The following is a 108,166-nucleotide window of genomic DNA, read 5'->3' as shown; positions in this document are numbered from 1 at the left end:
TACTGGGAAGGAGGAAATACCACATTTCCACCCCACCAGCAAACCTTTTTTCAATGGGCTGGTGCTGATGGCTGAAGACATAAATTCGAGGCGGGTTACATCTTTCATTCAACCTACCCTGTTATCTGGTTATACCATTGATTACCTCTGACCCAGCTATTTATAAAGGTTACATCAGTTTGAGAGAGCAGAGGTGGAAAATGATTTTTGGAAAATATTTGCAGTTGTCTTTTCATTCCCCAGCCTTGGATTTTTGGATATGCCGTGTACCCCACCCATCTTCGTAGGGGTACATGAAGCCTGCTGCCACCTAATTGTCTTGCTCAGTAATAAAACTATGGTATTTAATCAAATGTATTGTTATTCCCTAGACTTCCATTCACTCAAAATGCTCCTTCTGCAGTGTTGATATATATATATACTGTAAAATGGCAAGGAAACGAAAATGCCTCATGGTCTAATAATAGCAAAGTAATGGCTGACAGGGTATTTTGTATAAAATTCTATAGGTTTCAGTTGATCGAAACAGGGCTCTAACTGCATGTCAGAAAATCCCTTCCATGTATCTTTTTATGTGACCGACAGAATTACTGGGAAACTAGCTAGCATTCCTTTGCAAAGTCTTTTCACGTTTCATCACAGAAATGTACCTGGTTCATCAATGAAGAACTGTTTATGCTGCATAAAGAGGCACAGGTCAGCATAATATATTGATGTGCTGTGCGAGTGGTGACTTTGTTATTTCCATATACACAGCTGAAAACTCTTTCAGTCTGGATGACTTTCATTTAAATTTCAGATAACAAAGAAAAAATAAAATTTCCATGTCAGAGATAGTACAATATGTGTCTCTTCTTTTCAGACTACTGTGAATCCTCTCATAGGATTATTAGCTTGAAAAGTTAGGCACACACCTACAGCCATGACTCTGCAGTTGTCTTCATTGCCTGTGTCTAATAATATTTCCATTGGGGAAGTGGTGAGGTTTTTAAAAGAATTCTCTGATTGTCTCCACTTATCACCTGTTGGTTTGGTTCACCAAGTAGTGTCTGTGCACACAAACTAGACTTTCAAAGAAGACTAGACTGGAAGCTCTGCTCTAGCTGTGCCCCAAATACCCTCCTACCCTTACGGGGAAACATAACAATCCACATCAATTATTGGTCCTTGGGACAGCTTTGAACCACAGAAGTGACAGAAACGCTGAGTCCAAGAGTCCATCAAGTGAAGGTAGTTCAAAGTAAACCTTCTCATCCAGATATACCGCAGACAGAGGAGCCTCAGCTGACCCGCTCCAACTGCCTCAAATTACTTGCTTATGCAGACATTGCCCCTGGGTACCCAAGCCCACGCCTGTGGTTAGCAGTACTGCAGGATATTCACAACCAGAGATATTCCAAAGATAAGTGGCCTCTGTCTGACAAAGACTTGATGGGATGGACTGGAGGAGCAGCCTGCGGATGCCTCACAGCGCGGCACGACACTGCCTCGCTGGCTGACCGGAGATTGAGCAAAGCATCCTCAACGTTCAGGTCACAGGTTGGCCTCTGGTCCCAAATTCCCCGTGGGGAGTCAGGTTCATTGAAAAGGGGTTTTCCAGTGAAATAAGATTTTCAGTAATAACATACTTTCAGCTGAAGATGCTGTATTTTCAGGCAGCGTTTTTGTCTGGAAAATCTTTGTCCAAAACTCTCTTGGTAACAGGACCTTCACAAACCTCCTTACCACCTCCTCTGCCTTTCCCCCAACACATTTGCTGATCACTTTGCACTGGGAACTCAACTCCAAGACAGTTCAAGTTGAAGACGCCTATTCTGGAAATACCTGTGTGCCCATGGCCCATTCACTCGCACTTTCCAGGCAAATAAAAAAATATTAATAGCTCTGTGTGTGTGTGTAGGGGGTGGGGGGAGTAAGTGGGGGATGAGAGGCAGACTGACAAAGAAAAATAAGAATGTTTGAAACACTGATTAACCAAGGGACTATTGAAAGGAAACAATAAACATGAGTTTAAAAGCGTTTCAAAAAATGAGCAGAGAAAAGCAAAAATGCTAGAACTAAGAGAGACAATGGGGAAAGGAAAAACAATGTTCAGACAAAAGGAGTGAATGGAAACGTAGAGGAAAAATAGTAAAAGGGATGAAAGCCTGGAAAAAAAGGTGTTAAAAATCCTCGGCGTTATCACGATGAGAAAGAAATTTGGTTTTATGTCCGTGCGTTAGCGAACGCAGGTGGCCGGGCTGCCAATTAGCTTGTGAAGGCTTACAACTTGCCCTCATTTTTCATCACGCTTTTCCCCTCGCCTGGGCTGCAGTTTAATTTCACGAGCACAGCGGCAGGTCTCTCATCTCTCCGCAGAGCGCCGGGAACCATGCCTCGCCGTACCGCGGGCACCTTGCTGAACCCGCGCGCGCAGCGGCAGGCGCCATCACGGCGGATTAAAGCAGGGTGCGCGGCAGCTATTTTTAGGCGGCGTTTCTTCAGCAGCCACGCGCGTTCCTCGCCGTAAAAACCAAACCGGCCAGGGCAGCAGCTTCATCCTCACAGCCGCTGGCAGGTTCTCAGAAGGCCTGTTACTGTAATTTGGGGCTTCAGGTATTACTCATGTGAGGGATTTTTCATTCTCACTATTTTTTGCAGGAACTGATGTGCCTTCTGCAGCGTTTTAAAGTCCTGGGCAAGGGGTCATTCTGCAGTGAAAGTCAGAGGCATTTCAAAGATGGGTTTCAGTCGAACTCCATGCAGACAGCCGAGCTCCTCTGCTGCTGCCGAGGTCACGCAAGGCTTTCCCACGGCCCTACCGCCTTGGCCAGAAGGACGACGGGAGCAACCCCGCGCAAACCGTTTTTTGGCATCAGGAGCAAAATTGAAGTGTTCACCAAAGAAAGGAGAAACCTCTCACGTTTTCAGCTGCGCAGAGTGTTAACAGCTCATCCCCAGAGCTCCCTCAGAGAAACTGTGAGCTTTACTTTCACTTTGCGGGTGTGACAGTGCTGCCTCTCAGCCCTTCCTTTTTTAACCTGAAAGGCAGGCCCCTCTTGACTAATTTCTTTAGCATGAAAAAACTCCTTAATTCCTTCACGCATTGTGACAGATGCAAATCTGTGGTGTGACTGTTCTGCAAATTTTCACCTTTAAAAAATAATTGGATACAACTGTAGTCGTTTCCCTATGTTTGCTTTTCCTGAATACTTCAGCAAGTGACTTTCTGGAAAGAATTTTCATTAAAAATATTAATAATAATAATCTAAAAAGATAAGCATTAGCAAAAAAATGAGAACAAATTTTGCATTCATACAAAGGAATACCTGCTCTAGAAATTTGCTTCTGAAATTGGCATTCTTCCAGTCTGGTGGCACGCACTTACCATGTTACATATATATCTAATTACATCGAGGCAACAGATCTCTTATATTTTTAATAAAGTATACAGGAAGAAAGTCCATCTGACAATAGCACGAAGATCTTCCCAGGCTGGCTTTATCAATCTTTATTCATGCTGATGAGCTCTTAGGTGCATAAAGAATCCCACTTAAATGAATGAAAAAATAACTTGGAATTTCTGCATCTCTGCAGATAAGCACATGTAACTTTGAGAAGAAATGTGATCAATGCTGTCTTTGTCCCTCTCAAACAGGACTGGCCAGATGAACAAGGCATTTCTAAATTACATATCCAGATTTGGAAACAATGTCTGAAATGAAGATTTTTAAAAAATCACCTTTCAATTTCTACCCGTTTTGGGCAGTGCGTGGTAAACTTTCATTTAGTGCTTGCGTTGACTCCAGCTATTTATCTAGAATGCATTCTGCTTATTAATAATGAAATGCTTTCTCTTGCATTTGTGGGAAACTGCCATATAATATCCAGACTGGCATGGTATAATCCTGAGACAGTTTTTTTTTTTTCCTCTGACTTTGAGCCTCTCAAAGTTCCCTTAATGACCTGAATGGTCAATACACAAGACAGGTTGTGTGTGCCTTCATTTACATTTTAAAAAAGAGGTATTTCATATTGTACTTCATTCCTCATCATCTTCCCCCACTGACATGAAGAATGGATGTTGCAGGTTTGAGAAGAAATTTCCAAAGCCTGTGCTTATATGGTCATTTATATCTCAGTTTGCCGCCTGTTAGCCTTGCTTTTCTTTAATACAGGGAAGGTCAATGATTAATCATTATATTGATTGCTAAAAACAACAATAGCAACAAAATCCTTTGTTTATTTTTCCTGTCTAGTAAATTCTTATATTTTGGTAGTTTTCCACAGTAAATAAAATTCTGCTCAGAAATGGATGCTAATTTCTTTTAGATTGTAATTGTGTAGAAACTACACTTTTTAAATTCCTTTTTTAGCTTCCAGAGGAATTTAGATACCCGCTTTTTATTTCCTTGATTTGCCTCTGGCATTTCAGGTACTTATCCTCGGAAGAGTTATTGACTTAAGCGAAGTCAACCACAACAAACACACGCACAGCTACCCACCCACACAGTAATTTTTGCCTGGCATCCTACATGAATGACAAATGCTCTTTTGCCTATTTATGCCAATCACCTAAATTCTTCCCACAAATTTGAAGGCTATCATCATGTTTCCTTTCATTGGGTACGTCTAACAATCTCTCCATTGCTGCAACAATAGTTTAAGCAGGCACATACCCTCCTCAGTGCTCAGACTCACTTTGAGTGGGCGTTTGTGCTCAGGTGGAGATGTGAATGCACAAAAGTTTCAAAGAGGATTCTTCTGGTAGCCGTGCTCCTACATGAGTCAAATTCCACATAAGCCTTGCGAATCTATGCTGAAAGACCCTCCTCTAAATTCGTTCTGTGAATGTCTGCCCTTTCCCCTGCCTATGCTTGTAGGCAGAAATCAGTAGTGTCTGCAGAGGATGTCATGGCTCCAAATGATGCTAAAGAAAGTAGTAAGGACGGACATTTGAAAGTTAGCTTAAGCTCTCTCAGAAGGGACGATGCAAATTTTGCGGCAGACTTATTAGCACCTACAAAGGACCTCCAAATGAATATTAGATCTTCATTTCAAAAACTCAGTCAAAAAGTGCACAAAATCTCTGTTCCTTAACTATGTTTGCATGCTTTCTTTTGGGTCATAAACATCCCTGGCAAGCAAAAGGAAATCTGATGATGAAAACAATCATTCTGTCTTCTTGCCCAACTAGCACATTACTTGGGTTCAAGCCTGTGGGCTATTCACCATCTGAATCTTGTTGCTTGAAGTCATCTTGATTTTGCAATTCTGAAAACATTTGCAGATGGAGTGAAGAAGCTCTTTTCCTGCAGAGAACACTCTTATTTCTGTGTTACTTTCTTGCTATGCTTGCAACGGTTTTCCTTTTTTCAGGGACAAACAGTGTTTAATGTTGAACATTACCATAATGTTTTCTAAAAGCACTTTCCGTGATTGAAGAGATCGCTGCTGGATTCCTCACAGGCCCGCTTGGTAGCCTTGCAATGAGTGGAAAAAAAAAAGTAGGGCAATGAGAGAAATCTGCTAACTGACATAATTCCCCACGTTAATAAATATTTCAAGTCATCCCACTAATGCTGCGATTTTCTAAGAATACTCAGAACCTTTCATTAATGACCTCTGCTAATGCCTTTTCCTGGTTTGAGTTGTTCCTCTCAGTCACACTAATAGCAATATGACAGACGGGCCAGTAATGGCATCCCAGGGACTGGATTAGCTTTCTATGCTGTGCCGGCTGCAGCCACTGCAACTGAGGCCGGGGGCCCTTTGCTGCGGGAAGTGGGCTGGAGGCAGTTGTGCTGGTCCCCCAGCGCTCTCCAGAGGTGCCCCAGCGGCCGGGGATGCCTCTGCCAGGGCTGGCCTGTGAGGGAGTGACGCCCGCAGGGGAACTGGGATGATCTGAAGCGGGGGAGCGATTTAGGGCAGCCTGTGAGTTGTTGTGAATGGTGCTGGGGGCTGAGCTCAGCGATGGCCCTATCAGCAACACAGGAAAGGTGAAAGAAAGGTTGTAAAAGCTACTTTGTCCCCACTTCAGTTGCTGCACTTAGTGATCTCTCTCCACGTTTTTGCCATGATATATACCATGATAACAAGATTTCTGCAGCAACATCTCCTAAGAATATAAGGAATTGGGAGAAAAGTTACCTATATAATAAAGGTAAAAAAGCGTCCAGATTTCAGCGATCATCTCATTCACGATTTGTCTTTTATACATAAATAAGATAATTCTGAATTATTCTTAGTGGGACATTTGTCATGTATTTTCCTGGTATCTGTTGAAAGCATAGGTATGTCTCTATCCTCATGGAGGCCACTGAGCAGTGGAAATACCTTGATCTGACTCCAGGGAGGAAAACGTTGCTGCTGGTCTATCAGATGCTCTGGGACATTCTAACGTGGAACAGAGAAGGAGGAAAAGGCTGAGAGCTGCAATAGCACCTTAAATAGGTCTGTGCCTGTTATTGAGACTGGCAGAGGGCCAGTGTTTTTATGTGATACCCTAAACAGCTTACTCTTTAAAAAGAGTTCACTCTCCCGCTGCCACCAAACTCCCTCTTTTTCATTGTCAGACCCAGCTTTCTCTTTGTACCCATGAACACAACTAACTGACAGTTTTCTCTGAAATGCTTTGACCTAGTTTTCAATGGCAAATCAGCCTGGGGAGACTTTGGGATCACCGCTGATGTCAGAACTAACAGCTCTGCCAAGAAGCACACACATTTCCAACCAATCCCCAAACTACCAGGGGTTAGACCAAGCGCTGTATTGCCCGTGCATTGACATTAAATGAGCATCCTCAGTAAGGCTTTGCTACTGTTTTTTTCCTGGGCTTTAGGTGATCCTACAGGTAAGTAACATTGGGTCAACACACTGATCGCTGCAACAGTGATCTCCAAATACTTCCTTGGAGCAGAAATGCCTAAGCTGCCTGTGTGTGCAGGACAGAAATGTGACACTGCTCCTAACAGTTTCCAGTATTATCTCTGTCATGCAGGAATTTATTGACAAACAGCTTTAAGTTATGCAATACAAATGCACCTAGGGCTGTAATGCCTTTCATCCATTCACCATATCAGCATTTTTACAGACAGACGCTAAACATTGTTGCAGGGGTGTTCTTTCAAAGAGGCTTCCCGCGTGAACATCTTGTCTTGGTTCTCCAAATGAGAAAACATAGATCTATAACTCAGCGTGATTGGTTTCTTTCCCCAACTTACAGTCCTCAGAATAGCTTAGGAGCAAAGAATTAGAAATCCTGGTAAAATGGCATTTTCCTCCATGCTCTCCTTAAACATGCAGAGTTAAGGGAGAGGTAGAAGCAGCAAAGTGTAGCAAAAATAATGCGGTACGACAGGTCCTTTTGACAGAGACATCAGACATGCCTAACATCAAACTGAAGTGAAACCATCTTTGCCTCTGTGTATTGCATCTCAAAGGCAGGCTGAGATTTCTAATCTTAAACTGGCTGAAGGAATTCTTGGTGGTTACTCCATATTGAATGACTGTGCTGCTTTAACAGATATCCTGGGTGTAGGCAGGTCAGCAGCCATAATTATAAGGGTAAGAAATCAGATATTCAAATTGAAATGCGGAGCTCACTATTTCCAAGCATGTGTTTCAAAACAGCGGGGCACATCTTCAGCTAATACAGTTAATTTCATCATTACCTCAGGATGACACTGCTCTATTCACTTACAGAATGTGGCCAACATTCTTTCCCACATATTCTTGAGCAATGCATTAGAGACTACTACTTCCATTATAGCTTTGACTTAATACCTTACAGTATGCAGAGTTTGCACCTCCCAGAGAGATCAACACAAAAAGCTGAGACAGGAAAGGTTCTCGTTAGTGAGTTTTAAATGTTCCATTTTTTACATATGAAAGCCCAGAATTTGACAAAAACACAACATCTAAGTATTTCTAAAGCACTGAATGAAGATATCTTTCTTCATGAGCTAAAGAGAAAAAAATATTAATGAAATGTTTTTCTTTAAATACTGTCTTTGATGAAGATAATCTTACCTAGCAGCAGCCTTAATTTAGAGAAGTTTTTTATAAAACACTGAACTGAAGCAAACCCTCCACTGAATGAACTCTAAATGTTTAATAAATGTTCATAAACTAATCATAGCATACTTGGATGAAAGATTACCTGAGGAATAGAAAAAAAAGAAGTTTTTCCAGCTTTACAAAACAAGGATGAAATCTTGGCTCCACCATAGTCAATGGAAAAAACAGCTTTGATTGTGATTCCCGACTACCTCTCTCCTCTTTAGGAACTAGATTCCCTAAGATTAGTCTTCCTTCATCTTTACATCAAAAAAGAGAATCAGCTGAACATCTAGCATTTCACACCATAACATTCATGATCAGTCCAAACCGGATTCCCTTAAAAAGAGAAATGAACAACCCTTCACAAATAGCAACGATTCCACTGAAATCTATTGGTATTTTCAAAAAGCTGATCTAATTCCCTTCCAAATGGATTTAGTGCTTCCGCTCTTTTTTTTTCTATTCTTTGCTGAATAATTCATACACTTAATTGTTAAACTGATTTTTTTAATTACCTATAGCTGGAGAACTCAGCTGGCTAAACGAATTTTGTTTAAGCTTAAAAACAAAAAGTCAAATTGAGCTGAGACTGAGAGATCAAATTTCAAAGCCAAAAAGAAGAGTCGATCAAAATTGTAATGTCTGACTTACTTAAACTAGAAAAATATCTAGCATACAAAGAAACTCGAGTCCTTGGAAAAGTCAGAATGTATGCACTTAGGAAAGGGACTCTGTGGAAGTAAACTGTCCTAAAGAATTCTCAGGCCAAATTTACCCTCGGTTGAAGATGATGCTACTCTCTTGTGCCAAAGAGTTACAATGGATGATTCTTCTGATGCATTTGGCCCTTTGAATGAATATTAGGATCCTCAAGGTTATTTTCAGCATGAAGGTTTCCTGTGGAGTTATACTGATTCATTCAAGTTGAAACTGCAGGAAAATGACTCCTGACAAACTTTTTAGCATCAAAAATTTCAAAAGTGATTTTAAAAGTTTCAACACAACTAGTTTTCTAATTTCAGCATACTGTCATTGTTTGTGGAGGGTTTCCCTATGCAAAAAAAAAAATTGTACTTAATTTGAGTAAGATAACTATCAAAACTGGATAGAAATATTTCAAACAACAATTGACCCAAATGAAATTTATTTCTTGTTTCGTTAGTTTACTCAGAAGCAAAAAAAAACCCAACAAATCGCAGCATTTTGTCTCTTTGTCTAGAGAAAAATGAAACTGTTCATTTATTTTGTTTTTCCTAAGAAACAGCTGGATTAATCTACCTAGAACTAGTACTTAAGTTGGGCAGAAGCAACGGTTTCAAAACACTAAACAATGTATCTGCTTATTCCTTTTTTGAAAGAGCCTGATTAAATTGTGAAAGAAATTGATGTCTTAAAGTTCAGCACCATAAGGAAATTACAGATGGTGAATCAAGCCCCTGAGAAATTCTTCAACAGAAGGGAATGGGCTTATAGGTCATAAAAAGGCAATAAAGGCCTAGAAATTCCAGTGTGAATTCTAGAGGCTGTTCTCAGCCCTACAACTAAAATTAACATCATGGAAATTTCTGCAGGTGAAAGCTGCAAGAACACTGTAAATTTTCGTATCTGTGGTCATATTGCATAGTACAGCCAGGCTTCCTACTAAACATAACCCATCTCAACCCATAAATAACAAGTTATTTTTTATGATGAAGAGTAGGGCAGTTTCTGTTATTCAACCACCTTCTGCTGCGAGGTAGCATCAGGATGGTTCCACTCACTCATGCTGTGGTAAATGTCACATTTCACCCCCCAAGAACTAGTTAACATCATTTGGCTGTATCTGTTTAAATGCATATGTCCTACTGAAGCAAAAGGTTGCCTGGCATATGGCCTTCCATCTTTGATTATTGATTTAGTATCTCTTGGTCCTGAGAACATGCGCCTTAAAACACAGACACACATAGGACAGACTTGCTTTTCTGTCAGCACAAGGTAGTATTCACTTCTGCTTGGCTTAACAACTAATTTTAGTCACAGCTGAGCAACTCTGTGAGCATCACAGAGGTAGGAAAGGCATAACCAAGGCTGAATTAATCTCCATGTGTAATTGCCTCGCACTGACACTTCATGCTGCTATATTTTGTATCAGAAGTTTTTGTATATCTGTATTATCAGCATCTTTGACAAGCAATGCCCGCATTGAATGGTTTGCCTGTTAGAAGCAGAAAGATGATAAAAAGACACAACAGGAGGCCATTCCTGCACATGAACAGGACCTGCCTTTTCTTGAAGGACCTCAGTCCATCCCCAGTATTCTATTAAATGCATTGATTCACAAGCTGCTACGTGTGTTTAAATACTATCAAATACAACCCTTTCACGGTGGCCTTGTGCCAAGCTTTGATTTTGTCTCCTGAGAACACAGGTATTTCCCTACCTCCCTGGACTGTCCTCTGCAAGACAGATGATCAATGTTTGCCCACTTAGAATGCAGTGATAAAATGTCCTCTCTACTCCCTCGCTTTCCTTTCTACAATTTGTTACTGTCCTTGTCTATTTAGCAACGCATTTTATAGCTGAAGCTGATTCATTCGAGCTTAATAATGCAGCCAAGCTGCTTGCTGGCATTATCCCATCATAATCACTATAATTCCTTCAGTTTGCAATACAGGTCAAGTTATGCCTGATTCAATAAAATATTATTTTAAAGTAAGCATCTTTCTTCTTATGGTACATTAGTCTGTTTCATTTTGATAATTGGTCTCAATCATTTTTGCTTGTTTTTTTCAAATTTTGCTCACTCTTTAATTCTGTAATCACACAATGGATTATTAAAAAGCTGAGCCCCCGTGAAGTAAGGTGACCATATACAGGCCTTTCATCGCAATTCAATTTCCATTCTTTCAGGCTTCAGCCTTCATGCTCTCTTGAGTTGAGCACAGAAGCAAGAAGTTGTGCTTTACAACTACAGCCATAAAAAAGAGGAAAGAAGGGGTATAGCTGTAGTCATATCTGAAATGGGTCTCACTAAAAGTGAAAGAAATTAAAAAAAAAAAAATTGGACTGGTTGAGAAGACTAGGTGGCTCCAGGGACTAGAACCCTGATATTTTTGTGTGTGGCATATGACATCTTTTGGTATATGGAGAACATGGCTGATGCTGATGAGGTACAGAGACAGCTGTAGGTGTATGTGATTACACGTCTCTCTATTATTAGATGGAGCTGAGCCCAGACTCCAAAAGGAAGGATTTGCAAATTTCAGAGAGGTTGGAAATCAACATATTAAAAAAATTAATAACAGCTTTTGCTATTGTAAGTGTCTTCAGTCACAAATGGGCCTCTCTGCCAGAGGCAGAGGCTTCTCAGCAGGTGAGGATCCTAAATGTAAAGATGTAAAAATGTTCCTTCAGAGGAAGCAGTTTTTCAAAGAGTTCCTAACATCCACAGAAAGGATGCACAAGAAAAAAAATGGCCAGAATTTGAATTTCTGTTGGCAGACAATTCAAAAATAGAGAAAGAGATTGTATTTTGTTTTGAAATGAAATTTAATTAAAATAATAAGAATTCAAATTAAGAAGTACATTCTGAACTACATAAACATTTTAAAATGTTTAAATACTTTATTCTGAACCTGCTGAAACATTTATTTCAATAACATTGAAATGTTATAAAATATGAACGTATTTAGTACATGTACTAATAAATATAACATCACGTAGCATAGTATTAAAATTAGTTTTTTAATGAGCCAAAATTAGGTGAATGAAAATAATGCAGTTGGAATAAAATTATCAAGATAAAACAAAACAAAGCTATTCTTGACTGTTCCCTATTGAAAATATGAAATAAATTGACACATTTCTGTGAAACATCTGGCAGTTTTAGGGGAAATGGATATACTGACATTTTTTCTACTAGCTGTGCTTTCAGCAAGCATTTTTAAATAACACTGCTCACTGTCTGATAACAGACAGTTGAGAGTTCAACTTGTATCATGCAAACAAATGAACATTGAAAATAATCATGAGTAAATATTATTTATTATTTATTCTTACTTGTGTGCCTGAGGCTCTTGCAGCTCCATAGGCCCACCCAGAATGGGGACTTCCTGGGACAGCAGCTAGATTCTGAACAAAGACAACTTTCCTACTCTCTCCAAAAAATAAGCATAGAGGAAAAGCCTCCATTTCTTAAGCTCAGCAGAGAAACAAAAGAGCATTCTGCACGTTTTAAAAGTCTCTACCAAATAACCATTAGGAGAAGCGTGAAAGAAGGAAAATAATGAAGATATCATGTGCACATTGCAGCTAAACCTCTGCTCTCTTAAGACAGCTGGATGCACTGGGTCTATAGGACCAAGGTGACCTGAGTTGCACCAAACCCACCAGAAGCACAGATGGAGCACTTAGATTAAGCATCATCTCTTATATATGTATGTGCATATGTGGGACATCAATATTCATGCTTGGTGAAGCAGACTGATAGTGGCCAGGAGAATATTCTCAACAGGCAAGCCATGCCATAATTTATTTCTTGTACCTGCCCTTCGTGCAGGGCACCATCTCTGATTAGGTGGGCTCCAATTGAGCAGGGAGAGTGAGTGTGTGGGGAGCTCAGAGCCATGTGTAGTACTCCTGATGACACCGAGCATCACTGCTAGGCCAGGCCTTTCACTGCAACGCCTGCAGGGAAGGCAGCAAGCCTCGCTGAGCCCAGTGCTGCAGGACCGTGGTCCTAGCTGAGTCAGGGAGGTGCTGCAAACAACTGGATAATACTGGTAAACATCACACACTGGATATTGGCTAAATTGAGTAGTTGGATGCTGCCTGGTAACTGCTGGATATGCACACTAGCTCTCAAACAGCTGACTTCATGCTCTTATCCCACGGGAGTCACAGCACAGCTGCATGACTGGCTAAAACTTCACCTCGCTCGCCACATTGAGGCAGGGTGAGAGCCTGTGACCAGAACGGCAGGCAGAGGGAAAGGGGAAATGGACTCAGGATGAAGAAAGGAGCACCCAAGCTGTGGCTGTACATTGTACTGTTGGTATAATTATATCCACTGAGAGCATGGTGGGTGCTCAATTTAGGGGCATTTTCGCCAAGTGCTAATTACTAGCCAGCTGGCTCTCAGCAGCTCTGCATCACATCAGCAGAACGGACGTGGCTTTCCTGGGTCAGCTCAGGGTCTCTAGGGTGCTGCGAGCACCATGAAGCCGCGTGCGTGGCTTCGGGAGGGCAGTGCAGCTTGGCAGCTTGGCAAGGGTTGCGGGGACAGGAACAGCCCTGCCTTCTAGCGAGCACTGAAATCCTACAAACGGGTAGACCAGTCATACAGTATAGGAGCATATGCCGCCCTGGCTAGGCTGAGAGCAGGGGCTGGCACGTCATTACCTCTGTCCCCTTCCTCCTCACCTCACAAGCCAGGCCTGCTAACTGATTTCTTAAATGAAAAGAGCAGAGCCCTCTGCCCAACTCCGTGCAGTATTTAGGGCACTGGGAAGAGTTGTCAAGTGCAATCACTCTCCTGAGGCACCACTTCTTCCTGCTTTGTGTGTCTGTATCTGAAAAATAACTCATTCTGTCAGCACTGCTAGCAAGCCTGAGGAACGGTGCTTTTCCTACCTTCCCACACAACTCAAGCAGCTCCTGCCCACCTGCTTTACTCCTTTACAAACAGCTATGGATGAAGAGCATTAGCTGGGCAGCAAGGGGGAATGAGAAGGCGTGGGGACAGAACAAAGAAGGCGTGGAAAGAGATGGGGGTGATCATTTCTGGGCATTAATGATCTGACCCAGTTCCTATAGGAGTCTCCTCGTGGTGTTCTGTCTTTATTTATGGATATTTCTGGACGCTTAAGGGTGTAAACAGAAGGTAGATGGTGATATAAATCAAGTGCAGAGCTAAACTCTTTAAACTCTACAAAGAGCAAGGAGAAGACACTTTTTCCTTAGGACAGCATTTGTAAAACCTCTGGGAGTAGTTTTGTTTCAGGTTGAACACAGTGTGGTAAATGCCAGCTGTCTCAGCTAAGCTGCGTGTTTGAGTCTCTTCTGCTGTAAGACACTTCTTGCCGATTTTCAGATAAGACTTTTCGGGTTAGGAAGGGGCTATTTCTAGAATGGATCACTTCTTTCCTTTTTGGTTAGGCCGAGGAGACTAAGGTGGGACACCTTTGTAGTCCCACTGTACGCAGGTGTCTCTGCCTTGACCTTGTCCCTCTGAGCACACTGACACTGTGACTAAGAGGCTGTAGCTTTTTTACTGAGTTACAAACCCAGTCATTTTAGCTTTGCTGTTGGACAGCAGGCTGCCAGCAATACTAGGTTGGTGCAGAATATGGAGCTGACTGGGAAATTTTGACACTGGTTCTCTGGGGTTTGCACCAGGTGAGAAACATTAGTCAGCATTTGTAAGCCCACAGAATTATTGGTTAGTAACTACAATCCCAGGGCAGATGGCTTCTCTCACTCTCTTCTACATTGCCTAGATATTAAGTCTTGCCACACTTCCATGCTTTTTTAATCTTTTTGTTCAGTGGACTAGTAAGACTCTTTATTCAGGGGCCAGAAGAGATTGTGTTCAGTTTTACACCATCACCAGGAATCGCTGCTCAAAGTTTCTCCAGACTTGACTCCGTCACCTAAAACCTCCAAAGCCTGTCTGCAATATATCGATCATTGCAACCAAGTGGATGAGAAAAAATATTTCAAATTAATACATTCTGTTAGACAGTCACAGCTGATTCACCCTGGTTTAATTCCATTTACTTCAGTGGACTAACATCACCTATCATTTGGCCCATACCTTTTGGATCTGCGAAATAAATAGATATTAGACTCCATACATGAAATCAGAGCTGTCAGTGTGCCAAATCAAATTAGTACAATTCTTCTGCGATTTGACATTTTTCCCTGAGTTGGTCTAGAAGAGAGTTTTGTCACACTGCAAAGCAATTCAGTATGATGTGATTTCTTATCCTGATTAAGTCTCTGACCTGACTTCCTGAGATATCTACTCTTTCAGAGATAATAACTGTGTTGTGTGAGTGTGCTGTGATTTCCAAGGGCATCCATGTGGAAAAAAGGCATAGTCCTCTCTTTCAGGGACAGCAATTAGGCTTGTGAGTTCCTGAACCAGCAGCCACTAGCTTTCAGATACCTCAGAAGATGACTGAAATCAGAACATGAGAAGAGGCTGCTGTGCAGGAGGTGATTTTTAAAAGTAGTCAAGGCATGATTCAAATAACAACCGAAGTGGAAACGGAGTTGTCTTGAGGAAAAGAAGGCCTTGAGCTTCAGTCCTTGCCTAGCATTTTATCTTACACACTCCCATTCATGGAGGCCCAAGAAGCTTCATAATTTCTGCAGGGTCTCTGCTAGCGTAGTGCAGCATTTTTAAGTGGCAACAGCTTCTTGTTCTGGACACAGATAGAGTCTGACCCCAGGCACTGGAGGACATGGAGGCAGATTTTCTCTGCTGTTTTACTGCCATTCATAATAGCATGCATGCGTGTAGTGCTCCAAGGTATCAAACAGTTTGTCTACCACATCAGCTAAACACAGAGGCTAGCCTGGTTTCAAGATCAGACTCATAGGGATACGCATGTGAGCCTAAAGACACTATGTGAGCCTAAAGGTCACTCACCTCTGGCCGAGTGACCAGGCACTCTAAAAGAGAAGCACAAACGCCCAAGGTTGTTGCATGCTTTAGCCTGGACTCCACATCTCTTTCATGTAAACTGGATGTCTTTAGCACTGGCAGAACTGAACACATGTTAGCCCAATCCACCCGCTAGCATCTTGAGGCCAGCTCTGCTGAAGCCTGGGAAGAAACTCCCAGCCAGTCAGTGATGTGGACTGCTACTGCTAGCTTTCCCTAGCGCTTAGGGACAAGGTGCACTGAATTGTCTTTGTTGTTCTTGCCAGAAAGAGGGGGAATTGCCAGCAAAGCACAACGTGTTTTCCTCTTCTCAGGTTTCTGTCTCCAGTGTCCAGAGGATTATAAGAGAGGTTTGGTATCACTGTGAAAGAGACCTCTAGTGAAGCAATGCGACAAGTCATAGAGGAACTACTCTTGAAATCCCGCAGAAATATGCTGTAAGTCTGGATCATTTCTGAGTAATGTGGTGTTTGCTTTCATCTGGAAGAGGCTAGCCTACCTAGCTTTGGATTCTGACCTGTTTTTAAAGGGACGGGCAAACCAGTTTCTAAAGATGCTATTACTACCTGGATTTCTTCAGTACTGGCTTCTTTTCCCCCAATCAAGTCTGCTTTTATAATAACTTAATTCATCACAGTTCCCAAATGGTCTTTTTGTAATTCATTGCATACACATGACCTGACTGTTCTGGAAATTGTCACGTGTTACAATAAACAATTCTTTTAGAGCAAAGATAGCTGAAAGAAGACATTACTTTGCAGAATTATTTTTTTCTTAGATTTCAAAGCAACCCTGACAATTCTGAAGCCGAATCAATTAGTTAGTCAAAAATAATAAATGGGGAAAAATCAGATTTATAACTGTAAATATGGAGAAACTGTCTATTCTCCATTCTGTTCCTAGTCAAGTGAGTAACCTTTTGTGCTAGAATAATCTGGAGAAAAACAAGTTAATTTAACCGCTTAGACATTAATAGGGTCGACAGAGAGGAATAAAAATCACTTTGACTGATGGTCATCTCCTTGCAAGAAACTAAAATGATTAAACTGTTCAGATAGGATAAAGCCAACATATGTGCACCATAATCCCATGGGGGCAATAAAGAGTAATAGTGCTTGGAGCACATGAATTTTCCGATGAAAGATTCTAGGATAGAACTGCTGGTAGCCTCTTAAGGCAATAATGGCTGCAAAGTCATATGTAATTCATTAAGAGAACATAAGATTACATGTAAAGAACCTTGATGTCAGTAAAAGTACGGAAAATTTTAATCAAAATAATTATTTTCATTCATTCATGCCACCTTTTCACAATTTAAAAAATAACAGAAAGGGAACTTGGGACTAGTCTTCCGGTTTTGCATTTTTCTTTAGTATTACAGTGTGCTTAGTACAGGCAGCAGTACCATAACTGAAATCAGGCTGTCCACCCTGTCAGCTGCTGACACTCCCTCCCTGCTTCCCTCATCTTTCTCAACTGCACCTGGGCCCCATTTGACAAGTGGTCCCTAGTGCAGTTGCATGCTGAATAGATACATTATTTCTTCTCAAACCATTTCCTTCTCCTCCTCTGTCTATACTAGGATTCTATTGCTATCACAGTTTTGGCATCTTTGCTTATTTTCTCTCCTCATCAGGAATTACACTAAATGCTGCTGTTCCTCATTGATAATATGTCCACGTCATCCAAATGCAAAAAGCAAGGCTACTATAGTCTACATCTGGGTCATCTCTTACCTCTGACACTGTCACTTGCTTCTCTCTAACTTCCTTGCACCCAACTACCTGTTCGTGCTGAAGATAGATAGGCTGAGAAAGAAAATTCCTTACCATTCATCTTCATACAGATTCTGTATCTTTGTTTCCATGGTTTTGTCTCTATTTCTACATTACATTAAAAATTCTCAACTTTGAAGTTCTGCATCTTATTATGTCAAATTAGCAATTATTACTCATGAAAGTGAACTTAGATTTTTTGCAGATAATTTCTGAAAACATCAGTTCAATATTCAGCATCAGTGAAAAAGGAAAATAGCAGGTTAAAAACTAGTAAGAAAAGAATACAAAATAGAACAGAAAACATCAATAGGTCATTGTAAAAATCTGCAACGTGCTTACATCTTGAATATTCATGATTAATCAGTCCTTAAAAGGATATGGTAAAGCTAGAAAATGGACAAAAAATATAACATCATGAATATACATTATGAGAAAATGAATAAGGAATAATTATTCACTATTTCTCATAATGCAAGAACTGAGGGACATCAAATGAAATGATCAGATGGCAGGTTAAAAACAAAAGAAATATTCTCTCACACACTGTTCTTAAACTGTGGAATTCATTGCCACAGCGTGTTACAAAGGGTGTTGTGAAAGCCAAAAGTATGAGTCTGTTCAAAAAGCAATCAGAAGAGTGACTGGAAATAAAGCCTGGTGATTAGACAGAGATGGAGTCACAACATTTAAGATCTGGAATTTCCTACGGTGCAGAGAGCTCAAGGCAGGGGGTAAACGGCAGTTGTAGTAGAGCACTGTCCTGTTAGGGTTTTCCTCTGAGCTTCTGCTGGCCTTAGAGAGAGAGAGAGAGAGAGAGAGAGGATATGGGCAAGAGAGAGCATAGGTCTGTCTTAGCATTTTCATTTTTATGTTCTTCTCTTTCCTCTCTTGCTGGGGCCCTTCATCTTTTGGTATCCCTCTCCAGCAGGCCATCTTTCCTACCATAAGCCTCTCCTACCCTCCATCAGTTTCACAGGAATTTGCAGGTATTGAGTCATCCTAAAAACATATGATACGTACTGTATGTGTCATAGCCTTCTGAACTGAAGCATAAATTGATTTTGGAAAGGGTCATCCATTTTTAACATTTGCAGATTGCTGGGAATGTGTTCAAGGACAAGGAAATGTCACTGTATATTCCAGCTTCATAATACCATGCCTACATCTCTCACACTTTCTTGTGTTAGCAGAGATCAATAGCAAAACTGAAATAATAGAGAGAAGAGATGGATGGGCGTGCTCCACATTCAGCATTTATCAGAGGAATGAGATTTTTGCATCTGAGCTCTTGCAGAGAAAGTTAAGGCAGTGCAAGAAACATCTGAAAATCCTCCCCAGGAGAGTCTTTGTGGAAAGGAGGCTCCATGCTCATGCTGGAGCGCGACACCTCTGATGGAGGCCTCACGACTATGGCCCATCTGCTGTCGTGTGACAGGACATGCGTATGGCATCTCACACTTGCAGTCAGGCAAGTTGACACATGCTTGTCACCCAGTGACAACATCGCTCTCTCAATTCCACAACGGGCATACATGCAGTCACTTGGACAAAGCCGTCACTGCTGAAGCAGTTCACTCAGCCAGCAGCCTGCTCCCTGCTGTATCATGGCAGAGTCTTTGTGAAAGAAAAATTGGCACAGATAAGATGCGTCTTGTCAGTGATCACTAGATCTGGGCTGGGGGCTGAGCACAGTGCAGGCCAACCTGGTGAGTCTGCATTTCTGTGCCTCTCCTGTTTCTGTGCACAAGATAGACGAGTTTGAAAAAACTGCAAACACAAGCACAAACAAATAAGGAGCTTCCTTTAGCTAGTAGGGCCTAATATTATTGAATGACAAAGGTACAGCCCCAGATTATCTGGCCTAACCTATTGATTGGTCCCATCTGGTACCTGCCATAAACAAATATCCTCATGACCAAGCAACTATTCATTAATATGGCAAATGATAAATATAGGATGGTTATAAGATGAGAGAGCAGCCAGATTTTTCTTAAAACATGAATACATTTTCAGCAATTATATCAGTTCAGATGCATGCCCTCATTTCTGAAGAAGTGCAGATATATGGTCAGCTATTTTATCAGTAGCCTTTACTTATCATTTTCTCTCAGTGGAACCAATGTCTCTTCATTTAAACCACCAGACAAAAGGTGCCCAGAGCTGAACAGATCTATTTAACTAGCTTTGCAAGATAAATCTTGCAGAATATGTATTTGGAAAGACATTTCCAAGATAGCTAAATGCTCAGGCTTTTCTTTTAGCTTTCAGTCTGCTTTTCCGTGAATTTTAAGATCAAGGAGATTTATAGGATTTGAGCTCTCTGAACTAGCAGAAAGGGGACAGCTTTAAAGCCAACAGCTGATGATTTGACCTCTGCTCATCTTTGGAGGCTGCCTGCTTGGAAAAAGGAGTTGAAAGGAAACAAAGCTCACTTAAAAGTATAAATTCAGCTACATTCATCATACAGCACATTTCAGGCTAGGAAATGACTGAACATTCAGAAATAACCCTAGTAAGTGTCCTTGGAAAATGACTGTATCAAACTATTAATCTACACTAAATAAATCGGATTGACTTGTACTGCAGCTGCCTGCAGCAAATGTCTGTTTTACTAAGTTAAAGGTTTCAGAGAAATGTAATTTATGTACCAATCTTTAAGTACCACTAAGATTAATTGTCTTTGGGAGGGGTGCATAATTGTGGCAGAATTTGCCTGAGGTACCACCTTGCTAGTAGGTGTTGCCGGATGGCTGGATTCAAAAGAGGTTGAGAAGTCTTCCTGGGAAGGATTGGCTCAGAGAAGACACCTAGTAGCAGTAACTGAGAAGACGGCGAAGTCATGAACTAGATTTTGCCTTCTGCCTGGAAGGCAATGGCATAGGTTATGTGTAAGGAAGATAGAGCTCCAGGAAGAGTGATTGCAAATTTATTCAGGGATGAAAAAAGAGCAGAAGTTGCAGGGGCTATAGCCACATTACTAGCCTGACAGCATGGCCACGAAATTTCTTTGTGACCCTGTGGCAATTCAATTGTTACCTCTGAGAAGGGTTTACAGCTTGTGGAGTTCGTGTCTAATGAGCGGCATGATTTCCTCTCTTTAGTGGGTAAGGAATCCTAGTCAGAAGAGAGTGTTTTTTCTGCAGTTGTTGCAATCCACTAATGAGGATGAGCAGGATAAAAATCAAACCATGCACCTTTTTTTTTTTAAAGAACAATGATTACAAATAAAGAAAACATAAGTTTCTTTACTGCTCCCCAAATAAATAGCAGGCAGCAATATTAATTTGCAATTTATTTTCTGTATTTTGAGCATGCAGGGGAAAAAATTTGGAAAGAATAGTGAGAAACAATGAGAAGGGACTCCTGTAATCAAAAAATCAGCCAGGGGAACCGTACAAGGAAGATGAAGTCCATGAATCTACTCATCTCCTGAGCTAAATCAGTGACAAAAAATCCCACTCGTCCTGATGGGACTGGGGATGGGCCCAAGGAGATGACGGAAACCGATTTAGGGCTGTGTGTAAGGCAAATCCAGGGAACCATTGTGTCCACAGCCTGTAGACCGTGAAGGAGGCTCTCATGTGCGACAGAAGTCTTCCCAGAGGAGAGGGCAACAGTTGTTTATGGAGAAAAATGCAGATGTGGTGTATATCATGAGTAAATGCCTCATTTCCATATGGTATTTGTGTAACCTCCTCCAGGGACTAATCTTACATGTAATAAGCTTTGAAAAGGCAAGTGACCCATATCAGGGAAAATAAGTGGGCACTGCAGTGAACAAATGAGTGGTTTTTCTGCATGAAGCTAGGATGTTTTACATAATATCTATTTTAAACTGCAGTAACTGAACTGGCACTCAGAAAAGTTTCTCTCCTTTCTCTTTTCTTTTTACTATAATCTCTGTGTTAGAGAGCAGCCTTGAAGGGCTAATAATTAAGTAGCTGGCAAATGTCAATGTCACTCCAGAATTTAGCAAGGATCCAAGCCTTTATCCACTGTGTTTTCTCATTTGCCTCATGAAAGTAAGCAGACTAGGACATGACATGTGAAGCAGTGTCAGATTTACAGCAGTAGCTAAAATTCCATGTACACTATTTTCAGCACACATAGATTTAGCAAAAAACATTCTCAGCAAAGCAGTGCTCAGCTGGTAGCAGGAAAAAAATAATTAAAACAAAACATTTAAAAAGATGTGTTTTCTTTGTCCCTTTCTGGGGAAATCAGATGGCAGAAAGGGCTGATATCCTGGTGTCAGAGAAAACGTCTGTTCAAATTGAGGCCAAGCTGCCGGCGCCTTAACTTTGTAGAGTTATGGTCTAGTCAACGCTCTGACTGAAATGCAATAGTGGTATTTCAAAGAAATTACAGCTCGAGTGCCTGAGCAAACACATCACTGACTGAATGAACACAAAGCCTGAATCAATCCCTGCAAGCGGTCTCTCCGGATTTAAGAAAAGTAGTGACATCCTCAAGCAAAACCAGGTGAATTGTCCTTAGGAAATGTTCCAAGGTCAGAGGACCAGACTGCTCTACCATGAAGTCCCAGTGAACAGCAAGCAGCTCCACAAAAGGAGGTACAATAAGGAAGGGTGACTATGTAACTTACATGTTAGACTTAGGTTGGTACTGTCCGGAGGAAGACAATGCAATAATCAGGGCACTGTCTGCAGCTCTCAACAGCAGTGGGATCTTTCAGTGGTCCACCAAATAGTAATGATATGTGATACTTGGAAGAACCCTGTTCTGGCTTGAGAATCAGCTGCAGCTGGTGCCCCTACACTGCTTTGGTGCCTCCCAGATCACATGATGTCCTACAAAAAGGATTTGAGTAGGATTTGACCACCTGAGAATGTTTTCTTGTGTTTTCTTAGGATAGTGGAAATGGGCTTTCTAAAGAGAATTTTAAGTTTCCCCATAAATGCAGCCAGCCCAACACACAACAAAGTCATCAAACCGTGAAAAAAGAACATAGTTTGATAGGGCACACATATCTGAATGAAAGTAGCAGGCATTAACAAAATTAGCTAAGCTACATACAAACAAAAAAGAAAAGGAAGAACGTAAATCTGACACAAAAGTTTATTTGCATTATTTTTTCATTTTTGTAACTTAAAGTTATTTTTATCACATACAGGGAATTTGTAAAAAATGTGTTTCTGTTGATCCTTTCCTCCATCTTGCAGTATCAAGAAGTCTGATTTTACAACGCTCTTTGGAAATGTTCCTGTTTTGAATCTTGAGTATATATTTGGAGAGAAACTGGCATGTAAATAAACCATTTCTGATAGCAGGTCATGATCATTTTTTCCAGATGTCTTTGAAATACCCTATGTGCAACAACATTACAAGCTACTTAGAGATTACAGCCCCAGAAATATTGGTTGCTTCCAGTGGTGCATCTCAGAATATAAATTCGAAGTGTGCCGAGTTAACAGTCATTGACATGCCACGAAAGGAGCATTTGATGGGCCAGTCCTGTGGGGAAGTATTTCCACATTTCATCCATTGCTGCAGATGTTCAATTACCCTCAAGAGCAAAGCCCACTTACGTTATGATGGCTGAACTTTTCAGCCTTTGCTTGAGGGGGAAAAAAAAAGAAGCTCCTACACGGTAACAACGGTAACAGATGTCAAATAGAAGGTATTTTTGAAATTAACAATTATTTTTGTTAATAAAAATATTCTCAGTTTTCCTTCTTCCCTCTTCCCTCACACATTTTCGATACTGCTCCCTTTTATGATCAGATTTTGACTTCTGAAAGACTTTTTTGACAGGAGCTGATTCGGAACTGGTTTCTCCTGCGGCTGTATCAATAGAATAGTGAGCACACTCTCCACATTTAATGGTGACTAACAGCCATCTGCCTTACTTTATGACTAACATTCTTCCTTTTATGTGGGAAGATGTGATTCCATTCCAGATCCTGGAAGTGATTCCATTTTATTCATATCATCCTATACAGAAGATCTTTTGCTTTTTCAGTCTCTTTTTCTTTTCTCCAGAGAAAAGGTGAATCCTCTAAAAATGCTGCTTTTGATCAAAACATAAATTAATCTATTTGGTGCGTGATAAAATGCAACAGAGTGTCAATCTAAACTTACTTTGCTAACCTGTACTGCTTTAAAAAGACTTACCCATTTCAATGAGATTTTAATTGTCTAGTAGGCTACTAGCACAAAAAGAGATACCTTTTGTGAGAAGGTTTAGCATAGACTGTTAACGGTTTACAGCCCATTCAGATAAGGCTAACCAGTACCTCCTGGCAACTGCCAAATGGGATACTCTGTCTCCTGGTGGCTTCAAAGTGCATTTTAGGAAAAATGTGCTCAAAACCATAAAGCATTTTAGCAGACAAACAGTGCTAGGTGGCAAGAGGGAACAACTTAAGAAACTGATGTGGGGTATTATGGCTCTTCTACCCTCTGACAGGCTATGTTTATAACCTCCAAGAAGAGATATTCATAGTGTTACAGTAAGCTTGGGGCCACTTTTCAACAGCCTCTTATTTTATGATATTATTCTAATATTTAACAGTTTATTAATAATATTGATAAGGTAATTATTAATTAATCATTACTTATCAAATATTAATTATCAATGCTTAATGTTGGTAATACTTAACGATATTATCACTCTAATGCTGTGTTGGAACGGTGAATTTAGAAGCTGAGAGACAAAAAGAATGAGCAAATCCTGCAGCGAGGGAACCCTCCAATCTGAGCTGCAACAGGAAAAACAGCTTGTGTAGAACACGGTCATGTAGCCCGTGGAGCAAATGGCCTGAATATGCCTGCGCCCACTCACACAGGCAAGCACTTTGCTTGGCAGCTGGAGTCTTCAAAGACGGTCTCAAGAAGGGTAAGTTGGCATTCTGCAGAGCAGTGGTGATAAAGCAAGAATGACCACGGTAAAGCAAATGCCATGCAAGCCTGTAACAGCGAACCAACCTGCAAAGGACCCTGTCCTGTAACAGATCCTTCATGTCTTGCCATAGCATGGTTTTCTTTAGAAAAGCTCTTTCCTTTCTACTGAGCAAAAGAACAAATAGGACAAGACCTGAAATTATCATTTATTTGCTGCATACAGGGTTGCAGACGTTAGAAATACACGTATGTTTTGATGTGCTATTTGGATAGTAATGAGTGATCATCAAAGACACGACTGTTGTAGCTTCCGTGGGGCTAAGTTTCTGTCCCTAGCTTTGGGCTTTGGGCTTGATGCCATGCAAACTTAACTATCTTTTAGTGCTTTTTAATAGAATTAACTAGCTAAATAAAGAGAGCCCAGATGGTACCATGCTACCAATCCCAGGTACTTTCTAGGTTCCAGTCTTGCACTGACCACAAGCCGAACATGATTTACACTGTGGGGGACACAGACTGCTGTAGAGCAGCGGCTTAATGACTGCTGCCTTTAACAGCACTCCCGTGAGCCTCTGCGTTATCGGACCAGGCATTACCATGAAGTGAGTGTGTTGGGATAGCCCTTTGAAAAGTGCATTTCAAAACTATGTGGTTTTCAATGGAAAAATAAGTGCAGCATTAGAGCACTCAGTGTTTGATTTCTAAAAGACAGCACAGTTCTGTGTCCCTGGTCTGCTCAATATAGTTTCAAAAACGTACTTTTCCCCCTATTTTCCCACGAAAATAATGACTTATTTCATTTGACTTAACATCATGTTTGGGCAGTGTAAAATACCAATCCAAGAAATAGAGTTCAGACACTCCTAAGAAGCTGGAAACCAAAGAGTGAAAAGGAAACAGCTCGACAACCGTTGTTATGGCTGCCAATATCCCATATGCTGTAACTACTGGAGGAGTTTAAAAGAAAAAAAAAAGTTATGGATATTACTTCAAACAGGACAGTTGTAGGGAGGAGGAGAAAGAGGTCCACAACTCCCTACGTGGAGTAACTATATTTTGCAATACAGTGGCAGATCAACCCCTACTGAGCTGCTTTTCTACGGGCCACACAGCTGGGCAAGTAACCGAGATCAGAGCATGGAGAGGAATGTAAGATTACTGGTTGTGGCTGTATAGATTTCTTCCCTGTCAAGTGAGGCTAAATCACACATCACACAGTGACGTGCTTAGAAACAGCATGATCCATGATCTTCATCGAGGACCAGACGGCCCCTCACTGCCTCTTCTCTGGGATTTAGGAGAAAAGCACATGCTAGCTCCATTTCTCTCTTCAGTGTGTTTGTTGTTAGAGAAGCGGCCAAGCAAAACCAACACCACCTAACCCAATGTTTATATTTTCTGTTCCTCCAAGTAATCACTGCTTTCAGTCTTGATAAAACCTTTTTTCCTAGTTTTCCTATTCACCTAATTGAGGTACTACAATAACAGAAGAGGAAACTGTAGTCTGCTTCACCTCATCCTTGATCAACAAATCAACTCTGACTGTACAGACTCCTTCTTTAAGGAAGGAGACTGAGACGGAAGACAGTTTGATATTCAAATTCTGCGTTGGAGTTGCAGAACAGGGGATTAAAAAAGAATACTATTGTAAACTGATAAAATATTATTCCATCTCAATGTATTTGTGCTGTGAAAGCACCGGGCACGGACCAGAGCTTAGATTTACAAAGTTTCTGAAATCAATAGGAAGTCAGGAAGCTTAAATAGGAGATAGAAATGTCAATATTTTGTTGGATCTGGGCCAAGGTGTGACAGTGTAAAGTGCTGTGCAAACACAGCATAAGACCCTTCCTCAAAGAGCTTGATATCTAAATATTAAGAGCAAGTTACTCAGAACTGAGAAATACTTCCTTCTGCAGGCACAAAGCCTCAATTTTCTCATCATACTAAGTCTTAAAACCCAGCACATTACATGTAAGTTTTACAGACTAGCTCAGTTACCCAGGGGCTCTCAATCCTTTTCTTGCAGCATGTGTATTTTCAGAAAGGGATTACCACCTCCTGTATGTACACTGTTCTAATGTTAGTTGAAGGAGATACACATGGCACAGCAGTACAAGGACTACCCAATATATTTCTAGCCATCTTTAAACAGTCTTAGGGAGATGGCTAGAAAAGGAGAGTTACAAACCTGTGAGTTGCCACGTTTCAGTGGTTCAGTGTCTCAGCAAGAGTTCTTCAGACAGCCCCTAGTCCATGAATTAGAGCTGCAGAACCACCAAAGCAGTCAAAGATTATCAAGTCAAGATTAGCAGTCAAAGTGGTCTTCCTCTGCAACCCGATTGAATTACAAAATAAGGGTCTGATCCCACTCCCAATGGGGACCATACTGACCACAGGAATAGAATTACTATACCTTTGATTGAAGTGGAAACAGGATTAGATTCAAATTTGTGCAAAGTGAATACAAAGAATCATTTGGCTGCATGTGCTGAAACTGCTCTGCATGCTCTGCTACGGATGGTGTGATCCATCGTGCGTCTTCCTCAAAATATTTTATCACTTGGCTGAAGGATAATTTAAGGATCAGCCACTGCCAATTGGCCCTTGGGGCTGCAAGGGAAGTGTTAAAATCTGCAATGACATATTGCAGAAGATGAGCAGCTCAGTTCTGTCACGGCCTTAACTGAAGGTTGTAACGATCAGACGAAGAATACGGAAAGCACCATTACTCTTGCAATAAAAAAATAGAACTTTACAGGAGGAAAAAAAAAAGGCTTGCAACACTTTCTATGTGAGCAAATTAAAAGTGGATCCACAGGTTGCCATGGATACAAAAGTCAGTTTACTCTGACTTTTCTAGCAGCTAAGCACAAGCATAACTGATTAAGGAGAAAATACAGCTATGTTTATAACGTTCCATTAGGTTTATATAATTCGTTCTTTCAATTGCAAACAACTACTGGTGACTTCTTCTTGATTGTTAATAAAAAAAACCCAGCAACCTTGGCGGCGACCATTTTCAGAACTGCATTCCTTATCTTTGCATCTCCACGATCGCTTCTAATCGAATGACTACTAGCATGTCATATCTGGCAATTTTCACAGTCCAGAACCCTTGTTTTTACAGTAATCCAGTTAGCAGTTTGTACTGCTAATCTGAGAGGAATAGATGAAGGGCTATGTGTTAGACCAGATAAGGCAAGCTAAAACCCTAGGCACACAGTCTTACGTGTGAGCCTCTATAGCGCTGTCTCAGAGAAGCGATCTGATCCTTCCAGACAGAAGAGCTACCTGTCTTTGTACAGGCCAGGCTGAAAGAGGGGAAACAGCTGTAGCCACCACCAAAAGGCCTGTGTGTGAATGGCAGGATACTATCTTTAAAGTGTCATGTTGGATTGGCAACTGCAAGGGTCAGTCATGCTTCTTTCCATTGCTGTAGCTGTCCCCTCCCAGAGCTCTGGACTCCTGGAACGCCACCAGGAGTTGAGGTCCTGGCAGAACACCTCAACCAGCTGTAATGGGTGCCAGCTTTTGGACTGAAGCGTGCAAGAGTTGGAAGAAAGTCTTCCCAGCAACCAGCAGCCAGGTAAGTCTGTTGGAGTTTCTTCAGTCTCTTCACCAAAGTTCTGGCCTCTGGTTCCTTTTGATATTTTTACTGGGTGCCCACTCTGATGAGCCTTTCTTTTCTGTCCTGACTTCGGAGTAGTCCTTCCTGCTGTTCGGTTTACTGAAATACAGAAGATGCAGAGACAGTTTCAACCTCCCTATGCCCCAAAGGGCACTCTGATAGATCCTGGATGCTGAGGTGAATTCTACACCACCAGCCTGGAGAGTTCCGTCCATCCACAAATCAAACGTTTCTTTCAATGTCTCTAGTACAAAGAACCTGCCAACACCTTTAAAGTATTTTTCCCAGTCTTTAAAACCATTCTGGGAGAAGGTCATCACAGAGCACCACACTTTTTTCTTTCATGTGGACTGCATACAAAACAGGCAACATTTGTCAAGACTAATCTATGGTTTTCTATATGCCAGCCCAGCAGACTGGACTCACGAGGGTCAAGCTCATTCTCAACAGCGGGAAAACTTCCGCAAGTCCAGCTATGCCTCCAGTGACAGCTGTGCAACTTGTTTTCGGATGATGATTCGTTACAGCTAAGGGTGTCATTTGAAGACATATTCTGAAGACAGCAGGGTAGCACAGATGTGAGTAAAGGTGATTAGTCTGGTGACTAGTGAGATGAAAGGAACCCAGTGTAATTCCTAATTTACAGGCTGAGTTGGCAGAGTGTGCAGTAAAAAAAAAAAATCCCTTTATGTATATGCTTAGTAATTTTTTATATAATCAATGAGACATCCATGAGGTTTTTCAAACCCAAATTACAGTGGGTTTTTCTATTTGCTTACGGATGCATAGGAAAGGGATTCTTTTCTCTGGGTTTGGCTGCATGTGCTATATAGTATTTTAATGCTTTAATGAGGGCATTGCAATTTAAAGACAATTGGATAGAACATAAGACTGGACACTTACATACTTATACTTTCCAGCCTTTAACTTATTCCAGTTTGTACTAGAATCCTCAAGATTCATCAGAAGGACATTAACCCTCATTTTTGAAAAGGCAGAAACATTCACTATTATAACATTTGTAACACCTGTAGCACTTACAGAGCTCCAGATTAACCTGTGTTGCAGGTTTGCATCAAAAATGCACACTGTGCGAAACTTACCCCCCCCCAAAATTGAAAACAATCATGCCATACAACCTGATTAATGGGTTTTTTGGAAAGCATTGCTATCAGTAGACTCGATAGCTACTGCTGCTGTTGAGGAGAAGGGACGACAGGACTGTCTTAATGAGGGTTTGTACAGTGACTAGCACGGTGGGATGCCGAGAGTAATAATAATAAACCTTGACTGGAGATTTCAAACATTACTGTAATACCAAACAGATCGCCGGGGCTTCTGCATGGAAGGAGACTTTACGAAATTCTTTCATTATTCTAGGGATTATTTTGAATTCTGCTTAACTAAGCCAGGCTGGGCACAGCTGTTTTCCCTTCCCGTGTTTCTTCGTGTGCCACCGTTGTCACCTTTAAATGAGCTGTGGGTGCGTGCCCACCCTCTGGAGCAACGGTCATTTCCCACCCCCACTCACCAGAGGCACCAAACCACCGCGGACACTCACCCCGAGGCCCTGCAGAGCACCCAGCACCTCATCTCCCCAAACACCGGCCCGCAGGCTTCGCTCGACGCCGGGGCCCAGCGCCCGCGGAGCCGCCTTCTAGCACTTTCCCTCCCTCCTCCTCCCCGTCCCCCCCCCCCACTCCGGCCCCGGCGCCGCCGCACCGCCCGCTCCCCGCTCTCTCTGCACAGTGAACTCTGCGGCCGGGCTGAGGCGACCCCGCTCCCGCTCCGGCTGCCCCGCGGAGCCCCCGCCGCGCATGGCGCCAGCGAGCGTCACCACAGGGCGGCGCCGCCGGGCGGCCGCGCCCCAACACGGCAACGGCCGCAACGGCCGCCCGGTCTGCCCCGCCCCGCCCCGCCCGCCCGCCGCCGCGCGCGGCTCCAGCACCGCGGGCGGGCGGACAGCTCCGGCGGGGGCGGGGCGGGCGGGCGCCGCACAGACCCCCCTGGCGGCGGCCGCGGCGGCGGCGGCGAGGCCGGCGCTGTGGTTTTAAATGGGCGGAGCGGCGCGGCGAGAAGGGGCGGGCGGGGGGCGGGCGGCGGCGGCGGGCCGCGGCGCCCATATAACCCCACCTCCCGGGCGCGGACTGCCGCGGTAATTGGCTGGATGTGGTACTTGGAGATGTTGAGCTGGCTCCTTCCCCCCATGTCCCTGCACACACACAGGGGCGGGTGGTGCGGGCGGGAGCGGGAGGCAGGGCTCAGTCCCGGCTCCGGCGACGGCGGCGGGGCGGCTTCCCCTACTCCCTGCCTGCTCGCCGCCGTCTCCGAGCCGCTGCTGCTGCTGGGCTGCTGCCTGCGGCCGCAGGACCCGGCCGAGCCAGGCCGAGGGGAGCGCGGGCGGCTGCTGGCGGCGGCCGAGATGATGGCGGAGGGCGGCGGCGGCGGCGGGCCGGCGCGGAGGAAGGCGCTGTCGCTGCTGGAGGCGGCCCGCTCCCGCTACGAGAGCCTGCAGATCTCCGACGACGTCTTCGGCGAGTCGGGCCAGGACAGCAGCGGGAACCCCTTCTACAGCACCTCGGCCGACTCCCGCTCCGCCGCCTCTTCCCAGGACGAGGAGGACGACGAGGAGGACGAGGGGCGCCCGCAGGGGCCGGGCCCGCGGAGCAGGGTGGCCCGGCGCCGCGCCCCCAGGGCGGCGGCCGACCCGGCCGCGACGGGCGAGCGGCGGCGGCAGCGGCAGGGCGCCGGCAGCGCCGTCCCGGATGGCCCCGGCCCTATGGAGGAGGAGGAGGAAGCGGAGAAGGGGGGCTGGACGCAGTCGCTGCGAGACGTCCCACCCCCTCACTTCAAGGATAGCAGCGGTACGCGCAGGGCGGGCTGCCGGGGCGGGAGCCGGGGGCTCCGCGGGCGCGGGCCGCGGCCCGGGGCTCCGCGCAGGGGCCGGTGGCGGCGGCGGCGGGGCGCCGGCCGGGGTCTCCCCCGCCGCGGGAGGCCGCTGGCCGGAGCGGGGCGGCGCGGCCGGGGCCTCGCCGGTAGCTGCGCCGGCGCAGGGGCGCCCCTCGGGGCTGGGCAGGGCGCCCGGCCTCGGCCCGCGGCAGCAGCCCGGCTCCGCGACCTGTCCGGCCGCCGCGGCCGGGCACCGAGCGCCTCGGGCCGCGAAGGGGAGCGGGGCGTGTGCTCAGCCGCCGCCGCCGCGTCTGGCCTTGCTTTGGATCCCGCTGCCTCCCTGCGGGGCGGGTGAGGGGTGGGGGGAATGCCGCTTCTGGGCGGCTTGGGGGTGACGGGCGGCGCAGGGGGCCGGCAGCGGGGCGGGGGTTCCCGCGGGTCACGGGCCTGCCTGCGCGGCCTCCCCCAAGGCTAAGCCGCCCCCCGCGGTCCTTGGCCGAAGTAAACGCTGAGAGCGGAGGTCTGACGTGACGGTGCACGGCGTGGGGCTCTTCGTGGGCCGACTGGCCCGGCCCGTCGTTCCGCTCCTCCTCGTAGGGAGCCGTTGTAAGGTAGCAGGCGGCGTACTTGAACAGCTCGCTTGGCAGCGCTGCGGAAGGGCCCTGCGAAAAGGGAAAAAAAAAAAAAAACAACCCATAGGTTATGAATAGCAGAGATGTGAAATAAAGCCTCTGCATCTCTGAGCAGGAGGTAGTAATGTTGCCCTCTTCAACTGTGCTGACAGCTTGCCAGTCTTAAGGTTCCTTGTCATACTTCATTGACTTCTGTAGTGTTTAATTCCTTCATTTTGCCATACAAAATAAATGCGGAACTTGGTGTAGCGTGCTGAAGTTTGTGCTATGGGGCAGGCAGAAACCTGTTTGAGGAAATAGATTGGGATGGGAGGGAGCAAGCAAGCTGGAGCTAGCACTGGAGCCCAGAAGAAGTTCTGTAATGCTCCTGATAGATGTGCTAACAAAAGCTGCCATTCTCCTCTACTTCCAGAAAACGCCTAGACGCTATTTTTTATATTTACTTATGTGTAAATCATATGGCAATAAAAGCTCATGTGGCTCTTCAAAGAACTCTATAAGCTCTCTGGGTGATTGTCATTCATAACCTTATCTGAGATCAGATTCTCGACCATAGGCTTCATGGTGTGATGCTGTTTCAGCATCAATTATCATTTAATTTCTCTGCTCTTTCTGGCTATACCTTCATCTCATTACTCCATAGTAATATACATTTTAACATAAATAGAACTGGGATTAGTGTTTTACTGCTAATTTGAAAAAGAAAATTAACTTGACCCGTTAATTCTGGAATTCAGATTTCACTCTGAGGAGTCTGATATATGGTCATCAGAAATAGATGCAGACGCCTCGGGAGAAAAGCATGTGGGTATTGATTTGAATATTTCCTCCTAGCAATAGATGGAGTAGAGGTTGCTGCTGCCCTTTCACTCTTTTCATCATAATGATGATGACAGACGCTGCATGCTGTTCATAGCATGGTGATTTGATTTTGCAGTAGTTCAGTTGGTGCAGTGCTTTGATACGTGTGAAACATGGACCTCTGATTCTTTTGACTACTCAAATCCCAAATTGTGGAAACTGTTGCATTGTATAACTTAAGCTGCTCTAATCCTGGTTTGTATTCTGGTGTGTAGATCAAGTGATTTTAGGCCATGCCTGTACTACAATTAGAATCATACTGAGCATACTTGTTCTTGCACTGTTGTCGCTTCACTGGACACTGTTCTGACCCAAGAGTTTGGACCCATACCCATTGCGCAGAAGGCCTCAGCTGCGGTGGAGACAGCTGTCTGTTGTAAAGACAGTGCACCTTTCAGTCCCTGAAAGATGAATGTAATGAAAAGTACCAGCAAGAAATGCAGGGTCAGGCACAGAGCGCTAACAAAACCGTATATTCTCAATTAAAATGTGTTAGAATCCTTTTCTTCCAGATTCCAGGCTTCAGAGTTTTTCATTAGGCTGAGATAAAACTTATCTTAGGTTAGCACCAAAGCTTCTAAGAACTGCCTTTTGGGTGAAAACTCAATTGCCAAGGTCTAATCCACTGTTCTTAGCGGCAAAAACCTGACATCTTCTGATGTTAGAAGACAGATGTCCTCTTGGATTGCAGTTTCATGAGACTTCAGCTACATCAATGCTGGCAAACAAATCCTTGAATCAATCAGACTAGGATGAAACCTAGTCTCAAACTGTTCACTTTGGGAGACTGCCCCTTTCTCGGAGGGGAGGTCATTTAAAAAAAAAAAAAAAGTTTAAATTACTTAGTGAAAGTGAGCCAAAGCTCTCAAGAAAAACTGAAGAGTCACTTAAACTATGTTGCAGTCTTCTAACTGGAAGTAGAAAATATTATTATTTGCAGTTTTGGTTTGTTTTGAGTAAATTTTTGGATGCTGTCTTTCCCTTCCCACCCTCAAAGTTGAACTGATGTGTTCACAAAGCATAGTATCCATCCTTAGAGTTAGTCCTGAGCACAGACAGCCTAACAGATATTTCATCTCAGAAACACACTAGAGGCCCAAACTGTGCTGGGGTATGGCTTCAGTCTGAGGTCAGTCACTGCATGGGTTCCTAATGGTGCCTGCCTGGCTCCCTGTGGCTGGTTTTGACAAGCTGGGAAAGGTCTGGACTGATATCCATGTGGGGAGAGAAGTGACTGGATGGCATCATTAGACAACACTTAAGTATATGTTGTTTGTATCGCTGTCTTTTCTTTTATACCCTCCCTTTTTTTCAGGCATCTTCAGTTAATGTTCCACCTGGGGGGAGGGGGAAACAAAGTGGGTGCTTAGCCTCCTGGGGGAGGGGAGGAGAGGAAATGAATAATTTTAGCCCACTTCCTTTACTGAAGTCCAAAACAGGTGTTATTTCTAACACAGAGGTTAGAACAAAAGGCTTGCTGGCTCTTGGAGTAACTTCCAGTTAAGTAAACAGTTTTGCAGAACAACTTTAGTTGCTGAGAAAAATAAAGCACATTTTGTGATGTCCTGCTTTTTAGACTGATCTAACTAGTGGCAGAATGGGGCCCTGACTAAAATAGGTCAAAGAAACAAGGGAGCTCATGTGCCCGTCACAAGCATCAAAGCAGTAATGTGAGTTCTGACGTGCTGGCATGTGAGTAGTGGATGCAAGAGCATGGAGGCAGGGTCCCCAAATCCCTTTCAGAAAGAGTGCCTGGCTAATACGGGTCTATCAGTAGGTCAGCATGTTGTTTAAAAGGATGATGATATCCATGGCCAAATATTGGATCTAGATGTGTTTCTGGCGTCTCGCTTCCTCCGCTTCCCCTTCTCCCCAAACCTCACTGTGAAGAGGAAGTAGAATTGATTTTTAGGCTTCTAGGAAAGGACCTCTGACCGCCACTCAAATAGTGCTTTCATTTTGGAAGGAAGGGTAGCTGGGGCCTCTCTGACTTCCCTGCCTGCGAGGGTAGAACAAAGCTAACTGTGGTAGTAGAGAAAGAAGAGGAGAACAGATCCCTGCTGGGACAGAGAAAGCATAATTGAAATGGAGAGAAAGCAACTATTACTGCTTTAGTGACAGGCTAGTAAGCACCAGTAATCCACACACATCCTTGAATTCTGGTTGTTCCTGCCTCAGGACTTCTCTTATTTGGTGTACTCTTACTTTCTTAAAGAGGTGGGTGATCCTGGGTCCTTCCCTTATTCCTTCAGTAATCTGTTCAGAATAAAAATCTGTGATACCCAGAGGTCCTATTGGCTCTTGTCTGTCTTTTGTAGAGGGTCTTAAAAGGTGCAAATGTCCTGGTATTGCTGCAACTTGTTATTCCTGAATTGGAGTAGCTGGTATTTAATTTCCTAGAGTCTAATGCTACCTACATCCGTATAGCTGAGCAACCAGAGCTTTATAGCTGAGCTCTGGATGTAAAAGCACTCCTGTTCTTAGGGATAATATTGTAGGGTGGCGGCAATAGCAGGAAAATCTGAGCAAAAATTACTGCTGTAGTCGGTGCTACTGTTTTCTTCATTTTCCATGTCCTCGCAACTCTGTTGTTAGGCCTAGACCCAAGGACAAAACGTTAAGAGGGTTTATTGCTGAAAGTGTGCAGCAGCTTCTCCTTGGCAGGGTACATCTAGAGAGCATAACTAGCTTTGTATGGACTTCCAGAGTATTTTGTCAAACATGGAATGCACTGTAAGTTATGATCTTTGGAGAACACATGCCAGTAGCGCTCTCAAGGAGAAGTTGCATAGACCACGCCTAGCAATCGGGCTCTCCTTGTCACCTTGAAGAGGTTTCAATGAATATTTGAAGTCCTTTTTTATGAGAATACTCTTCCAAAAAGACCAATGATGGGAAACAATCATTTATTCCATCATGGCTGGCCAATGAGACGTGATCTTCTGCGCGAGGAAGGTACGTTATCTGAGAGGGGTGAATTGGGCCTACGTATGGGATGATAGCATGTTCCAGCTGCTACTAGGGAAGCAAGGTGCAGCTTTAAATTGATGCAGTGAACTGGCTACATCTTCTGGGAGCCAGTCAGATACAGCTGCATCTGCAACTTGCTTCTGCATAAAATAGTCTCTAGTATTTGGTTTGTCAGTAGTTTTCTTTATCCTTCCAGTAGTTTAGACTACAGATCTGTTTCATAGGCATCTCTGACTTACACATACACATTGCAGCTGCTCTACCCTAATTGTACAGGATGTGACATTGGGCCCGGCCCACTTGCTGGTTAAAATATCCTGAGAAACAGTAGCAACACTTCTGAAGTGTGTTTCGGAGATGCAGTTTGAGTCTGTGATTTGAAGCTTAAGCCTTTAAAGCTCAGATGAAAAGCCTTTAAAACCCAAATTAAAATTTTACTTGAATGTAAATTAGCTAGGGAGAAGAGGTGCACGGAGGAAGGGCACAGGCAGTTAGCCTTGAGTTCAGGGGAAGAAGATCACACAGAGTGGCTGGGGTTGGAAGGGACCTCTGGGGATAGTCTAGCCCAACCCCCCTGCTCAAAGCAGGGTCAGCCGGAGCAGGCTACTCAGGGCTGTATCCAGTCGGGTTTTGAATATCTCCAAATATGGAGAGTCCACAACCTGTCTGGACAGCGTTCCAGTGTTTGACCACCGTCACAGTGAAGAAAGGTTTTTCGTATGTTTAATTGCAAGAGCCTGTTTGCGTGTCACTTAGTAAGGCTTCGCTCTTGTTTGGATTCTTTCAGTGTTACTAATGCATGACCACTAAATAAGGGAAATGAATTTAGTTCCTTCAAGCTAGTCTCCAGTGATTCATACAACACAACATATATCGATGTAGCATGGAGTTGTTCATCTGACCTGTGTTCTAAATTGTTTTAGCCGAGTTAAATAATTATAGTTAAATAACCAAAGGAGAGGAAGGAAATATAGATAAGGGGGAAAAGGCTTTCATTTGTGATTTGAATGGCTATAATCTTAACTGAGCAGGGAGTTGTGGAAAGTCTTTGCAGGAAGTTAGAGGAGGTACAGTGCACATACCCTCCCATGAGAAGAGGCCTTGCGTGGAAAGGCAGATAGGAAGCAGATTCCAGGAGCAGGTAGACTGGAGAAAGAGCTCTTGGGTCAGGCTGGGCCATAAAAGAGGGCCATATACATGCCACCATTTTAATAATGATGTTAATCTTGGTTCAAATCCTGAACTGAACCTGAAGGCAGTAGAGGCCTATTTGATTGAGGTCAATACTTAAAAGATTCTGGAACTGGAAGAAAACCTGTGCATACTACTTAATTACATATGCCAGATTCTGCTTTAGAAATATCTGGGCGAAATTCTCTAAATGTAGGTGGATAGAGTGCCCCTGACATGACTTGTTCTTGCTTACTTCTCTCATCTGAAAAATTGAGTTTTTTGACTTGCGTAACCATGGGTAAAATGGCACATCTATATAAGCTGTTTTTGCATCCTAAGAGGAATTATTTATATCTACCTAGGTGTGTTGTGATGCTCTTATTATGATAAATACGTAACAACGATGCACACTGCCACTTTGCAGATCCTTGTACAGGATGACATAAAGGAGTTGATCTTTTGCTAAATAAGTGAATTATGCAAAGGCCTAATATCTCCTAGGTCTTAGGAAATCTAAATGTGCTTTTCACATGATTTTACTGTGCTTGGAGGACATCTTTCTCCGTCAGTCATCACTGAAGTGATGCAAGTGTATGACAGCCTTGTTGCTCTTAAATTTTAGTGTAACTTAACTGTCTGCGTTCCCTTCCGTCTCTTGCCCATAGCTCTGCATTTGGTGAATAAGGTAAAATTCTGACAAGCTTCATAGAAAAACCTATTTTTTCTCTGCTCGTATAAAGAGAGCCATCGTTGGCTCAGTATTGGAGACATGAAAGTCTAAGCGCTGTAGATTAAGGTCTTCTCCATGGACTCTGTCTAGCCTTTTACAGAGAAAAAGCGTATTTACTCCTAGCTACATTATGGCATCGAATGACTCTTTCTCCTTCTTGCAGCTATTGATGGGGTCATTTCAAAGAAGTAGGTTAGTTCCTACAGCTACTCATGTCCTTTTGTCAACATCACAGAAACAGCGGAGCAAACAATTTCCTTGTCAGCGTGCCTCCAAATCAACCCGAAGAGGAAATTAGCCTCTCAGCTGAGTCTAACGAGGATGCTAAAAGCTCAGTTGACTTTCTGGTTTTATACAGACTGCAAGCTCACAAGAAGCCTTCATGGATGCCATAAACTTAGAAGAATATGGAACCTTTTCTTAGGTGTTCTTATTTGTGCAGATCTTTTATTTGTTCTGTTTTCTTCCTGTGCTCAAACTTCTTCCAAAAATTTGGAGCAGATGGAGTTAGCAGTTTGGAAATATGAGGTGCTTCATAAAGGGGAGGTAATTGTGGATACAGCTGTATGCTTTATCTAGAGATCAGTGGAATACAATCCCTAAGATACTATTAAGGTCTATAGCTAATAGAAGGAATCAGATAGAGTGCTTGGAGAATGTTTTTTTTTCCTCTCTGTTTACCTCATTATTCTCAATACTGCTAAAACTAGGCATGTTAGAAAATAGAAATAGCCACATATTCCTTTGGATTCCACCTGAGAAATGCATGAGAATACTAGCATTTGACCTCTCACTTCCTTGTGGTAAGGTATCCTTTCTAGGAGCTTATTCAAGTTCCTGCTCCATTATCCTCAAAGAACAGGATGTTAGTCGCTGGCTCCTTGTGAAAGTAACTGGACACGTAGCAGTAGGTCTCTTGAAAATGAAGCCAGAGCTCCTAGGGTGAGGGACTGCATGGAAATAGGCTTGGAAGGCTCCTTAGCTTTTTTGTCTCTGCAGAGCTAATCCTTTGCATTATATCCCCTGATTTTCTGCCTATGAAGACGGCCGATATTAATGGCACATGATAGAAAACATGCTTTCCGTTTTGCGCTCTCAGGCAGCATAGGGCTCCACATGACTTGCACTGACAAACTGTATTTGCCATCAAGAAGGATAAAGAACAAACACAAGCAACTTTTAAATTCAGCAGCAATAAAAACCTGTAGCTGCGCAGTTGTAGTTGGAATGCGAAGAAAAAGCATGAGAGCAGCAATGAAGTTGTTCAGGCCCTTCTTAACTCCTGACCTATGTGTTGCCTGCAAAGGCTATCCTGCAGGAAACGAGGAAGAAAATTTGAGACTTGGAAGGAGCAGATGAATTTCCAGAACTGGCAGGACTGGGAGCATACTTTGATCTGTCTTTTTTGTGGAAAGAATCTTTCAGACAAACAGCAGACATTCTTCATGCTTACACAACCTCCTTTTCATGTCAACCTGAAACACTTGCACAATTCTTTACCAGTTCTCTATGCTTCCACAGCAAAGTGGCTACAAAAGCCTTTCCTAGACAGGGGAAGTGAATCTTTCCTCTCCTGCTGTATATGCAGCTGAATGGGTAAACTTCCTAGCACATAGGCCTGACTTGCCTGTTCATACTGAATTGTAGTCAGTGAGGCACGCTGTAAGGATGGAAAAATCATGTCAGAGAGGAATACACAGGAGACACTGAAGTGGAGAATGTTGTATATGTCCTTGCATTTGGGGGGGAAAAAAAGTAGCTGCGCACTGAACAGGAAGATTACTAGACTGACATAAAAGATACAACATCAGTGGGCACAAATGGAAGCATTACTTCTAGTGAAGTAAGAGCAGAAAAAAAGACTAAAAGCAGCTGCTGTTATAATAGTGATTCATCTCTGATTACATATGGCAGAGAGGTGGGTGTGTATGAAACAGATTAAATTGGAGCAAGAAATGAGTATCTTTCATTGTATAAGTTACTTGTGAAATTCACTGTTGTGGAAAGTTGGATGACTATTCAGTGCACGAGGTCGTCTTTTTTTGAAAGGTAGTTGCTGGCCAGTTTCCTGGTGGGTAGCTCTTATAGGTGTGCCGGCTGGGGTCTATGTATAACTATGGGCCTGTGACTATTCCTACTGATGTTGTGGCGCTGTCTGCTTGCAGGATGGGCAACAGTAAGTCTTATCAGTTCGTTTCCTGAAACGCCACTATGAAGAAGCTATGTATATGGAAACTCTTGCACACATGCACTGATGCAAATAGCTTATGGCATTTGGGGTAGGGATCTAGGGTGATTTCTTTCTGCCCTGCTACAGGCAAAACAGTTCAACAGCACTGCAAGGCAAGAGGTGGGAAGTTTCCTCCAGCGGGGAGGGTGCTGTTTCTCAAACCCTCACTTGTTACCATGGCCTGGCAGAACTGAACAACGTTGGTGTTGGGTTGAGAGATTCCCAAGCTGATCTTGGCTGATCTCTTAGATCTGCTATGCTGGATATGCTGCCTTATGGGTATAAATCCCTATTTAATCTTTCAAAGGACTTCTATTTTGCTGGACTGTATTACTGGACAGGTTCACTAAATCAGAAGACTACTTAAACTGAAGACTTCTTCTGCATTTCTTTGGCATCCTAGTTATTTCCTACTTATAAACGTGTCCAATTAAACACTTATTGGTTAGTTTTAAATGAAATAAATTGCAACGTCTGAAGGCTTATACTTGTGGGATCTGCATTAGTTTCCTCTTTTCATTGGCTTTGAGATTAAAAATAAAGCACTAAGACTTGGAGTGCCTTTGAGTGATTTGTAGCTACTTTCATGGTGCTAATATTGCTGCAAATAGCTTCTTGATTTCTTCTTTTGAGGTTAGAGGAGGCTTTAAGCATCTCACTAATCTTCCCTCCCTGGGAAAAAAGCGATGGGCTCTGGAGTAAACTACATCCTGCGCTTTCCACCTGACGGGTTGTACTTGATAAATAAGGAAAGAAGAAGTTCTTTTTCTCCAGAGAAAAACTTCCTTCATCTACTTCTGTACTATTGGGTAATGACTTGCAGTTAAACTGACATCGAGATGGCCTAAAGGAGCTTGTCAGACCTCTAAAGCAGCCAGCTGTCAGGGCGCAGCAAGGGATGGTGGTTCTCTGGGGCCACTACCAGCAGGGGCTGCCAGCAGTGTCAGGCCTGGCCACCAGGGCCTGTCCCCCCCCCCCCCCCCCGCCCCAAGGGAGCAGGGCCCTGGGGGCAGCTGGGGTAGCCCCAGCCCCGGAGGGCGTCCGGCACCGCTGCAGGGATGGGCTGGGCAGGTGCCCACGGGCAGGGACTGATAGCCCTGGACTGGGCTGAAATGTGGGCCTGGGCTGGGGGGGTGGGAGAGGCCTGGCAGGGGTAGCAGGGGCAGTGAGGGCTGGCAGTGCCCGTTGAAACAAACGCTTTTGCAGAAGTGATGCTACTTCATTTTTGTGATGTTTCTTCCATACAAGAGGTGGTAAAAAGGAAGTTGGTACTGCTCATTTGGGCATCCCTTCCATAAACTACTGTCTGGGCTCTCTGCTTGTCCTATGTATAGGACTGGCTGTCAGTACTAAACTTCCCATCATTCAGAGAGAGCTCTGCTGCTGTAACTGAGTTATTGGGGGTTAGCTCTGTCTTCCCATACGCTTATTAACTTTCTATTTGTAGGTGCTCTGCAAGTCCCTCATGGCTGAAAATACCTTTGCTTTTTATTTCTCGTGCATGAAACAAGGAACCAGCTTGTAGTGGTTCTGGTGCCTGGAGCAGCTGTGCGTAGTTAGAGCTAGCTGAGCCTTGAGCAAACCCACCACTGTCACTGTGTGCTGCCCTACAGACTTACCTTGGATTCATTATAGGAAACAAGGAGGTAACTTCTCAAGGCAGGAATGGCCTCTGCATTATTGGTTCTGAGCTTAGCACTGTGCTTTGTGTTTCACTGTATCTGTTGCAACAAATAGCTCTTTGCAGAGATTAAAATATGTGGGAGATGGAAACAGGCAGAAGCAGAAACATCTGATTGAGCAGATACAATCCAGTCTGTGTAGGGTGTTCTCACTAAAGCTGTCATTACTGCAACTGCCTATTTCTATATCCATTTCAGTTCGATAAGGTCTGGCCAGGTATCTCCAAAAATGTATTGTGTGAAGATCTTATAAAAGCCTAAATGTTCTGATAGAAAGACTTTTTAACTTTTTTCTTTACTGAGAATTCAAAGCTGCCTTCCTGGATGGAGGCTGACTTACCAGATTTGTTTATTAAACCTTTAGATAACACGAAGTCAGGAGGGACTGCGTGTATCGTGGAGGACAGGCTTAGAGTTCAGAAGGTTCTTGACAGACTGAAATAGCCCACAGGGTAAAAAGGGTACAGTTCAAGAGAGAGATGCTTGGCTTGAAGATGGCGATAACTGACAGCATAAATGCAAAATGGAGGGGAAGAGGAAAGGAGTGGGAGGTTGAAGTTGAACAAAAGATCAACGTCACTCAGTGCCATATTTTTGTGAAAAAGGCTAACATCCTCCTCAGATATATAACCAGAGGAGCGTACAAGACTTGTGTGATGGGCCTGGTTTGCCATTTGGGAGAGGTAGCCTGGGTCACCAACACAGGTGTGGACCAATTACAGAGCAGTAAATAAGCAAATGTCAAGAGAATATGACTGAGAAGGAGAAAAACCTACTAACTGGGTCCTTTAGCTTAAAAGGAGAATACTAAAATGGGGTCGTACAGATTAAGTAAAGGCTATTGTAGGAAAGGAAATAATCTGCCTTATATACTATGGAAACGGAATACAAGGAATAACAGGCTAGAATCGAATTGATGGAGAATTAAATCAGACACGACAGAAACTTTCAAACACAATGCAGTACTGTAGAAGACATGAGGTTTGTCACTGGAGAGGTAAGAAAAAAATTGCACTAACCTGTCTTAAGAAAGTCACAGCTAGTATATATATTGATCTGGGTTAAAGGTCTGGATTAAATGACCTCCTGAGGTGCTTTCCAGCACTCTTTTCCTCTGTTTTGGATTGGTTAAGATAAATGCAAACGGTGGGAAAGCATCTTAGTAGCAAGTTGTATGCTCAAGTGCTATGCAAAAGACCTGCCACTTGCATTTTCTGCCTCTGTTTCAGGAGCACAGAGGAAGCTGTATGGGTTGTGGGAAAGAGCTGTGTGCTTGCAGAAGGCTTTCTGATCTATTAATGTCAAACTCCTCCCTTCCCCTTTCAAGTATAGTGAGTCAGGTTTGCTTAAATGTTACTCAGAGTACTGTGCTCTCTCACATCCCGTGGTAATGAGTGGGGTGTCCGTGAATCTTGTATCTCTACTCAAGTGACTAATTCTGAGGCTCCTTCTGTGTGTTCAGTCTGGAAGCTAAAATAACTCTGGCTTGCAGAGAAAATGCTTGAAAAAATGACTAAAGTACCTCAAACTTTCAAGAGAAAATGGCAAAAGAAAACCATACTGATGTTAGGTTAAAAGTTTGGCTTGTGGTGTCAGGGATGGCTGATGCAGCACCGCCTGAATACACTTACGAGGCTAGCAATAATGCACTTTGGAGTCACTTAGGCGCACCTAATCATGTGGAGCTCTGATGGTGTCTAGCTCTGTCCTTGCCTCCCTTCCCAGGAGGAATATAGCAGCTCTCAAGCTGTGGAGAGCCTCCTTGCAGCTGAATGCCAACAAAAACCCTGGTAGCCTGCCAGGATGGATGTGTGGAGGAAGACGGGCACAGGACTGGAACAGGCCCAATGCAGTCATAGTCCAGTCACCTGCAGTAACTGGTGACCATGTAGCACACATTTTGGCAAGGAAGGACCACCAAATATCTATTCCACGTTTCTGTAGTTCATGGACTAGATATCAGAAGGATGTTTTTTCACTTTGTGAGCATTGCAAAATTGTTTCATCTTGTAATATCAGTGCTTAGTTCTCTTTTCCTCAAATATGTTTAAGAGAGATTGGCTTCTTTTTTTCTAGGCTAAAGATAAGAAAGAAACAAGAGGTTTCTTTACAATCTTCCCTTGCAAGACTTTACCCCTACTTATTCTAGCAGCAGTTCTCTATAGCTTTCTCAGCTAAGGATCAGCTTTTTGGTGAATCCTGCACAGGATTCCAAGTGAGGTCTTACACTTACTTGCTCAAAGTTACTAATATGTCACTGTCTCCACTAAAAGCCTGCGTAATGCTACCTAGAAAGCAGCTGTTCTATGTTGCTGAAAAATCACGCCCAACTGACTTTTAAGATACCCTCTCTGATTTCAGCCCCTAATTATAGGACAAACTCTCATTATTGTTCTCTAAGTACATGACTTCACGGCTTTTTCTATTGTATGTATTCCTCTCTCAACTTATTTTGGCCATCAAAGCCAGCTACTTCTAGTAGGATGATCTGGTCCTCAGCTCAGCGTTGCCCACAAGTATCTTCAGCATACACTCACTTCTTGCACTCCATGTTCTAGGAAAAAATCGGATAGGATCAGTCTGTTGCCAGAAGTCACATGCCTTCGTTGAGACAACTCTCTCAATCAAGCATGTGGGTGAAGAGGATATCGATAATACTTTTACTAATCCCCATCGCTGCCACTTAGTAAGCGCCTGGCTATAATCAGAACAGATAAAGTCAACTGGCTGTAAGTAATATCATAGGTCACCTTAGGTGCTTACTTACCAAAAATGATTCTATCTTTGATACAATATGTAACTTATCCTGCTCTGCACTTGTCTTGATGCCTTTGATTTGTCTGTCCTACAAAATCTGCTCAGTCTTTGAGGGGTATTAAGAGCAAAGAAATGAGCCTGAAGTTGCCAGTTCTCCTCTTTCTCTTTGAAAATATTAGTTATGGACTTATTTATTGTTTTCTCATTTTAGGGTGTTACCTTGAACTTGGATTCGCTTAAGCTCTTGTTATGGGACTTCTAGTATTTTAGGATCAGGAACAAAAGTATGTATTCAACAACAAGATTTGGATCATCTATATTTTTGCCTCTGCCATAGCTATTGCAGCTTCCAGTGTTCTGTCCTCACATTCATTAAACTTATGTTAGAAATCTCATTGGTTGTATTGAAAGCTGAGGCAGAAATCCTTGTTTGATAGCTGAATCACACCTAGGTTATCCCAAATCTCTGTGTACCCTGAAAATTTCCCTGGCCTCACTTTTTTGTTTCTTTCCCTTGGCCCTTTCTGCACAAGGCACAAATGCTTTCAGTTATGAGGGGTAGGAATATAGCTGGAAGTACCTAATGCTACCATCCCACCAGGCTGGGGTAAATGCAAACCCATTTGAGCTCTCTGTCTGCAAATTTGAAACCTATTTGCTTTCTGGGACAGGTGGTGGGTCTGAAATATTCAGCTATGGGTATTTTGGACATGGTACTGTAAAAGCAGGCACTGAATATGAAATTCTTCTAGGAATATGAAATGGACTTGACACTGTTACTGCTGTTGTCTAGATTGTACCAGGTTTTATCTTTTTTCTGTACTTATAGTTGTTGGCTGTCACTCCCTGAATCAATGAAAAGAAATTAAATAAACATTAGTTCCTTTCTAAAAGCACTCATTATTATATACTGAAGTAGAAACATTTGATAGCATTTTATGGACAGATATTGAAGTTGAGTGGAATGATAAAACACAGACCATGCCTTTTCTTCAGGTCTTTTACTGAAAGATTCTCTGAAAGGGAGAGAAGAGGGTCGAGTATTGACCTGGAGTGGCTTGACATCGAGCAGTGTGCCACCAATTGTTCTAACGTCAGCTTTCTTCCTAAGATAAAAAGGAGATGAGATTCTTTCTCTTTAAGCTGAAATGGACAGCTAAAGGGAGAACGCTTCAGCACAATACTTTAATCAGAAAAGGAGCAAGAAACAGGTATAACAAAAGGTGTTCAAACCTTTACTGTGAAGCTTTCCATTTCCGCTGAATCCTTTTAATCTGTACTATAACCTTTTTCTAGCCTAGTCTACTCTGCTGCAACATTTAGTTTATCTAATTGTACTTTGCTTCCTAGAATCCTTTGCTGTCATAACAATGAATGTTTCTTCTACATGTGAATATAGATCCTGCTAATACTTAGCATTTTAACATCGTATTCTTAGTCAGTGTAAAACTTCCTGTCTTTATTCTTCTAGGCTCTGCCGGACAGCCCACTTCTGTTAATTGTGGGTACTCTGGGGCAGGGGTTCTTTATTCAAACTTTGTCTTAGTAAGCCAGGATTTTTGCAGTTTTGCTCTGTCCTATGTGCCCAGGTCCATCCTTGTGGGAGGAGAAGGCAAAGGTCTTCCAGATATTGAATTCTTGCCCACTTTGTGCAAAAATAGGTGATAAGGGGTGAGAGCCTCTTGAAACACCCCTACTAAAAGGCAGCCTGCTGGAGTTCAGTCTTTATGAGACAGCAAATTTGTAGTGAAAAGAGGCATTAGGCTCTAACAGCATCTCCTCTGACAACAGCCGGTTGATGTCACGAGACAAAGCTGTGTGAAACCAAGCTCTACGTCTTCTTATCTTCATAGTGTCACATAAAGATGACTGCTACTACTTCTAACACACCAAAGTGATGGCCAGGTGCCCCTAGACCATGCTGCTCACCCATACCCACTACAGTTGATGTTCACATATCACATCACCCACACACACAGATCTGGAACAACTGTCACACACCACAATGTTGAACTTAGCATCAGAAAGCTGGAAAGAGTGCTGTATGAAGCTTAAAAATTTGAATTTAAGATCTAACAGGAGTGGTGCTCTTCTGTGTTGTGGTTATGCCATGATTAAACCACCTTCCTTTTGGATGAGAGTTGCAATTTAGGGATGGCAGCTGCCTCTGCAGAGTTTTGGGCCAGCATTTAATTGAGACTGAGATGTGAATGCCTCTGTCCTCCAGTAGGTGCCCTGCGGCCATCCTGCTGCTATCCTGCTTAAGTGTCACTTTAGCCAATGAACGTCCAGAGACCACTAGAAGTTTAGAGGCTAATACGGTAAGTAATAAGTCACATGCTTTGCATCAAGCATTTAAGAAAGTCTCTCTTTTCCTTCGCCCCCCCCCCCCCCCCCCCCCCCAATGTGCAGGCAGGGATTGGATCTCCTATATCCAGTTCTTGCCTTTCTTGCACAGTCTAGCCTGGAAAGCTCATCACACTGTAGACATTGGTTTGAGAGGCAGGAGGATGTGACTGCAGACAAGTGATATCATCTATGAAGAAAACAATGTAATGTTTCTTTAAGCAGTATTGGTATGGCTCGCCTTCATGAGATTAGCTAAGCTTGTTGTTCTGCTTCCTGTATATTCATACCGCTGGAGCATGAATGCTTCTTAAAGAAAGGATAAGCACAGATACATTTTAAGTTTTGCTTTCTGTTTGAGCACTGGTGTAGACAGCTACCTAAGTTGTCTTGTCTGTAGTTTAAAAGGGAGAGGAGAAAGTAAGCAAGCTTTTAAATTCAAATCCAAAGGTTAGGGCACTTTTAGGCAGTCTTTAAGCTCCTGCACTTCAGCGTCTTTAAGGACTTTGTGTGCTCTGCTTCTCAGTATTCATTCTTTTATAGCTATATTTTCTTTAAGCAAAAGCAGAAGTGATGAAAAAGTTTAAGAAACACGTGCAAGCGGCAAACTGGAAATTCCTGGTTTGTTTGCCGATTCCATCACTTATGATTCAGTGGTAGAAGTACTCTAATCTCTTTTTTGGAGTAACACTGGGCTATAGGAAACATATTTATCCTTGCTTCATAAACATGCACTTCAGTATAGTGTTGGGCTAGTGCTTAAGAATAACGTGATCACTGTAATTTAAAGCTGAGCATCTGTCCCAAATGGTCTCTGCTGGACTGGAGCCTAAGGGACCCTAAAGGAGATCAGTGTTGGCAGAGATCAGTCCTTAACTCCCAGGCTGCACCCCAGAAAATTTGTTATGAGATTGGCTTCTGCTTTGAAATAGAGACCTACTTCTTCAGTAGGAGTAGCCATTGCATGTGTCGTTAGCAAGAATGGTAGAAATGACAAGGCAGAAGTGTGTAATTTGAAAGCGAACAATGCTGCACTGCTAGCAGTCAGTCAAAGCAGTTGGAAAAATAGCTGTATGTGGAAGAACAAACTCAGTTCCAGACTCATGCTTGTATTTGAGTTTCCAGCTAATCAGCATGAATTGATCAAAACTGTCAAGACAGTTAAAATAAAACACAACAGAGATAAACACAGGCCAAACGAATAATCACCGAGGAAAAACAGTTTGGCTTTGTAAAGCAACTCTATCCGCTTCTTAGAAGCAAAAAGCTTTCAGTGCTGCTCTGGCGTTTCCTGTAAAACAACAAAGTCGTGTACTCATGTTGCCCGCCTTATGCGTTGTCAGGTATTACACTGAAAAGACAGACTCTTGCCTTCTTTCTGTCAGCTCGGTGCAACTGCTGTATTTCTTTTGGAGTAAAAAGCCTTGTTAAGTGTGCACAAACACAAATCTCCCTTTGTCTCCCAAGAAGAATTCCCTTGCATTTTCCTAATCCCTAGGACAAAAGTTATAGCTCTTTTCCTGTCATTTTTCTTGGTCCTGTTCTCCAGTTGTGAACAAAATTCATCTGTGCATGTGTTTCTGGGAAGTGAACTTACAAGCAATCACAGGTTATGTAAAGCAGTCTCTCACATGAAATGGTTCCACCTGCTCTCTTGTAGATGAGGAAGTTGGCTACTTAAATAACAGAGAGGAAAACTTTTTTTTTTTTGAAGGTAGAGAGATCTCTTTTGATGTCTCCAAGAAAGCACCTCCTCTTTGCTCTCTGTACAAGGAGCTTAAGTTTCTTTAGCTACGTGGCTGAAATTCAATGGCAAGCTGTGTAACTGGATTTTTCTCTAAACATCACACTTAATTAGCTTTTACTAAACATTTTTAGATACCAAACTTATTACTTTTGTAAGTATCAAATATAAATGGTAGAAGCTAACATTAAGAACATGATTGAAAAGAAAATCCCATGTTCCCAGAAGAACACATCAGTTATGATTTGCTTGCCAAGGTTTGAGAAGAGTGTTCAGGATCTATTGAGTGATAGTCATAAGGCTCTAAAGAGAGGGGAATTAGGCTGCAGGAAAGACGACAGAAGATTTTTATGGTAAAGACATGTTTCTCTTCTCTCTTACTAGCATGTACATTGCAGGTTCACTCTTGCTTGAAGGATTAATCATTTGAAATGGCTGAGTACACAATGAGTATGTGCTGTGGAAGTTCATTTCCACTGCAGAAAAATACAAGGCTATTAAATATCCTTTTGATTTATGAGTGAGGCAAATTAAAACTTAAAGGTGAGTGTTAAGGGATCTTAATATAGTACGTTATGCTTTGGATCCAGAGAAGCATGTAAGCACATGCTTAAATCATAAGCTTTTCTATGAATACATATTTGATACTGCTTTAATAATATAGTATAGCAACATGCTAAAACCAAACTAACATGAAGCTACTATACCAGTGTAGAAGTACCTCTGGCTGGTACTGCCTGTTCCTCCGTTCTTGCAAGAAAATCAATGTTCTGGGGGGACAAGGGAAATAACTCTTTTTCAAATCACACCGGTTATACTGGTGTGCAAAACCCACTCCTAGATCAGGCGTAATTGAAGTTAATAAGAAAACTGCTTCAAGCATGCGCTCAGCCCTCTGCTAAAGTGAGACTGAATTGAATCTGCTAGGCTTATTTAGTCCTGAACACTATCACTGAAGTTCTCTAGGCCCTCTGAAAGCCTCTTGCTGTGAAGTTCGTATATGGTAGAGTGGACAAGGCCTGACAAGCAGGGCTGTGATCATTTATGTCCAGCTCTGCCAAACTAATTCAGTCGAGGCACAGAGAATTTCTGCAGAACGGCTTGGCTCTTATCTGCCAGGAGTACTACCAGTCCCCAACTTCATATTTAGGTGTGTTGAAAAGCAATATGTTCACCTGCTTCTTCTATCTTCTCTCTCTCTCTCTTCTCCCTCCTCTCCACATAAATAATATTCTAGCTTGCCTAGCAGGTATGAGGTTTTGATGACACTAGGTTATAAAAACTCCAGGCCCAGCCTTGCCAACAATCAGCAGGCTTTTTCTTTGTACTAAAATGTCAGTGGGGTTTATAGCACTTAGGACCTAGTAGAATCTGGTCCTAAGGGAAGAATGTAGTCAGTTCTTGATGTGGAAGGGAAAATGCTACCTATTCAGGGCAATTCACAGTTAGTGAGGAGGAAAGGAGCCATATCAGAGATGATAGAAGAAGCTGATGGAATTGAATGAGGCACAGCAGGTCTCTTGCTTTTCTTAATTTTATTTTATGGAGGCTCTCAACATCAAGAAAAATTTTTCTTTCATTCTTTATTTAATAGGAGACCTTTGTGAACACAGCAAACAAGCAGTTGAGGAAGCAGAAGGGCTATACAAAGGAGCAACTCTCTGTCTGTAATATAAAAACAACTTCAGCAGTTAAGTCTGCAAGGCTTAGGAAGCAGGAGGCTCCCTGTGGAGGTGCATATTCTTCTTTATTTGCCTTGCCATTTCTGCATACAGAGCCAGGAGAGTTGGGAGAGACTTAGCAGTCAGAACTTGAGTTTTCAGATACTCATTCTCCTTTAGGATTCCACATTCAAAGAGTGCTTTAAAACTAGATCAGAAAGTGAAAGAAGGTTTGGAAACAGGTGAGTGAGCGTTCATCCTAATACCAAAGGGGATGTTGCAGTTCTGTTATCCTAGCTGGAGTAGCAGCAACATAGTCTGATCTCTCCAGGAGACTGTGTTGACATCTGGGGTTTCTGACAAATGCAAACTGACTGAGGCAGTACCTCAGTGAGCGCATGAAGGGAGTTCTTGACTTTTCTAGAAAAAACAACAGTAAAAAGGCACTTGGATGTCAGTCACTATTAAAGGGAAGACTTTTGCCATGTGAGAGCCGTGACTTACTTAAATAACCCTCAGTTATTTGTTATTTAAGCGAAAGCTCTCAGGCACCTAGAGAATTCAGCTTTCCTTATAGAAAATGTTGTGATAAATAAACACTGACATGGCACTAAAGAGGAGTCATTACACAGATCCTGGGTGCTTCCTTGTCGACAGGGACTGGTCAAGATAAACAAAGGAACCTGTAAGAGCAGCTCTGTCGGTTGTTTCACATCAGCCGTGAAATGAAATTGATACTGGTGGGGTGGGGAGGACGGATGTCACTTGCAGAAATACCTAGGTAATCCTTTTGGGTGTTCTTTCGTTCTCAGGCCCTCAAAATCACAATACACACTTTAGATTATGAATGCTTCTTTTATTACGTGGAGAATGATGGGAGAGGGTCTAGGTGTGGCATGCTCAAAGCTGTGGATTGTAGGAAAAAGGGCAGGAATACAGCTTTCAATACTGTCATGTAACATTACACCACAGGCAGTTCCATCTGAACCTGAGGAGAAACTTCTTCACTGTGAGGGTGACAGAGCACTGGCACAGGTTGCCCAGAGAGGTTGTGGAGTCTCCTTTGCTGGAGATATTCAGAACCCGTCTGGATGCGATCCTGGGAAATATGCTCTAGAGGACCCTCCAGAGGTCCCTTCCAACCTCAGCCATTCTGTGATTACACTAACTTCCAAATGGGAGAGAAAAATCACCGGTTGCAGATCTTCTTCACCAGTAGTTACGGTATTTGATCTGTGCTTACCTGCTGATTAGGTGTTCCTTGCCAGAAAGGAATTAATAGAAGAATGTTACATGAAAGTGTGAGTGTAGACAGTACTGCGTTATTTCATCCGGGCTAGTGCTTGGGAGTAAGAAAGAAGTGGAAGAGGAACAAAGAGGGGGTGGGTACATCTAATTTTCCTTTTTGAGCTGTTGCAAGAAGGCCACACTGGTGCAGGTCTTTATTCTCAGTGATTCACAACAGAGCGAGATACAGCTGAGCACGCTCTTCACCACCACTGATCCAGCTGACCACCTGTTATAGCTGACAGCTAATCCTTGTCTTGAAACGTGTAACCTTAGAAACAGCAGCTGCATGTTTAAGGAATTCATATTAACATAAGCCTCACCTCATCTCATCATGTAAGTGAAATGTCAAGAGAACAGGGAACTTCTTGAGGCATGGCAGCATCTCAAAAATGTGAAGCACATGGAAAAGGAGGATGAAGCAGCCAAGAAAATGGCATGGGGGGAAGGTCAGGATCACCTAACAGGAAGCAGAAGTGGACGGCTGAGAATGTGGAGATGGAAAGAAGAAAAACAAGACATAAATCCCATTGCCAGCCTGAGACATGGATAAACCAGAAGCACAGATGATATGATTAGTCTCCGATAGCACAGCATATCAGTAACAGAGTAAAGCATTCAGGGAGGCTGACTCCCATTTCCTTAAATCAGAAAATATTTGGTTTTGGCTTGGTGGGCAGGTGATTCAGAAGGGAAGCACTGATCTGAGCAGCAGTCAGATTTCACATCCCTTTTCAAATGGGAACTGTTCCAGCTACTTGTTGCTAAGTAGATACGCTCCTTTTCAGCTTCTCATGAAATCATATACCAGCCTTTTATGAGAACAGAACTTAAAACTTTTTTCCTTGAAAATCAGTCTGTAAATGTGCAACAGCATGAGGGACGGACAGCATATGGGGCCAGGACTTGAATAGCAGAAACATACACTCAGGCTTCCTGTGTAATTAAGGCATTACTTTAGCGTGCCACTGACTCTGGCTACTGCCTCAAATCAGTCACAGGCTTTTGTTCAAGACTGAGATTTTTCTAAGTTCTGGAGGATTTAGGTTTGGGATCGTAATCCAAAGATCTGTTCTGAACCCTAGCATGAAGACTATATTCTGTAGACTTCTGAGTGTTTGGATAATGCTTTAAAGGAAAGGGGAGTATCGAACAAATGCAGAAAATACTAACTGATTGTAAGAGAATGAGTGTAGCTAGTAGATATTAAACTTCTGTCACAGAGATCTCGAGCTATGAATGTCCTAATCTGTGGTTACAGAATGGGAAGCTATTATTTCTGTTGTGTTGTGCCCAGAAGCCTTTGTAAGAGCTCTCAGTGTGAAGTGCTTGGTGTTTTACAAACAGAAAGGCATGCTTTCCAGTCGTTGTTCCCATGTTACTAATTTAAATTTACCTTGCCAGGTGCATCCTGTGTAATCGTATCTCTGCAGGTTGAAGGAACTGAAGGGTAGGGCCTGTTTTTTGGTATGTCAGAAAGATTTATTGGCTTTGTCCTTCATCCCACTGCTTAGTATGGCCCAGAATTCATCACCTATGACTGTTTTTCTTGCTGTGAGCACATAATGAAGCTCTCTGAAAATTGTTGCTGTTATTTATTTCCACTAGGCCTAAAATGAGCGATACAAACTACGTCCTCCTTTCATAAGCTGAGGTGTGTTCTTACAGTAATTAAATCCTATGAGATCTTTCAGTATTTATTGGTTCCTGTGTTGGCAGCCCACAAGAAGCCTGGAAAAGATGCTCTCCAAGCGTAGTTGTGATTTTATTTTTGAGGTTGATTTCTCCAACTTTAAAGTGTAGCAAACAGGCAAGGCAATGGAGGGAGGAAGAAAGGGAATCTTATTCTTGGGCTATCCAGCTAGGGATACTTTGGTGTCCAGGCTTGTCAGCTGGGAACCTTTTCCAGTGCTGAATTTGAATCCGGTGTGATGCGTGGCTAGCAGTATGTGTTGCCTGTCTGATCACCTCTGATCTTTTCCTTGCCTGATCTCAGAGTCCAGTATCCTAAGAATGAGACTGTGCGTGAGGAGACCACCTTTGGGTCCAGAGTGAGAAACCATGTCTTCTGCAAGGCTGCAGAGCAGTACATATGATGCTCCTTTTTGCCTTCGTAGTTCCATGGCCTAGTTCCTGCTCTGTTTGCCCTCAGGCAGCTGTGTAGCGCAGCGTCGGCCGTGGTGGGGGGTCAGTGCTGAGTGGTTATGCTGACTGCACGCGGTAGCTGGGAAGAGGTTGCAGGAGCAGTGCTCTGTTGCTGAGGGACTGCTGTTTTTAATTCCCACTCTGACTTCACTGTACTGTTTAGCTCCAAGTTGTGCTTCTCACTTTCTCTCTGCAAACACAACTCCTGAAAGCCTTCCCCGGCGCTACAGTGGGTTGTAAACACTTGAGTGTCACCCAGGAGTTTACAAAGGCAGTGCAAATAGTAATCCCACCTTTCTGCACAAATGATTATATATATATTTTTTTTAACACTTCAGTGTTCAAGAAATATTCTGGTTTCTTAAAACTGAGAAGTCATGAGTTTAGCAGAGTTACTGGAAAGGCTAAACGGTGGAGTGCTGTGGAGTGTGTCATGTGTCCTGCATGTGGTAAGAGGATTAAGGATGTTAATGTATATGGTGTTTAGAAAGGAATTATCAAACTTTCCAGCCACTTGCCTCTTTTGAGGTCAGATGTTCAGACAGCTTGTGGCACTGGTCTCTGCTGAGGGGAGGCAAACAAGAGTGGAAAAGAGAAAATAACAAGAGGAGCAGGAGTAAGATAACAAAAAGTAAACAGAAAGTGCACAGAGTGATACTGTGAGTTGGTAAATGAGCCCTGGCTGTAGCAGGCTTGCAAATACATGCTCTCTCTTAGCTGTCTTGTGAAAAAATTTAGACTTTTGTCTGTCCCTAAGCCTAACGTACCAGCTCCTTGTGGGCTAGGAACGTGTGGTTTGTAGCTGCTTGTCCCAAGGTTTTTTGAGGGGGTCGGGAGTGCAACAGGGAGAATATGAAATGGCAAACTTACAAGCTAAAAACAGCTTTAAACGCAGACGTGTTAATGGTCCTCTTCAGCAGAGATAGCGCAGTTTTCAAACGAGGATGCCGTGTTCTCTCTTTTGCCTCCCTGTTTGGGACGAGCACATCAGAGAAGCCTTGCCCTACAGGGCAAATTGCAAAGCTCACTCGGAAATGCATGTGCATGCTTTTCAACAGAGAGCAGTAAAATCCAGGGGAGGTTGGGACAGCCCAAAGGAAGGAAGTTTGGAAAAAGAGGCTAAGTATCATCCCCACAGAGCCCCCCACTCAAACCTCCTGGCCAGGTTCCAGTTTTTGACCCAATGTGGTTGGGCTGCAGCAAGAGCTCCCAGCTCTGTGCCTTAGCAGCATGATGAGAAGGAGAGTTTGCTTCAGCCTCACCACGTTTTCCCAAGTGGGCGCAGTAGCAGGAGCTTAGTTCTATGCATGGGAAGTAGCACCTGGGCCTATATTCTTGCTCTAACAACTATTCCTTGTCCTCTCCCAGAAGAGGCTTTGGCTGCTGGGAAGTAATTGCACAGGCTGATGTTGTAGCTGGCTTAGCACGTATGGGATGGAGATGAATCATTGGGGGTTATGTACTTAAATGAATGTTCTTGCATGAAAAGGTGGTAGCATTGACTGTAATGCTTTGCTGAGCTGTCTGGGTTTCTAGTTGATTTTTTTTGACATTCAGACTTGGAAAAAAAATCAATTTTTGAACAAAGCAGAAAGCAGTTTCCTCATGAGACTTGCTCAAAAGCCAAGGGCCATTTCCCAGTGCATATGTGTTTTACACTTAAATACAGGAGTTGACTTGAAGGCTTTCAGCATCTCATTACCTGGATCCCTTCCTTATTAACTTTTACTTTTATTTTTACTTTTATCTTTACTTTTATCTTATTAACTTTTACTTATTAACTTTTATCATTTAAAAATGATAATTAAATGTTCTGATGATTCGCATGGAAAACATACTGGGCTATTTTCCTCCTTCAAACACAAAATTTCTCCCTCTGTGGGCGGGGTCCTGACATCAACTGTGCTTGTACAGGTGGATTTTTATTTTAAATTGCTGGAAAGTAGCAAGTGGCATGTTGATAATGGTGTTTGTGAATAGTAAGCACTAGAACTGACCAGAAGCCCAGGAGAAAAAGATGTGGCAGTGCAATGCATCTGCAGGAGCTCCTAGCTGGAGGGTCCTCACCATGGGGTCATGGAGCCATCCCAAAGCGGCATGCTGGGATTTAGCTACAAGAGTCATTCTGCGAGTAATGGAAATTGTGCTTACATAAATCTATCTATACTGCTTTGCAGAGTTATCTCAGATAAATATGCACAGCTGTGCCTATAGCCAGATGTGTAACTGCTCCGTGATCTTCTGAAAGCTATATTAGAGATGATGTATAAAGTCAGCCTGTGGATGGTTGTCTCTAACCTGCTAGATACACTCACCATCAGTTGGACTGTCAGGGTAGCCAATCTGCTCCGATGTTTGAGTGCAGTATGTTAACAGAAAACTGCAGCAGCTAAAGAAAGTGCGACGGAATATTGCCATGGAAGCAGGAATTCCCTTGACGAGAGACATACGTGTTCCGTCCCACAACCAAATGAATAATGTGCAAAGTGTTATGTAAGCTGACACAATATGATATTGTTTCATCATTGACTCTGCTGCTTTAAGGTTTTTGCTTTAAGGTTTTTGCTTGTTTGTTTGGGGTGGGCTTTTTGTTTTTTTTTTTTCCTTCTACTTTTAACCAAAAGACCTTGTAGCAGTGTTTGAGAGATTCTGTTGGATGTTGATGATGCTGATTGGCAGGTCGTAAGATCTCACCGGCGGAAATGAAATAGCTGCATAATTAAAGGCATCAACACTACAGTGCAGTGGGCTTTTTGTTCTTTCTGATTCACTTGTCACAGCTTGAAGGCTTTACAGGTCTTAAAAATGATTGTAAACGCAAAGAAGTCCTCTCTTAATTAAATGTTTTTTGTTTATGGCTTAAACACACAACAAGCTGCCATGGAAGACTGCCGCAACACCTCTTACATATTCTCGCTTTCAAACGAGTGCTATTTGGTGGCACAGACTACATTTGGTCAATGGGGAAGGGCACAAGACCTGCCTGCTTGATCCCTAATTACACCTAGAAAGTTAAATATTTTCATAAGGTGCTGTATGACACGTGGTACCCTGTTGACTGACAGCCAGAATGCTTTACCCTTGACATCCCTGTGTTGTTTGTGCTGCCCCCTGAGAAGTTACTCTTTGGCTTGACCAGGCTGACTTTATTTAACTCATCGTAAGTCAGTGCGGTCTGTTGTGGAGGCCAGAGGCCAAAGTTTGCCTCTTTTGATCAGTCTGTGCTGAACAGCTGTGCACTGTTTTCAGGGGTGGAGCAAATCTGAACGGCCCTTTTTCATATGTCCTTGGATCACTTTTAGATGCAGCTCTAAATTCTTTTGGTAGATAGAAATCGAGATGCGATATGTGCATCGCTTTACTGCTGACGCTCTGAGGAAAACAATCATTTTTGATGCAGGGTGAGGGAAGAAAAAGCACCCTCTCACTGAACCTGATTGGAACAGTTTTTATGGCTATGTTTATTACATGCAGACATGAAGGCATTGTCAGACACTTATTTATAAAGCTTGGATATGTGCAGTCAAATCACATTTTGTTAAATAGATTGGAATAAATTCATCGAAAAACAAGTGTAAAAGAAAAGTGTGTGCTACTGAAATAGTTTGGAATAAATTCATCGAAAAACAAGTGTAAAAGAAAAGTGTGTGCTACTGGGTGCCAAGGCTAGGGTATAAAATAAGTTTCTGGGGGAAGGTGATCTATTGAAAATCCAGGCAGAAGTGTAGGCTGCTAAAGTAGCCCTTATGTTCCACCAAGAGAACCATTCTTTAAAGGGTTCTGTCTGCTTTCTTCTTTCTAATATAAGAAAGCCAATGTAGTCCTATTTTTACTTTCTTCTCCCTTGCATCCTCATAGATTGGCTCTGAGCTTCAAGTAACTCAGCACTGTGGATCCTGTTTTGATAATTTATATAGAACTCTTGTACTAGACTGTTCCAAAGAAAACTAAGATTTATCTATCAAAATAACAAATACAGACATCCCACTTGCCCTAAAATATTGGTCAGAGCCACAGCTGGTATAAATTAGGAAGGCTGCTTTGACTTGTCCTGACAGAAGAAGATTTGGTTGCTATTTCTTAATAAGATGAGTGAAACACATGTACCATAATATTCTAAATTAAAGACCTGGATACTTTGCTGCCCAGTTTCTGCAGGAGAACAATATCTGAAATAGGCTGGCATAAAATGCAGAAGAAATGCACTTATTTCAAGCTGTCTTCACAGGCTTGTCATAATGCCATCAAACTGGATACGGTTTGAGAATGGTCTGATGTAAATTTCTTCAAGGCCATTAAGAGCAGAGCTGATATGAAAACTGATTTTCTGGCAAGCCAGATAAGCTCCACTGCTTCCAAAGCTTATATGAGGAAACTGTGTGTGAAACAGAAATTCTGAAAAATTTCAATTAGGAAATATCAAAACATTGTTTTTGGTTTTGTTACTATTTTTTCAGCTCTTTATATTGCTTTCCACTTATTGAGAAAGCTGAAAATTGTTTAGACTTTTCTCTCTATCATATTTCATCAACTGGCACTTTCTTGTGAGAACATGCTGATTTTGATGAATGTGCACTCTCTGACGGAAAATTGCTCCATCAACATTTTCTGACTTTCTCTAAATAAGACCCAAATGTTACGTTGTGTACTTTTGGAAACGGTAACTTCTTACAAATTTAAAGCAGCCTCTAATTGCTTGGATTTAGGATGAAGGAATTAATTGGCTTGTCAAACCCTCGTCTTTGAAAGTTATGCCATATGCCAGAGGAGAAAATACTTCCTGTCTGCCAGAAGACAACAGATTCTGGACAGATCTGTTTCTCAGATATGTGTCTGTAGAATACAGTGCTGTCTTAGTGCTTGTCCGTGAATTAGCAGGGTCTTGCTCAAAGAGGACAACAGTATGACTTGTAAATTGTCAGTTTTTTAAACTGATGCTTCCGCCACTAATATGTAATGACCAATTCAGCAGTTAAAATGCTTGAGGTCTGCCCAGTGGCTAATGAGGTTAATAATTAATTTCAAAGACAGCTCTGGATTAGCTCTGCACAAGGTTTTTGTTTCCAAACTACGCAACTTGAATTGGCATACATATGTTAGTACCTGGGCCTGTCAAGGTAACAGGGTATTTTGTCATGAACTTTGGTGACGCTTTGAACGAGAGCAGTAAGTCTTCTGCATAGCAAACTGAAAAGAGAACTTTTTTTTCCAGTGTCCTTTTTTCTTACACATCAGATTTATCCTATCCAAACTGACGATGTTTTTGGCCTCTTTAAGATTTATGTGTTATATTGTAAGCACTGATTGATTAAAGTAAGTTTCCAAACTTTCCATCTTTTATTCTGAGTCTCTGAATAACAGGTTGGTAATCAGAACTGGAAAAATGGAAAAGGATAAATTGACCTATTAAAAAATATGCACTCAAATTATTTAGTCCTGCAAACTGGGCAAGCAAAGGAAAAACAGTTAATTCACTTGAGGTTCTTATTTTTTCTGAAGTGCCACTCAGTCAGGAGGACTAGAAACATTGGTGAGAGCAGTGGGAAAAGTATGACTGCTTGGGACCGCCCGGGCTGAGCACCCACGGTTTCCGGGAGGATGCGTAGGGGATGCCTGAAGGACTGTTGCATAGAAGATGCGCTTGAACTTTTTCCTAAATCTTTCTGGGTTTTCTGCAACATGTATGTTTACTGAAAGGCTGAGTGTGCAGCCTGTTCTCTCGCTAGGTGTTCGAGCCAGCAAGGCTGCTGCAGTTTTATCGCTGTTGCGGAGATGAGCCAAAACACGCTGCAGTGCATGCAGTCTGTAGACTAGCTGCCAGCCTCTGCTCCCCCATCCCAGCTCTAGCAGGGAAATGGAAATGGCTTTCCCTACTCACCTTCTTTATTTTTTGCAACTTTGCGCTTATGATTTAAATGGGTGTCGCTCTGCCCTGGTTGGCTTTGGGAGAGACGTTACTCTGAGAGCAGAACAGGAAATGGAGGCAACCTGGTCAAAATAGGATCTAGGAACAGCGATGACTTGCAAGGCAACTGCTGCTAATTCCATATGTAGTTTTTACTGGTAGACAGAGTGAAAAGGAAGAGGGGAGCGTAGGTGCGCTATCATAGTAGAGGAAGTTTGTGTTATTTTCCATATTCTGCCAAATGTGACTTAAGGTAAAATGCACCAAATGAAGAAAGGCTGAAATGACAGTGATGGTATGTGTGCTGCCCAGTCAGAGGTTGTTTAGCAAAGCCCGGATCCCACCCTGGCTGTGCACACACTGCTGGTTCTAGCTGCACACTTGGAAACTCCAAGAGTGCTTTTCTGTCCCTGACTGTATAACTAATATCAGAAATCCTGATTGATTTGTAAAACTAAAAAACTACATGCATACGCCTATCTTTATATATATGTATATGTTCACCGCATATTTTAGGGCAGAGAAGACAGAACAAACTGAATTTGTAACTTTGCATGCAGTCATAATTGTATACTCATTCTGAATTCCTGAACAATCTAGCAGGCTTTTTTTTCCAATTTATTGAAGCCCTGTTCATTAAAAGAGAACGGAGCGTTAAAGTCAAAACTTAGGGAAACTGGAACTCATTTTGTATCAGTAGTTTTTGGATAAGTTCCATTTAAGTCAGCGTAAAAGTCCTTGAAAAGGGTGAATTCACTATTTAAATTTCTTACAGCTTGCTCTGTATATGGAATATACATGTGTACTTAGAGGGTCATGTTTAAGTAATTTATTTTAGACTAGTCATTATCAATGCAAAACCCAATTCATGTAAGAGAACTGAATTTTTTCCTACAGAAATTCAGTTTCACTATTGTTTTATTGCATCTCAGTAAATCGCGGGTGCTCGTTTCACCGATGAAGGATGGTTTTTAAGACAATAGGATTGTGCAGGGACTTTCAGAGTCATATTTTGTCAACAATCGGGTTGATGTTTGAGACAAAGAGTGATTTAGCTGACTGTCATAGAGCTGTGTGAATTCTGTATGGCAGCTGGAATACAAATCCTGTATATGTATTTATTGCAACCAGGAGAGCAGATAGGAGATTCTCTGTGCAAAAGGAGCAGATCTGCTGACTAAGAAAGAAAGCGTCCTAGCCAGTGTACCGGTCTCTTTTGCATAGTCACTTTTTGGGGTAAACTTGTGCAGTTATTGAAAATGCAGTTACATACAAAATTACCTTTTTGTGTTTCTGACTGCTCTTGACTTCCGAAAAATGGAATCCTGCACATACCTATCGTCCATACATCCCCCTGTCTCAAGATCAGCATATTTCACTTTGTAGGACTTAGTCCTTTATGAATGCGTTTTAGTTGCTCTAGGGAAGATTCAAAATGTTACGCCTGCTCCCAGCTTCTGCTTCTAAAGGCAAGAATTTAAAAGCCACCTCTGTGCTTAACCTGGTAGATTGCCTGGGTGCTGGAGTTGAATTCAATAGCTACTCAGGACTTCGTATATAACTAAGAAGGCACTCAGTGCAGTGTGTTCTTATCAGAAAGCCGTATGTCTTGTAGCATGTCAAAACTTAATCAAGTTGTGGGGAAGGAGAAAATGATGTTCTGTAAGTCATTCATACACCATCGTTTGTAGTGCATTTTATGTCAGCTATAACTGTCCAGTGTGTGCTAGCAGAGTGTAAATCTCCTCATCAAAAGAAGGGAACTCTTTGTAACTGTTTTATTATTGGAATAGCAGTTAAGGTTAAGTAAGAGTATCTATTCTAGCCCCATAGTTTTCACCTAACAAAGAAAACCTTTGAGCTGTAATTTTCTGCTGTGTCCTTTCCAGAACATGGTTTCTGTGGTATTCCTTTACTCTGTTCTTGCTTCTTGCTATATAGAGGACTGCACTTTTAACTGAACTGTTTCACTTCCAGTTTCTCAATCTCATAATTTAAAACTGGGAATTAATTTTTAAGTGTGTGTTTCTTTCCCCGCTGTACTTGAGAGGAAAAAAAAATCCACTTTTGTTTGTTGGCGCTCCCTGCAGCCAACTGCTTTACTGCTTTAACGTCTTGGTGTCATTTTTGGCTGTAGTTCTAATAGCTTGTGGTTCCTCCTGTTCCAGCAGGATATACCTGAACATTAAGACTTAAGAGCAAGTCCAACCCCAGTATTTGTGTAGTTCCTGTAATACTGTTTCATCTAGCATTTCTGCAATTTGTAGTTGTTGCTGTAGCTGAACAAGTGAACTGAGATACAGGGTGTACAAAAACATGTGACCTAACCAACACGTTAATGAATCCTTGCAGTTCCACATGACAGAATCACAAATACCTTGCTCTGATTCAGCTAGAAGAGCAGAGGTTGAGATCCAAGCAGCCATGTAGTGCAAGGAGGGCTCTTTCCCATTAGGTGGAATTTCAAATGAGATAACGTATACTTTCTGCTTTTAATCAGGAAGAGCGTTGTTCGGATAGACCTGAGACTGAAGGGATTCTGTTTAACTAAGGCACAGTATTTATTTGATCCAGCTCTTAGTATCTTGTTTTTGACCTCAGATTATCCTTTGCACAGGGATGTAGAACTGCTCTTAATCATGGCCTTATCCACTAGGCAATGTACATGCTCCCCTCTCTGGTGTATTGACTTCTGTGTTTGGCAGTGGCACAGTTTCTGCAGGAGAACAGAGAATGTCCCTGTCCCCTTAGCCCTTACTTGGTGACAAAAGCACTGCCACAGTGGGCATGAAAAGCTTTACTTTTAAGATGGAGCTTGATTAGCTTATGGAAAGGATTAGAGGAGATAGGGCTGTAGGGATTGGGTCTGCCCTGGGGAAGACAGGCTTGATGTTCCTCATTCGGTATAATGTAACCTCATGTTCTACTGGATAACCTTTTCACACTGGTACAATGCTACCAAATGTTAGTGCCCCTCACCTTTTTTTTTCGCCCCCGAATACTTGAAAACTGCAGAGAAGGTACAATATCGGTGAAAAACAGAGTAAAGACAGCCTGGGACTGAAAGGTTTATTGCATTATATGAGAAAGAGGACCAGGTTATGCAAGATAATGCTAAAAATACTCCATTTGACATGAGACAGTGAAACTAGCCACATGATGTTTTTGACTCGTTCTGTTAACGTGTGCTGTCTCTTGTGGATTTCAGAGTATGAGGGAGGAGATTCTAAAATGTGATGGCATAGATGCAAGACTTAAAATTGCATAGACATGATCTGCAAGACTCTGCAGGAGCAGATATGAAAGTTGCAGGATTAGTGATAGACAGTGAACGGAGCAGGAATTTGAAATAAAAGAGAAAAGATGGGATCAGGATCTGAGTGCAAGGGAGTTGTATCAGCTGGGAGGGGGGCAATATTAACTCTCTGGATGGCACAGATATCCTTGCTTCTGGACAACCACATGAGAGGCACTGCTTTAACACATTTGAATAAAAGACTAGCCAGAAAAAGGCCACAACAGCTGCTGAGGGTGAGAGGTAGAGATATTGCATATATGGAAAAATTAAAGGTGTTGCTTCACAAATCTGCATTCCCTCGAAGTTTTCTTAGGAGCTAATGAGTGTGCAAAGTGAAGGAAGAACTATTCAGAGTGTGATGTTCTTATAAGGGAGGAAGACAGGAAGAGAAGAGGAGAGGAGTTTCCTGATGAGGTCTGTCAGACAGTGGACATACTTCCAAAGGAATTAGCTGACATTCCCTCACTTCAGCCTGGTTTTCTAAGAGTCTTGACTGTAGAGGTCCTTCACGGACCTGAAGGTCATTGCCTTAGGTGTGGCGATTGTGTCTACACAGATAATTTTCTCATGGTAGCTAAAGCAGAGTATTGACCTGAAATATTCATGACTCAGCTGCTTCCATTTCCATTACATCTGAGGCAGGGGAGTTGATTCAGATCTGAATATGATAATTCATGTCAAATATTCAAGTTCGCCCTGCTTTAAAGTCCTAGGGTAGACATATTTATGATGATCAGGACTGAATTTATTTTCTCTTTATGTTTTTGTCCTAGGTCCGACACGAAAAATGCCCTTGAATGCCAGTGCCATGGACTTTTTTCAGCTCTTTGTTCCTGACAACGTACTAAAGAACATGGTGGTCCAAACCAACATGTATGCCAAGAAATACCAGGAGAGGTTTGGCAGTGATGATGCCTGGATTGATGTCACGTTGACAGAAATGAAGGCCTTCTTAGGCTATATGATATCAACCAGCATCCACCACTGTGAGTCTGTTCTCAGCATCTGGAGCAGCGGCTTCTACAGCAACAAGAGCATCGCGCTTATCATGACACAATCAAGGTTTGAGAAGATCCTGAAGTACTTCCACATTGTGGCCTTCCGCTCGAGCCAGACAACGCATGGCCTCTACAAAATCCAGCCTTTTCTGGACTCTCTGCAGAATGGCTTTGACTCTGCTTTTAGACCTTCGCAAACCCAGGTAAGAGCTATCCTGTTGCCAGGGAACATCTGACTCTGTGATTAAAAACAGAGAGTACAGCTGCCTGTAGAAAGAGCTAAGGATTCACAGCATGAAGCGAGACTGCAGTGCCTCTGTGAAGTATGAGAGAAAGTGGCACTGTCCTACGCAGGCGCTCAGCACCTCCTGACTTATAGCTCTGCAGTGCAGGTACCGGGAATATTTTGGTAGACATTCTCAGAACTGTGGCTGTTTGCTTTGCTGGTCAAACAAGCCTCGAGACTTTTCAGAGAGGTTGGCACAGCTGAATTTGGCTGTTACAAAGAGGAGAGGTTGCAGGCTGCTCCTGCAAGGGAGAGTAGAAAGGGCAGAGCTGGCATAGCCAGGCCTGGGGGAGAAGCTTTAGCTGCTCCTGCTTTAGGTTGAGGGTTTGAGGCAGAAGCTGTGTTTGCTACGAGGGACGAGCCCTGACCTTAGCGGTCGGTGCCTGCCACGCGTCCAGCCCCTCTTGGGAAGCAGCAGCGGCACAGCTACCTCCCCACAACTGGGCAAAGGGAAAATGAGCAGAAGGAGCAGCTGTCTTTGCTCACTGCAGTTGTCAGCTGCCCTGAGCGCTGCCTGGGCCTTGTGCCAGTCCTGATTTTTGATGATGGGTAATGCTGCGGTAGAAGAAATCGTTGCCGTGTGTATTTCCAAACAAAGTGACAGTAAACTGGAAATATTTCTAGGCCACCTAGAATAAAAGTAAAGAGGTCCCTGTTAAATTTTCCAGGTACAATTAGGGGTGCAGCAGAAATCTGTTCTGTAGGAAATCTGTTCTGTAGACAGGGCTAACAATGTAAGGAACTAAGTATAGAGACTTATGAAGCTAGTAGTTGTCTGATTATAGCTGCACAGTTGAACAAAATTTTTAAAAAGTGCAAAGAAATATGTGTCTTTCTTTTAATTTAAACGTTCAGCATACGCTATTTAAGCTTCCTTCCACTACAGTGTGGTAGGAAGCACTACAATGCTCCTTTTGGAGCTGTTGCTACTGATCAAGTTCAAAAGTCTGGAAAGAAAAGGAACAAATGTGACATATATGTTACTTCTTGCAGTAAGTTTTTAAATAGCTCTCAGTTTTCAGAGTGTAAATTGATTTCACACAGCTGTCAGGAAAGGGCATTGTGTGTCTCCTTCTCTTTTCCTTCCTGTTTCCCCTCCAAAGCACCAGGTTTTGTGCCGACTGCACAAAATGAGTGAAGACTTAAATATATCTTGTCAGTTCAAGTGTGCCTGAAAATAAGATTGGGAGTAACCTGGGAGTACTTGGAGGGTTTTTTTCTATTTTCTAGACAATAAAAATCATTTCTGTAAAATTCAGGACGATGCAGCTCTCCAAAAAGCTATTAGGGTAGATGTGGGAGAAGGGAGGCAGGAATGTCCTCACTAAGCCAGGCTTGCGAGGTGCACTTACATCAAGACAAAACAGGCAGTTACAGACATGGTATTGTTGGGACCAAGCTCTCATTAAGATATGAAATCTAATCCTTATGGCCATTGACTTCAATGGGCAGAAGATAAAAGGTTCAGAAATGTGATCACTGTGTCTAATGTAAATGCTTATAATGGTGGGCTGTGGGACATGCTGAGAGTGCAAATCCATTAGAGGCTAAAATTTGATTTGCATGTATATCCCTCCCTTCCCCCTTCCAAACAAGGTTTGCGAACTGAATTGATGAAACCCATAGTGCCCTCTTTGCAGTGACCAAACATCTAAATCTCCATAGGCAAAATGCATGCTTTTGCTTAGCTTAGTAAAGAGATGCTACTTAAAAATAAATAAAAAAAAAAAAAAGGTGGAGGGAGGGAAGGGAGGAAAAAATGACAGTCAAATTCTCTTCCTTCCCCCTCCGCTCCTCTGTTCCTTTTTCAGTGTTTACGTCAGTGATTTCTGTACAGCTTGTTTTGAGGGAACTGAGTGGAACAAAAAACACTAAGATACTGCTTCAAAAATAACTCTGTGAGAAAGGAAAAGATTTTGAATCTATTGTTTAAAAATAGCCTAGCGTAGCACCGGTAGCCTCCTGGGGATGTTCCAGAGCTCCTCCTGAAAGAAGCCTTGTGCCTAGTGCTGTTCTGGGTGGCATCAGCCAGAGCTGCATACTGCGAGTCGCAAGAGACACGGCCCCCATCTGCTCGAAAGAGCAGAAAAGACCTCTCCCTGGAAACTGTCTGGAGTGCAGATTAGCGGACTGCAACAAACATCGAATCCAGATTGTCAGACATGGTGAAACTAGAAATAATAATCCAGTTGCACAGATGCTGAGGGAAAGGCGAGGGAAAAGACCCATTCGGAGGGGCTAATGGATCTGCTGCCTTTGAAAGCATTTTGGGAAGGGGGGCCCAGGTTTCTGTGATCAGCGAAGGTCTGGAATCCTATGTTCAAAATGGATTTGTTGCTTAAGGTGCATCTGTATTTTAGGCATGAGATTTATGGCATCTGAATGGTTTGTGCCGAAGCCCTGATCTGTGCTCCAGCTTTAGGCTAGCTCTGGACCGTGTAAGGAAGAAGGCTCAAGTGAAGTGCCATGGGATCCTGCAGCGTGCAGTTTTGTGCCTGCCTGGACAGAATTTTGATCCCTTGTACCATAATGTCTTGTACATGGCATCAAGCAAATAAGTGACCTGGGCTTCTTCCTGTTGAATGCCACAAGGCTGTTATGGGCTTGCAGGTAGACTTGTTACCGATTTTCTTCCTTCGGCAATGTGGGCTCACAGAACACAGGTTGGGGAAATGCCCTGTTTACCTCAGTGCCGTGGACAGAACAGACGGCGTTTGCCTTCACAGTAATTTCTTCTATATTTTTGATCTTTTCCTTTTGGAGAGCTAGGTAAGACTCTTTATGTGGAATTTGTGTCTCGAAAAATATTTAGGGTTTCTTCTTGTGTGTGAACCGAAAGAATATGCATGCGAAAATGACATCACACTTTCTGTGAAAAGAAACTAAGCAGAGAGAGAACTATGCCAATATACCAAAACAAAGCAAACAATCTAGTGAGTTATAATTATTTTGCTAAACATACGGAGCAAACAGAAGGAAATGATTACTTTCTAGCTTATGAACCTACTGAAAGGGCAGAACAATATAACTGTGGATCAGCAGCGCTAGCTTCAATTTCAGAAGGGAAAGAAATGGTGTTCTGACCTAGATTGTATAAGCAAGAGGGGGGAGTATTGTGTGGATCCTGTCCCTCCCCAAAAACAAGTCTATGCATCACTGCTGCCTGTACCTGAGCCACAGGAGGTGGGGTCATGGGTTCAGTTTCTAGAATCAGTGTCTTCTCTTTGCTGCTTTGCTTTGTAGCGATGCTGCTGTCTAGAGCTGGAAGCATGAAGACAGGGAAAGTGCCCTGATTGAGCTCAGAGGATATATTGTAACAAATTCAAGGGTACTTGCCTGTCAAGGATATAAACCGAGCTGCAGAAACCAGAGGAGTCAAGAAAATAGCATCACTGCTCAAACATCCTTCTCTGTCTGCTGAACAATTAAGTGCTTGTCAGTGGGGTGTGACTAGACAGGATTGCTGTCTGTGGCTCTCCCTGACCAGCATGGGGGGGGGGGGGGGGGTTGGGGTCAGGAACACAACTCCTTGCCCTCCTTTCCCCTCTCCCTCCGAAATACCTTCTCCCTGGCATCATGGAACCAGACATTTCTGCATCTGCCCAGTAAAATGGGAACTGGGAACAGTTAAGAACAGGAGTGCTGCTGACTTAAATCTTTACTTGATGAGCAACCTGGCAAAAACAGAGCTGTAACTCCAACCTCCTCCTCCAAAGGCATCGTGCTCTATTTTGGCTGCTTACTGAAGGGCTTGTCTGTGTTTCACTCTCAATGGTATCACAGAGGACAGCTAAGCAGTTTCAACACGGTTCTTCCAACGCCGGCTCATGGCGTAAGATGGCAACTTCTCTGAAAACGTAAAGCGGGAATAACAGTTTGATCAAATCTTAGCTATTTTGTGTCCTTGTGATTCAGTGCTGATTTTATATTGGGTATTTCCAAATTATAAGATCTTAGTGAAGTCATACCTATGTGTCTCAGTTTCCCTATTTTCAAAATGATCACTTGTGACTAGCAATCCTGGTCATAAACCAGGGCTTTTCTGTGTTTGGGGTTTGTGAGTATAATACAAAGATCTTGAATATTCAGAGGTTGTGGGCCAAGTATAAGACATGGAAGAAGAGAAAGAAAGACAAAGGAACAGTAAGATTATTGAATAACAAGGTAAATTGCTGATGTTCTGTGGCTCTTGGCTCTTTTTTTTTTTTGTTAATGGGTAAAGCCAGATTTTGAGAAGAGTCTGACATTAGAAAATGATGAAACTTTGTGGCTATTTTTAGATTACTTAATGATAATGGAGTGCTCTAAGAACTGATTACTTTTCTTCAAAGAGAGTTGACTGAAGACTGAACAAATGGGCAGAGGAGCCTGAATTCATGGTTTAGCTGGAGGTGGGACTTAGCCTTTCAGTGATGACAAAGAGGGTCAATAAAATGTGCATAGGCCATGCAAGACTGAAAGTGAAGAGAAAGAGGCTGTTGGATATATTGGAGAAGGAGAGCCAGCAGAGAGAAATAAAATGATGTGGTCAACACGATGGACAAGGAAGTGACTTTCCAGCAGTAATCAGAAGGGCAGGATTGCCTTTTGAAGCCAAAAGGAAAAGTGTTACTGGATGGCTGTGAGCTTGGATGAAAACTTTACTATGCGAGTGAGTAGGAAAAGCTATATATTTTAGAGTTGTTGCTCACAGAGCATAGAAAATGCAGGCACTGTCTGGCTCTGAAGACCTTGCGAGGAGTTGGAGGTAGGCTGACGTGTTCACTGGCCAGAGTGGTCTGTGGCAGGAGGAACGAGATGTCCGCAGTGACCAAAAAAGGAGATAGTAAGGAGTTATCTTAAGGGAAGGAAGGTGCTCTCAAATGTAGCATAGCAAAAACAGAACTGACAGAGCAGAAATGCGTATCTGCATATCTGAGCAGAAATGTCAGAGACCAGCAGAGAATTTAGTTTGGACAGGAGGAGCTCTGAAGCAAAGAAGCAGAAATGCAAGCTACTACTGCAGAAACAGTAGCTGAATCTGTGCATGCAGGTGCAATTGCCCCAGGGCTTGTGTTCAAAGCTGGAGACCAGGGCAAGCTGAGGAAGTTCATCCAGGGGACAGACTGAAGAGACTGCTTGTGTGGGGGGCAGCCACAGAGCCAAGGGAACATGAGGTATCAAGCACATGTTGGTTCATTATCTAAGGCAGTGGAGGCTGAGGAGTATGAGTACAGAATAGTTGGTGGTTCAGGTCTTTGCCTACCAGCCTATTTGGGCTGTTATGGTGAGTAGGACTGCAAGGTGGAAGGAGGTGTGGAGAAAATCCAAAATGGAGAAGAAGGACACTCCAGACAAGGACTAGCTGTTTTGTTCAGTGTACTGAGAGATGTTGAGAGCTGGACAAATTCTGGAGAGGCAAGACTCCAAGATCTTGGGGTACGTGTATATATTGAAGGTAAAATGGAGAGTGAAAGCTTAACAAGAAGACCTAGCAGGAGTGAGGATGGCAATGAAGAATATGAGGTAAAAGGATTGGATTGCTGGGGAGGGGTCAAGGAGGGGGGGAAAGAAGCAACCACACGAGAAGCTCCTTATACTTCATGAGAAGCTCCTTACACTTGAACAAAAGTGAAGATTTGAGAGAGGGAAATGGGGAAGATTTCTGGGAAAAAAAATGCAAAATACCTTGCATCAAAGAAAGTCAGAACAGGAAAAGGGGAGAGTTTGGGGACTGAGTCAAAAGTGGTGAGGAGGCAGCCAAGATTGTGTGTAGGCGTCAATTAAGCTTGAAAAACAGATTTTTATCTAGGAGAATAAGAAGCAGGGAAGCATGAGTGTGGCTTGGGGGTAGTAAGCCTACTCCTACAAAAGAGGGCGTTGCAAAGACAGCAAGACTGAGGAATGGGAAAGGAGCAAATATCACTTGCAGGGGCAGTTGACAAGGAGAATGGTTTGAGGTAACAGGAGGAGCAAGGAAACTAAGGTAGAGGAGGGAAGATGAACTAACAGGGCTTGTCAGCAGCAGCAGGACTACCTTTTGGCATAAGAAAACCGTGTCAGCGCTGGAAGCAGCAGCGAATTGCCTCCTTTGAAAAAGAGATGGGGATCAACTGTTCAGCAGCAGGCACATCCCAAATGCTGTACTGCTTGCAAGTCCCTTATAGCTGTTAAAAGAGGGGTTGCATATGTGGAATGACAGCACTTGTCTCCCCACCCTTTCTGAAGGAAGCAAGAATAGCAAGCTCCAGGGCTCTCATTTCAATGTCTCTGCTGACCACATTCCCTCTTTGCAGCAGGAGCAAATTCTGCCCTATCCTGTCCGATTTTCTTTCCCCTTTCCCAGCAGTTCAGTAGGGATTTCTTATGGAGAAATGGAAAGGACATTTGGGGTAGGAGAAAAGAGGGAAGCCTCTGAGTCCTAGGGGAAGGCTGGGCTTAGGGTGGACAGGGGGAAGAGGAGGATGGGGAAAAGGTTTTCAAAATTCAGTTTTGCTTTCTAAACTTAAGGCTGGCAGGCCTTATGCTGTCTTAGTAGGGGGAAAGAACGCAAAGGGTAAGCAGGATGCAGCAGAGCTGCTGTGGCTGATGCTGTGGTACAGAAGAGGGAGTTGAGCTAAGGGCAGAGGGTAAAAAATGTCTTCACGTTATACAGCCTTTTCTATCTGCCGCTCACCATCCTACAGTGGAGAAGATTAAACAGTTGCGCCTCACTGTTTGGCAGGATCTGGCAGGTAAGAGGGCCTTTCCAAAAGCTGAGGAATTTTTAACAGCCCCATGCCAAAGGATGTGGTCCTCCCTCTGCAGGGAAGAGACAGAAAGCGACAAAAGAATGAGGTCAAGATTAGTATTTGCAAATCACTGTCCAAACTCCTTGAGGTGAATTTGCAAAGCTTTGCAGGTGGTATTCAGAAAGGGCAGTGTCTCATGCAGACCTTGAGAGAGGAACAGGGTTTGGCTCCAGATGGGGCAGCGGCAGATTTAAGAGCAAGTAGTTTTGTATGCAACTCTCCTTACTTACATCTGCATTTTGGTGTATAATTTGCACATTTCGTAAGAGTGCTTTCAGATGGTCCTGTGAATGTTTTATGAGCTCTTAAGAACTAGAGTACGTATAAATGAAAGTTTGCAGCCACCACTTCATGGGGACGGCATGGATGCCTATTTTGGGCTGACAGATGTTCAGCCAACATCCGGAGCAGCTGCTGGCCTCCTGAATACATCAATGGTACTTAACTGCTTACCCACCACATCTCCCTTATGAACGCACCTCCCAGGTTTAATGCAGCATTGTTCTCATTTTTGTCACTGGGCACATGCAGATGTGCACCTGTGGTGAGTGTATACGCAAAAGTAACACACATGCAAACATTGCAAGCATCCATCTGAGAATGACAGCCTTTGTATCATGGATACCTATATCTGAGGTGGTCCCCGTAGATGCGTGGTCACTGGAAAAGAATGGGCTCCTTTAGTACATACCCCATCTGACTTATTTTGCATATATCTTTAAAGGTGGTATGAATTGTGGCCTGCGAGGAGATAGTAGTGCTTTTCTATAGGTCTATTTTGTAGTATAAAACCTAACAACTTTGGTGTGCAGTAAATGGAGGGAAAAGCAATGAAACAGCTATAAGCAATAGAGAACCATTTACATCTTCTGGATTCAGAGTGCAAAAATGGCTTCATTTTCACAGATGTTCATTACTTGCTCCACTCTGCCTTGTCTTTTTTCTGTCCCTGTGTCTTCTCCTTTCTCTTTCTCTCTCCTTTTGTCAAATTTTTCAGTTTCTGAGGCGAGAGAGACTCCCCTGAAGCTGCTGCCACCTGGAAAAATGTCCTTGTCTCTTCATCATCTCCTCAAGTGGCAGCAGAAAATATCTTTGTCTCCCTTGATTTCTCTCTCTCTTTGCTATGTACTTTCCTTTGCTGTAACCATGTTAGGGGATGTTTAGGTGGAAGACGTTTTACCAAACAATATTAAGCTTGTGATGAAGCTGAGAGGCATCCCCTTTAACACTGCTTCATTTTGGAGGGATGTTAAACTGTAGCTGACAGTGAGAGGTGGAGAGCCATGCCTTGCCATATCTGCAAACCAGACGTAGAGCAGCCATCCACAAAGGAGGATACTTGGTCAGGCTATGTTTTTTGTTGGGTGGAAGCATTAAACAAAAGTAATGCTGCTCCTTTGTATGAGGTGATGTCCACAAACATAATAATGCAAGGATTGTGTTTCCTTGGAAGAATTTAAAGCGCTGTTTCTTTTCAGGAATCCTGTAGTCTTCTATTTTTCTTTTTTCCCCTCTTTTCTTTCTAACTACAGGTACTACATGAGCCCCTGATTGATGAGGATCCTGTTTTCATTGCCACATGCACAGAGAGGGAGCTGCGCAAGAGGAAAAAGAGGAAATTCAGTCTCTGGGTTCGGCAGTGCTCCTCCACTGGTTTCATCTGCCAGGTGGGTTTTACTACTTAAGATCTGCTGATTCAGTTCCTAGCGGGCACGTAAGTGTGTTGCAGGACCAGTGGTAGCAGTCACTTCTGTTTGTAGCCTTGCCACAGGCCACAGTCTGAATGCAGCAGGCCTCTGACTCCCACAGATACTAGATCTGAAGGCTGGTGGCAACAAGTTCCCAATGATCTGTTTGCTGTATGAGGTAACTGAGGGTGCCTGTCTCTAACGCTGTCCCTCTGGCTGCCAGCCCTAAGCTCGTTAAGTTGAAACAGAGTTACAGGCTCCGTCCATTTGTACCTCCTAAGTTTACCTAAACATCTAGGTACTGTGACTCCTGTCCTTTTGAATGGGTCGGCTTCTTTCTCCAGGGAGGATAACACTGCATCTGTGATAGCCAGCTATGTCCAATAGGCTAAGTCAATATGGTGTCAAGAAACCCAGTTTTCTGTGAGCAACATGTTAGCAGGGTTATGTATTACGTTTCTTTTGACACCTCTGCTTCTCTGCCAAAGAAATAAAATCTGACACGACTTCAAGACGATATGTGAGCTTGAGCGTGAGACTTTGTATTTGGTGTGTCATAAAGCACGGGGGACAAATTTTCAGATTCTCAGAATCTGCAGTTGCTGATGTATTTTTTTAAAGCGCTTGAAAATCTGGACATTTATTTTGATACCTAGAGGTGAGGGGGCGGATATTTTCTGATATTTCTTTTTAAGAGCTTCTGTGAAAACTTAGTGTCATGCATGTTCCAGAGCAGCGACTCTGAAGTGCAGGTACAACACGCAGACTGACTGTTCAGGCTGACTGCATGGCAAAACTGCAGGGCCTGTGGATTTACCGTGGTTGAACATTTGTTCACGGTAAAATCTGATCTGTGAATCACTACAACTGTTTGGAGAGCTGTGCAAGAAAAGAAGCTACCTGGAAACAGAGGATTACGTTTTCAGCAATGCAATTCACTGTAAGAAGAAAATTAGGACCACTACCACTACCACTTCTTCTACCCAGATTTTACAGCGGTTGTTTTGCCTGATAGAGTGGGTTCACCTTGTGAGGTGTCCTTGGAAGGTTCCGCTCTCAAGGTTTTTGGAAAGTCATTTGCTATACAGAGTCAGTGTCCTTAATCTCCAAGGTGAACTCCAGCTGTCCTGCGTGCATGCCTTATTGACATGCCTTGTTACATAATGGGTAGAGAAAGAATAGTTTGCTGATCTCTCTTGCCAGGTCCCTGCCCCAGGCAACTACCACCAAACTAATAAATCTTGAGACGTGCCGGAGGTTTCAGATGCAGAACTATAAATATGTCACATCTCTCTTCCTGTCCATTGAGAGAGTAAATTAATGGAATGTCGATTGAAACAGAATAGATGCTCAGGACCCCGCTAATCCTCTTGCTCCCTTAATGAAATAGATACTCACACTGCACTTGCATCCAGATGACATCCAGAATCTCCTTAACAGCTTTCTATCTTCATGCCATGACTTGGCTCTAATTATCATTGTGCTAAAATGATTGGGTGATAGGGACCTTAGAGAAGGGTGAAAATGAAGATTCAGGAGCATGAACATTCATGCTAAAATGGAAAAACCTAGTCTCAGGAGGGGCATCTTCAACTACGGTGAGTTTGAAATGCCACCCACGTTCAGTTATGCGTTACTACTTTCCCTGCACGCTTACAAAGGAACTTGAGGAATCCAGAGCACTTACTTGGTGGCTACTCGTATTATTTTCTGTATTTAAAAGAGGCTTTTTTCTGTATTTAAAATACTGAGAGACCGTGAGAATCTTTTCACGGTCAACTAACCAAGCAGGAACATGTAGGAAGGGCAGATCACTCAACGTAAATGTACATCTACAGCAGCTTGGAACACGAGCAAAATTTTTTAGAGGTTTAGAAGGAAAATAAATGCCCTGCTGCAGGAGGGCTGACTTTGTCAAAGTAGGCAGCAAAACTACCCTGACAGTATTACCTCTTTCACTTGTCTTTAAGCCTGGAAACCAAGGTAGCAACAACTGCTGCTGCAGGGGAGAGCTTGGGGTAGTCTCATTTCTTGCTCTCTAGTACAGTGAGAACAGCAAGTTCAACTTTCAGTATCTTGGGTCTCCCTCCCTACTCCATCTTCTCCCTGCTTTCCTCCTTTCCATAACAGAAGCCCACCCCTACCACGCCAGGACCCTTCATTTGTAAAGCAGCAAAGGTTGATTTTGCTGACCCTGCTGGGAAGCCTTGAACCAGCTGTGGGACTGTTCCTCACTTGCATACATTCAGTGCTGGGGAAATTGCAGTCACTCCCAGCTCTCCTGCTTTATCATCCTTTTATGCGTTCTTAGTTACCTTTTTCAGTTTTGCAGAGCAGTTTATGTTGGTATTGTATATAGGGAAAATAACATTAACATAAAATCAGGAACCTACCCACTGGCTGAAAGCCCCCCCTTTCTTCAAAACGTATTACTTGAAAGTGGGAGCTCTAGTGAATTCCTACCGCAGCCACACAGCCACAGGCGCTCTGTGGCTCTGGGCATCCCGGCACTACCAGCAGCAGCGGGGGGACTCCCTTGGCACTGCAAGGCCAAAAACACTCAAGTAAGTGGTTTGAAATCAGCTTAGTACTGAGGTAGGGGAAGGTGGATATGAGGGAGAGAGGTTTCTAGACAGTAGCTAGTTTTTCACAATATTAACTCCTCCTCCATAACTAATAGAGGAATATTTTGGATTTATAAGGTGCTGGGAGAACCTGGTCTGGAAAGCACTACACAGTCATACTCCCATAGCAGCTCTGTTATAGGCAGGCTGATTATATTTCTTTCCCTTGAGAATGGTACACTTGGCAGCAGTAGCGCTTGGGTTGGGTTGTTCAGGACAACTCAAGTAGATCTGAGTACAAGCACAGACAGTGAGCTGTCCCTCCGGTTTATTTCCCTACATATTATTGCCACTAAGATACTTTTCTAATTAGTATTTTAATGTCTTGATTGTCGTTTGAATGACCACAGTAGCTTAGAAATCTTCCTTTCTTTCTTTCTTAGAGTATTTGCAGAGTAAGTCATCCTCCTTAAATCAAAACTCTGAATGTGTCAGTTTTAGTTCCCTCTTTTTCTCTGAAAAAATTATAGAACACTTGCTTTTAAAATATGTGCATAAAAGTGATGTATAGGTCTCTTTTTCATTCTAGGTATAGCACTAGAGCTTATCAAAAACTGCTGAAAGTTCCCAAATACTCAGGGTTAGCTATTTTATTCCAGTAGGACACATCATGCTTTCACTTTCGTTCTCGCGTGTGACTCGCAAGGAATGAACATGGCCGTGAATAACTGTTAGTAAGTGATGCTTAGTCCTTGCATAACATCTCCTGGACAAAAATATTTTCTGGTCATTTTACACATGCAGAAGGAAGCATAAAAAGCTGGTGGGTTGCTCAGAATCCCACACAGAGTCAGGCAAGATTAGGTTTTCCCACAGTGCCTAGTTCTGGACCACAGCCCCTCTGCGCAAACACAAACCAAAAGATGGTCCTGACCCAAAGAGTCATCAGTCAACAGAACGAAAGGCAATAGATTGTGTGGAGCAGTGCAGAGACAGCCAGGCAATATTAATTGCCATGATAGGCAGTAATGGAATTAGCTCATCAACCTAATTATTCACTTAAACCTTGACATTATGGCAGAGGAGGAGAAGAGATGACTTTGTGGATGTGTGTATCATTGCCTACTCCTTGGGATGAAATGTTTTCTCTGAGGCTATTCTGGGCCATCGTCCTCGTCACTCCGCTCCCCCTCCTCACTCCGCTCCCCCTCCTCCCCAACTGTGTGGCCTCCACACTTGATTTTGTTCACTGGCAGAAAGTTCTAGCGAGAATGTTTTTAATTTTCACCAATGTTTCTGTTAAACATCTCTCATGGATTTATGATGTCCTTTAGATCCTTTTGCTGGGACTGAATTTGAGTTTCCACCTTTTGCTGATTACTCTGAAGAAGGAATGAGTCAGAACAGATTAAGAAAAAGAATTGTGTCCCTGCCACTCAAGTCTCTCTGCATTACTGACCTATCCACGGCTGGTATTGTAGTAGCATTTAAGGAATGCCACCTGGATCAGGGTGGCCCCTGAACGAGGGTGTAAAAAATGACTCTGTCCCTGAAGAGCTGCAGTCTTAGTAGAAGTGAGTTGCCTGAGGTCACAGGACAGATCGAGGCAGAGCTGGGAATAAACCTCAGCTCGCCCAACTCAAACTGCAGTGCCTCAGCTGCTGCCCTCTGTTGCTTTTTCTACTGCAGAATGTCTTGATTTCTTACAGTATCTCTCAGTTGCAGCAAAAAAGAAAACAATATAAACATCACACTTTTATATGAAATGCTGTAGTTCATTCTTGATTACTTGCAAGATAAGTACAGCTATCTCAAATAACTTCATAACCTTGATGATTTCACACCGTAAGAGTTTATTTCCACAGTCCCCTATAAACAGAATTAAGGGAATCTGAGAAGGTGCTCTGAAGAATATATAATTTCACAGTGTATCGCATAAGTGCATTCATTCGCTCGTTAAACTATAATTGATTTTACCCATTCCCTTTTGAAAGAGGAAAAGGAGGGGGAAATAAGCCTGGGGTGAATTTGGTTTTCAAGGTCAGAGTTGCGGGAGAGTTAGCCATCTGTGTGTTTGTTTAATAAAGCTACTCAGAAATGTTATTGTTTCAGCCTGTTTAAGTTCTGTTCAGAGATTAGCCTGAGCCAATGGGTTTCTTTAAACAGTGCCCGGATGATTTTACTGTCAGTGAAACAGTTGCATCTGGAGTGCACAGGCGTAGTTGCTGCTTTGAACAGATTCTCAAGGCCAGGCTTTGGCTAGGAGGGGATCCCAGGAAATCTGATCACCTTCAGTCATCAGTCATTGTTGTTTGGAAAATCCTGTCGGCTTTTTTCCTTTGACCAAGTGGCTCTGGCTGTTTAACGCATGTAGATCTCTATTGTCGGTATCTGAGAATCTCAAATATTATTTGAAAGTCAGTAATTCTTTTGCTTGCCAATGTTAAATGGGAAGGTAGCTTTTCCAGATGCATGGTGGGCCAACCCAATTCATTTCTCTAGAATTTAAAATCCTACTGTGTTTCTAGATGCATGGGAAAAGTAAACATCAAAACTAACTGATGCAGAGATCTCTACCAGTGTTTGCAGGTAATCCCAGTGTCTATTTTTAGGTGGGAGTGAGGGTTATTGTTTAGTTCTAGTCTGCGGTGCTTGGGGTTTTACTGATGCTGTTCACAGTTACGTGGCCAGTATGATGTTCTTTTCCTTTCTGCAGCTGTTCTTACTCAGTGCAACTCTGCCTGAAGGAGGATGAAAGCAATAGAGCCTCCTCACTTCCTTACTTAATAGTATTGCCATAGGAACTCCACCCACAGATCGAATCCCTTTGTGCCAACTTCTGTATAAATACAGAACAAAAAGATAATCCCTAGCCTGGCAACTTTATCAACTATCTGCAAGATGGAGGCGTAAGCTTCCCTCAGCAAGTCACTTCTGTTGAGGCATGCCCAGAGTCTCTGCAAGCAGAACATGTACAGCACTATTTATTAGCTAATGCACACGGTAGACAGCTAGGACTAAAACACTGCTAAGCACTAACATACTCACTGCTTCCAGCGAGCCTCCACAGGCCAGGCAGTCATGCTACTCCTTGGAAATGAGCTGGGTCCCTTGAGGTTACTGAAGTGTCATCTTCTGATTTTTCTTAAGGTTTTATATATCTTTATGGAAATATTTTTCTTCTTGAGCTGCTAACTATTATCCTATCAACAGTTACACCACTTCTAACTGTTAATCACTGTCTGACTGATAACTTTCTTATCTTGCGTCCCTCACTCACATATCTTTGCACAGCTTCACAGTAATTTGCACAGTAAAACTGCGCCAAGGTTGTGCAATTGTGTGGTACCAGAGGGAGGCCTCAGGTCACGGAGCTGAGCTGGGCTGCCAGTTACAGTGAGAGAGCCTGGTGAGGCAGTGTTAAGAGGGTGGTGGTACCAATTGCATAGCTTAGCAACTGAGTTGTAGGGGGGATGCATCCTTTCTAAGAAGGGTATTGAAGAGCAAAAGGAAAGAGTTTTGCAGAGGGTAGCAGTCATGGAAGGGCAGCATGGGAATAAATAAAAATTGTCTTGTCTGGCAACAATAGCTGGGTGGTTGGTGTCACAGGACAAACATAAGCAGGAGTCAGTATACTGAAAAGGTAAAGGAAGAGCTGAATAGGAAGGGCTAAACCGTGAGTGACGGCCAGTTTCCGTTTTCCCGGTTCACTTCCATTTGATGCTCTAAAGAAGGAGGAACTGGTGGAATGCTGACATGGTCAAAGCAAATAGTTAGGCAAATGTTCTCTGAGGCAGTGCACTGTCTGTTATCAAGATACACGTAAGCAAGGCTAAGAGAAAGAAGGATGGTTGCAGTAACTGAGATGAGAGCCAGCCACTTCTCAGGGATGTGAATGAACAGGAAAAGCTGTACCTTAGAGGTGTTATACATAATGACTCTGCCTGACTTAGATGTGACTGGCCTCGGAGAAGCTAGGCAGAGAAGTCTACAGCTGATGCTGCCCAGGTTGTATGTTTGCCCTAAACAAAAGACGTTGTAGCATCCTCAATGATGAAGAAATCACGTGGAGGAAGGGTATCGGGGGAAGGAAAACAAAGAGCTTTATTTTAGGCTTGAGGTGTCAACTAACGCATCTAACAGTTTCTCTCTGCCAGTCTCACCAATATCTTGTTTGAAACTTTGAAGAGCATGTACAGATGAAGTAGAGGTTTGCAACTTCTCAGCACAGAGATGTTACTGGATCTGTGCGTTACCGTGGATTGAAATCATTCGGAATAGGAGGCAGAGGGAGAAGAGAGAGGGACCAAGGAAAACACTTTGTATGCAACCCCAAGAGCTGCTTGTGAAAAGGATGAGCAAGCTGCGTGTCCTTTAGAAAAGTAGGAAGAGAATAAGGAGGATAGAATCAATGGAAGATCCAGTCTCAAGAAGACCACGGTCAGTGGTGCCAACAGCTGCTGAGGAAGAGCTAGACCTAGGAACTGGCTGAGAAGAGGGCATTAAAAAGGGGTGGGATATGTGCTGCAGAGGGTTTGGAATGGAATTGGAGGAGAGGATCTCCCAACACTGATGATAACAGGAACAGTAAGAGATGAGGTTTAGGGTAAGAGGGGAATACAGAGTGAGATAGGATCTAGAGAGTGGTGCAGAATGAGCAATTGAGTATTTGGCTCTGAAGTCTATAGAAAAAGGAAGTTGGTTTTTTTTCAATGGCTGTTCAACATCCAAAAAATATGACTGTGCCATTCTTTGTTCCCTTGCTTTCATAGCTGCGTCATCTGAAAACTTGGCTTCTGTTTTGCGATTGTTTAGGGTCTGTCCTGTGTTAGATGTTTTGCACAATGTAGCCTTCAAAATCTTCCTCCTGTTCATTACTACTGCCCTTTTTTTCTTCCAAATGTCATCCATTTTGCTTGATAATTGTACCCTGGGGTGCTTCAATTATGTATGAATGCGGAATATTTGGGACGTGCTATTCACAAGTGCTTTCAGTTTACCATCTGAGCTTTGAGCATGAACAAAATCACCAACATTTTAGTTTCTAGGGCACCCTTAAATGTGCAGTCAAGATACAGCTTTTGTTCCTATCTGCCCATTTTTTACCCCAATCCATAGCAAGACCTTATGAACTCTCCACATAAATTTTCCATAGAGTAGATGCCAGCACCGAGCAAGAAAACCCTGTTGGCTTGTAGCATGAATGTCTGCTCTGAGACCTTAAGCAGCAGTCGTTTCTGCCTTACTGTTCGTCCTTTCTCTGGTAGCTCTCTCTAAGCAGTCTGTCCCCATAGCCAAACATACGTGTTTTGAGGTTCTGAATGGCAGGTGATTAAATTGCCTCTCATCTGTCAACGTATGGAATCTCCAGTTTAGAGCTGTGATGTCTTTTCTCACTGCTGCGATGTAGGTAAACTGGCCTTTCCAGAATGGTTTACTTTATTTGTTTTACTTCTGATTTGTAAGAGTTCAGCACAGTCTTTACGAATAGCTTGTTGCTCTGCCATCCAGGTATATTGATTGATATCTGCTTCCACATTTGCGATGGGAGGAGGCAGAAGCAGTTGCAGTGGAAGGGAAGTGAAAGGTGAGCCAGAGACTGTGAAAGTCCTTTCTTATTGTCAGGTTTTTCTGGGATGAGACTGATAGGATGCTGCATGGAGAGTAAAGGCAGAAAAGAGAATGGTTTGAGGGATGAGTTAAAAGAAGTGGGAAGAGAGCTGGTATTGTGCACAAAGGATTAAAACATGTTGGATAAAAAGAAGGGGGGACTGCACCGCATAGAAAGATGGCAGAATTGAATGTGTAGGCATGCTGATAAGACAAGAAGAATTGAGGCATGACTAGAAAAAGCTTTCTCCCTGTTCTAGTACTGCAGGGTAAAGAGCTTCAGCCTGTAGTTGCCTCATAAGACAAACGATGTCACATCTTTAGAAAAGCCCATTTGGTATTGTAGATCGAATGAATCGATAGCCACTAGAAGCCACATGACTGTCACGTCAGTAAGTGTGACCTCTGCAGATATTCGAGAAATATTGCTTTGACTGTCACTCTCAGAAGCAGTACGCGTTGCTGCCAACATCTCCATCTGTTGTCCTGCAGCAGTTCTGGAGCTGGTGCTTTTGTTGTCATTTTGCTATTGGAGCATGTGGAAAAGGTACAAAGCTCTTAAGGCTAACACAAGGCAAATCAGCAGCTCTGGTGAATGAATTAACCAATGTTTTTGAGGGAGCAGCTTCTGACTGTACCTGTGAAGTCTGCAGACTGGTAACTGCTAAATAACACATTTAATGAATTATAGAATGTGAGGGAATACTGTAGGCTTTGGTAGGCAGGACCTTAAAGATCTGAGGTAGAATGGAAATTGGATGGGAGAAGGGAGAGAAGGAACATAAGGGCCATATGGGATCCTAGCCACTTGCAAAGATGTTTGAAGCCATGCCTTTGCCAACTGTCTGTATGCAGCTGCTGTTCTACCGAGGCCTTAATGCCTTCCAACATTACGATGCCGTCACCTGCCTTCCCAGTAGAACTGAACATGATAAAGCTTTCTGTGATGCTTCTCCAAAACAAGAAATAATTGTACCAGGAACAAGTGCTGTGCTTGGATAGGCAAGGAAATGCCCAAGGAGGAAGAAGGGGGGATGTTAACACAGTGGGAAGAAGGAATGGGAGTGGGTTCAATAGCAGACATCAGTGTAGGGCTAAAGGACGTTGGGGAAGTGAACAGAGCAAGGAGGAGTGAGAAGCACAAGGTGGTTGTTACAGGGACTCTTGAATGAGCACGGAACGCAAAGCGAGAGTGCTGGATGTTCCAGGTGCACAGGGAAGTCTGCCAGCAAAGCCTATGGCATATAGATCATCCGGATGTGAAAGTATTGATACATCAGTGGACAGACAGTTGCATGGTGGGTATGCTCTTTAAAGTGTAGTGGCTTGTGGACCCAAACCAGCACACGGTGAGGAACCAATTGGCCCTGGCAGATTGTCTCATACCTTGGGTAATACTCTGTAGGGAACACCAAATGAGCACCTAGTAAATGAGGCTCTTGGGTGACTAAGACTTACCGCAATAGGGGAGGGGTTGTTGGACACTTTCGTAGGCATAGAGATGACTGCTTTGTTTTCAGCTCAACTGCTAACCCAAAGTAAAAACTAATCTGTCTGTATCCTTTGTGTCTTCATTGCTTTGTCCGTAGATGTTAAGGGCTCGATGTAGGGTCTCTGGGGTCGCACACTAGTAACCTAATCTTACTTTTGATACCAATAATAATGCAATATCTCTGCAGTAACTTTGGAACAATCTGCCTTTTGTATGTGTTCCACTGTTAAGCTGCTCTCTTGAGCCCTAATTAATAACCTAAATGACTTATTGTAATTAGCTGGTCCTCATAAGCTTAGCATTGGTGGAAGTGAAAATTTGGCAGCTTTCAAAATTAAGGGCAGCATGGTCAGAGAACCTACCAGCATTCCTGCCTTTTTCCTCATCTGGAGATTATTTTTATCCAAAAGAGAATGTTTTTTGAAATGTATATTTAAGGCTTTCTTTTAAAACATGGCTTTCTTTTCTGGAGTTAGTGTGTGTCTTATCCTTGCACCAGCTTTGTTCTTTAACACATTAATTACTTCAAAATACAAATCTTGTCTCATGTCTCAGAGGTTTCATACATAACATACTCCTCTGGGGTTTGTTCCATGGTGGACAACTAGCTAGGCAGCATTACATTAGTATATCTCAAATGCCAGTGCTGGGAGATGCACCATCTAAAAATAGGGAGAAATGGGTTCAGTTGATTTTTGTTTCCCTTTAAGATCAATGAGATATAAATTCCTGAGAGGACCATTGCAAACATGCTAGCATTTTTATTCTCTGAGCACTGTGATGAAGTTTCCTTTATGAAGGAGTCCACTGGTAAGAGAAATTGATGCATATACAGGAAAGCTGTGCTGTATGTTCTGGATGGCTGAGGTCTCAAGCAAGTTTAGGAAGACCTCATGGATGCATCACTCCAACAAATGAGGCAGAATTTCTTTGCCTGTCCCTCAATGCCTTAGCAAGTTTAAGCTTTTCATCTGATTTGAGTATTTCGGAACAAAAGTCACAAAGGCATGTCTGGGCAAATTTTTTCAATAAATTTGCTTTTGTGTGTGTATTTAAATCTTCACAAGTCCTATGGAATTACAGACTATTTTAGAGACTGAATACAGAGTTTGCTTCTTCTCATTTCTCTTACCAGTAGGATATTTCTACTGACTTTAAGAACAAGAGGAAAGTCAGGTGCCCAGGTATTCAACTTTGATGAAAGTTATGCTTGTAAAATGCTGTCAATGAAATAAAAAAGGAAGGCTTCTATCCACAGAAAGGGTATGTGCTTTCTCCCACTGCGTGGCAATGCATAAGACTTCTCTTCTAGAGGGCTCACTTGGAGGAGTGAAGGAACAGCTTTTCTTCAGTGCTCTTTCAATTGATGCAGGTATGCTAGCTATGCTGTGTTCAGTTAATTATAGTCACATTACTACGGGGCACATGTTCTTGCTCTCTAGCACAAACAGGCATATCCACCTACAGATGATGATGACAGCTCTCTTTAGATGCAAGAGTGATGCGGGCTGCCCTGTGGCAGGATATGTGCTAAAGCTCCTGCAGCCTGCTTCGAAGGACCTAGGCATGTAACTCTGAAAAGCGGCATATTGCACTGTACCCTGCTTCCTGGTTCAATCTGTTTTGGTGGGTTGTCTCCAAATCAGGAACGAAGAAAAGGAGCTAAGAATTAGTGCTGTGCCTGGAGAGCCTGATTAGGATGTTCTGGCTGGTTAAGTATGTGTGTTGCTGGCTCCTCATTTATGGGGGTGCACCCACGCTTGCATCACAGCCTAATGGCCACTGCCAACAGAAATAAATCTGAATGTTACTGCAGTAAAGCTAATGGGCCATTTCCTTCTGGTCATCTTGTAGAGGCCTTTTTTGGCTCGCAGCGATAAAGCCTATGCAGATTCAGTACAGCAAATAATCTCAGTTATGACTTGAGATTTTTACTGCCAAGCAAACGATCTTCCAGCTGCACAACAATGACAACAACCTCAGGAAGCTCTTAAGCTGAGGCAAAGGTCCCTGCGTTTATCTGTGGCTGTGCCAGCTAACCTGTGGTAGTTTTAAAGCAACAGCCCTTGAGAAGGACTTTAAATATTAGCGATTCTAAAAAGGTATCTGCTGCCTTAATCCTCAGTTTGTCTCTGGTTGAGCAGGGCAGTTGTGCTGACAACTGCATCTGCTCCCTCCAGCTTCCTTATAACCTTCTGATTTTTCTTCCTGTTTCTCATTTAAGATTTATGTCCATCTCAAGGAAGGGAGTGGTGCTGACGGGCTGGATGCTTTGAAGAACAAACCGCAGCTCCACAGTATGGTGGCCAAAAGCCTTTGTCAGAACGCGTCTGGAAAGAACTTCATCATCTTCACAGGCCCTAGCATTACCAGCCTGAATCTCTTTGAAGAATTTGAGAAGCAAGGTGTGTATCTGGTGATTCACTGGGTTTTCATGCTGAAAGACCTGGGAGCCGCCTGCTACGGAATTCGAACAACTCCCAAAAGGCTTTGCTGTGATTTCAATTCCTTGTATAGGTCAATCATCTCTAGAAAAGGTCTCATTCCTGAAAAGGTACTATGCAGGGGTGTTTTAAAGTGGGGTTTATGCTCTGTGAATCTTCCAAATTCAGAATGAAGGTGCAAACATATTCTAACAAGTGTATTTGAGGCTCTTGCTTCTAAGGCATTTGCCTTAGAAATGTGAGGTCTAAACTGCATGGCCTGGGGGACGTCTCAAGGGATCTGCCTGTGATTTTTTAGGCCAGTTGTGAAAGATGAGGGATGGGATGAATCTTTAAAGGTGTGCCTTAGAAGTCTTTTGGTTTAGTGTCTGTTAAAGATGTGATGTCTCACCGACAGTTATACCCTAGTATATACCCTTGCAAAACCCTAGTATGGTTTGCTTTTTTACTGGTAAAAACATGTCTTGATAGGGCAGTTTTTAAGTGTGCAAAACATAAACTCTACACCAGCCAAAGCAGAATGACCATCAGCATGGCAGTGTGGTTGTACCAGCCAGCATCTTGCTAGTGCACAGAGTAAGCCCAGGACGTTCTCTCTATCAAACATCCCTTCAGCATAAGTTCTGCTTTTGGCATGTTTTCCACTGAAGAAAACTAAACCCACCTGGGGCATTATATTAATGAAATGTGGCCCAAACCAGGGGGAAGGACTTGGAATTGAGACAGTATCTTGATTCCCATTTAAAATCAGAACTCTACTGAGTTATACCAGTGCTGTAGCTGAACCCCTCAAGCCTGCACTTCAATTTGTGCTAGCACTGAGGACTGCTTCTGCTGAGTGCAGTTCAGGACTTAGCTCCTAAATTATTTTAGATAAGCTGAAGACTCACAGAGTGCAGTGGAATACTGCCATACTGTAACAAAAGCAGTCATGGTTTACCAGATGATACAACCAGCCATGTGGGAGGGAAGTCAAGCATATTTATAGTTCACTGGCATTTTTCCTCTGAGTGGCTTTATGCTTTAACTGACTTATGCTTTAGCAAATGAGTGATTTCATGGCTGACTATAACCATCACATTTTAAGACTACCAAAGCTATTATGCAAAATGTCTGATCACAGAACATAGAGGATACCCCACATACTCCCAGTACTTGAGGTCTTTCAGGTTTAAAAGTAAAGACTGTCAGACAAAAAACATTAACTTCTGAGTCACACCCTTTATGCTCAGCTGGGGAAGGAGAAAGACAATATGGCATGACTCGGTTGGTCTGGAACCACAATGAAGAGGTGCAGGGCTACTAAACCAGCTGAATGTTTGTTACTTACAGGTCATTCAAATTGTTCACAGCAGTAAACCTGTTCATAGGCTTTACACTGAAGAGATTATTCAAATTAACAGTTTCTAGCAGGTAGTGGATTAAGTAATGTCTTTTTAGCACATGTAACTGAATTACTATCTGGTCAAATATGCTAACATGCTACTGAGATTTCAGTTTCGTTCTTGTTTTGTTATATGGCTTCATGAGATTTTCTTATGATATTTGAGAGCTGTTTCCAAAATTAAATTTCTGATCTGATACACACCATCACTTCTTCTAGGGTTGAAACTAGGAGGGGGATGGACTAAGCAGGTTTACTGGCATTTGCAAAACAGATTGGAAGAAGAAGAATATGGGGAGAACCTGAAAGCAGTGTTTCTGTTTAACAAGAACATGGGATTGTCTGCGTTTGCCACAGGCTGCTAAGGGCCAGCTCGCTACTTTGGAAAGGGAGTGTTGAACTGGAAGGACTATGAGATTATTAGGAGAGATCAGATGCTAGAGATGTCAAGCAATGGTAAAGTCAGTAAGAGCACTAGAGGAAATGGTGTATATTGACTGTACTGCAAAGCAGGTAATGTATGGCCAGCACCTGTTGGGATCTCGTTGCATTGGCTGCACCCTTTGGGAGAGGCCAACAGAGAAGCCTGGACTCCTCAGAGAGATCTCTCCTAGTGTATCACAGCCACCCTCAGCAATGGCTTTGATGATCTTTTAGTATGTGGCTAGCTAACTAAATCTAAACAGGTACACACCATGGCCAAGAAGTGTCATGAGAGCCTGAAGAAAAGGACAGCATATATGCTTGAGTGCTCATGACAGTTCAGGCCCTGTTCTTAAAGTGTCAAATTAACTTTTCCTGTTCAAGAAAAATTAATTTCTGGGCTAGAGCTCGATCAGTGGTAGAAAGGGAAAGAGCCGATTGAGAGCTCAAGTCAGAAAGAAATTGATATTCTTCCTAACAACTCTTTTATATTTGTTTTTTTTGTGACTCTTGACAGAGGGGGAGATTTAAATAGGCTAATTTTGAGAAACTATTAGTTGTTTGGGCACTTAAATTGATATTTAAGGAAACTGAAGGAGAGTCTAGAAAATGTAGAAGAAGATGCACTCACCAAAAAGGCATTAGTTTCTCTCAGAATTATTGATCAAAAGGAGCTGGGGGTCTTGGTAGACATCAAGTTGAACAAGAGCCAACAATGTGCCCTGGCAGCAAAGAAGGCCAACACTACCCTGGGCTGCATTAACAGGAGTGTAGCCCATAGATCAAGGGAGGTGATTATCCCCTCCTGCTCAGCACTTACTAAGACAGCATCTAGAATGCCATATCCAGTGGTGCCCCTGCCCCCGCCACCCTCCCTCCAAAAGAACTGCCAAAAAAAACCAAAATAAAACCCAAAACAAAAACAGAAGAGACATTGATAAAACTAAAGCAAGTTCAGGAGAAGGCCACTAGACTGATCAGGGGCTGGACAACGTGTCCCACGATGAAGAGGGAACTGTGCTTGTTCAGCCTGGAGAAGGAAAGGCTTCGGGGGACCCAACAACAGCCTGATCGTGCCAAGGAGGAGGTTATTGAGAGGATGGAGCCTGGATCTTCACGGTGGTGCATGGTGGAAACATGAGGAACAAGGGGAGTATGTTAATGCAAGAGAGCTTCAGAGCAGTTACAAGGAAAAATCTTCTTCACCAAGGACAGTCAAGGTGTGGAACAGGTTGCTCAGAGAAGTCGTTCAGTCTCCGTCCTTGGAAGTTCTCAAGACCCAACAAGATAAAGCCCTGAGCAACCTTTTCGGACCTCACAGCTGATCTCCTCTGAGCAGAGGTAGAGACCTCTTGAGGTCCCTTCCAACCTGAATTATCCTATAATCCATACGCTCTTATGAGCCTATGAAAATTTTTGCGGGACTATAATTACCATTTTCTTTTCCTAACCCTGGGCCACACCTGTGTTACTGCAAAAATGCAGTCTTCTTTTTCTGTGAAAACCTCCTGTGTAGCACCTTCACTGTACCACGGTAAAGAACATGGATCTAGAAATATAAAAGGATATCATTGAACATAATTCTCAGGTCTTTGAAGATACCAGGAGCTGAGAAAACTTCAGAAAATAAGACTGGGCGCTTTGATGTTTTTCAAAATCAAAAACCTGGATAAACCTCTTTTTTCAGGGGACATACAAAGCGTTTCTTTTTCTGGCCTCTAAATGGAACTACCTTTGCGAATGGTATTAATGAAGATATGGTGAAATAAACTTCAGCACCAGAGTGTGTGGCCTGGTCTCCTGCATGTGGAGCCTCTAGCATCTGTGCAGGAGAAGATCACTGTATCATTGCTCCCTCAGCAAGGGCATTGATTTGGTATATCCCCTTTCCCTGAAATCCATTTTCATTGAACTTGTGAGAACTTTGTGTGTCCATCTTCTCCATCCTTCTGGCACATGCATTTTTTAAATCTGCCAGTGGTTTCAGTGGTTCTCAATTTCTTAAGTATCATTTGCTTAAAGAGCCAGATATTGGAGGTCCAAGGAATGCTGAGCTGAAGAACAAGGACTGGATTGGACAGTGAAGCAGCAGATGAAACCAGAGTTTGTCAGCTATTTATATTGTGATTAAAAGGATCATGGGAGTCATATAGGAGAAATTATTTCAGTTGACATCTAAGATGTTATAGATTCCTTCCCTCTCTATACCCTCTACAATTTATTCTCAGTTAAACATCGAAATGTTTCTTGGATCATAAATTCTAATTTGTTCCATAATGTATATTTCCCCTTATTTCTTTCAGTCTAGTTTTAGACATCTTGTGGTGAATATTGCACAGGTTATAGATTTCATTGTTGGGAAGGTGTTCATCCTGAATGCATCATCTCCTTGTTATTTCATTGTATCTGTGCATGAGATGTCAATACACTTCATAATAGGCGCAGGCTTTCTGCGCTTGTCTCAGATTCCAGAGACATTCATGTAGGACACTAATCTTAGGTAATGTAGGAAAAGCCCATTGGCCAACATATCTGTTGGGCTAGAATATTTTAAGACAGTTCTTTCTCCAGCCATGTCAGTCAGGCCTGCACCACTGCCCTTGCTTTCTAGATACGTAGAATGGCTTGCTGATAGGGAATGTTTTTTTCTTCACATGCAGAGATTTACTGCTGTGGGCTGCTGAGCGCCAGGAAGAGTGACTGCACAGGCCTACCTCCATCCATGCTAAACAACCCTGAAACTCCCCAATCCAGAGGACAGTACAGAATAAAAATGAAGGGAAACATGTCCTTGATCTGCTGGTACAATAAAGGGCACTTTCGTTTTCTGACTAATGCCTATTCACCGGTTCAACAAGGTAAGCAATATCCCTACTGCTCATCTGGAAAGTGCACATGCTTTAAGTGACAGGGCAAGATGAGTCACTGAGTTTGATAATAAGCCTGAACAAAGAGCTTGATCATAATATCCTGGATAAACGGTAGCAGTAGCGATGACTTCCCTTTTGTATCCTTGTACGGCTATTATTTTTTCTCACACAGAGGTTAAAAGCCTACTGCTAATGCAGCCTCCTTTGACTGGACTGGTAGAGGCTATATTCTTTCAGGTATGAAGATTATGTCTTTGCTGATGGTCAGAGAAGGGAAGGAGAGGCTTGTTGTTGTATATAATGCTATACTAGCCACATTTGCAAAGCATCTTATAGGATTGCTGCTACAGAAATATTAATAAATGTCATAATGTACTTTGAGCAGATCCTACAATTAATTTATCTTATCCAGTAAAAACCTAGTCACAAGCAAATGTCTTTTTGCCGGAAGTAAATATGATTAAGATTTCCTGTTGTACATTAAATTGATTTTAGCAGCTGATGAAAAGGAACCAAAACAGATAACTCAGATAACAAATAACTGGAAAGAGCTTCACGATGACTCAGATCTTTTTCCTTTTCAAAAATATACACATATTTTTAAGAGGGTATGGAAACCTCTGTAAATATGACTAGTTAACTCTGTGAAACTTATCTTTCAGTGAAAATGTCACTTCAGTTTCTTTTCTTTGTTATTATTCAGAGAGAAATATCTATAAAAGCATGTAATATTTGAAAATGCCTAGAAAAATTACCTGAGACTAACCTAAACCTTTAAATGTAAAGCTACCAATTCCAACACATCTTGTTTGCTCGTGTTCTGAGTCCCAGCTGACTCTCACATATGCGTATAGGCTAAAGGAGCCAAGTTAAGGGCTTGAATTGAAGTTGGTAACAGGGAAGGCCTGGTGTCTGAGCATTAACTTTGAAAATACACGTGAAGGAAAAATGACACTCCAGTGATCCTGCTGAAGCTGGTCCCTGGAGCAGTGTTACTCTGTGATTGCAGTCTCTGACTCGGGCGTGGGGAGCGTTCCAGTTCTGCTGTGCTAACAGGACCTTCTGCTAAGAGTGAATTAAACTGAAAGCATTAGTGATGAGGATTTGTGCTGTTTCCCATGTGCACTTTGCCAAGTTTAGATTATGCAGCTGCACTGAATGGACCAGAGGTCCTGCAAAGTGTCATGCTGTCATAAAACTGTTGCCTTTGGGTATAATTCATAAACACCACTTAAAGGACAGCTAGAAAAATATATTTTATGTAAATGTCAGTGTTAACTGCCACTTTAAAAGTGGGCCAAAAGCAAACACTGAGGTTAATGTAGCTGGCAGTCTCCTTTACAAGTGGCACACAGGAGTGTGAGCTTTTGGGCTTATGAATGACCTTGAGCCTGTCTTAGCTTCAACAGGATTGTGTGTTGTGTATATGAGATAGTATAAGGTCCATTGATTAAGCCCTGTGTGTGGTGGGCAAGACCTGCAGTCTTGCTCACCAGATACTTTCTGGGACAGTTGACATAGTTCACAGTGAATCAGAGCAGAAAACGGAGACTGGCTTTTTAGAGAGTTGCACTGGGGAGGGAAAGAGTCTCTATAAAGATCTGAGAACAGATGGAGACTCAGTAGGAAGTTAGGAGACCAGATTGCCTGTCTCTAGTTTGGCATCTCTGAAGTCAATGCAGCAATGCTAGTTTAAACCAACATGAAGCTTGACCACCAAAGTCTCCGCCAAGTGATACCGAGGAGGAAGAGGAGGAATCTGTGCTCTTTGAGGCAAGTCTGTAGCACAGATGGGCTGAGCAAGTGTTTTAAATGGGAGAGGAAGTAGGGACAAACTGGAATAAAACCCACGCAAGGTATTTGGACAGAGACAGGTGCCAGTGAGATTGTCTAACAACAAATTGTATGTATTTGCACTGTGTTGACTGTAAGTGCTATTTAAGGGTGGAGGAGGCCATGAAGAAAAGACCTACAAAAAATAAAGACAAAGATGGTCAAGATAAGACTTAAGGTGAGAACAGAGGTGGCTATAACAAATAATGGGCTAGTTATTGCAATTTAAAGGAAAGTGGAGAAGGTAAATCTTGCATGTACCTTGAGTGCACCAAAGCTAGAGGCCCCAGGAGGGCAGTGCACTTGTCAGAGATGATCTATGAATACTATTCTTAGATGCAGCATGTTATTTATTATGGATGTTCTGAACTAGTGTGTCATAATATATCATCTTATATGCTAAGGGATGAGTCTTATTCATTTAGTCTTGCACAAATAGTAAATTGCTTACTCTACTATCAAGTATGAAGCTTCTACCTAGAACAAAATTTTATGGGGTTTTTAATTTCCTTTAAGCAGTAACTTGAGTTGAAATTTCCCTTGTGCCTCTACTACAGAGGTACTGAGAAGCCAAAAGAGGCAGGGACTCCCAGATAGAAAAAAAAAAAAAAAAAAGTGGCCATTATTCTAAAGCAAGTGATAGCGGGTACAAAACTCCCAATCTGTGCGACATAAGTGCATTTTGTTTTTCCACTCTAGATCTGGAGCCTGCTTTCCCTCCGTTTCCAGGACTTTGTTCTAGACAAAACTACAATCTTTTCTATTTTTTGCACAAAGAAGACTGGAGCAGGCAACAATCCTACTTGGGGAAACTTGGAAAATCCTAGGCTTTCTGACTTGCAGTAGGGAGCCAGGATATCTGAGGGCCCCTGGTGCTGGGTCCTGGTTGCCAAGTAGGGTTCCCAGCCCACCACAAGCCAAGGCTTAGGCAGCCTGCATAGCTGGAAGCAGAAGTTCCTTTGCAAGCTGTGAGGGAGCTGGGCTGCTTTCCTCCAAACATCTTATGCTTTCGCAAAAACTTGTTGTAAACAGGATCTTTTTGAGAAGCAGCCCAGCCAGATGCTGTTTCCCAACCAGCGCTACTTAAAAGCTAAATGGACAATGGCTAAGGATAGGAAAGGAAGCTTGGGCCGCAGGGTAAGGACTGAAGAGCTGCAAAAAGTACGTTGGCATCCCACAGGCAACTTGTGGTGGTAGGTGGTAGAAATAGGTGTGACGCTTCCTAGGGGAATGGACAGATAGAAAGATAAAGCGAGCTCAGAGGGGAGCGTGGAGAGTAGCTGGAGAGGAGTTAATGCTAAAGACGAGAACAGTTAGGGTGGAGAAAGAGAATTGGGAGTCAGCTACAAAAAACAGCCTCCTGATGTAGCCTGTGTCTAAGGCTGCAGCTTCCCTAGGGAGCTCTGGTTAGCTTCTCCTTGCTGTGTGTGCCTCTTCTCCCCCACCCTCCCTTAAAGACCATGCAACTGGAACAAGAAAGATGGTCAATGTTGTGGAGACATCGCAATTGTCCCTGTGTGGTTCTCAGCTGAGGAGGAACTGGAGTGAGGATTGTCTGTCTCACAAACTAGTTTCCTGAAAAATTTTGAGCCAGTGGGGGCTCAAATCTGAAGACCTTAAATATTAGACCTTGTACAATCTTGACTGTCTGCAATTCTGATACAGAGCCGTAGAAGACTGAAGTCCTGAAAAATAGCAATGCAGCACTTGGAGTGTGCAGTGCCCCCTTTGTTATATTACATTACAAAATCTCAGAGCCTGCCAAGGTGGATGCAAGTGCTAACGTTACTGAGTCTTCATTTTAAAAAGCCGTGATTCTAGCTCCTAAGATCATGGATTGGTGTAAAATAAGTATTTATGGAAACATGTGTATGCCTTTGCCTGCCTGCTTACCTCAGTTAGGGTAAGCTTTATAGGGTTTTGTTTTTTTTAATTTCCTAAGCATATAGGTTAGAAACTTAGAAATAACCTCCCAAAATCTGAGCTAATCACCTGAATTCAAGCACTGAGGTTTTAAAAGAAAAACAAAACCCAGAAGCTGATGCCTTTAGCTGTGGCAGTGCTGTGGCCACCAGCCTGAACCACTTCCAGCCCACAGGGAAAGGCAGGCGGAGGCTGCAGCATGGGCGCTGCGTTGCCCTGGAGTGCTGCCAGGGAAGGGAACACAGTGATACTGGGGGAGGACCAGGAGAGGAAATAGCTGGTCGGATGCGCTGTGATTCAGCTTGCTTGGGATTGCTCGCCACAGAGACCTGCAGCTGAGCTCTACCCGGCTCCAGCAGTTGCCTCATGGGAGAGGTGGCCTATGGCTGCAAAACAAACCTAGGAAAATAATGTGCATGTAAAGCTATTTGTGTTCCCGAAACAAAAGAACGTTACAGGGGATACAAGAGAAAAGGTGAGGGAGTATGTGATGCCCGCAGAGCTGCCATCACCCTGTGTTTTTAAGGATTGTGAATAGAAAGCAAATTAAATTTAAATTCTCCAAAGAAGGATGGGAGGAGAAGAGAGAGTAAGGGGATTCTTTGTAAAGCACTGGCACCAGGAACATAGTCACCCTTTCTTGACCTGCCCCAGTGGGATAGCAAGTGATTCTTGCAGCACTGATGCAGCAAGTGGATGCTGATCAACCCTCCTTCCTCATGCTACTGACCAGATTTTTTTTTTTTTTTTTTTTTAGGACTATGTCAGTTAAAGGACCCACCCTCCCCCCCCTCCCAAAAGGTCACAATAAGTAGGTGAAGGTTATAAAAGATTTATTTATTCAGTTGTGTTTTCCCCTCCCCTTGGGCTACATTTACACCCCATTTGGTGGGTGAACAGATGAAGGGAGAGAGCTGAAAAATTTAGAGGTGACATCTTTTTGGACTCATGAAAAAAAAATCTGACTTTAAAGACTCCCCCCAAATGAATTGCTGCATGGCTCAGACGTAACAGGACATTTAGTATGTGCCACATGTCTCGCTTCAAAATAGAACCTGCCATCTAGGACAGCGCAGGGGGCTTGACGGTGATAATGGATGGAATGACACTTCCTGCTGAAGGAATGAAATGGTGAAGTCTGTAATCAAAACGTGAGGTGCATTTTAGGGATGGTTGTGAAAGAGTTGGCAGAAGCAACGGGATGGGCAAGTTTGAATAATATTGTTGAGAAAAATATTGTTGTTCTGTGGGGAGTGGGGAGAAGAGGGATCCCCACTAGATAATGCACCACAGACAGAGCAAGAGACGGTCCGTAGCCTGGAGAGCTAACTAGCAAACACTGCAGGGAAATGAGCTCAATATGGAGGGAACAGGCTGCTTAATCAAGTACCACAAGTTTGTTTTATTTGTCCTTGTCTCCTACAAGCAGCTTCCCCCTTGATGGGGAAATCATGGAGGACAGGTAGAATAAAGTAGAGAAGACCTAAGGGAGCAGGCTGTTACGTAACAGCTATGGTGGGAGGGGGGGAGAGGAGGGGAAGATGGGAGAAGGCAAATGAGTGCTGACGCAATTTCATGGGAGAGCAGTGGGCTCATATATACTGCTGTAGTATTGGAGAAGGCTGGGTCAAAAAAGCACCATGCGCGGCAACTGGGCCTGTTCTCAGATGAACCTGCTCTAGGCGCCACGTCTTCTTCTATGCCAAGACTGTTCGGTCTGCAGCAGCAGGTGACTTGTTGCCTTTCTGCAGTAGGCAGGATTAGCACCCACCCCAGATGAGCAGAATCTAGCCAGCTGACCAGGCAGGATGATCATCAGTTGCAGAAAGAGAAACATGGGCAGAGGCTGCTGCTATTGCACACTTGAGCCCAAGCTGTTCTTTGGGGTATCTTTTAATTACTAGACCTAGCATGTAGATTTTAAACTGTTATGTTTTTAATTGATACAGGAGTTATAATTAAGAGAAAAAGTGGAGAAATTCCATGCCCATTGGCAGTTGAAGCGTTTGCTGCTCACCTGAGCTATATCTGCAAATATGACGACAAATACAGCAAGTAAGTGCGTGAATGCATGTGTGTATTTCATTCCTTCCCCATAGCTGGAGTGTTTGAGGTTCTCCAGGCTGAGCTGCAGCTGAGGGCCCAATCCTGTCTTCACCGAGCTCATCTCTAACAAAACTCATGTTTAAATCAACGATCAGAAGCTGGCTGTACAAAAGGAAGAGAGTTGCATTGCTAGCTATACTGCAGAGAGTCTGTGTAGGAGAGACGATGTGAATGAGTAGTTCTCATTAAGCATATTGCATTGTTCCCCCCCTCCCACCCCTTTCACCTTTTGAATAATCTCTGAAGATGTGCTAGTGTTATTTTGGATCTCCCTGCCAATCTACCAGACAAAAAAGTTATTAGACCTGTGTTCCAAGCATCTTGTAAATTACTCGTAAGAAGAGTAGGAAAGATGAAGGAGCATGCTGGTGTTCTTGGCCATATCAAATTCGAGGCAAAAACAAGGTTTCAACAAGGGTCTACCAGCCCCACAGGCTTTTCAGGCTACCTCAGCTCTCCCCTCCCATAAGCAGATGGTGTCTAGGTGGTTATCTGTCCCAGTGATATTTGTGTCTCCTTGAACCAAAAGATAAGGATGTTCAGTTTGGAACGCAATGCCGATCTAGATGAGCTAGGAGAGCAGACTGTAGATCTTTTGGCTCCTGGATTCCAGTTGGAGCCCTCCTTGTTCGCTCTTAATGTAGCAGGGAGAAAAGAAAACAAGTAAGAATAAGCATGGGGAAGGTATGGCAACAGGAATAGCAATGAGGCACAGGAGATTTCAAGAACTAGAAACTGAGAAGAAACAGAAAAAGCAGCAGAAATTCTCTAAGTCAGTTCTGAGCAAGGCAGCAAGAATTCAGTAGAAGAAGAAATGGAAAAGGAGGAGGCAGTTGCTGGAAACCAACCTTGGGAATGTGATCTGAAGAAATACAAAAAAGGAGATGATACAATAGAATTAATTTAACAACATGAAAGTAGAAAAGTGGGAAATTATATGACTGAGGAGAAGATTCTGGTAGTCCTAGAATTATTCAGAACCTAAATATAAGGTTGTCCATCCTTCCTAGTTCTTCTGCCTTATGGAGAGATGCTTCATATACCAGGACTGCATGCTCTAGCTCTACCCCCACATCCTCCCACTTACTGTAAAAGAGAGAAATGAGAGGAGCGACATCAGCAGTCTTCCCTAAACTGTAACCTAGTGTGCCTGTGGCTTTTTTTTTTTTTTTTGTTACGATCTGAAGAGGTGCAGACCCACAGCTCCCATCGTTTGGGTGTTTGTCACTAGGAGTCTGTATTGGTACTCTTCCTTACATGCAGTGATCCCAAGATAATGATGTTGCTGAGATTTTGGTTCTGAGAACAAGGAAGTGCTCTCAGAAATTTCCAGAACTGGAGAGACAAACAACTTAACCATAAACAACTGTCATATACATTGTACAAAAAATTCCTGTAGACAGTACTTGCATTTGACAGAAAGTCTTGCACCCGCTTCCTCTTTGGGACCAGAGAATCTTTGTTTATGGGTTATTTCTTGCCTCTCAGCTGAAAATGTTTGACTGAATGCTCTCCCCCTCCCCCCTTTTTCTTTTGACTTTATAGGTATTTCATTTCTCATAAACCAAACAAGACCTGGCAACAAGTATTCTGGTTTGCCATCAGCATCGCTATAAACAATGCCTACATCCTCTACAAAATGTCGGAGGCCTATCACGTGACAAGGTATAGCCGTGCACAGTTTGGTGAAAGACTTGTAAAGGAGCTTCTGGGCTTGGAAGACACCTCACCTTCCCATTGACGCATTGTTCATTGTGGCGCAGGCAGGGGGTGGAGGGTAAGCAGAAGAAAATACCACATCTGGAATGACAAAGCAAGGAACTTGTGAGACCACCAGTGCTGTCCTTATCCAAAACTTCCAAGTGATATCACTAGAGAGGTGGAAACTTTGTTCCTAAGTAGCAGCTGGATGTAAACATGTCTTACAGAAAGTGCCACAAGAAAAGCTGACACAAACTTGCATATGTGAATGCCCTGTGGGTATCCGTACACCAGAAAAGGACTTAAATTAGTCATTTCTCAGTACTATTTGTTGAACAGGGTCATCTTGTAAAGTTTCTCCTGGGCTAAGAGCTTGTCATAAGGCGACATAGCTCAGCAGTCCCAGGTGGGCATTACAGAAAACACTATACCTTAGTTGGCGTTATTCAACTCTGGGACAAGCAATGTAAGTCTGTACCATGGGCTGTGGTTGAGAGCACCTACCACCTTGTAAGGAATCATTGCTGTCCTCACAACGTGTGAAAAGAAACAGTTCAGCTTTACAAAGACTTAAGCAAGCGTATTGACAAACAAAACTTTTACAGGCAGCCAAGAACTGGTAAAGACTTCTTTTTTTTTTTTTTTTTTTTTTTTTTTTAAATTAATGTAAGGCAATTGGATCCCAGTTAAAATAGCAAAATTAGGAGAAACCAAATACTTTGGTGAATTTAAAATGTGAAAACATGAAATTGATTTTTTTTTTTAATGGGATGAAACTTACTTATTTTATACACAAACAAACAATGGGTGAAGTAATACTGCCTCTTATCTTAACTTCCACAGTCAGCATACAGGTGAGAAATCAGAATATAACAATTAAATTTTTTTCTTGATTTCAGGTGTATCTTAAATAGTGCTTAAAAATCCAATGTAATGGACTGTTAACTTTTTATGGCCAACTTTATTTTCCTTTTGTAAATGTCAAGACTTTTCTGGTTCATTTTAGAACTTCATCTGGCACACAGTTGGCAGGAAGAAAATAATACACTAATAGCAGTTTGTTTCGCGTTATCACTGCAGGGTTTTCTGTAGGAATTCTTCTCATTAGAATTCAAGACGTGTTACAGTAGTTGTAATTTTGCAGCTTACATGTTTAGCAAAATAACACAGCATTATGTTTTACAAAAAGAAAAAAAAATCCAGGTGCAACCAGGTGTTAAACCTCACTGGAACAGAGCAAACCCAAACAGTTTGCCTTTTCTGGGTAACACTGCAGAGGACAAGCAGCGTCACAAGCCGGTGCGCATGGCTGAAACTCCACGGCTGGGTGCTCTTGGTGGAATCCAAAGGCCACTAACACTTGGGAAAACAACGGGGAGAAAGGTATGATTGGAACAGGCAAGAATTGGCACAGAGGTGAAATAGCGCCTTTTCCTCTACACTTTATTGATTTCAGCCCACAACTCAATCAACAAAAAAAAAAAAACCCTCTGTATTTTAAAGGTTAGCAGTGCTGGAAACAAACTAAATTGCATTAACTTACAGGGCACAAACTGCACAGCTACTTTCTGTTGACAGTTTGGACCCACTCTGCTGAGAACAAACAAATGCTCTACATGAGGGATGCAGGGTCAGGCTTTGACAGGGTGGATACTGTTTGTTTGGGCTTAAAGGACCTGACTTGTTTTAGTTCCCCAAGCTTGGCATTTACTGAAAATGTTTTACAGAAGAATGACTTGGGCTGATTCAAGAGGAATGGTGGGACTGATTTATTTCCTTATCAGTGTAAAGCTCACCAGGTTATACGTATCTTTCTGGCAAAAGGTAACAGAGGGAAACATGCATGAACTTGAGCCTTCCCCTAATTTCGTTCTTAGGGCTATCAGATATGCCAGGCGTTGTGCAAACGTGTATAATTTAGGTTGCTACAGAGCAAGAATCCACCGGTGGTTAGTAAATTACTGGCTAGTCCACAGAGCATCCTTGCACTGACATCTGACTATTTCCACCAAAGTCTATTTTTAGGAGTAGACTTAAGCAGCTCTCCTCCGGTTTAAGGAGAAGTAAGGGGATGGGACCCAGTTCGGCAGTGACTTGGCTTGCAAAATAGCCTGGAGCTTGTCCCATGCTTCCTGCTCTGCCTGCCAGCCGCACAAGGTACAGCAGAGCAGTACAAGCACATTTCCTAAGCACCCCTTTCCCCTTCTCAGCCCGCAAGGTTTCGGTGTAGGGAAGGAGCATGAGAAAGGATGCAACCTTCTGCTCTGAGGCCGGCTAGCCTCAAAAAGAAGGGTTTTGTTCTGCTGTAGTCCATGGCAATGCCAGGCTGCCTAGGAGCCCAAGGATGAGTTCAGGACTTTTGTTGTCCCTGCAGGGAACTGAGACCACCCCTGTTCAGACTGAATGCATGAGGTAGCTAGTCCTTATCAGTCTTCTAGTTACTCAAAGGCAGAGAGGGGTAGAATGAGGCATGGAAAAAAAAAATGTTTAGCAATATACACCCCACAGTTTCCTTTCTTAGGAAATGCCGCACAGAGATGGCTGAAGGTAGATGGAGCGCTTATTGTTAGCTCCCTACTTCAGACAGGGCCAGCCTATATTACAACAGGGAGAGTAGTTACAAGTTCATTATGTCCTGTAACTTAATATGGGAGTCAAAATTAGGGCAGCGAGGAAAGGTCTGGCTAGAACATTGCCATTCAGGCAGCCTGAATGAATAGCAGCTGGAGGGACTGGATGCAACTTTATTGCATTCCCTTGTAATGCCAGTGCATTTGCAAGGTGCACGTGCCCCAGCAGAGCTGGAGAGGCTTGCAGGATCTCCCAGGAGCCGCTTTGCACTTCTGAGGAGTGAGCACAACACTCTCCAGCTATGTCATACCCACTTGAGCTAGAGCCCAAGCCCTTTGCCAGTTGGTACATTTCCATATACGCTAAAAAGCTTGGATCTAGCCATCCTATACAGAAAATGTCTTGTCTTTTTTTTTTTCAAGTGACAGTAGGTCCAAGGCCTTAGAATGTTTAATTTTCCACTAACTTGTTCTGTTAATTATAGAGATTACTTGAGCTAAAATTATTGAGGTCCTAGCTTGTTGCCTCAGGGACTGGGTCCTGAGTATGTTTCCCTAGAATTAGTGTAGACAGGGGATTACACAGTGGCTGACTATTACAGGGAAGATGCTTTAGTCTCCTTTGTAAAGGAGAAAAAAATGAAGACAAAAATTATAGCTTTGCAAAGAATTTAATTTCCTTAGCCTTAACCATCTCGCATCACTTTGAGCTGGTGCCCTAAACATGCACAAACATTCCATAAACAAACAAAAATATTTATATATATTTATATGTACAAAAATGCCTGAATTTTGGGTTCTGAAGCTAACAAGCAAAAGCCACCAAAGCATAGTCTATATCCATAGATGACTGTTCTACCTTACCTTCTCCACTGATAAATTGGGAGGAGAAACGGGTGGGAAGAGTTAGGGTTTCTCCATGTTGAAAAAAGCATCTTGCACTTTCTCTAAGTTACTACAAACTAAGCAAAGTAATTAAGGAAGAAATTAACTACAGCTCAGATTCTGTAGCGTTTCCTTTACTGCAAAATGGCTTTTAAAGATTTGGCTCCCCACCTGCTTGTAAGCCTAGAGCTTCTCCCAAATTAAAGGAGGAAAAAAAAAAAAAAAAAGGGGGTTTAATCCCAAAGTAGTGCAAAGATGTTAGTTATAGTGAGTGAGCGTGTGTGCGTGTGTGTGTTAGTTGTGAAATGGCTTGTGAAATGATACTGAGTTGGAGAGTAAATTTTTTTTGTATTCTTAGGACAATCTATAAGTAAGAGATCTTAAAGCTCAACAGTAGTTAAAAGACAGTGGAAATGCCAAACAGCTCAAAGGACCTTCTCTGACTTTTTCCAGAAAGAAAAAAAGTATGAAGCTGGGCTAGACAAGGGATCAGGAAGGTTTAGTTCTCTCCTGCTGAGTTGGATTTTCATTCAGTATGTAATTCTGAGGCCTGAAAATGATTTATCTGTAATATGCAAACTTTATTTCTTCCAAGGAACTGAGAACATAGTGAGACTGACCACCAGATACTGACCACCTTCTATACACAGTACTTCTTTCGAGGAATTTACGTCCTGCCACGATCCATTCTTGGAAAACATTTCTTTTATCAGTGTGTAATATAACACTCACTAGAGCTTAAAAGCCACTGTGAAATGGTTTCAACTGTTGTCTTTATCTGAGCTGAAAAATGCTTCAAGGGCTTGCAGAAACTCTGCCACTTTTTACTTCAGCCCATTTGTGCACTAGACATGAGCATACAGTTTAAAGAACTCTCGTCTCTGATTTCCCTTCCTATTCTCTAGCCACAGCCCCTTTTTCATTTAAAAGGTAGTCCTAGACCCCCCATTTATAGAAGTATTGGTGTCATGGACAGGTACAACTTTGGTTTTTTAGGACACTTCCTGGAGAAAAATTACTTCAGTTGTTTCCATCCAGGTTGACATTAAGGCAACTCAAAACACCATTCTCGTTCTTCACTTTCAGCTACTTTTATGTGGCTTTTTTTTTTTTTCTTATAACATTTATTTAATAGATTGTCTTGAGCTGATGGGTAGTGAAAGAAGCCTCCATTAGTTCAGTCTTATGTGTCTTAAAGCGAGTCCTCTACTCCTAAAGCTGATTTTAGTGATGAGTGGGGAATTATGCTGCACTGATATTTCTGCATCCCTGTGCTACTTTCCATGCAAGATTGGAAAGTGCTTTTGCAAGATTGGAAAGTGCTTTAACAACTTCAGTAATCATAAGAGGTCGTTATCCCCTTATAACACTCCTCAAATAGGAGCTTCCCTTTCCATAACTGAACCTTGAGGCACAGCGCAGATAAGCGTGTGGTGGAGCTGGAAAGTGGAATTGGCACTTCCTGCTAATTAGGCCCATGCTCTGAATTTTCAGTGACTTGCTTCTTGTTCAAATGCACTTTTTCAAACTGGAACTGAAAGCATGCTGCACGTCACCCTGTTCCAGAGTAAGGGCTGTGAGATTTCATAACCACATATTCTTTACTCCTTATAGATCAATGAATCAAAGCCAAGTTGTACGGAACTTAAGAGACAACCCTGAATGAAATGCAACAACCCAGTCTACCTAGAGAGCTTAGAGAAGACACGGAGAATCTGAAGCTCCATTATAATTCAATGAGCAGTGCAGAATTCAGGCAGAAATAATTACTAAGACTATCTTGAGAAGAAAAGTCATCTAGGTTTAGGCTAAATATGAGTTTTCCGTTCATCTCTGTTATGGAGTTTGCCATGGCACTTTCTTGTTACTAGGACTGATGTAAGATTAGCTGTTTGTACAACAAGATCTCATCTTGATCTGGTTGAGAAATGAACATTCACGTGTCAAAGGAATATCAGCAGTGTTTTACAAAGGCAAGGAGCTCTATTGCAAGTTGAAAACATGTATATATTTGGCCTGCCATTAGCCAGGATACTTTATAGAGACAGATCATACTGTCATCTGCTTGAATGCAAGCCTATCAACAGTGCTACTTGATACACATTCATTCTTGTAGGAGTTGTTCCCAAACCTTTCTTTGTTCCCAGAAGCATTATGAACTAGAGGTGGAAAAAACCCTGTACTATCATCTCACTCATGCAGGACAGCTAAGAATATTTGTGCTTTGTCAGCTAGGTCTCTTCCTTTTCTCTTAGGAGATTGTTCTAGGTCTTAATAGAGCTGGGACAAACTTTCCTGAGACAAACTTTCCTGACCTAACGCTTTCCTTTTATTTCCCCATTCCTTACATTTAGACCATATCCAAATCATTTTGCTAGTTGTTGGTCTGGAAGAGGTGACAACGCAGAGTTGGCCTTTCAGTTTGTTTTTATGGCATTACTTTGCTGACCTTTTCTGCCATTTTGCAGTTCTCAGATGGAACAGGGTATTGTTTCTGAAGCCTATACTAATTGCAATCACTGTGAAGAAGGTGTTACCTGTTTTGCTCCATTAGTGTTGCCCCATCAGGTTCATATGGGCCCAAGACAGATATCAGCAGTACTACTCCCAGTGCTCCCATTAGAATGGCTGATATTCCTCTCACCTCTAGATTGTTGCCAGAGGGGCTTTTGACACAGACTGTGTGTGTGTGTGTGTGTGTGTGTGTGTTTTAAAACTCCTTTCCAGTCTCACCACTGATTGTTCTGGTGAACAACAATTAAGTATCATGAAAAGACCTGAAGTGGTAAATCCCTTTTGTATCTCTCTTCTGAAGTAATAATTGCTTGTCTTTGATGTCAAGGTGGTCCACACAACGCGTAGTGCAACAAATTTATCCATAAAAACATCACTCTGCAAAAGTGCTCATTTGATGCAACTGCAGCAGTCCTTGAATGTGTGGGGGAATGTGGATGAAGAACCTAGTTATAAAGAACCATAACCCTATCACGCGGGGCCACAACATCCTGTACCTGATTGGATAAACAAAGGGCAGAGAGAGGAGTGCAATTTGGGATCCAAGCTCCTTGGACAAACAGACTTCAGGGAAAGGAGAGCTAGAGATTGCCAAGTTAGTGTCATACCCTGGTCATGACAGGGACTTTGGCAGGAGCAAAGTTTAAGCTCTGCTAGGCAAGGGAAAGGCCAGGTCTGTAAGAATTTGCCCCCAATCTTGGCAAGCCTATTTTTAAAAAGAAGCTAGCAAATGCTTTCATTGTACAGTGTGCTCTGGATTTCAAACGGAACATTTCCTTTTTTTCACCAATACCAAAAGGCCTAGAAACAATAAAACAAGGCCCAGTAGGTTCATCTGTCCAGAATCGCAACCCACTTACTTAGTGATAAAGTAACTTTGTGCTGGTGTTCTCCAATTAATCTGTGTCAAACTGTGTGTAAGAAGCAACTACTGAATAACTCACATCTCACTATGAAACCAAGTTACTCATTTGATGGAAAACAAAGTGCAAGTCTATTGAACTTACTTTTGCAACCAAAGTGTTTCTTCTCTTCATAAGCCAAGTCTTTGCCTGGCATTCTAATACAGAAATTAAAAATAAATAACTTTATCCTATATTCTGGGGTGAGATTAGAGATAGTAAAACCAAGTTATGCCAATTAGTCTGATACACTATAGGTGGAGCTAATCAACAGTTTGATGTAATGAAGAGTTTAATGGGAACAGCACATTTGAGGCAGCAGAGGAAGAGTTCAGAAGTTGGGAATGCAAATGGAGAGAAGCTGGACAATCACTTCTAAATCTCATCTTTCCAGTGTGTGTACTGCCCCTGCTCCATCCTGGCATTTGAGTTAAAAGAAAAGGATGATGTTTAACACAACCAGTCAGCAAAGCTGTCTTAGCTACATAAACTATCACTGGCCTCACTCCATGCCTTTGCTTATACTATCCACATGCAGTAGTCATAGACCTTGGTGTCAAAGTACTGCTGCATGTTGGCACAGCATGGAGATGACAGTTTGGCGAAATGCCACAGTAGAAACAGGAACAATGGGAATTCCAGAAAAGGAGTTTTTCCCAGCTACATTCTTGTTTAAATTTATATTTGAAAAATGTGCAATTTACATTCCATCAAATGAGGTGACTGTACCAAACACAGAGATAGGCCTGAGCTGTCTGAGTGCTTTCAAAATGACTCCATTGGGCTGTGCTCGCAGCATGAACGATTGCAATTTTGTTGCAAAGTTCCATATTCCTTACAATTCTAAAGACTTCTGTTGGAAACATACGTTCTAGAGTTAAATCATACACTATAATTGTTTTTTTCCCCTCTCTCTCTTCCTTTTTTCTTTCAAAACTTTTCAGAGCAATTTTGTAACAGCCAAGTCTTTCAGGAAACGCATGTGTGACCTCTTCACAGGAAGAGATCCACAACTGCATTTCTGCATGGGACAGGGAACTACTTTTGTGACACTGGTTTTGTTCTACACAAAAGCACGCTTGCAATAAATTTTTACAAATTTTGTACACCATGAGCTAAATTCTGAGTTCCAAAAATGTGAAGTGTGGCAACAACAATAACGAAATGGATTTATAGTATCACTCTGATATCTTGTCGTGTGATTTTATTTCTTCAACAAAGTTTGTTTACAATCAACAACTTTGAAATACAGTCAGATATATTACTGGTTGCTTTTCTGTCCTGTTCTTTTCTAGTGTATGTGGGGAAGACATTTGACAATCCTTTGTGCGCATAGGTGAAAGGACATCAAGAGAATATTGCTAGAGAAATTTCATGTTCTCACTCTTAAGACCGTTAGAAGCAAAAGCCTGAGATCTTTATCCAGCTTTTCCTTTCACTGAGTATTGAAGGGTTTTGCTTCAGAAAAAATGAGTAAAAGGCAAGTGCTTAAGCCTTTCCATGTGGTCTGCTCACAGGCATAGGAAAGGGGACTCCCACCCCACCACCACATAAACACATACCTGAGTGTGCACACACCCCCCCAGTGTTTCCCAGTCACCCCAGAGGCACTGCATCACCAGAGCGGGGAGGGGGTGAACGTGCAGACACAAGCGGTAGGCCTGCGTCTTGCGGTTGTCTGTGCTGAACAGTACCAGCCCTTTAGCACCATCACTCCGACTTTTCCCTGAAGCATTTGTCTGCAGCACCGAGGGTACCCACCGAAGCTCTGACCTGTGTGCCAAATGCCTGGTGTTTGCAGACAGAACTAGACACTATCACCTGCAGGTGACCTCTGTCTCACCGCTTCAAGTCTACAAGTTATTGGGACCATGTTTAAACCTTACTCCACAAAGGGAGTAGAAATCTTGCAGGATAAAACAGAAGTGGGGTTACAATGGGTCTTTCCAGCAGCTAAAATACTGATTTCCTCTACGCTTCGGCCCTGTGCTCCTCGTACCTTAGTAATCACAGAGCCCTACACAGAGGAACAAGCTGCAGTTGATCCTCAAGGTGTGTACTAGCGTGGCTCAACACTGACCTCTTGCTGTGATGTTTCAGGTGTCTGTGATCTCTCTGACACACTAGGGATACTGCTTAGGGTATTTCTTCATAGTAACTGGTATTTTCCACAGAAAGAAGTTTAGTTTGCATCTAAATCATCCATAGAAACATCCAGATTTTCAGTGAAAATAAAACATGAACAGAAGCAACCATCAGCAAGCCCCTTGACTTCAGCTACGTAGTATCTCAATGGACCCAGACTCTCTTAGGTTATTAGCTCTCCTAATTAGAAAAACACCTCCAAGCTCTCAGAAATCCTATCAACATATAGGTAGCTGAATTGACAACTCTTAATTTGCTGCTCTGAAAGATAATTTTTAATGATGTGGTCTATAGCTGACAGTCTGGACCCTTCACACAATCAGATCCCACAGAAAACAGGTCCCTTTTTTCTCCTCTGATACTTTGTATTTTTTTGCCCATGCTGTGCCACTGTGGTCACTGCTGAGTAACTGGGGAGGAACAGATTTCTGCTTTGAAACATCACATCACCGAAGATCAGGGATCAAACCACAGTGTTTGCCACACAGTAGAGCTCATCCCAAACCAGCACAGAGACCAGAAACAGGCAGATACATCAGGATAATGGAGTTGCACTGACCAGCCCTGGCAGGAGACAGGGCTCACTAGCATGGGACCAGTCCTGTGCTGACAGATCACTCCGCTCTTTGGAGCCAAGGTAACATCCAAACAGCGCTGCACCCTGTGAAAGTATCCACATGCCTGAGCCTACCGCAGGTAGCTCTGTACATCCATGTAGAAATGTAGAGTCAGAAGGGATCTAAAGAGATGACAATAGGCCCCTGCAGTGCGACCAGCCATGCACTAGTCGTGTTCAACTGTGTCATAAACCAAATGGGAATTTCTCTGAATTCAATGACTGTTGTGGTTAGAGAATCCCTCCTCCTACCCTCCCCAACAGCTTATCGCTTTGCTCCCTGTTCCCTGGACGTGCCATGACCCAAGCTAATGCTGTGTATAATCAGGCTACATAATCAGAGCTGCAAGCAGCAATGCAAGTCATCTTTAACACTAATTGAATAAAGCAAGGAATTTAATTTGTGAAATCATAAAATCCAAGATTTAATTAACACCAAGACACATGCACAGGCATAATCTCAGCGCTGTCGTTTAAAACAATGCCATCCGTTTAGATCAGGCCAGGGCCTGTACTAACTCGATCTCCCATAAAATTATTCTCAAGAGAATTTGCAATTAATAATTCCAGCAACATAGTCTTTCTTAATTAAGCCAAACTTAACATTTCGTTTTGCAGTGCTTTCTAATATGCTGTTCTACTTACCCCTCTTACCCCTCTGTCCCGAGAGGAAGAGAGAAAAATGCCAAGTCACAGACACTGCAGAGAAAGATACACCCAATGATCACTTGAGTCAAAGCACAGGCACTTCTAAAGCACCTTCATCCAAGACTTGCCAAAGCACTTTACGCACATTAATGAATCACATCTCATCAGATCCCTGCAAAGCAAAGCCATCTCAGCTCTCTTCACAGTTGTATTTGCGCTGCAGCTTCCTTAGATTACAGGCCGGGTCAGTGAGTAACAGTTTCATCTTTGGAAATTTAACACAAGAGAGTTTAACGCCAGAAAAGGAAAATGGTGATGAGGATTGAGGAGCTCAATACTGGGGACCCAAGCTGAAATCAACATTTAAAAAAAATAACAAAAACAAAAAACACATGCACAAACTTTACAACGCACAGGGCCCTTCTGGATCAAATTTTGTGCAACTTTGCCCCAACTATAAATCACCTCCCCCAACTTCACTGTTTTTCATACCCGCCTCGTCTGACTGGGCGTTCCCTCATTCTCTCCTTTCTGCCCCCTCTGGCCTCCTGTCGCCTGCTTGGCCCAAAGAGCTCTCCATGACCTTTTTTCCCAAGCAAAAAAACTCCATCCTGCCAGAAAACCCTCTCGACTCACCAGCCTAAAACCCCTCCTTCCTGTTTGCGTCCACTGCTGTCCAGAAGCTGCAGTTCACAAACCTTCTTAGGCACTAGGTCTTCCCCGGCCCCAAGGATTGCTACTGACCTCTCTCCCTCTCTTCTCCTCCCCCTTCCCTAGGTCAGGGCTTGAATGGGATATCCCAGGAGTGCCTGCACTGATGTCACCAGAGATGCTGGCATGCAATTCATATATTTCACCTGATTAGGCCATTCTTTGCAGAATTTGTTTCCTGTAAAAGGTCTCAGATAACAGCCAGGGAGCCCCAAATCTTTTCTTCATCCAAAAAGCAAGAAGAGTGGAAAAGCAAATTCTAAGACTCATTGGGAATTAATACTCCACAAACCTGAATGACAATAACCAACCCTAAGCAGACAAGCTCATATTCCCCAGTGCAGCCATTGCCCCGGCATTGAGCACAAGGTAGCTGGTACCAACTGCAACAGGAACATATCGAAGTGCAACAAGCCAAAATATGCTCATTTTCAGGTACACTGACTCTGGGCTGGATATCAACCTTAAATGAAAGGCTAGATATTTCCTCTACCAGATTCAAATTCCTCAAGAACAACAAAGCAGAATTTAAATCACAGCATTGCCTTGTATCCTTCAGGGAAACAGTGAAGCAAAACATGTTAATCTCTTCTGGACAGATGCACAAAATTAGAAAAAGGAAAAACTTGTCAAGCTTCCAGCAACTAGCTGCAGTGATGCCAAATAATAATCTACAACATTGGGAAGTTATGAGGGAATTTAGGGTGAGGGCAGACAGTTCTTTAATTTGTTGTGAATAAGATTAGCATCTGCAGCCAGCCATGCCAGAAAAAATTGCAAATCACTCAGCAATTGGAAAGGTTAGTTGGCTA

General features: G+C 42.9%; 1 protein-coding gene across 1 annotated transcript; it reads left to right on the top strand.

Moving 5' to 3' along the window:
* Nucleotides 1–30,128: 30,128 nt before the first annotated feature.
* On the top strand, nucleotides 30,129–100,015 carry PGBD5 (piggyBac transposable element derived 5). The gene is made up of 7 exons (XM_068939051.1): nucleotides 30,129–30,825; nucleotides 63,045–63,472; nucleotides 71,858–71,992; nucleotides 83,904–84,084; nucleotides 88,591–88,788; nucleotides 94,506–94,611; nucleotides 96,208–100,015. The coding sequence occupies exons 1-7, from the start codon at nucleotides 30,129–30,131 to the stop codon at nucleotides 96,401–96,403; spliced, it is 1,941 nt and encodes a 646-aa protein (XP_068795152.1). The 3' UTR covers nucleotides 96,404–100,015.
* The last annotated feature ends 8,151 nt before the right edge of the window (nucleotides 100,016–108,166 follow it).

This window comes from Struthio camelus, chromosome 3 (assembly GCF_040807025.1).
Source record: "Struthio camelus isolate bStrCam1 chromosome 3, bStrCam1.hap1, whole genome shotgun sequence".
Lineage (NCBI taxonomy): Eukaryota > Metazoa > Chordata > Aves > Struthioniformes > Struthionidae > Struthio > Struthio camelus.
Note: the sequence above shows the minus strand (reverse complement) of the source record. Positions and strands in the feature narration are given on the sequence as shown.

Bases quoted from the DNA above. Each gene is read 5' to 3' on its own strand.
- PGBD5 (XM_068939051.1), top strand. From the start codon at position 30,129: ATGTGGTACTTGGAGATGTTGAGCTGGCTCCTTCCCCCCATGTCCCTG. The intron at 63,473-71,857 runs GTAAGAGCTATC...TTCTAACTACAG, and splicing joins TTAGACCTTCGCAAACCCAG to GTACTACATGAGCCCCTGAT. The intron at 94,612-96,207 runs GTAAGTGCGTGA...TTGACTTTATAG, and splicing joins TATGACGACAAATACAGCAA to GTATTTCATTTCTCATAAAC.